Below are 144179 nucleotides of genomic sequence, written 5' to 3' on the forward strand. Positions count from 1 at the left end.
CACACACACACACACACACACACACACACACACACACACAATTTGTCTAGGGGTTTTGTTAAAATGCCAATTCTAATTCTGGAGGCCCGGGATTGGCCTGAGATTCTTTGTTTTAAGCAAACTTCGAAGTGATTTAAACATTGTTGCCATATAAATGCAAAGATCAAGAATAAAACCCATCTCCAGTTTCATGCACAAAGTACTTTGAGCTCAATTCTTCATGTTATAAACATGCCCTCCAAGGACCACTGGAGTCACAACACACATGAAAATAAGTAATTTTTTCAGCAAGGCAAATTTTCTTATGCAGAAAGGCAAGCTATCAGCCAAAAATCTGGCAAGCAAGCACTCAGAGCAGGTGGATGGCCTCCCTATTCATCTCTACCTCAGGAGGCCATGCCCCTCTGCTCGGATTGGTTGAGCTCAGATTCACAATCTGCCTGTGACTGGATAGTTTGAATAGGGTAAAATGTATTTACATAAGGTAACTCTAAAAATAAGATTACCAGTACACAAGTAATCTCAAAATCTATGCACTTCCTCCGCTATTTCTTGAACAGTCAGGGGTGTATCTTAATTCCATTTTGAAAAAGAACTGAATTTGAGACAAAACCTTATGTTTCAAAAACCTATCTTTGACCCAAAGAGCCAAAGCAGGAACTTTTAAGTTACTCATGTTGATAGAAAAGACAGGTGTTTTTTTTTTTTTTTAAATCACATGCACTACTGCGAGTCTTACACAGTTTTTTTTTTTTTTAAAAATCACATTCACTACTGCAACTATCTGTTTTATTTTCCCTGAATATTTAGGTAGAACTTTCTGATCATTTGATTTTCCAGCAGATACACTATAGATTTATGCAACCTTAACTTGCTTCCTGTTCAATGGTTCTTTTTAAGTTGATGTTTGTCATCCACTTGGATCCATTCCTTGTGGATGTGGCTGTTGTTATAATGAGCAGTCCATGCTGAATAGAAGTGGAGAGTAGTACTGGACACTACTGAATAAGTGGCTGCAGTGATTTTCCTGGGACTCTTTCCCATTTGTTGGCCTTTGGAGCTTAAGCTCCCTGTTGTTGATTTCTCCATCAACTTCATGGTGTTGCCCAACTCATGGGTAATTGCTGCCAATCAGAGTCCATTTATGGAGAATATTCTATTAGAATGTTCATTTGCTTAGCACCAATCTTTGTCTGTTCCCTTGTTTAGTAGGGACATAGAAAAGCAAACTAAAGTGAGATTTAGGTTCCTGTGATGAGAAAATGAGTTAACAAACCCTAGCCCACAGGTGGAATGCAAATTTGTGACATATCCCTATCTTTGGAATTAAAAGAAGTTATTTAAAGAAGAATTTAGCAAACATCTGATCTGCTTTCTTGAGTGTTATTAGAAGCACAAACTATAGCATTGGTCACCGGCTTGCCTGACTCTTGCCTCTCTCCTGGTTATTTATTCATAATCCTCATTTATAAGTACTCTACTTGATTAGTGGGAATAAATAGATCAAACAATTAAAAGCAGTTCATTGACTAATAACAACAAGGTGAACCAGGAAGTATAGGTTTATGTCTGTCTACGTTCATGCTCAACTGTGTGTTAGAATTGCTAGCAATGCTTGTTAAATACATAGATTTCTGGCCTCAGACTGCCAAGATTCTGATTTAGTGTGTGTGTGTGTGGGGGGGGGCATGGTCAGTTTTGATTCCTCTTCATTTATCTGACAAAGCTTGGACTCCTCATGCTTGGATGTCTTCTGTTCTGTAGTAGACACGGATTACATTTCTGCCTCTGGTCAACTCCGCTCCTCTCACTTTCAAATGAACATATCAACCACTTACTCAACACCCCAAATTTAATGTCTTGCACCTCTTCCATACCTGTTTTTCCCCCTACAGTTTTTCATGACTCTAAGTATGCAACTCCATGTTGCCTGTAGCTCGTCAAAAAGCATATTTCTTCCACCTCACATTAAAAAAATCTGTTTGCAAACCTTTCAACTTTCAAAATATTACCCCAATATTATTCTTTATGACAGCCATTCTTTCTGTCCTGGTTTAAGTTATTCTCCCTTTTCTCCTGGATAATAGTAATAATGTTGTAATTGTCATTATTTTTGGCCACTATCTCAGTGACTTCATCTTCTGTTATCTTCTCTTACTTCCTCTGCTCCTGCCATATTGATTTGCTATCTTCCTAGGCTATTCTAAGCATATCACACTCAGAGCTTTCCTCCTTGCTGTTCCTCTGGCCAGAAGGCTTTCTGAGGAGTGAGGTGCACTCACTTTTTTTAGATTTTGCACCTGTATGGTTCTGGTAAGCATGATAACCAAGCTTCTCACTGTTCCAACCCACCTATCAGCAGCTTTGAAGCTTGACTTTTAAAATTTATTTTTTAATCTCTATGGTGCTTGTCCCTACCTGAGAGGTTCCATTTTTGCTTACTTTTCTATCTCTCTCTCAGAATGAAGGTTTCTGGGAAAAATGTTTTTCTTTCCAAATTCCTGGTTTCATAAGGGCTGCTTTATTTATTGATTTACTTATTTTTGAGAACAAAGGTCCCACAGAATTAGCTTCATAAAAAACTACTAAAGCTATTACACTAATTATTTTTCTAAAGGATACATCTGACATGTCAACTCTCACGCACAAAAACAGTGTTACATTTGTGTGTAACAGTCCCATACAGCACTCTCATGTGGGGTATGACATCCATACTTCTAACTCAAAGCTGCTCTCAAGTGCTACAACTAAACGCATGAGACTGCCTTTGCAGTTAGGGAAGCAGCTACTAAAATCATGTATAAATAGGAAGAACTGTGTACTATCGACGTAACGATATTATTTTGAACACAGTTGATACAAATCATATCAAAATTAACAGCAAAATTACAGGGTAAGATTAAACAAAACTATTGGGACCATCAAAGACAGTGAAAATGGAACTAGGTACAGGACAATATGAATTGATGAACATGGGAAGGACAAGGCAGGGAGAACACTGGGCATGGCTGAAGATAGTAGGGGAGAGGATCTGGTGAAAATTTGATCTTGAGACATGTGCCCAGGTAAAGAAATAATGGAGTAAGATCTCTAAGCCCCACTATGTGCTTAAGAGTCATCCTTGCCATTGGCGCTGTCTCTTTCGTCCTCTCCTTCCTCAGCCTCGCTTCATCATCCTTGATCAACTCCAGCTGGTCTCCCCCTGACTCCCATCTTCATGATCATCCTCATCCAGCAGGTCCCCTCCTCAGCAGAGTCATCTGCACCTCCCTCAGACTCCATCTTGACTAGTCACCTCTTTCTTCAGGGAGCTGCTGCTTTGTTCTTCTGACTTATTCTTCACCTCTACTGCTTGTCTGCTCTGTTTCTTTTCAAGCCTCCCCATTGCCCCACCCCTGCCAGCCTGTCCAGTCAAGAATACACTTTTTGTTTAATCTGGGTCAATTCCTTTGTAATGGCTTGAAGGTCATCTCCTTCCAACTTTCCAGGCCTGGAAGAAGGTCCTTGCTGTCCACTCTTAGAATTGAAGCCACTGGTGTTTAGAGAGCACTACAGCCCGAGTGTGGGGCACACCCGGACACCTTGCATCATCACGAGGCGGTCCTAGCTGGCACCGCCTCTTTTCCCAGCCCTGGGACCGCGTGGCTGCTAGCCCTGCCTCCCACCGCAGACCCCGTGGCGCCAAGATGGCGCCAGGGGAGGAACCAAGCGGTGGTCCTGAGGGCTGTGACGTAGATGTAGGCCGCCCCTTAGGGAGGTCCCTCGGAGCTCCACCCTGATGGATAGCTCAGGCATCAAATCACAGCCCCTACGTAGGTGCACGGATCCCTCCCCTTCCGCTGCCCTCCAACCTGTGTAAAAGAACAGATCTTTTCCGGAATGAACGAGTTGGCTTGACCTGCGCCCAGGCTGCCTGTCTGTCCTCTGTGGAGAGGGGGTCTGGGTGGTGGTCTGTCAGCCCCCTATATCCTCTTCCTGGACCCGTCCGGGTGGGGTGTGCTATCCCGTCTCTCCTGCAGGACAGGAGAGCGCGGGAGGCTAAAAACCCCTGGCACGGGAGCCATAGGAGGCAGTGGGGGCAGAGTGCTGGGTAACTGTACATCCTGTCATAATAATCCCATTGAGAGTCATAGTCTAAATTGAACGAGGAGTGGTACATCTCTGCTGCAGACCTTTTGCACCTGCTTTTCCTTCATTCACTTTTTGGCTCTGTAGCCAGATTAATATCCAAAACCCAGCCAGCAAATCTGCCATCCTCTCCTGCTACAGCAACCCAAGCATTTCTCTCATTAACTTACTGCACAAAGGCAAAGCCCTTATAAGCAGAGCAGCCCACAAGTTTTCTGTACTTCGAGAAGATTGTTTCCACATCAAACTTCTTGACCACAAGTGTATTGAGATTCTCAGTGACTACACGGCAGTTTATGAAATGAGGATCTGTCTTGTTGGTAACATTGCTGGCCCTTGTATGTGCTGAAGGTGGGAGAGAAAAGATATTCTATTTGAATCTCCTACTCCCCACTTGCTGCTTGAGGTCACCAATGAGGATACAACCATATAGTCTTTGTTTCATCTCAAAATGTGGAAAACATTTTTTTTAATGCCAACATCTTGTAAGTACCCAATAAATATTTGTGGAATGAACAAGTGAAAAAGAACTACATTTTCTCTAGCAACAATTTCTCTTCTAAGCATCCATATCATACTTAGAAGTAGTTTATGGAAGGGAGGTACTTTGTTTTGCTTATTTCTGTGCCTCTTATAGTTGTACTGGACATCCAATAAACATTCATAGAATGCATGCATGATTGTAGTGTAGAGGAAATATCATAGACTTGGGAGATGATTGAGCTGAGTTCAAATTCTAGCTTAATCTTGGATTAGTATTGAGACAGGAGCCATGTTTGTAAGCCTTGCTGAGCTGTCATTTTCTAGTAAGGGGACAAAGATTCTGTCTTCAAATGACTGGTCTAAGGATTATATGAGATAGCCTAAGTAAACCTCTGTCTGTAGGACTTTCACCGTGTTAGAGATGCAATAGATTGATGCCAAGGTTGTTCATCTTGACTGTCACGCTCTTATTTTCTTTCTTTTCATTCTTCCAACTTCCCACTTCATAGCTTCCTTAATGTCAATGGAAGGCACTCACCAAGGCTTGGTACCTAAACTCTTCACTGCCCCACATTCCTGGTCCTATAGTAAGTGAGGTTCCCAGAATTATCCCAGGAACTTAAGAAAGGAGGAAGAACATATGTACATTCATCTTTGAAGCATCTCAAAAGTAAGCCTATAACAAACAGAATCAAACTACATTGCCTCTAGCTTCACTTCTTCTCTGTACCATTGTAATTGTATCATTGTTTTCTTACTTTGATGCATATGTCCCCTAAATTCTATTCATCATCAGACAGTCAGAATATTCCTTTAAAGAAGCCAGTCATCTTGTGTGTCAATCTTCTGCCCTATTGACTTCCACATCCTGGGGAGTAAATGCCAGAGCCTCTAATGTGGTCCATCATCCCTGCCACATCTCAGCATCCCAAAGCTCTTCAGTGTAACATTTCTCTTCTGTGTTCACTCCATACCAGCTACAAAATCCTTGCTAGACCTGGAGCCTGTTTTCATGTGTAGTCCAGCCCCAAGACTTCTGCACCTACTTTTCCTTCTTACTGGAATCCTCTTTCCTAACTTACCTCTCATCAACTTTGCTCAAAAGTTCATCTCTGTGAAATTCTCTGTTGTCCTCCTCTATTTAAAAAATATTGATGCTCCCACCTTACTTTATTATTATTTCTCCATCACCCATTCATCATCGGACAAACTGTATGTTGTAATTATTAGTTTAGTTATTACTCCAGGCTGGAATATCAGTACTACAAGAAGGGACATTGTTGTTGTTTTTGTTTTCTGCTGTATTGTTAAGTTCTGGTACATAGTAAATAATGTCAAATGTAGTAAATGAAGTAAATGTTTGATTATGAAGTAAATGTTTGAATGGATGAATGAATGATGGTAGGGGCTGGCTTAGGGCAACCTGTGTTTCCACGTGAGAATAAGCACTGGAAAGGAAAAGGGACAAGTGAAGGGTTTACATTCTATTTCTGTGTGCTCAGACTTGGCTAGCTAGTGGCTCATATTCCTATCATCTGACCTGCTGACAGCTGACACCCTAGTGAAGCAATGTGCTAGAATGAGCCATGTTTTGAAATGCTGGAACACCTCCACATGTCACTGTGACCTCGGAAGTGGCATCCATGATCCCTTGTTACATAGTGCCCCAGCGTAGTTAACTGAAGGTGGATACCCTCCCAGGGATACTCCCCAGATCTCAAGGACAGGTATGAGGAATGAAATATGCCCAGAATGCCTCCTGGTAAAGCAGAGATAATTGCTCTGTCACCTCTTGGATCGTACTTTCTCAGACTTGACAGAGAGAATTGACTGCATATGTTTAAAATGTCCCTTTAAGAGTTCATCAGATGCCAGCGGGGGTGGGGGGTGGGGGGGAAGAATTAATGAGGCAAAGAAGAACTTGGAAGTTAAGTCATCATCTTCAACTTTGTGTTTCATCATCTTCAACCTTCAGCCTTGCTCCTCTGGGTCTCTTGGTCACATGAAAGCTCTTTCCTTGTGCTTTTGTTCCTCACCCTGCTGAGTGGCTGCCTGGCTTCCATTAGCATAGCTGGACTGCTTCCACCACTCAGAGAGTGGGTTAGAAAACTTCCTTCCTCACAGAGATGGCTTGGGGAGTGAATAAGTGTAATCGAATTGCAAAAGAGCAGAAAGAGAGATATAGGGTGGAATTGAGGCAGTCACGACCTCATTTAACTTGATTTTATTTTACCCCAGAAAGGGAGTCTTTTGGAGCAGGATTTGAGATGGAATCTCCTTTCAGATGTTAGGCCCCATTGGATAGCGTTGATCCCTGCTGCAAAGCCCTTTGCTGGTCCTTGTTCCTCACTGGCTCCTGGGACACCAGCTGCTGTGGCACAGCCTCTAACCCAGAGCGTTTTCTTCCTGTCCTTGATCTTCTTGGGGAAGCTCAGGCTCGAGCTGCCTGTCATCCATGTAGCTGATTCTCTGTATCAAATTCTTTTTCATTTGAGAGACCATTTTTTGTTTCTTTCATTTTCTTGACTGCACCCTCATGGTTCAGCTCAAACAATGTTTACGTTTTATAAAGATAGGACTACTTGTGTCATTGTTCTGAAGATATTTTTCAGTACATTGTTAGGTTTTTAAAGTAGGTAGCCGGTAAAGGAGAACGCCATGTGGTGTTCAGGCAGGAGAGAAAGTTTATTACCGAACTGCTGGCTTGTGGCCAAGATGATCCATGGCTGGAGAGAAGGGAGAGAGAGAGCGACCCCCACCCAGCCCTGCCTTATATCTAGGGCAGGGGCAAGGGGTGTGGCCAGGTGGATTAGGATGTGACCTCAGGGAAAGGGGAGGTAACTGCCTCCAGGTCTGCAGGTTACCCAGGTAACTGGGTGGAGACTTAATGAGGTGGGGGCATCTGCATGTAGCCCTCAGGGAGAGGACCTAACATACATAAAACTGAAATATTACCATAAGTCTGTATGGATGCAAATGCCTATGCAGGCATGTCTTTGTTTCATCTTTTTATACCATGTTGTAGATTTCCGGAACATGAACATTGGGACATTGCTTTTCTTGTTCTATATTGAAAGCTCCATAGAGAATGTTTAAATGATTACTTTTTAACTTTGTGTCCTTTTGTGTTTTCAAGCACATGTCATTAACAAGAGGCCTTAAGGTTTTCACATGTTTTTTTTTTTTTACTGTATCACAATTATTTTCTATAAAACAAGAAATTCATGGGTCATTTCAAGATTTCTACCTCTCTCTCTCTCTCTCTCTCTCTATATATATATATATATATATATATACACACACACATATATATTTGGTATTTCAAAAGCAAGACACTGTCAGCTCATTTCCCTGACCTCATATGACCTCCACTTATCTTCTTCCCCAGCCCAACCCACCACCTCCCCACAGTAGCACACAAAAGGGGCAGAGTGCGCAGATTCACTCACAGATTTAATACTTCTGGAAGAAATCTAGTAGTACTGTTTGGGTAGAATTTTACTCCTATTTTAAAACTATCAAAAATTGATTGATATTTAGCTTTCTTGACTAGCTGTACTATTGTCTTAGTCTATGCTGCTATGACAAAATTCCCTAGACTTGGAAATTTATAAGTAAGAGAAGATTATTTCTCACAGTTCTGGATGCTGAAAGTCCATTATCAAGACATCAATGTATTTTGCATCTGGTGACAGCTATCTCTCTACTTCAAAAGGCATGTGTCCTCACCATCTCCCTCAAGCCCTTTATTTATAAGCACTAATTTCAATCATGAGATTTATACTAATCATCTCCTAAAGATTTCATGTCTATTGGGCTGGAAATTAATTTCAGAAGAACAGAAATAGTCAAATCATAGAGCCTCTGAAGAAGAAAAGGTCCTCTGTTTCCTTGGAATAGTTAGATTTATTTTGTTTTTGTATTAGAAATAGTGCTAACCAAGTGTCTGATTAACAGTAACAATGGAGCCTATACTCCTAACTGGCTATTCAGACTTTCTTGAATGCAGCACCTGGTTGATATCCTCAGAGTGCTGGACCACAGCTCCTCTGCTCATTCTCAGTGGATACAGCTTCACTGCTTTCTGGCAACTCCAGAGCAATCCTCTCCTCCATAGGGCCTTCAGGACTTCCAACCCAGCATTCCATAACACCCTTAAGTACTGGTTGCTGGGGCCTTGATGGGGTTTTTAGCGTGGAGGAAGACTGGAAGCAGAAGTATCAGCAGAGAAGCTCTTAATACAATAGTTGAGGAAGAAAGGATAAACTTAAACTAAAGCAAGATAAATGGAGGGGTCTGGGGGGTGCAGGGGAGCAGGGAAGATAAACACTTATGAGGCAGGAGAGATAGGATTGAGTGGATGGGAAGAAGAGCAGCAATGAGGAGAGGAGGGTGCTGCTGAAGACAACACCCAGATCCATGAGAGCTATGGAGGATCACGAGGCTTCTGCCTCGGAAGTTGGACAAGAGTGGTAGTGATACTAGTCTTTGAGACAGAAACCCAGGAGGATGTGATGCTCGAGGGAAAGGGTGAAATTTGATTTGGACATGTGAGATGGCCTAGGGAATGCCTAGTGGAGATGTTCCATTGTCAGTCCACAGCCTGAAAATCTCATCCAGTTCAAGAAAGCATTCTTGGCTTGAGACTGATTTGGAAACCATGACTATATATTGAAGGATCATAAATTCTGAAAACACAGATACTATTTTGTCATGTATTGTAATACAGCATCAATAAATCACTTCTTATGTGCTCGACTATGTTTTTAGGCTTTACGGCCATAATTTAGAAATTGGCTAGAGTCAAAATACAGGTCAACCAGTTAGAATGTGCAAAGTATGAAGAGGAAGGCATTGCATATGGAGTCTTGGGAACTAATATTTATGAGGCAAAGAGAACAGGAGAAATATTGGGAGTGAGGTGAGATTTAAAGAACTGGGAAAGATCCAGAAGGGAGCATTGCTTCTACTTAGATTGAAGGGAAGTGGTCACAATGAATAAGGATGTGTTGGCATTACTCAGACTTGCTATCAGAACTCCTTCAGTCCAGAAGTGTTATTTCCTCTAGAGCACTGTGGGTCTTAGCCTTGATAGGGGCAAAGCTCTTTGAGAATTTGGTGGGAGCTGAGGGCCTTCTTCCATTCATGAGTAATAGTAGGAGTGGAATGCAAAGATGGAAGGATCCCAGGTTAAGTTCTTGGTATTTTGCAACAAAGTTCTTTCTGTAACCATAACATTCACTGGAAGATGTTAGTTCCCCTGCACTTTGGATGCTAAGACACTGTTATATTTTCTCTGAGAAAGCTGAAGAAAAAGAATAAAGATTATACAGCAGTGTGATATGATTAAACACATCAAAGCACAAATGACAGCGTTACCCATTAGAGGAAGGTTTTTGTTTGGTTTTTCAGTTTTCCTCTTATAGTCTTTTGGGTTTTTTTTTTTTGCACTCAGCCAGACTTTAACTTAATTTTTACAGTGCTGGTTGTCTTGCTGCTATAAATTTCTTCAGCTTATAAGAGTTTTCAGAAAACTTTGGGGGGTCATGGTTCTTCTAGAGAACATTTTGAGGCACATTTCCCCAACAGATAAAACTTACTTTCTTCATATCCCCTCCCATCCTTTTTGATTGAGACTAAAGATCATGTCTTTCAAATATTATTTAACTTTGGATTTATTAACACTATCCTTTCTCTTTCCTTCTTTTCTCTCTTGAAATAGCCTTTGGTATACAGATAATCTTCTAAGGCTCTGCCCTTGACTCCCTGCGCTTGTCAACTTTTTTCTACTCCTTTTCATTCAATTTATTCTAACAAATATTTATTGTGTGGGGGCAACTCATGGACTTGTCATTCTCAGCACTTCAATTTCTCTGTGGGGATTTATGCCTGCAAACGATACCAGCCCTGACATAGTACAATCACCCAATTCCCCTGGCTGTCATCCATGTGTCATTGAGTTATACAGCTTTTCTTCCCCTTCTAGCTGGTTCTCTGATGATTTGATTTCTCTCCTCTGGTCAAGAGATGTATCAGTTTTCCATTTCTTGGCTTCAAAGTCTAGGAACTCTTCAATTTTCAACAATAACTGAAGTGTTATTAAACAAAATAAAGAACTTCTATGTATTGTAAAAACAAAATATAGCATGAACTGAACCATGAACTGAAATCCTGATAAAAACTTCACAACTTGTGAGGTTAATATATAAATAATAATAATGTAAAGAGCAAATAAATATATAAAATAAAAAATATAAGTATATGAAATAAAAATAAATAAAATGTTTCAGACATTAACTGATCCTGGTTTTCTTTACAGTTCTTTTAGTGTTACTGTTGTTCTGTCTTCTATTATTTTCTTTTGTTATTTCCCACTTAGTTCCTTTTTCTTTTTGAAGCATAGGGTCCTCTGTGTCATTATGCTGTGCTGTTAGCTCTCCAACTATTCTACCTATGCAGGTTTGTTTATTTTTTTCAGGCAAGAGAGAAAGTTTATTACCAAATGGCTGGCCTGTGGCCCAGATGATGCATGGCTGAAGACGGGGGAGAGAAGGGCTACCTATGCATTTTTGTATAAAAATATTATATGAGAACTCTCCCCAGAAGATAACAATTTTCCTAAGGCTTTGCACACATTTAACATGTAGATTATTTAATGTCAAAACATTCAAATTTCCTTGTCTCAGTATATAGAGTTTTAAAAATGTAATTGCTCTTGAATACCATCTGGTTAAGCTTGGGAAATTTTCAACAGAAATAAAGATGTTGTTAATAGCTAGCTTCAGACTTGCCCTGCACGTACTGTGTTGCAAATCCTGTGTCATGACTGAATTTCCCTTCCCCTTGGATCTATAGTTCTCCCTTTTGTATAATGGCACCAGTGAGATCAGAATAATACTCCAACCAATCTACCCCAAACTGAGATATTCTGGCAATAGATCCACATTCAAGGCCCCACTCGGCATACCGAGGGACTGATGGCCTGAGGCTGGTGATGGTGGGCTTGAGAAAGGTGATTCGTGGCCTAGAGTTGGGTCTGGTTCCATCAGTTTGTTTGGCTTTTCACTAAACATTATTTTTCCATGAGGGTATTTATCATAATAGGCATATGTTTTTAATGTATCAATCAGGAGGGTGTGTGGTCTTGTTTGTTCTTGATTAAAAAGCCTATGTCATATAAGAATGATTTCAAAGTTGCAGTAATAATTGGAGCAATGAGATGGTAAGGGAAATTAAAGGATGCAGCTTTCTTTCAGAAACAAAAAAGGAATGTGGTGACCACATGTATTCTCCTCCTCTTTCTTAATAAGCATGATGAAAGATGTCATAATAAGAAACTACAGAGATTAGACATCTACTCACAACAAGCTAACGTGTGAGACTGGAGCCCTCATTTCCACACTGACTAGGGTGGGGAAGTTGGACCTTATCACATATTCTACACATCTGCAACATACACATTCCATACCTTTCTGCTGTGGTGATTCCTGGGTATAGTGACGCTGCTGGTGCCACGATGTCAGTCCCCTATCTTTGCATGTTATTGGGACTACTTGTCCACTCTCCCCACTTTTCAGCTCTTAGACTACAAGCCATAAATCAACTTGGGTTATTGCTCTTGAATGATAGCCATTTTAAGACTTTCTGTTTCAGCCTGTTTGATTTGGAAAGCTTAGACAAGTTGAGAAAGAGAAAACTGTCCCAAAGAACAAACTGTTTTTACTATACACCATGCTTCCCCCTCCCTCTCCCTTCCTTCTTTTCTTCCCCCTCCTTTTTTTTTTTTTTCAAAACATCTTGTCAGGCATATTGATGAGCAAGAAAAAAAATCCAGTGCTTTTGGTCAGTACATACTTACTGACCTGACCCTCTTTATGTCTTTCTGAGGCCTGTTCAGTGGGCTCATCATAAATATACTAACCATCTGCTTCTCAGTTCAGCTTTCTGTGTTATTGGCCAATTGCCACTGGTTTAACTAGCTTTTGTGCCTGTGAATACAGTGCTGTCTTTATGGATTACTAATAATGAACACAATGATGTGGTGATAATGACTAGTCCCTACTAGGAATTTGAGTAAATTCAGTTGTAGTTCATGAGTGCAAATAGGAGAAAAGAGAAAGTGATTCTATGGGAAAATAAGCTGTATAAACAAAGAACCTAACTCCAGTATACACCATACTCTGTATGCTGGAATGGAAATCAATGTGGTGTGAATAGCAGGGATGTGTTATGAACAGAAGTGTGTATTTTTTCTAAGGGCCTTACAAGAAAGGTTGATGCTATACAGCCACTGCACAGGTGGAGAAAGAATTAGACAACACAGTCCTCTCTTTAGAATAGAAAGCTTTTATTCTGACCAGTTGTTTATGAGACTGTGACTTTCAGTTTCTTGTTAATTTATTCTGCTAGATGACTAACACACTTTTAACTAGAACACATTTGTTTTATTTCCAATACTCATTTAAGAATTAATATCTTCATTGTGATATTCTAAGGCTCACTATCAGAGTCAGGAGAGAATCAACTAATGTATATACATTCGTGGATGTATGTATATATGTTTACATGTATCCATATATGTTTCTCCAATGTTTGTGCTGTACTTTACCTTCAAGATCTGAAATCACATCTACCTACATTACCTCATCAAATGCAGAGAGACCGTCAGCCTAGGAAGGCTCACATTTTATAAAGCTGAATTTCAAATTTCAAAATAACAGGAACACAATTGAGAAATGGTTAGTCAAAAGCAGGAATCAGTACTTTCTCAATGTAACACTTAGGTGGTTTTTATTTTTTATTTTTTTGATAGTTAATTGGACATGAGAATCTTGAGGTCTTTCCTCCCCAGGCTGGCTTTCAGCTGTGATCCTCAGATCTTGGCCTCCTGAGTAGTTGAGAGGACGGGATGGGTTAGGGCAGGGCTGCCCCAAGAAGGTGCTGTTTTGATGCAGTTGTTCTGATAATGACTTCTTGTGGCTGTTTTCTTCTTTATCTGGCAAATTCCTGTTTATCGTTTAAGATAGACTGCTACTGCTGCCCCTGAATCCTTCCCATTCTTGGTTTTATTCCCCTCTCCTTCCTCTGCTCCCCAAGGAATACATTTGAAAGGAAGTATCTTGACTGGATAGCTTTGAAGACCATTTCTAGGTGTTTTTTTTTTTTTTTAATATTTTCTAGTTCTTTGACTCCTTTAAGCACCCCTGTCCCTTGATTTTGAACCCATATTAGATTTTCAGATAGAGAACATGGAGACAACCTCTCTCTTTTGTAAACTGGTCTAGTTCTGCTTGCATCTGGTGACTGGGTGGCTAGGCCCACTGTGGTGAAATGAGGACTAGAAGGACTTTGCTTTTCAAGGCTCTTCCCCTGGGCTGGGGACTACTAGAACGTGCTGGGCCCGGCATGTGCGGCCCTGCCTGTCAGGCAGCTCGCAGCTGGCATGGGAGAACTGCCATGGTTCCCACCAGCTGTGCTGCTTCTCTGCCCTTTGGAAATAGATGACCTGCGGGTTTCCAAGGCCTTGTCCTTTCCCTCTTCCACTTTCTTTTCAGTAGATGGGCACTCATAGCATCTGCCACAAAATGTGAAGGCCTGGCTTTGCTATTTTTCTTCTATAAAGTGGAGCATTTCCTAGGTCTCCAGCCTCTGGGCCACCTACCCCATGCTTGCACTCACTTGGGTGGGATCTGAATTACCAGAGTTATTTCTATACTAGAATTGTTAACTGGAGGAATGGCTAGTTAATGGCTAATGAAATGGCTAATCGAATGTCACCCTGCCTGAAATATACTCCACACCGCTTTCTATATACCTTTTCTATTTATCACTATTATTATCTTTAAGTAGTTGTACAAAGGAATTGCTATAGAACAAAGAAGTTTGTGACAACAATGTATCTTGATCAGTGTCACCCCATTCAACATTCCCACCCATCCCTCCCCTCCCCATCCCTCCCCTCACTCTTCTCAATTTTGTAGGATATACATTGGATTCTTGTCTGCATTCTCCCCCTCTTGTCCTCTTCATTCTATTTATTTTTTTCTCTTGCCTTTTGTGTTAAGCTGTATCTTGTGACTAGGAATCTTAACTCTTTATTATGGATGCTCAGGTTTGATGTGTTGCTACATTTCAGAGTCAAAAGAGTGCCTGACACAAAGATAGTGAATGCATAAGGCCTCAGGTTCCCTGAGCTCAGATTCTCAGCATAGCACCCCATTCCTTTATGCCTCAGGCTGGGGTTGAGGAGTAGGAAAGAAGGGGAAAATGAAGCAGAAGCTCCAGCTGGAGGGTAGAATTGGTGCAGAAGGCATTTGTTCTTTACTTTTGGGTTGGGACTCTTTGAGAAGACTCAGTTCTCTGCTGCTAAGAAAATGGAGCTGCTTGGAGTGTTCAGGAGACCTTGATGACTCAGCACTGCTTCGTTTTCCTTATGCTCTACCATGGACAGGACAAGGAAGCGACATTGTGTCTAGTTCAGTGAGACAGCCTGCATCTTTCATGTCTCTAAAGGCTCGGTCCTAGCTTGGCTCACATGGTAGAATGCCAGCCTTGAATGAAAAAGCTAAGGAAAAGCACCCAGGCCCAGAGTTTAAGGCCTAGGACACAAACGAACAAAACCCCCAACACAATGAGACATTTTGTATGGTTACATCACCCCCACCCTGCTTTTGTATTTCTATTTTCTTGTTTAGTGTGGAAGTGGGATAAATGATTGCTTTCTTTACCTGGAGGAGATCTAGGACTTTATTCACATGGTGAAATGGAGGAGTGTCTCAAGATAATGTTACCTCCATCTGCCACCCACATCTGGATTACATTAATGACAAGCCAAGGCCAAGCCTCATACCTTTCCTCTTCTCTCTCTGTGTCTCAGGGTGATCTTCTTTCTGAAGCATTTTAAGTTTTCATTGCTTAGGTGGAGCTGTTTTCTCTTCTTCTCAGAAAACATGGAGGAATGGAGGAGGGCTCGCATTCTCTGTTTGGGTTTCTCATTTCCAGGGTGGGTCCTGGCAGCTTCCAAGAATGCTTCATGAAAAACAGAAAATTCTCAGCTCAGGTCCCTATCAACGTTTTTGTTGTTGTTGTTGATATGGCAATGGAGATATTATGTGTGCAAATATTGAAAGAGTCCTCTCATTGGAAGGTTTGGGAAGCGACTTTCCATCAGGGCTGTCCCTTGCTCGTGCACTGCTCACATCTGCTGCACATCTGCCCTACTTGCTGAGCACCGGAGCACATTTTCACTGTGACCAAACATGGTCGTGGCACAGTCCATATCCCTCAGTGTGTCTTACACAGTTCCTGAGAGGCTTTAGGTGTCATGGTGTGCTCACTCACAAATTGCTTTGTGTTTTCACAGTCCAGTTATAACGATTCCACTTAATTTTTTGTATTCCTATGCATTTGTAATATGATAGGGTTTCATGATATTTCCATGTATGTATACACAGTGTACTTTGAACAATTTCACTCTCTATTGTATTCCCATTCCTTTGCTCCCTCCTTCTTCTTCAAGCAATTCTTAATTATAAGAACATGAAGCATAATTTATACCCCAAAGAAATGAAGGGAATTGTTTTGACTCATGTAACTCAGTCGTCCTGGGGCAATAACTGTGTCAGGAATGGCTGTATCCAGTAGCTCAGTTCTGTTGTCAGATTCCAGTCTTTCTCTCTTGTTAGTTCACCTTCAGATAATAACCAGAGGGCTACTGGGAGGTAGACCTATACTGTATATATACTAGAACACGAGTGAAGAGAGAGTATTTTCGGATCGCTCTGGCAGAAAAAGCTTGGGGAAGAATATGGTCAAGGGAGTTTGGGATTCTTTCTCATCACTTCCAGGTCATGGAATAGACTGATTGTCCAGGCTTGGGTCATGTACTTTGTCCAAAGGTCCATAAAAATGGGCTAAGGGGCTGAACACCAGTGACTCACACTCATAAGCCTAGCTACTCAGGGGGTTGAGATTTGAGGATTGTGGTTCAAAACCAGCTGGGGCAAGAAAGGGTTCAGGACTCTTATCTCCAATTAACCACCAACAAAGCCCATAAAAGTGGAGCTGTAGCTTAAGTAGTAGAGTGCTAACTGTGCAAAATAGCATGGGATGGAGCCTAGGCCCCTAGTTCAAGCCTCAGGACAGGCACACACACACACACACACACACACACACACACACACACACACACACACACACACACCAGCTAAAGGGTATGGGTTCTCCATAATAAAAGTAAATTATTATTATTACTTATTTTTTAGTGGTGGTACCAGGGGTTGAACTCAGGGCCTCATACTTGCTAGGAAGATGCTATATCACTTGAGCTTTAGGTGTTTTTGCTTTAGGTAATTTGAGGATAGTCTTGCAGTTTTGTTGAAATGACTTGAACTGGGATTCTCCTATTTACATGAGGGGTTGGGATGGCATGCACCACTACACCTAGCTATTGGTTGAAGTGAAGTCTTTATAACTTTTTGTTTGGGCTGGCCTGGAGCCACAATTCTGTCTCTTGAAGCAGATGAGTTCTGAGAAAGATGAATTCTGATGACAGAGAACGAAGGTGTTGGGGATAGGCATAACTTGTAGATAAGCACTAACCGCAGAAGAGTTAGAACCCATGGATACTGCTTTTTTTTTTTTTTTTTTGCCAGTCCTAGGCTGTGAACTCAGGGCCTGAGCACTGTCCCTGGCTTCTTTTTGCTCAAGGCTAGCACTCTGCCACTTGAGCCACAGCGCCCCTTCTGGCCATTTTCTGTATATGTGGTGCTGAGGAATTGAACCCAGGGCCTCATGTATACAAGGCAAGCACTCTTGCCACCAGGCCATATTCCCAGCCCATGGATGGATACTGCTTTTTGACAGGTTGGGAAATGGGACTCAATTCGTTCAGGAGAAAGGGATCTTGCAAGGGTAAGCCAGTGTAGTTACAGTGACACAGCCCCAGACTGTAGGATTGTTATGAGGCAGACACACAACCATACAGGAGATGAATGTAGTAAAGAGGCCAGTCATATATATATATATATATACATACATATATATATATATATGTATATATATACACATACATACATACATACATAAATATAGTGACATAGCATATATGTGAATATATATAAACATATATAAGTGACACAAACATGAAATTGACATCTGTTAAATAAATGCTAGTTGTTGGGTGAAAACGAATATAGGAATATATATATATATATAAATAATATAACACAAAAAGAATATAAGAGTATATATAACATAACATATATAAGAATATACAATTCTATACTTAGTGTTAATGTAAGAATATAGATGAAAAATCCCATCAAAATAGTCTCCTGTTGTTATGGGGCTGGGATTTTGAACCTATTAACCACAAAACATAATTTCTATTTTCTTAGCCACTTTTCCATTATGTTTGCACCTAAAATAAAAATATATTGTAAGATGCTAGGCACCAGTGGCTCATGCCTGTTATCCTAGCTGCTGAGGAGGCTGAGAGGCTGAGATCTGAGGATTGTGGTTTGAAGCCAGCCCCAGCAGAAAAGTCCCTGTGAGACTCATCTCCAATTAACCGCTCAAAAACTGGAAGTGGAGTTGTGGCTCAAAATGGTAGAGTGCTAGCTTTGAGCAAAAGAGCTCAGGGACAGTGCCTAGGACTTGAGTTCAAGCCCCACAATTGGCCCATATATTACACTAATAAATTAACTTTTTAAAGTTGCTCACAGATAACTTTTGTCAGTTACTGAAGTCAGTAACAACTAAAATGCCTAAGGACTTTATGAAGACCTCAGGTCAGGACAGTTACAGGTTTCCTTTTTATAGCCTTGATTGCCATGAGAAGATACATCCTGAAGTCTTGGTTTATTACAAAAGATGAACGTCAGTTCAGCAGTGTCAGTAAGAAGTCATTGGCTCAGTTGGGAAGACCAAGTAGCGTTATCACCTAGGAAAAAAGTACCCATGCTCTCGTCCTATGCCAAGCCGAATCATGTGCCCAGTCCTACTTGTTCCTCTCAGATCTGAGGCAGCCTCAGAGCTCTGGTGCATGCTTCTATGGGGGCAACCTGTCCTTTTAAAGCAGAGCACTGTACCGAATCTATTTTCGTCTCATTGGCTTTTCTTCCCTCCCCTGTTAAATAAATTGGCTGCTTGCTAAAATAAATAAATAAAAAGTCTCCTGTTTGATTGTGCATTTACCTTCCCTTTATAACCACTGGTTATTATGATTTGTCCCTTGTAGGTGACTGGGTAATACTTCTTCCTTCTCCCCTCTTATAACTATAACCCTATATCCCTGTTCCCTTCCACATCCCCTCCCCACTGCTCCAACTCTACCCTTCCGTACACTTCCTTCCACCCCTGCACCCAAACACAAGCACAGTTCCTTCATACCCCCCCCCTTTACTCCTTACTCCCCACACATCCACATGCACCCACACTCTTCTGCTTGGTGGCAGCAGGGAGCCTGCTCACACTGGGCATCAGACAGCTGGCCCAGTGGGTTTTGAGTGTAACATGCATGAATCCCCCCATCACCCCATGCATTGGCTGCTACTCCAGGAAGCCCAGGTGTGAGTGGAAAGGTGTCCTCCCAGAGTTGTGCAATTGCAGTTAAAAAAAATCAAGAATGGAGAAGATGAGACACATAGAGAGCTCTATTCATTGAATGCAAGCTATGTGCTGTCTGCTTCATAAATGAGTCGCTTATAGTGGGCAGAGAAAACGCTTAAATAACCAAGGCTCCAAGGGATACATAACATATGTGACATCTTTCATTCAGCTTTGCAAATCTCATTGCAAACTCAGCTTTGCAAGTCTCAAGTCTGCCTGATTTGTCCTAGATTTTCAAGAGCTACAGGTTTAAATATTAACATTTTCATCTGGCTAGCAATCCAGGAGTGGTCCACAAAATTAAGATTCCATTGTAACACATTGTTTGTTGGGAGGGGGCACACCAGTATGGGGGCTTGAACTAGGTGCTGTCTTAGCTTTTTTTTCTCTGGGTCTGGGTGCGGTCTCTTTGCTTTCTGCTCAAGGAGAGCACGCTACTACTCAGATCACAGCTCTCCTTTTGGCTTGTTGGTGGCCAGTTGAAGACAAGCATCTCACAGACTGTTTCAGATGGCTTCGAACCATGATTTTCAGATCTCAGCCTCTTCAATAGCTAAGATTACAGGTGTGAGCCACTGGCACCTGGATCCATCCATTCTTGAAAGCCAAAGTTTGGGAAATGAGAATTTGGTAAACAAATCAGGTTTATTCAAGACCTGGCATTCTGGTAGAATGCTGGGGAACCATCGTTCCCACTGAGAGCATTTTGTGGAACTCTTTTAAGGTGCAGAGGGGTGGTGGGTAAAGGTAGGAATCACCCTCCCAGAGCTACTTCCTGATATTCTTCAGACAAACATGTTACTGCTCTCCAAGTATCATTTATACATTCTGGTATAATCTGAAGTTCACATGATGGTCTCTAGCATTTAGAATGCCAGACAAAAGGAAGAGAAGTAACTGCAAACAAAGTGGCCCCTGATACCTGAAGAGAAGAGAGAAAATTACTTTCTCCTTCCCTACAGTTCAATGCACCATAATTTCATGGTCTAGGGAGAATAATGGTCTCTTTAACTCTCATAGTTCTTAACTAGAATGTTCTATAAGAATAGATTAGCAAGAGAAAAGTGGAAATTTATTAACCTGCATAACTTGTGTACACAGGGAAGAGCACCCAGAGAAACGAGCCACTCTTTAGAATAGATCCTACAAAAGATTTAACTCCAGATTTAAGTACTTTCTTTAGTGAAATTAAGAAGGGGGTAAGGAAGGCCAGGTTAAGAAGTGGCCAGGCAAACACCATTAAAAAAAGAAAAAAAGAGGGAAAGGAATTCCTGGTGTAGATCTAAGTCTGGGCCTTGTCCATTGAAAGACAGACCTGCTTTTCTTCCTGATGTGGGCAGGGGCCATACTCACAAATGGAGATGGCCCTCACAGATATGCACCTCTCCTACAAAAGAGCAGCTTTGACCCAGCAAGTCAGATTTTGTTGGCCATTTGCCCTGAGTCCCACCAGTTTATTCACTTACCAGATAAATGACATGTGGACCTTTTCCAGTTTGGGCGATTATGATTAAAGCCAATATAAACATTCACATCCACACTTTATTTGGACATATGTTTCCATTTATTTTGTACCTAGAAAAGTGTTGCTGACTCATATGGCAGGTGTTTGTGTAATGTTTTAAGGAATTTCCAAACTGTTTTCCAAAGTGGTTGGACCATTTTTAAATTTTAGGAGCAATGCACAAAAGTCTTCATTGATGAGCATCTATATCATTTTTCCTAATGTCCCTCCCCTCCCCGCCCCTCCCCTTCCCCTTGCTCACTTCTTTCCTTTTTTTTTTTTGGTATAAAAATGTATACATTTTTGTCCTGGTAATTTTTTGTCCAGGCAATTTTTTCTCATTGCACCCAGGTCATGGAATAGACTGATTGGCCAGGCCTGGGTCACGTGCTTTGTCCAAAGGTTAATAAAAATAGGCCCTTTACGTAAGCCCAGCTACTCAGGGGGCTGCGATTTGAGGATTGTGGATCAAAGCCAGCCCGTGCAAGAAAGGTGTGAGACTCTTATCTTCAAAGGTAGAAGACAGGAAAGGGGCTAAAGGAGAGGCGTGTCTGGTGGGTGAAGATTAAGGGAGAGTTGAATGACCCATCCGTGATGACTGAGTGGCCTGGGTCGGTGCTGCAGGGAAAGGTCCTCGAAGGGGAAAAAGGATCCCAATCCCGAGTAGAAGAGGAAAGTTGCACGAGTTCCTCTTTCCCACCACTAGGTGACGCCATTGATAGAGAACCCCCTGGCTGCTGGCTGCAGGAGGCGGAGAGGGCCATGGTGTGGTGGAATTCGGAGGCTGGAAGCAGGGAGCTGACCCCGAAGGTTTGTGGAGATCTGTGCCAGAATGGACGCGCTAGCAATCAGAAGAGATGTGTGTTGCACGAGAAGGCCTCACTGAGGAAGGCACTCACACGGACGGCTTGATCTTAGGGAGAATCTTTTCTGTTCTGCCAAATACCACTGAGAAGGCAGTGTCAGGACTGGGACTGGGAGTGCGGAACCCAGGGCTTGGCCCCAGAGGCCCAGAGCCTGGCTCTGCTTCTGCCAGCCCGGGTTACACCAGGCAAAGGCGCCTGAACTCTGAGCCTCAGTTTCCTTCTCTGGGCACCTCAGGGACGAGTTGCTCACTCCTCAGAGTCCATGCTAACAAGCTGTTATCACTGTTGTGAGAGTTGTTAGGGAGATGCATCTCAAAAGAAGTCATGGTTAACATGAAAACAGAATGAGCTAACAATTCCAGAATAGAAAGAGAGGAGCATTTTTGCTCAGCAAATATAATTTCTTTTGTTGAGTGTAAGGGAAATGCTATCTGCTTAGCTGAGCATCTAGATTAGTCCTGAAGATGCCTTTTGTTTTCTTAGTGAAGGAAATGACATTTCCAGCCACAGGAGACACTGCCCAATGGAGGAGGTCGGCCTTCGGTCGTGACACTTAGTTGCTCCTCATTGATAGAAAAACATCTCCAAGAACTCAGAGAACTTCATTTATTTATTCAGCAATTAATTTTTTTAAACCAGCGTTGTTTGTGCCAGGAAAATTACTCTTTCATCTTTTGTTATTTTTCTATTTTGTCATCTCTCAACACTCTCAGTGTGATAGACCATCTTAGACTTGTTCTCACACCCTTTATTTTTCCTTTGATAGTAATGAAATCTCTAATTGCTTGGTCATCATAAAGATTGTATCTTCCAGCCTGTCTGTGGCTAGGAATGCCCCAAATGTGTTTATATTTGCACAGTCGGATGCAAGCAAGCATATTGTTTGTAACAGAAGGAGAATCTTATAGGAAAGGATCTAGTCATCCTTTTCCCTTTTCTCCTTCCACTTACCTGGAAGGCAGATACAAAGGCTGGCACTCTGGCCACCATTTTGGTCTATACTACTGAAATCCACTCCCTAGAAGTGACACAATAGGAAGTGGGCAGGGGCTTAGGCCCATGATGAGTTAATTAGATTATTGCACCAGCTTCAGACTGCTGATCTCTGGATCTTTTACGTAATAGGAAACTTGTGTATATTTATATCATGGTTCACTTGTATTTTTGTCATATTCAGAGGAATTTTGTTCTGGCTATACATAACCAATAGAGAGTTATAACAAAGTTAACTAGCACATGGATAACTGTGAATGCTTGAAAAGCATAACTCATATTCACTAAGACAACCCAGTGACTTTTTTTTGTGTGTGTGTGGTTAGTATCGGTAATACCTGGCTTTAAATTCTAGGCAGCGGGATCTCTTAACTTGGATGCTCTAAACTAGAAATCAGTGCTACTCAACAAAATTCTCTGATGATGGAAGGTTTATGTCTTAGCTCTTCCTGGGGAAGCCAGCATACTGACTACTCAGCACTTGAATGTAACTCTCTTGGTTGAGAAACTGAAATTCAAATTGTTTTTCATTAATTTAAACTTGGGTGGTGGCTGCTGGATTGAAGGGGGTGGGGTGTTCCTGATTGTGAGAGTTGGACTCCTACTCAACTTATCCACCATCTTCCTGGAGCTGGAGAAAAGGAACTGAATGCTGACTATGATCAATGAAGACAGTTATAGTGAAGAGAAGGTATTTTCGAAAGAGTATGAATTGAAGGGATTCTCCTACAAAAAGATGACACCACAATGTCATGCCTTGCAATGTCTTATAATAGTTTAAGCCCTTAACACAGAAGCCTGGATTTGTTTCTTTGAGGGAGCTCTCAGTAGCCACATGTTCTAGATCTTACACTATTGTCCTGGTGGTCTCGCTGGCTTCTGGGTGAGCTCCTCTGTTTCTGGTGAACCCTGAAGTTTCTGTCCTGCAGCTCAGGTATTCTCTGGAAGTGTCAGCTCTTCAGGTGGGGTGGGGTGGGCATAGTTGTTTATTCTTGTCTCCTGGCATTCAGCTGTAGAACAGTAAATGGTTAAAGCAATTACCTTTGGTTGGTGGCTTATTAATAATCGCATGATCTATCAACAGCCTTGCAGCCAAGGCTATTATTAGCAAGGTGGACCTTGTTTATTTTCTAACTTGGCACTTCAATCAGCTTTGCAACACTTGGTGAAGTAAGGCCAGGTATTTTGGCTTTTTGTGTGTCAGAGAACATCCCCTAAAAGACTTTCGGATAAGCATGCTATAATTTAAAAAAAAGAAGCAAGAGATCTTTATAAGGTAATTTCTATTCTCTCTCTGTCACTGTGATTCTCTCTCTCCATTTCTCTCTGAGTCTTTCTCTATATTTCACTCTGTCTCTTTCTGACTCTCCTTCTACACACACACACACACACACACACACACAAACACACACACATTGTGCTAGATTCTGCAATCTTCTGACCAATGGACTTTTCTGACGTATGAATTATAGAGTTGAAGGTCTTCCACAGCCCCTGCTAGGGTTATAGAGATTAAAGCTTGACAGGTAATATAAGAGATATGTAGGAAATTCTGATTATTTTATTTTTCGAAGACCAGGCATGGAGTTCTGAATTGAACTTTTTCTTATGCCTGTCCTTTCCTTGTTGGAACCAAGGCTTACTAGAATAGCTCGAGGCAGGCTCTTCTCTTTGTTACTACAGATAAGATTCCTGCCTGAATATTTCTGTTCCTTTTTTTTTTTTTAACCTTAGAGAGCTTTGGTGCCATCCAGACTTAAGTAAGTCAAATATAGACTCTATTTACTAGCCATATGAACTTTGACAATCATTAACTTTCTCCGTGTGACTTCAGGGTGAGAAGATAATTTAATATGGCTAACACTGTTCCTACACATAATATCATTTAATACACGACATAGTTATTATTATAGGCAGGTTCAAATCAGTGAACAAACATGTTGTCATTCTTCTTATGGAAAAGCATTGAACTACTCCCTTAAGGATATTCTTAATCCAGGGTTACTGACAAGAACCTCAAAATATGTATACGTTGTATTAAAAGTGACATCGTGTTTTTGTGGATGCAAGAAATGTTGGGGGATGTTTGTTGAGAAAAATCATTTCACAGGACAAGCCTGTTGGGCAAAGGGGGAATTTGCTGTTTAGAAATCAAACTAGTCGGCTGGGTGCTGGTGGCTCATGCCTGCAATCCTAGATACTCAGGAGGCTGAGATCTGAGGATCACCATTCGAGGCTAGCCCAGACAGGAAAGTGCTTGAGACTCAACCATCAGAAAACCAGATGTGGCACTGGTGCTGTGGCTCAGGTGCACTGGAAGTGTGATAGAGTGTCAGCCTTGAGCAAAAAAGCTCTGAGACAGTGCTCCGGCCAAGTTCAAGCCCCATAACCAACAAGAACAAAAAAAAAAAAAGAAAAGAAAAGAAAACAAATTAGTCATATATACTGTTAACTATGGGGAATTTGTAATAATTATTCTTTCTTGGAAGATGAAATAAAAGCCAGATTAAATGAATATCATCATGCAAAAATCTGAACTCATCCTAAAGAGTGAGGGAAAGCTTGTTCAGGACAGGAGCTGTGTCCCTTGGGGTAGTGGAGGCAGAACTTTCAGCAAGGAAAAGGACGTTATAGAAAAACAATCAGCTCAGAGGGTCAGAGTAGGCTGAGGGTCAGACTGAACACAGAATGAAAAAGAGAACAAAAGACAGGTTCTGGAACAGGAAGATTAAAAAATATTGGTTAAATGAAAAAAGTGGTTTTCTTGCTTATTACTACATTCATGTTAAGACTGGCATACTTCCCCAAAGAAAGATTTAAATAAGGTGAACACTTAAAATGTATTTATTAAATATGTTTATGTCATAAGCAGGTAGAATATGTGATAAATCTAACCTGACATTCCTGTTTATCAGGATATAATATATATCAGAGGGGCAATTATGTGATTCCCTTCTTCTGTTTTGTAAATGGACTCCTCCTCCTTTGTGTGTGTGTGTGTGTGTGTGTGTGTGTGTATGCGTGCACGTGTGTGCGCACTAGTACTGTGATTTGAACTCAGGGCCTCACACTCTCACTTAGCTTTTTCTGCTTAAGGATGATGCTCTACACTTGAGCCACACTTTGCTTCCAGCTTTTTTGTTGGGTGATTGGAGATTAGAGTCTCTCAGATTCTGTCTGGGCTGGCTTTGAACCTCAGTCATCACATCTCAACTTCCTGAATACCTAGGATTACAGACATGAGCCACTGATGACCAGCTCACATAGATAGGAATTTTTAAAATTGCATTTGTTTTGTTCTTTCTCTGTCATGTATGAGATATATTGATGGAATTTACCTTACTTATGTAGCCTTGAGAGGTAATGCAAGACCTATCAGACTAGCTCCAATGTTAGGTACAGCTCCTAAATTTGGAGCTAAATGTAGTAACTACAAATGACATTGTGTTGTGCCCAAATGTAGATCATTTTGAAAGTATATGTTCAGTAGTCAAAAAGTTTGACTGTGGAGGACATTCATTAATTTCCTACTCATCATTCACCTCCATGTTTCCTCCTTCCTAACATTTTCAGAGTCTTGAGGACATTTCTACCTGGTCTGGCTTTGAACCATCTACCTCCAGATCTTAGTCTACTGATTCGTTTGGATTATAGGAGTATATGGTGGTGGAACTCTCCCCATGCTTTTTGGAAATGGTGAGCCTTTACGATTTTTCAAGTTGGCATGCAGGCTGTCCTGGTGTACATTAGCCCTGTGATAATTCACCTTTGTTTCTCTTGCTAATTTTGTGGTTGGTGATGGTTGTAAGGCTTCAACTCAAGGACTGGGTGCTGTCCCTGAGATTTTCTGTTCAAGGCTATAGCACTCTATCACTCTGAGCCTCAGTGCCACTTCTGGTTTTCTGGTAGTTAATTGGAGCTAAGAGTCTCATAGACTGTCCTTCCCAGGCTGGCTTTGAACCATAATCCTCAGATCTCAGCTTCCTGAGTAGCTAGGATTACAGGCATGAGCCACCAACACCTGGAAATTCTATTGTAAATTTTTATACTCCTCCCAGCCTTTAGAGAGGAACGAAGCAATTCTTGATTAATTTCTAATGTACACCTGCTCTGAGAGCTGCAATAGCTATTTTACTGGTCACACTTGGTTTTCTGGAAAGGAGTTGGAAGCTAGCACTGAAAGCATTGGGTCAGGCACCTACTGGGTGCTCACCCTATGCCATCTAAGGTGTAGAATTCAGAAAATGGGTTATTTTCCATCAAACATAATAATAAAAGGGCCTTTGGGCAAGACACTGAAAGACATAAATAATCCAGATTTCATTACTTTTACTGGGTTTGGACACCAAGCTCATTCATGTTCTGGAGGGCAAATCCAAGCTTCTTTGTAGGACAGTAAGTTGCCTACAGCCTACTTGGTCTAGGACTGTTGTACTGGTAAAGGCTGATCTCAGAGTTTCGCAGATCTCAAGCTGGTAGGAAGGAAGGCCTAGGGTTAGTGGAACCGTTTTTCAGTTGTTAGCTCACAGTGGCCTAAGGCAAGCCACTTAACCTCTTGGTGTCTGGATTTCCTCATCTGAGAGCAGGATAATAATACTTCCCTACCTCACAGGTGTGTTGGGGGCATTAATTAATGTTTGTCTATTGCTTGGGGACCTGAGATGAAAGGCAGGCATCATTACTGTGGGTTTGCCGCAGGCAAGACTAGATTATAGCCCTCTAGATGGGTTGCATATGGGAAGTGGTTTTAGCAAAAGATTTTCCCAAATGAAATGCAGGCTTTAAGGTTGGGGGCCACTTCAAAAGGGAAGGTGCTAGTGGAATCTCATCCTCTCCCTCTTGCCTTGGTTGGCTTGGGATTTACTGTCTTATAGGGCTAGGAGTCTGTATTTCTGCATTGTATTCTTTTATTCAACAAGCAACATTTAGCTTGTTTTTCCACTGACCTCTGTTCTGCACAAAATTGTAATGATACAGGCTAGCTCAGTTATTGTGAGTTTATTGCTATCAAATGCTCTTAAATCCCCATGAAGAATATTGAGTGTGTAGCGCCTATTTAATGTAGACCCCATGATAAATAGGGGAAAACAAGCTAATTTTTTTAACAGCTCCAAGGGGACAAGTGAGATAAGAGGTCTGTCTTTTTGATTTGATTTGTGTATGGCCCTTTTCCCGGCCCCCTATTTAAAAAAGAACTTTTTATACTAAAACGGCGTTAGTGTGTTCTTGAAACCTTTTTTTTTTTTTTTTTTGGCCAGTCCTGGGCTTGGACTCAGGGCCTGAGCACTGTCCCTGGCTTCTTTTTTGCTCAAGGCTAGCACTCTGCCACTTGAGCTACAGCACTACTTCTGGCCATTTTCTATGTATGTGGTGCTGGGGAATCAAACCCAGGCTTCATGTACAAGAGGCAAGCACTCTTGCCTCTAGGCCATATTCCCAGCCCTCTTGAAACCTTTTAAAGAGCATTTTGAGAAAGGACTTCCAGGTAAACAGACAAGAGTATATCTCAACTGCACATTAAGGCCTGAGAGTAAGAAGGAAACAAATCTTTCTTACTTGAATGTTAGACAAATTTTGGATTTCTAAAAATTAGAAAAGTGAATACAATTAGTACATTTGTTGATTAAAATAACATTTTTGCCCCATGAAGAGAATATTTTTTCTTATAAATTCAGAAGAAGGCAGAATGTCAATATGATCAAACTCAGTAATATAAAACACAGGAAGAATCCTTTCATTAGTTAAATGCTGCTGAAATCTGCTAGAACAAACTTTTCTAAGTCCTCAGTGCAAGTGATGGCCATGTTCTGACATTGGATTAAGCTACAAAGAAAGTAGCGCACTCACTCCCTTCATTCATTGCATACCTATCTATTGAATATATTCTCAGAATCAGAAATTGTTGTAGGCCCTGGGAAATGAGCAGTATAGATAGAGTCTCTATTTTCTCTGAACTTATATTTGATAATAGAAGAGAGGAACCTACAAAGACACAATAACAGAGTCCTTAAATAAATGATGTGATGTTTGGATGATGATTTACTTTAAATAATTAGAAAGCTCAATCTTTGTGAGTCATGATGAGACTTAATGTTAGAAGATGATTGTGTTTTAATAAAACAGCTTTCAGTACATATAGGCTACGGTTGGAACTATGTCTGATCATCTTTTCCTTAACTCAGATTCTTCTGTCTTATACATAAAGAACATAAAGAAAGTGAGGTATATTTCCAATCATTTGATCAAGGTGGCTAGCGGGTACTGTGAAGGACTGAGAACCTAGGTAGAGGATTTACTTGGTCCAGGATTTTCCAACATCTCTCTGGGTTATTCCTACAATATCTTTATATTTCAGTTTCCTTCCTTGGGGGAAGGCAAGGGCTCTCTTTCTACTTCTAGAAAGAATGCAAAATCTTAATTCAGTTGTTATAATGAAATCAGCAAAAATTTTGATAAGTGGTTAGATCCATCCCTTAAAAATTAGGATAATTAGTCAGAGAACCGATTCAGAAGTTAGATAGCACCAGTGTTTTTATGAGTGTTGTTGTTATTGTATTGTTTTGGAAATGAGAATTTTACAAAAGACCAGTAGTAGAGAGCTTTCAAAACATTAGAAAAGTAAATAATCATTATATTGGAATGCTTGTGCATTCTTTGCTTCTGAATTTTTGTTTCTTTCACAAAGTGCCAGAAATGAATAGATGTGGAATGTCTTAAAGTTTTGCAGCTAAGAATCCCATTTGTGCCTTCACTCCAAAATGGCTATATGTATAATTTGAGTTTCTACCTCTAAAAGATTTTGAGGCCATTGTATTGCACATTTGAACTTTTAGAGCAAATTTGGGCTCCTTTAGTTATTCTAAAACTCTTACTCTTCAGCTAAAACCCTGCTCCTCTATGACATGTCTGTCTGTCTATCTGTCATTGTTGTAACTCTTACTGGGCTGTGCTTGCCTCTGCAGCTGTGAGACTGTGGTTGGGTTGGATGTATCTGTTAGTTTTAGAAAAAGGTGGGCAGGGAGGGATGGTTCATCTTATTCTGCATTCATTTACTCATTATTCTGAATTTATTCTGAATTAACATTTATCATAAAATGAGTTAAGATCCTTGTAAAGAACATATTTTTTCATGACGCATAAAATTAAAAAAGGGGGGTGGGCGGTGCTGGGAAGGTGGCTTAGTGGTCGAGTGCTTGCGTAGCATGCACGAAACCTTGGGTTCAGTTCTTCAGTACCACATAAACAGAAAAAGCCAGAAGTGGTGCTGTGGCTCAAGTGATAGAGTGCTAGCCTTGAGCAAAAGAAGCTTAGAGACAGTGCCAAGACCCTGAGTTCTAGTCTCAGGACTGGCAAAAATATTTCATTTCAAGTTTTCCAATGATCTTTTAACATTATGTTCAGGGCAATAACAAACAAAGGACATAAGATTTAGGGCCACCTCTCAGACCTTATATTTTACTATGCTCACAAAATATCAAGCATTGGAATTAGAATATGGTGAAATGATTATAGAAGATATTTTGCTTTATCATTTGGAGACACTGCTATACAATCTGCTAAATACATCTAGAGGTCAAGGAGATTGAGGGAAAGAGAGGAATGTAAAGGCAAAAACACAAGGGAATAAAAGTCTTGAATTTACAGAGTAGAACCAGGCACAATTTTGCTCAAAATTTTACTCTTTATTAGCAATAAATTAAAATAAGGTGGTGTTTGGGGGTGACTCATAAGATAGATGTTGCATGAAAGGGCACTGGAATCAAGGGACACAAACTAAGACGGGCAAACATGGAAAAATGATCAGAGGTAGAGCATTTGTTCCACTTGCCTTTTATCTCTTACACCTGTGTTTGAATTCATCCAAACTTGCATAAATCCTTTACACAGCTGTCCAAATTGCACCTGAAAAAAGGTTGAAGTAGTCTCAGACGGGCTAACATTTCATCATGCTGAATACTTAAACCCAAACAGGTTTAAACACTTTGCCAAACCCAAGGATAACGGGCTTCTCATTGATCTCTGCTCTGTTCAAATGTTCAACGGTGTGTGCCAAAATGCACACTGCAGACTGCATTGTATGGGTTCCAGAAAGTGTTCGTTGCAGACAAACCCCCAAATAAGGCTTTAAGGATGGCAAATCTCCTTAAAAATCTACACAGAAAAACACACTTTGCTATTTGTAATTAAACAATGAAGAGTTGGTCGTTATACAAATCAGCCTACGGAACCTTCTTTTATTGTAAGTAAGTAGTTAAATTCAGTACATTTCTATAAAGAGCTAATCAAGTTCCCCACATTTCAACTCAACTATTTCTGTGGATTTCTATTTTGACCTCTACAATTTTATCACTCTTAATTTAGGCTCTGTGATTAATTACAATTTATAAATGTATGCATCACACAGTATGTGGGACAGCATAGAAAAAATCATCTTAATTCTCTTTCCTCCAAACCCTCCTTTGTATAAGTAATGTACACTATTACCTACTGCTAATGTTAATAATTAATATTAATAATATCAATAGTTTAGTGTACATCCTTCCAGATCTTTCATAAAATGAATTGCTGTATGTGTGTATAGTTGTGAATATACATAATTGCATTCATAAAAACATTGTTTTGCCACTACCTCATTCTTGAAATATTATAATGTATTATTGTCCTCAACAACTTCACCAGACTGAGCAATAGTATTTCTGAGTATAGGATTTTCCCTTGGTAAGGAATAAAAGCAGTTCAACTGTTTTCTTCACATTTATTTTACACTCTCTACTTCCTTGTTTGTACTAGCAAAAATTGGGAGCTTTGGTTACTTGGGAAACATGGTCCTGAAGAAAGTTTGGCGTTTGTCTTAATGGATAGAACTAAAAGCAGGAAATTCCTTGTACTGTAGCTTGTGAGAGCCAAGCCGTAGAAACCTGTGCCTGGTCTTATTTTCTTTGTCCAGCCTGTCTATGCTGATGGCAGAAACTAGTGTTGGCTGTCACCATGGCTGAGTCAAGCCATGTTTCTCCACTGGGCTCTTGCTATGGACTACACTCTGCTCTGTATTTGCCTGGCCTTCCTTCTCATTTAGGATGCTTCCACACTCTGCTGAAGTGTTTATTGCGATTCCTTAGAAAGAGTTCTCTATTCTGTCAGTTTGGCAGAGAAAATACCTGAGTGGGTCCTTGTCTGAACTTTATGAATTGATAATTCTTGGAATGCAGAGCATGCAAGGAGCTATTAGGTATGGTGAAATACACAGAACATAGAACTACTGTTTATTAAAAAAAAAAATGGCCTGAAATAGCGAGGCATCCGCAATTCTAGCTGTTCAGGAGGCTGAGATCTGAGGATATGGTTCAAAGCCAGCCCAGGCAGGACAGTTCCTGAGACTCGTATCTCCAGTGAGCCACCAAAAAGCTAGAAATGGAGCTTCTGGTTCAAGTGGTAGAGTTTCAGCCTTGAGTGGAAAAGCTAAAGGACAGTATCTAGGCCCTAGGTTCAAGCTCCAGTACTGGTGCGTGCACGCACGTGCGCGCACACACAATGTTGCCTTTAAAAATTTCAACATGGAAGCAAATGAGCAAGCTACACTAACAGCCATTTCACACGAACAGCAGACCATGAAGCCTATTGTCATAAAATGAAACACACAGAAAATGCATCTCTCTCTGTCTCTCTCTCTCACACACACACAGGTAATAACACACACCATCATTATTGCTCAATGTCATAGTTATATACAAATGGTAAGCAGGTCTTGTAAAATAATTGTAATTCATTTTGGTGAAAGTAAAATTGCATTTTATAGTCCTTTCTTCGTTCTTTATCTGAATGGTATGTCAGCAGTTTCCAGTGATATCATGCACCAACAACTAAAATCCATTCATGACTGAGTCACACTTGTGCCACAAAGTCATTCTCACACACTTCTTCACAATGACCCTGTATCCTGTATTCCATTCTTTCCTCACTTCAAAGATAACTTCTAGTTAGGTGAAGAAGAGTGCAAGTGAATAAATATGGTCAAAATAGGTTGTCAAAAATATAAATATAGAACAATGAAACCTGTTGAGACTGTTAAGAAGGGGGAGAACAGTGAAGAACAGTGATATATGGGGAAAGGTTGATTGGAATATACTGTATGCATGCATAGAAGTGTCACAAGGGAATCCCCCCTTGTTCATCTACAAAAGGTAACTTCCTCAGACTAGGTGTGCGAATGCAAACCTGTAATCCCTGCATTTGGGAAGTGGAGGCAGGAGGATCTTCAAGTGAGACCTTCCATAGCGAGACCTGGATGGAGGGGCAGGGGGCAGAAGATAACTTCCCCAGCTATTCTTTCTTCCTGTAACTGACAACCTCGCTTCTTGACTCTGCCATGTCTGCCTGATACCCTTTGCTGGGCACTGAGTTCTCTACCAGCATCCCCGGCATCCTTGGTTTCCTGTATGGCAAAGGTTTTAACACTGGAGAACTCTGGCTTATGACTCTGAGGTTCTTTTGCCCAGAAGGAAAACAGACACATGGCAGGGTTATTGGCACAGAAGTAGAAGAAAGCAGATGTTTAAGAGAATGGGGAGGTAGATAGAGGTGAGGAGGGAGTGTATGTGCTCCTGCTGGGAAAACAGGTGGTGGGCTCTGACTGGAGAAGAGGGCATGCTGGATAGAGGAGAATGGTTTCCAGGCAGAGGAATATTTCTCATCCAGAAGCTGGTACAGTCTCAAATCTGTTTTCCACAATGGGAAAGAGACATGGAGGAACATTATTATTTCCTTCTTCTGGTTTCCAGTGAGTTTACCAGGACAGGTTCAATGATGTTTCTGTGATAAACAACCCTCAGATCTCAGTGGGTACACTGCACAGGTTGCTCCCCCCCCCCTTATTCTGCATGCTCCTTGTGGGACAGTCCTCATAGGCTTTGCTGCGTGTCACCCTCAATGAGGATGCCAGCGGACAGACTCTTCTATCTAGGAATACCACTGGGATTGCAGGGCAGAACAGGCCCATCCCACATTTGTACTTAAAGAAATCATGTAAATGACTCCATCTACCTGTCATAGACCAAAACAAAGCACAAGATTATGCTTTTCTTCAGGAGGGTGGAGAAGTGAATTCTTTCCATGTGTCCAGGAGGAAAAGAACTGGAAAAATCCTGCCTAAAAGACATAAGCATGGCACAGGGAGTGGTCAGTAGTTCTTAAGAAGAAATTGAATGTGTTTCTAGGGTCAATGAAATGGGAATCCTTTGTTGGTGAACTTTTTGCCTATTCAGTGATGCGTTAAGTTCCTTTTAGAGAACATAGTAGGTATCCTGGGTGAGTAAGAAATGCTTAAAATCCTTAATGAGCTAATAAAACTAGTGACCAATCCAGTTCTTTGGTAAATAGGAAAGGCCTTTGAAAGAAAGGGACGATGCTGGGGCCCAGGATGAGCTCCTATAATAAACGAATAAGCGTTCACATAATACTTCTGGTTCAAACTTCTCAACGATCCAAGATGATTTAGTAATTATAAACCTAGACACTGGAGCCGGACTATTAATGTTTGAATCCTGGCTCTTCCATTTTACAGTGACCTTGGACAAGTTCTTGGTTTCTCTGTGCTTCAGATTCTTCATCTATACAGCAAAGATGAGAGCAGCCACTTTCGAGGCCATGAGAAGGTAATGTTAGTAAAGAAGGCTGACCCACAGAGGCAGGCTCTCCATGGAGGTATTTGTCAAATTAATGAAACAAAACTCTATTTTATACAGAGTATATTGCCAAGCAGCCTTATTAACCAAGAGCAAACTAGAGCTTATAGAAGTAAAATAGTCTGTTTAGGAGAGAAGACATTGCTGAGGTTTGCTCCATTTCTTTTCACAGCTCAAGTTCCTTCAGTGATGGAGGCATTCCCAGCTTCTCAGCACTGCTTTCACCATCTAGAAGATTGCATGTTCTGAAAAGCTCTTTCTGGGAACTTGTCAGTGAGCAAAAGCTCTTGCCCTATAGAAAGCAGATACCATTCAGAACTATAGAGAATGCCATCACTCACATTCTTTATGTGCCCAAAACCTCTATTCAGCGATGGGCTGAGTCTCCAGGAGTTTACAGACTTTTATGAGTAAACATAATTGCTCCAAATGTAAAATGTTTGATTGAAGTGGGAATGGTCACCTTTTCACCTTGAAAGAAAAATAAAATCCTTGTGTATTTCAGCAGGACAGCAAGGGAAGATAAATTCCGTATGACTCAAATGTGAGGTATAAAAAAAATTAAATGTATGGGAGAAAATGAAGACTTTCCCATGACAAAGAGAGGCAAGAGGCATGCATTCTGAGTTCTCACCTTTTCATTTTATAGAATCCAGATGTTTATGGAGTAGAACTACTGTCCACTTCTTAAGATTAAAAACTCTGAAGTCAGAGCCCAGATGTGAAGCTGCATGTTGTCACTTACAAGCTTTGTTGTGGGTGGTTTTCTCATGTAAACAAGAGGATGCCATTAGAGGCCTGCCCACAGGCCTCTTGCATCGCTCCCATTATACAGCAGGTGCTTTGGGTGAATGGATTCCAACTTTAGCCTTAGAAGTAGACTCTAATTAACTGCAGCCAAGCTTCATACACCTGCCTCTTATCCCAGCGATGATTTTAGGGATATGCAGTAGATGTCAGTAGATTCACAAGTCAGTAGGTTTTATATAATGAACCACGTTCATTCATTCATTCTGGGATGTTTTCCTTCCCTATAAGAATGAAGACACATGCAGGTCTAATTATCATCATCATCCTAATTTTTTTTGTTGATATAGGGATTTGAACTCAGCTTTGCTTGCTTTGTGGGTACTCAATCACTTGAGCCATACCATCAGTCAGGCTTTCTGCTGGTTATTTTGGAGATGGAATCTAGAAGGCTTTTCTGCCTGGGCTGGCTTTAAGGATCAATCCTCCAAATGTCAGCCTTCTAGCTAGGATTAGAGCCCTGAGCCACAGGCACTCAACTAAACAGCATTTCTTTTGAGGGTTGGAGGAATGAACTTGATGGCACATCTACCACATGGAGGGAAATAGCTAGAGCTGAGGTAACTACAGCAGAATTGAGAGCATGACTCAATAAAAAAACAATTGAGAAATACTTTCCTATAAATGTTATGTCCAGTGCATTCATTCACAGCAATGGTATTGCTTTCCTACCACTGGGTTTTTCAGTTATGTGGGAAAGAAATCTTCTATATTTGTGAAGTCAGGTTGAGCTATTATTTGCCATATAAAGCATGCCAAAGCGTGTAGTTACTTCTAAGGGGGCTGTGAAGATTAGATGATCTCATGTGTGTAAATCTCTCAGTCGAGTGTCTGGTGAATTCTAAGACAGTCTCCACCACGACGGTGTAATTACTCCCTCATGATGCAAAAAGCATGAGAGGCAGCAAAGAATGACACGTAACCAAGCCCTGGAGATAGGGTGGTGGTATTCCGGGGGGGGGGGGGGCGCAGAGACTAGGAGTTAAGAATAGAAATCATTTCTTAAAACTTCCATTTCACCTTCAATCTTTCAGGCTAATTAGTAATTAGTTTACCATTTAATTGATAAGTGTAACCATTAATTATGTTAGGAAATAAAAAGGCTAAAAAATGTGCAGCCTCTTGTATTCTATAATTTAAAGCCATGAGTCAAAGGGAGGTACATTTGTGATCTGCTTGTCAATTCAGAGGGCCTCAGGATGTCAGGATGTCCTAAGGATTGGAATGTGTTGGAGATGTTAAGTATTTGTCATCAGTCAAATGAAGAGGAAAGTAGTTGATTTTTCTTTCCTGAAATAAAATCAGTTGAGGTCACAATGCTGTCACAGTCTTCTACTGAGTGACAACAATAGGGAAGAAAACCTGCCTTTCAAAAGTCAGGTCTATAAGTGGCTCTAGCTTAGTTGGGAATGCTAGAGATGAGATCCCCAGGCGAGGGCGCTGTTGACAACCCTAGAAAAAGGGAGACTAGGAAAGTGTGTGTGTGTGTGTGTGTGTGTGTGTGTGTGTGTGTGTGTGTGTGTGTGTGTGTGTGTGTAGATAATGAGCCTTGCTTCTGACATGTTTAGTTTTAAGAGGTGGTGGGACACCCAAGTAGAGATATTCTGCAGACAGAAAGAAATATGGCACTGAAAAGAGGGTGAGAGGTCAAGGCGGGGGCTGGAGATTTGGGAGTCATCTGCATTCAGGTGGTAATTAAAGCCATCTGACTGGAGCTTCCAGGAGGCCCGCGCTGCCAGGGGAGAAAGCCCAGCACCCCAAACTGAGCCTGGATGAAGGAAGGAAGGAAAAGAAGAGGAAAGGAAAAAGCCAGAGGCGCAAGAAAGAACTGACAAGGAGAAAGGAAGAAATCTACAGAATATGATCCCTATAACTAAGAGTAGAGAGGAGATGGATAGAAAACCATAAAAAGGCTCCTAGAAGCTGGAAGAGCTATGAAGAACAATTAGGCAATTGGATGTTACCATCATTTTACAGACATCATTCAGAAGGGAGCAAAGGTCGTTTACCCTTCAAAGAGCCAAAGAATCACTAGGATATGATGAATGATTTAAGGGAGGCCGAATTCTCCTGGCCTTCCTTTTCCACTTAGAAAGGAAATAATAGTTATCAATCTGGGGGTTTTAGGAGGTTAGACTGCATTTGTAGTAGAGAAATTCACTCATTATAATGTCATGGAAATTATCATCATTATGCTGCTATGATTTTTTTTTAAAAGATAACTCTTGGAAGTTATAGGAGAGGAGAAATAATGAGGGAGTATAGCTTACTAAGATAAACAATACCCTAGGAATTTAAGCAGGAGGAAAGAAATAAAAACAATTGAGAAATACTTTCCTACAAATGTTGTGTTCCTTGCATTCGAGCACAGCAATAGTATTGCTAAATTGAACTGAGTAAATTGAACTGTAGAAAAGGTATGGGATTATGGGTTAGAAAACAGACTCTTTTTTTTTTTTTTTTTTTTTTTAAAGTTCTTCCCTTGTGCCAGAAGCTAGTAGAAAGTCACAACACCCCCACTTGGCTGTTGGAAAGTTTGAACTCAGGGTTTCAAGCTTGCTAGGCAAGTGCTCTACAACTGGGCCACACCTCCAGCTCTCTCTCTCTATTTTTTTTTTTTCTTTTTGCCAGTTCTGGGCTTGGACTTAGGGCCTGAGCACTGTCCCTGACTTCTTTTTGCTCAAGGCTAGCACTCTGCCACTTGAGCCACAGCGCCACTTCTGGCCGTTTTCTGTATATGTGGTGCTGGGGAATCGAACCCAGGGCCTCATGTATACGAGGCAAGCACTCTTGCCACTAGGCCACATCCCCAGCCCCCTCCAGCTCTCTTAAATGGTGGTTAATTAAAAAAAAATATTGTAAAGGTGATGCACATAAGTAAGGTAATGAGTACATTTCTTTATGAACAATGTTACCCTCTCCTTCATTTTCTCCCACTTCTCTCCCTGAGCCCCATTTCCCTTCCTCCAATGCTGGTTAATTTTGAGGCATAGTTTTCCTTCTTGTCTGAGCATGCATCTGGACCCTGAGTCCCCTACTTTGTGTTCCCTAATAGCTGGAATGACAAGTACATACCATTATTCCCAGCCAACTTTCTTCAGTTAGAATCTTGTAGACTTTTATGCCTCAGCTGGCTTGGAACTATGATCTTTTTATTTCTACCATCTAAGTAAGGATTACAGGCATGAGCCATCAGCACCAAGCTACTGAAGGAATTTTATAGTGGCAAAGGGCTAGAATCTGGTATACCTTTAATAAAGGACTGTTGGTAAGATAATTTCCTTAGACACACCAGAACTGGTGTGCTGGTTAAAGTGTGCCTGGTGGCAAAGATAATTCCAATTACAACTTATGTCCAGCATCAGAGCAGCCTATACTATGCTGAGCCAGAACAATGTCAGGTTCAGTATTCCTTCCCTTTCTCCTGCTATATACTAACCGAATACTGTTCCAAGATGGAGGAAGGCCTCCTTGTTTTCATAATGAATCTAAATGGTTGGGTGAGGCTGTATCTGGCTGCATAGAGGGAGGGTTGGGTTGGGGCCAAGGACAAATGGCTTCCTTACACATTAAAAGCATGAACTTTTGCTCTGAGGCATGAGGTTTGTTTTGCTCTAATTTTTGCATTCATAATTCAATATAGCATTGATTTTCCAGGCCTCTTTAAAGTTCCATTAATTGAACTTGATTGAATTGTTATAAATTTCAGACTGCTTCACAGAGGCAAAAGGAATGACACCACAACCTCAGATGGGTAGGGGCAGAGAAGGGGAGAGTGATGGGGTGGGGTGGAAGGGAGGAAGGAATCTCTACATTTTCTTGTAGCTCACAATAATCTTTGTTATATTCCAGGAAGAAAGGGAAGGAGGGAGATAGATATAATATTTACTATTTGCTTTCTATGGCCTAGATCTAGCATATGTGAATTCATATACCTCTCACAATAACTCTTTAAGATACATATATTATTCTATTTGTAGATAAAGAGGCACAGATTAGTAACTTGTCCAAGGGAGTGGTAGCCCCCCTCTTCCCCTCCCTCTCTCCCTCCCTGCTTTCTTCTCTCCTCCCCCTCTTCCTTTACTTTTTATTTTCTCCTCTGCCTCCCTGAGGTTCCCCCCCAACCCCCCAGTCCCTTTATGACTCACTCACAGGAAGGAGCTTGCATTTCTGGTCTCATCTGTGGACAGACATCTACCACACTTGTGCTGACATTGATAACACTTGATCCACATCAGCACAAGCAGTCTGGTATGCAGGTGGCGTGGCAGTATAGCTATCCGGGCATCTTTTGTGGTGAGATCACTGACTGCTCACCTGTCATGGATTGGAGCAGTACATGCTCCTATATCTGGCAGTTACCACACAGAATAGTAGGACTCACATTATCAGCTAGAAGCTGGGGGTGAACTTAAGCCATCAGAGAAGGTGCCAGGCAAGATGCATTCGATTTTAGGGAGAGGATAAATCCTACATAGGACTGTGGATGGAGTCAGAGAGAAACATCTGCACCCACTGCTTTCAAGGTCTAGTTATAGCCAGGGGATTGGGGTTGGCCACTTCCTGTAGGAATCCAGAGACCAGGATGGTCTAGCTGATCTCAGAAACTAGGAAAGGTACTGGGGAAATAGAAAGATGGAGGACTAGGGGAAAACAGTTGGAATTCTTTCTCTAAGGTTAAAACCAAAGCAACAGTAATGCAATATGAGTGGAGTTGAGGAATCAGGAGGCTCATATCTTCTAGCACCAAGAGGAAAGGCCTAAGGGTTACCATGTCCTGAAAAGTAAAGATATAAGCTAAATGGGGGAGCAAGTGGCTGCAAGGAGATGAGGGAGGTTGGCCCAATTTGCTTCTGGTGAGAGTCCTTTCCCCTCTCTCTGGCTGCCTGATTGCAGTCTTGTGTTTGAGTTTAAGAAAGAGGAAGATGAGACAAATCATCAGATTGCTATGATATAGTTTGGACATTTTTATTAAGGTAAAACAGACATGCAAAAAAACACTGGCCATGGTAATTGAGCAAGGTGCTATCTTCATCATAAAATATTAGAAAAAATTATACTAAGTAAAGTGAGCCAGACCCAAAGAAACATGGACTCTATGGTCTCCCTCATAGGGAATAATTAGCACAGGTTTAGGCTAGTCACAGCAGAGGATCACAAGAGCCTAATAGCTGTGCCTCTATGAACGCATAAGATGATGCTAAGTGAAATGAACTCCATGTTATGGAAACGACTGTTATATCACTGTTGTAATTACTTTCAACATGCCATGGGAAACTGTAGCTTCTTTTCTTGATGATCCTCTTGTAACCCCTCCCTGTGGTTGTACCTGCACTATCACTGTATCTCATCTGAGTATACTAGATACTGTATATACTGGTATTAGAACTAGGAAAGTGAAAGGAAATATCAAAATCGAGAGACAAAGGATAAAAAGACAAACGACTCCAAAAGCAATACTTGCAAAACCATTTGGTGTAAACTAACTGAACAACTCATGGGGGGAAGGGAGAGGGGGAGGGGAGAATGAGGGAGGAGGTAACAAACAGTACAAGAAATGTACCCAAGGCCTAACGTATGAAACTGTAACCTCTCTGTACATCACTTTGACAATAAATAAGAAAAGAAATATTAGAATTGGTCTATTCCTTAGCAGATAGTACGTTAGTTTCATTAAACATTTTTTTTTTTGCTAGTCCTGGGGCTTGAACTCAGGGCCTGAGCACTGTCCTTGGCTTCTTTTTGTTCAAGGCTAGCACTCTACCACTTGAGCCACAGTGCCACTTCTGGCTTTTTCTATATATATGTGGTGCTGAGGAATCGAACCCAGGGCTTCATGTATGTGAGGTAAGCACTCTACCACTAGGCCATATTCCCAACCCCAGTTTTATTTATTATTTACCTACATTTTCCCTGTCTCTCCCCTCAATGATGAAAGTTGTGAACTCAAAGTTTTAGAGATGATGTGTTCTCAGAACATGTTAGACTATGGTTTCAATCACTGTGATTTAAAAACATATGGAGAATTTGTTGATCAACTAGAGAAGAAAAAATAGAATTTAAACCTCACTCATAGGAGCAACGGACTTAAGATTTACCATATGCATGGTTATATAGAAGAAATTACAAATATTAATTCGTGTATAAGTATAAAAAACAAAAAGAAATCTAGAAATATTCCTGCTGGACCTAGTCATTATTTTTTCAGTAGTCATGATAAATAATGTAAATAAAATTTGAAGAAGCAGAAAAGCCTTCAGTATCTTATTGTACAAAATAATGGGTCTCATGACATTTTCATGCCTGCGTATACTGTACTTCAATCACATTCAGTCTCCAGCGCTCTGTTGTCCTTTTCATCCTTTCCACTGGCCCACCACCATAAATAGTCCTCAACTCACTTACTTTTTTGTTTGTTTGATATCGAGGGATCAAGTTCAGGACTTTGTCCATGGACTGTCACCACTCATTCATACCCCCTCGAACTTCAAGCATTTTGTTTCACAAAAGAAATGATTGCTTCACAGATCTTTGAGTAATTCAGCTGCATATTTGTTATCTAATGATGTCACAATCTCTTCGTGTGGCTGTATGGAATGATTATACACCTCTGAGTCTGCCCTGTAAGTAAAATTTCCACCATTCATACTGCTTTTCCTTTAGAGGAAGAATGCTGAAAGCCCACCCTGTGAGCACTTGGATGGAGTGTGTGCAAGGGTGCATGTGTGTTGTGGCAGATAGCTGTGTGAGGAGAGAGCATAAAACAGCTCCATGGCCCTTCAAGTCCTTTCATTCGCCACTGGAAATAGACTGCATTGATAGTAAAGGGAGCATTAGTACTGATAGATGTCCTACATGGCCCTGTAAAGTTTCCGGGACTTGAGAAAGTTCATTCAAAAGGTTTCAATAGGAGCTGGAAATGTGGCCTAGTGGAAGAGTGCCTGCCTAGCATGCATGAAGCCCTGGCTTTGATTCCACAGCACCACATATATCTAGAAAAATCCACAAGTGGCATTGTGGCTCAAGAAGTAGAGTGCTAGTCTTGAGCAAAAAGAAGCCAGGGACAGTGCTCAGGCCCTGAGTCCCAAACCCCAGGACTGGCAAAAAAAAAAAAAAAAGCTTCAATATAAAACTGCTAAGAATTGTAAACAAGGAAATCTAAAGATTTATGAGTCTGGCATGGCTTAAGCATAACAGACTCTATTTTTTTCTTTTGAATTACCTGATTAGTCTATTTTGATTTATTTTGGTGTCTCTCTTTACGCTCTCCACCTGGTGAACATGTTTTGATTTCAAGCAAATCTGTTTGCATATGCAGCTATGATACTTGCCTTTAAGGCCATTACAAACCATGGTTAAAACACAGAAAGTAGAGCAGCGTGCTAGAGGCCCATTTCTACAAGTTTAACTACTCAGGAGGCTGAGATCTGAGGATTGTGGTTCAAAGCCAGCCCTGGCAGGAAAACCAGAGAGACTTACCTCTAACTAACTCTCTCGCCACCCCCACTCCACAGTGGAGTTATGTGTGGCTTAAGTGGTAGAGTGGTAGCATTTAGCACAGAAGTTCAGAGACAGCACCCAGGCCCTGAATTCAAGCTCCAGGATCACACACACACACACACACACACACACACACACACACACACACACACACACACACACCTCCTTCTGAAAGAAATCAAGAACAACTATCCACAAAGACTAAAGTTTACACAAAATTATTTTTGTTTTTCATGGGCTTGCTTCAATATATTGAACTACTCAAAAATATGTTGATTTGATTTGCAAGGGAAAAAAACCCAGATAATTTTTCCATGCAGACGTGGTGTAGATAGATAGCTCTCAGCCAACAGCTTTCATCTGGATAAGATTGAAGGATGAGGTTAGAACAGAAGGGAGTGATGATTTTTTTTAAAGGTATTTCATGTGGTCCTTTGAAGGGAGTCAGCTTTGGAGTCTTTCAGATTACATTTACTGCAGTGGTGCTTTTTGCCTATGTTTAGACATGAAAGTGAATGTCCTTGTTGAACGGTAAACACCCAAGAAGGACTGTGTGACAGAAGTATATAAAGTATCTTGTAATTCAGTAGGAGAATCAAAGTCTGTTTCAGTTCTTTACATTCTTAGGGCTTCGGAAAGGATTAAGGTAACAATAGCTAGAACCAATAGAAGAGAGTAACTGAAGGATGGCATTCCTTGAACCTCAGAAACCTGGGTGAAAGGAACTGGCCAATTAAGGTCTTTAGGAAATCTAATGGGGTCATTTGTGAGTGCTATCTTCTTGGAACTTGGCAAACTGTCATCTCAGAGATCAAGGGAGGTCAGTGGCTTGAGGGTTGGGGAGAATAAAAGGGGAGTGTCTGTTTTGTGCCAAGTATGTTTAGAGACCCTGAACTCTTGTGATAGATAGTTTATTTTCTTAAAATAATAGTCTGAAAAATTATATAATGCCTTTTAAAGTGAGCTCTGTTGCTCTCCTACCAAGAATAGAATATACAAAGAGCTTAGATTTCTTTTCCCCAAGTAATCACTCAAACACAACCATTCATAACTAATGGAAGTTAGTAAATCAGAAGCTCTTGATTTAAAAATTTTTTTTTTTTTTGCCACTCCAGGGGCTTGAACTCAGGGCCTGAGCACTGTCCTTGGCTTCTTTTTGCTCAAGGCTAGCACTCTGCCACTTGAGCCACAGCGTCACTTCTGGCCGTTTTCTATATATGTGGTGCTGAGGAATCGAACGTAGGGCTTCATGTATATAAGGCAAACACTCTTGCCACTAGGCCGTATTCCCAGCCCAAGCTCTTGATTTGTACTCTTCACAGCTCTTAGAGGCAAAATGTAACTTTAAGAAGATTTCAGTCTTATAAGGCATCACAAATACTTCTTGTTGGATCATCTCTCCATGCGGGAGTTGATCATGCTGTGCTATCTTCCCACATCTCAGGAACAAATGTGCCAGTTAAGCAAAGAACACTCTTTAGCTGTGGTCTGCCTAGTCATGAAAATCAGAGTACTTTGGAGTTTTCAAGTGATCTACAAAATGGCATAAATGAAAACACCTCTCTCTCTCTTATTTAATCCCAGTCCCTAAATCACTAGCTATCAGAGTGTTCCAAGGACTGAAGCTAGAAACAAACTTATCCATAGAGTAACAATTACCATTACCTTAAATTAGCATTCTTTGGGGGAGATGTCCACACTGATTTCTTCCATCTTCCTGAAGGGAAAATGTTGACTGGGCATTGAGCAACTGATAGCCATTATTTATAGTATAGCTTTGCCTTCAAGACCAGAATGTTCTGTTTTTATGATTCCGGGTAATCATCAGGTGATTAGGTAGAACTAAGCACACCCTAATGAATTGATTTACTCATTAGCTGAGCCCATACAGGCCATGCTGCCTGGTTAATAAGGATGTAAAGCAACAGGCGCCTCTTTGCCAATGTGGTAATAATACTAATGCTTAAGAGCTCCTGTTCTGTCCACAGAAGTATAAATGCTGACTGCCATCGTGTTAAGATTTCTCCAAAGTCTACTGCAGTTACTCAAGATATTTATGACTATGGTCGGCTAGTTTTCTACTTTCTTTGGAATATAATCCTCATAAATTATTGCAAACAGAAATCTTTGCTGTTGTCAGATGAAGGGAAATCAAGCTGGAGCTGTCCACAAGGAAGAATTTCATGTTTGCAGCCTAAGTAATTTTAAACCCATTCCTGGTTCATTAGGAAGACAAGAAGCAACCATTATAAACCTCTGGAGGCCAGATGGTCACAATATGAAGATAGTGGATAGAGTGATTTGTTTTTCCCTTGGCAGTGGCAAAAAATATCTGTGAGTGGACTTGCGAGAGGCCACATAAAACTTATTTGCACTGTAACTTTCACTTACACAACTGGAAAGCCCATGGTTCATATCAATGACCACATATGAGCACAAAGGCAGACAGAGGTGGCTTCAAGTGGTGTTTTTGATCTAAACACAAAGCCATGTGCAATGCACTCTAATATTAGCCAAGAGGACCTGCTTTCCTAAAGGGAGAATGATTTAAGGCTCTATTTTTGTTGTTCAGCAAATGCTGTTAGGAGCCACAGAAGGTTACCCTTTTCCCATCACCTCAATTCCAGAGATACTCACTGAGCTGACATTAGGCTGTGGGCTACTCTTCCTAAGACTTCTCTGTCAAAGGCGATCCAGCTGATGAGCTACGAACATGCTTACAGTCAGATAATAGATGAAAGAGCCTCAAGATAAACGAGGTGCTTATAGAAATCTAGCCAGTGTTGTTTAAAAGAGGATGGCAAAGGCCGTTAATTCTCATCAGGCAGTTTCAAAAGGCAGTGGGTACTTGACTTCTTACTTAAGAGCACATTATCTTACCTCTGGGCGAGGAGTGGGGCCCTGGTGTATGTTGAAAGGGTGAGTGTCCCTTTTTAAGCTGATGCTAAATACCATTTCTCCTGAAGGGAAGAAGAAAAAAATATTTTTTCCAGCTATCATTTTGACCAATTTATAGAACAAGAAATATAGTGTTTTATTTTCTTCTCAGTTCTTCTTTCTCTCCAACCCTGAATGCTGAAATAATATCATTACATTTCAAAATACGGAGTAAAACATAGGTTGCCTCTCTTCCTTCCTCCTTCCTTCTTTCCTTCCTTCCTTTCTTCCTTCCTTCCTTCCTTCCTTCCTTCCTTCCTTCCTTCCTTCCTTCCTTCCTTCCTTCCTTCCTTCTTTCCTTCCTTCCTTCCTCCTCTCTCTCTTTCTTTCTTTCTTTCTTTCTTTCTTTCTTTCTTTCTTTCTTTCTTTCTTTCTTTCTTTCTTTCTTTCTTTCTTTCTTCTTCCTTACTTCCTTTCCTTCCTCCCTCCCTCTCCCTCCCTTCCTCCCTTCCTCTCTTCCTCTCTCTTTCTCTTTCTTTCTTTCTTTCTTTCTTTCTTTCTTTCTTTCTTTCTTTCTTTCTTTCTTTCTTTCTTTCTTTCTTTTTCTTTCTTTCTTTCCCTCCCTCCCTCCCTCCCTCCCTCCCTCCCTCCCTCCCTCCTTTCCTTCCTTCTTTCCTTTTTTTTTACTGAGACAGTCTTGCTTACAAGTATGCTTCATTTGGGGTTACTATTTATTAGTAGGGTTTATTAATAGCACAAAAGTTCAAATATTTTAGATTTGACAATTAGTCTATCTCCCTTATCTCACAAACATGGAAGTGAAGGTTACCTAAAAATTGGCAAAGGACTGCCTTTTCATTACTTTTATTTTCAATTTGATATATGATAATTTTATTATAGTCAGAATCAAATTGGAAAGATAATAAGGGGAATGTGTTCAAACATAATTCTCTAAAAATAGTACCAGAAATTCCGATGTAGAGCTTCCAGACAATCTCTAATAACTAGTATGGCAGGAATTCTCCTGCCTCCTCTTCTGCTGACTCTTATTTTATTGGAATTTCTCCTTCCATTTAGCAAACATCCCTTCATATTTTTTGTGTGTGGGTGTGTGGTCTGAGCTCTGGAGTTCCATAGAATATTCTAGCACTTCTCTCCAAGTTTCTGGTTTAGAGATGGGAACAGTTGTCTGGAAGAACTCAGCAGAGTAGACAAGACACTGGGAAAATGCCCTAAGTCGAGCCATTGTGCTAGGGGACTCAGGGATAACACTTTCCTTCCTGGAGTCCAGGACAAGTACAGGAAGAGTCTAGCTGTGGGACTGAGTGAGGGGTTGCTCAGACACAGGCTGAAGAGAATATTGTGATTTTTATCAGAGCACAATGTCAGTGCAAATAAGGACATCCCAGTTAACTATAGTAGTAAACCATGAATTTAATGTAAGATGTACTTCCAAAAGCATTTAGGGCTTCTTGGTTAGAACTTGCTATTGTATTTCCTAAAGATATGGACTGGGGCCATAATGGAAGCAAAGATGTGGCAGCCAGAGGAATTAGGGTCATGAGACAAGGCATGGTGGAGGGTGAAGGCAACAAACAGGCTCTGAAAGATTTTAAGTAAGAGCTTGACACAGCTGGATTTATGTATTGGGAGAGATCACCTTGATAACCGTGGGGAGGACCAAGGAAGGAGCACTGTCCTAGAAACAAAAATATATGTAGAATGGAGCCTAATTCTCAGAGATGGTGGCAAAGTTATGGTGAAAAGTGATAGATTTGAGAGATCATTCATGGAAGCTAATGGTGAGCTGGAAGGTGCCTTGCAACTTATAGAACCTTCCAACTGCCTCCAAGCTAGAGGGAGGACTCCTGAAATATTTGTAAAATTGTGCTTATCTATAAGGAGTTGGTATAAATATAGTGGATAAGCTTAAAACTAAATAGTTCTGGATGGAAAGTGAAGAGAATAAAACAGAATTCTTAGCAAGATGATAATACGATTCTAATCAGAACACAAGTGAAAAATAAAGTTGATCCAATTAACCTGGGCCAATTTAAAATACAGTGTATTTCCAAAACCATTTGGAATTTCTTGGTTGGAACTTGGAGTATGTTTCCCAAAGTTATGAAGTTCTATGATTTGACTAAGTTCATACAAATTTATTTTAGTTAGGATCGGAGTTGAGGGGAGCTTGGGTAGATAGCTAAATGGAACCAAGATCTGTCTAGGATGGGCAAACATACACTTGAAAACTGATATGTGATAAGTAACAGCAGCATAAATGGCTTTTCTGCCTGGCAAGACTGCAGTCTCACCAGAGGCACCTATAAGGCAGCTCTACCCAAACACAACAGGATGTCTGGAACCGAGAGTACAACAATTGTCATTCAACTGAAGTTCCCCCAAAAGAGCTCACAGAAGCAAGTTCCCTCAAAGACAAGAAAGCTTTTATGTGAGTTTGACAGGAATATCCTCTCTCCTGAAAGTCTCCCAATGCAACTTCATTTAGGATGGAATTTCATTTAGAACACATTTCCCCTCATACTAATATTTGGCTCACATTTTTGTTCTGATGGGGAGAGGGGTGGAACACAACATTTATGGCACATGGACAAATATTATCAAGCAAATTCTGATGTAATGATTGTGCCTCATAATTAAAGATTTCACTTTGTAATTCCAAAAAAATTTTTTAGTTAAAACATAGTTAAAAAGCATATTGATTACCACCAGTAGCAGAAAGAACACTACTATAAAACACTAATTATATAATAAAAATATATGAAAAGCCAGCAAGGTATATGAGGATATTAATTTTTCAAATTGGTCCAAAAAGATTAGTAGATTTGGTTATGTAATAAGGGCTAAAGGGGCATTTGGATATTATAAAGTTAGTTTCTGGGTTCTTCCAAAGGATATAGAACAGGATCCTTAACATAGATGTTAATGAAGACTAGCTATACTGTGTATGTATAAACAGGGTGGCATGGAATCCAACACTAGTGTGTGTGTGTATGTGTATGAGTGAGTGTGTGTGTGTGAGAGAAATAGAGAGACAGAGACAGAGACAGAATAAGACGGTAATCCTATTCTATTTTGCTGTGGTCGACCTGTATTTGAAGTATTGTAATCAACATTTCAGAGACACAGACAAGCTAAAGTGTGGTTAAAATTGATAAAGAAAGAGGCTGAGGTTATTAGATAGCTATAAAATGTATAGCTTGGTTGAGAAAGCTAAACCTATGGAACCATACTGTATAAGATGATTCCATAAGTATCTAAGAATGAAATTAGTATAAATGTAACTTTTAGAAAGTAAAATGGAGTAAGTAAAAGGACAACGTGTTTTTGTTTTTCTAAGAGGGAAGAGAACAATTGGAAATCTGTGTTGAATGGCACCTATTCTCATGATAGCCACTGGAGGGGACCATTAGCCTAGGGCATCATGGGTCTGTCTGGAGTGGGATGAGTGGTCTCAGGCTGCTGACGTTGTATGTTCATAGTATGAACACACATGTTCATGATGTCCATGAGCTGCCTACTTGACACTCTTTTTTCCATAACCAGAATTTTACCAAAACATTTCAGAAAGTTATGTACTCACAAGTCATATTCTTGAATGTCTTTAGGGGAAAGAAAAAGAAAATTTGTCACTTGTGTTAGTGTCACAACTTTCATTGTTGGGAACTTTTCTCTGATAGCTGTTCTTTTTTTTTTTTCTCTTTACTGAAGATGTATAAAATCTATCAGAACCATCGTTCAACATAGATTTGAGAAGCTTGGTCTCAGAAAAATTCCCTAATTTTAAATTGAATAGTATAAGCGGGAGTCTTTTCATTTATTGAACTCAATTTAATTAATTTTCAACCACATTTTATTAGCATCAATTAGTTGTACAAGGGTGTCTCATTATGACATGTCCACTTATGCATTCAGTGTCCCTTGATGAGACTCATTCCCCTTGAGCACTGTCCTACATCCGCCCCTTCCCAAACCAATCACAACCAGCTTCATTGTTCCATTTTCACACATGTACATAAGCATTTTGGCTTCCCACTTGTTCTCAGTGGACACACTAACAGTTGAGCCATGCTGCCCGCCTAGTTTCTTTGCTGGTTAATTGGAGATGGAGTCTTCCAGACTTTTTTTTCCTTCCTGGGGTTAAACCACCATGACTCTAGTCTTAATTTCTGAGTAGATTGTAGTTGCAAGCCACTGATCTCTCACTATTTCTTTCTTTTAGAAACAAATCTTTTTTCTTATTATTCAGTTTCCAGAAACCAAAGATATAAAATAAGGGGTGTTATTTTTTTCTGTCAAATGGGATGATATGTGAGTCTTAGGGTGAAAATGGAATGGACAAGAGGTCATTGTAGTTACAGTTTCACTTTTTTTCTGTCTAACTTTTCTTTTAAGTCCTTTAATAGAGGATTCACTTTTTAATACAGTACGAGAGAAACATGGCCTTCGTTATTAAAGTACATGTTGAATTTATTTCCTTGAATTTTATTCATTTTAAGTGTGGCTTGCTTTCCTACACCACAGTAAATGCTTATTTGTCCAACAGCATAAAACCATGCTCTAGGCAAAGGATGTGACCTGGAAGGATTTCTTATTTTCTGAAAGTTCTTAGCATCCAGGCTGATTCAGCAGCCTTTAGGCCTGGAAAGAGGAGAAATTAATCTACTGACCTCATTAAGTCAAGTAAATACCCTGTCCTGGTAGATCTCGGGTGTTTTGGATTTGAATATAAGCTCATAAAATTCCAAGTTGGGCCTAAGTTCTATACCACAGGCATCTTTAGATGTAGCTTTTGGAAAATCCTGTCTTATCTCTTTCCAGAAATTGGATTTTCTTGGGTGTGCTGGGAAGGGAAGCAGCAAACAGGCCTAGGGAAGTCCCAACCACATAAGACTCCTTACCATTCCATTCACTTTCCAGGACAGAAAGACTGTGGGAAGAAACTTCAAAAGAGATGCTTATGTTCCTTTTTTTTCCCCAATTTTTTATTGTTATTTTAAGGTATATACAGAGGGATTACAATTGCACAGTTTAGGTAATGTGTACGTTTCTCCTTTGGACAATGTTATCCCTTCCTTCATTTTCCCCTACTTTCTCCCCATCCAACATATATTTTATATAAACTCATTTTACTGGGTTTGTTTGCCTGACATCTATCCGTACTCATGAAAAGCAGATCATCCCTGTGCATGCTGGTGAGGGGTGCCAAATCCTTGCGACTTTTCATTTTTCTTCTTCTAAATCTGTATGCGTCACCATGCTTTAAGTTTGGGAAAAGAAAAAAAAAACACCAAATGATTCAGGAACAAAAGTTCATTTGTAAAGTTTTATAAGGAAGAATTGAGGAGGCCTGGCTCTTTAGGATACATGCCATTTAAAAGGTAATACTTAAACTGTCAAAGTAAAAGTTTGGTCATGGTGGAAAGGTAGAGAATCATGTTTTCATTTGATTGCATCATTAGATTCATCTCAAAAGTATGAAGTAAAAAGCTGCTTTCTTAAGGGAGATAGTAACTTCCTGCAAAGAGATCAGTACGTACCCTATATAGAATTTAGAGGTAGACATAATGTCCCTTATTTTGCCTTTGCTTGTGCTTTGTGTCTTGTGTGTAAACTGCCTCTCTGTGTGACACCTCTCTCTCTCTCTCTCTCTCTCTCTCTGCCTTCTGTTTTTCTCTCTGTGTTTCTCTCTGTCTGTCTCATTCTCTCTGATTATGTACTGGTTGTAGTTACTCAAAATTAGAAGCTTACTTTCAATGGAAAATTAAGCCATTGCTTCAAAAGCAGTAAAGCCAGTTTGAATTACTAATGTAGATTGATGTCAGGAAAAATATGTCTCCTTACCCATTTCCAATGATTCCTTTGCTTGGCTTAGAGAAGTCTGTGGTGACATGATTTATCACCATGTGGGAAGTAAACACGCTTAGCCATTGGCCTGAGTGTTCTTTTTTCTTCACTGTGCTTTGCTTCTTCTGGGTACATAAAAGACAGCATCACCACTTCTACACTTATGTGCACCACGCCAGAGAGATGGCTTATTTGGTCCAGCACTTCACTAGGTCCTGCCTAAAAGTGATAAAATATTAAGTAGTGGATGGCATTGATCTATAAGAGAAGCAAGATGAATGGCTTCTGTAAGAAAGTAAGTAGTATAATTCGTTTCTTCCCAAGTGAAACAAACGACATGAACATGTGAAGTGTTAATAGGTAGCTAGCATGAGATGGGCTACATTAGCCACTGGGCATTTTCCATTCCTATCTCAAACACACCATAGACAGTGTGGTAGCTTCATCACACATGTACACATGTGAATTGCTCCCATCATTACCATCATTATAGCTGAGTAATTGTAAAGATTGGAAATTATGGCCCATGATGGGAAGAGAAGAATGGTGCTAATACTATGAATCTGTTGCTTGGTAAGAAGAATTTGGAACAAGCTTATTTTCTTTGTTTGGTTTTTTTTTTTTTTTGCCAGTCCTGGGCCTTGAACTCAGGGCCTGAGCACTGTCCCTGGCTTCTTTTTGCTCAAGGCCAGCACTCTGCCTCTTGAGCCACAGCACCACTTCCAGTTTTTTCTATGTATGTGGTGCTGAGGAATCGAACCCAGGGCTTCATGTATAGGAGATAAGCACTTTATCACTAGGCCATATTCCCAGTCCCTGGAACAAGCTTATTTTCTATCTAATCAGATGAATGGTTCACTTTTGAACAAAAAGATGAAAATATAGTTCTAAGGCACCAGAAAAGAGAACCTGAATAACAGCTATTATTCTGAAATCACTATTGCATAATCTCACTCCAGATTTTACTAATCGGTGAAAGTTGAGCATCTGAAAGATTCAGCTCCTTACCTGAATGTCTTGGGGACCAGTCTTTGTGTGGGAAATGTAATCGAACCCTTTTGCAAGCTACTCAGCAGATTAATGACTTACTTTAAAAAGTGCAACTGAACTGGGCATTGGTGGCTTATGCTTGTAATTTTAAGCTACCCAGGAGGCTGAGATCTGAAAATTGAGATTCAAAGTCACCAAAAAGCTGGGAGTGAAGTTGTGGCTCACATAGTAGAGTGCCAATCTTGAGTCAAAAAGCCAAGGGACAGGACCAGAACCTGAGTTCAAGGTCCAGTACTGGCACACACACACACACACACACACACACACACACACACACACACCTGATCATTTGCTAGTATAAAGTTTCTTTCACATATGATTGTCTCTGTAAAAACACATTTAACACAATCAAACTTTAGTCTAAATTTTGTGTTATAAGTGAGAAAAGAGGAGAGGAAAAAAGAGATTTGGTTGTCAATGTGTTACATTGCTGCTGCTTACACATAAAAGACTAGAGTCCAAAGAGCAAAACAAAGATATTTAATAGATTTTACTAGTCATGAGAATCAAGCTTTGATACCATGGCTTGGGAAGAAATTACCAAAGCACAGCTGCCAATACTGAATGATAGAATGTTCACTCTATCAATGTAATTCACGAATGAGTAATTTATGTGTGTTAGTTGCTATAAAACCTGGGATTAGGAAATCTTGCCACTTTTCCAATAATGGAATGGAGAAAAGTCAGAAAGAAAGATATTATTCCCAAGTGGAAAATATCCCATGAATAGAATCATGATTCAAAAGTTGTGTAGTAAGCAGTAGCAGTCCTGAGTGGAGGAAGGCTGGTGGCGCCTCCCTTAATCAGCTCAGTGTTCATTAAGCAAAATGTGTGTGCAGTATCACTGCTGAATGCTGAACTTTCAAATATGACTAAAATATGTTTGCTCTTCCCTTACAAGAAATTCTTTATGGGAAGTATTATGATAAGGACTTGTGGTCTATATTGAGTTAGGAAAATGGGTTGCCCATTGGCACTGTTAAACAACTGCCAAGCTTTGGTATAAGATGAGTTACTTTGGGGTTGCCTACACCACTGGGTAATGTTGCATTTCCCCAGAGGCCTCGTACATTTGTACTTTTCCACTGGAATCCAGGGTAGAGAAGGCTGTTCCTACTGAACATGCTGCTTAGAAAAGCTGGTGACCTGGAACTTTGCCATGTTTTATAAAGGTGCTATCAGCTGCCATTCAAGTATAATATTTCTAATAAAAATAAATGCACGACCACCTCTAGCCAGTGGATCCCCAATACACAGAAAGGTGAAAGACCATTTGACCAGTTGGGCCCAGCAGGACAAGGCAAAGCAAGTTGGTAGGCTATGAAGCCTGGTATCATTAAGCAGGGGAGCTGCTCTAATGTGGAAGTTAGGCAGACATGTGTCACCTCCGCTTTGCTCCTTGGGAGTGGGGGTGGGGTGAAATCTCACTGAAAATATTAACCTATCCGCTACAACTATCTGCCAACCAGACACAGGCTTTAGCTATGGGATTATTAAGAAGGAAGAGTCAGAGAGGCAAATACTGTGGAGCAGCCTGACCCTGGAACAATGCCGAGCTCACAGGCATTTTTGTGTGTGAACGTTTGTTTGGATCGGTTGAGTATTACTAAAGGAGTAAATGCTGGACCAAAGTTATGTGTTTTAGTACTTTTGCATTGCTTTGTCAGATTGCCTTCCTAGCAATCACCTGTGTATGATTTTGAATATAAAATGTATAGGGAGGGGCTCAAGGTGGCCAAGTAATAAGAGTAGAGAGTTAAGATAATGTTCACAGTCACTCTTGGTGCTTAGCAAGTCCACAGATACTTTGTGTCTCAAATGTACATATCACTATGAGGGAAATAAAAGGGGAGCACCCATGGCTCACTCCTGTAATCCTAGCTACTCAGGAGGCTGTGAGAGCTGAGGATTGTGGTTCAAATCCAGCCTAGGCAGGAAAGTCTGTGAGATTCTTATCTCCAATTAACTACCAGAAAACTGGAAGTGGTGCTGTGGCTCAGAGTGGTAGTGCACTAGCTTTCAGTGAGAAATCGCAGGGCCAGCACTCAGGCCCTGAGTTCAAGCCCCATAGCTGACAAAAAAGGGAGGTATATTTTATTGCACTTTAACAATATTCTAAGTAATTTTCCAGGTCTGTGAATAGACTCTGCTCCTCAGTCTGGCACTGGCTATTCTTCAGTTAGGATTTGACTTTTTGGACTTAATTTTCCTTGACATTTCTCCAGCTGCCTGCATCAACTACCCTCTACTACTAAGTAGTCTTAGTTGCATGGTTTTCCTGGTCTTCTTTCCTGCCGGCTTGCAGTTTTAATCCCGCTGGTCCTCCAAGGCCCAGATCTAAACGTCTTCTCCAGAACCTGCTGAGTCCCCCTTCAGCACTTGGTTTGTCCAGCATATATGCTCTATGCCTTCATAATGCAATGGATGCTAACCCTCCACCACCCTCCTCCCCCTGAGATCTGTGATCCTCACTGTGACCCGGGATCCCCTGTGTGATGAGATAGTGCCCATTTCTCTCCCTTTACCGCCCGCCACCCTTACCTATAACCACCCATGAGCCCTCAAAATGTTCCCTAGTTGTGCCATTGTGGAGAACACTCTTCCTCAGACTTAGGCGTGATGAATTTTTTTCCCATTTAAAGGTCACATGGCTTTCTCAAGCCTTTCTCAGATTATGACTAATGATTAAGTTGCCACCTAATCACTTTGTAAATATGTGAACTCATTGCATTTTTCATAGTACTGATTACTACTTCTTTTTCTTACTTATTGCTTAACTAACCTGGTCATCACGTAAGACCTGTGGAAACTGGGACACTTTTGTCCTCTTCATCGATGTGTCCTTCCTTGTTGTTCAGAACAGTGTCTGGTATATAGATATAGAAGTATGCATTCAATGATTGTTGAATGAAAAATTAGTGAACATCCATTAATGGAATGATTTACACTGATCTTTGGATCTCTACAATTTGGAGCACCATAGTTTGAACATGATTGGAATTCAGCTAACATTAAGACAGTAAAGATAGGAAAAAGGTGCTAATCCCAGAATCTTTCACAAATTGTTAGCCGTTTTATATAATACAAATGTGTGTATAATTATTTGTTATTATTCATAATTGTTTTCACAAACAAGATGCTAAATGCTAGTATAACATCAACTATGTACAAGGCAATTGATATTAGATTATCTAATTTAATTGATTGAGCAATACTATGTATTACTTATTTCAGTTATAGGTTGAGAGGCTAGCCGCTCTACCTATAATGCTACAGTACATACAGGAACAAGATGGTATTTAACTGTTCACCTCATAATATTTCAGTATATAGATGCAATTATATGCAATATTACTAACATCATTGGAAACTGAAAAACTATTGTAGAAAGTACCTGTCTTACTTTGAACTGATGAGTGCAGCCATTACTCTTTATCTACAAGATATTTCTTATTTGGTGATTTCAGTAGTCACAGGAGAGAGGCACCTCTCTGCTTCTTTCCGATTAGGGCTTCCATTCTTGAACAAGTCTAGAGGACACCCACAGGTATGCATGCCACTCATGTCTCTGTTCTCAGAATAGAATTTTAGGGACTCAACATTACTTTAATGTGGCTTTTAAAGAAGCATTCATTTGCTTTTTTAAACGGTAGTGTGAGGTAATATTTTTAAGGGGCAATTGACAGTGTGGTGAAAAGTTTACTTTTGCTATGTGGCAGGTGCTCAGCATTTAACTTGTTCATTTCGGATCCTTAGTAAAGGACAGTCACCCTTGAAGGAAGCTCAGGACCCCGAAGTCACTTGGAGGCAGGCCCCTTGCCCTGTAGATAGATAGCTGAGGATCTGGCTTTGGGTTCTACTTAGCAAAGTTCCATGTTCACTTAGCAGACATACTTTGTTTTGTTTTGTTTTACAACTTTATAAGATGTTTTGAACTGTTACTGAAAAGTCAAGATATCACTCTCCTGACTTCTCTTGAGAAATTAAAAGAGGAAGCGACATTGACTCATATTCTGTGTGGTAGTAGCTGATATGAGCTGAGACACAGCCATCTATCTCATTTAGATGGAGCTTACATGAAGTAATATTTGCCACTAGGGGGCTTCCTAGCAGCAAACATTTCACATCCAGCGCTTCTAAGGTTGAGTTTAAAACTCCCTTATACAACCTATCCCCCCCGCCTTGGGACACTTTAAAAAAAACAAAAACAAAAAACAAAACAAAAAAAAACACACCTGAAACTGATGCCACTCTGAAGTATAACAAAATGAGTTGTATATCCAGGCACAGGGATACATTCCTGTAATCCCAAGTAGGGAGTCACCAGGCAGGAGGGTTGTGAGTTTAGAGGCCAGCAGCATAAATATAGAGTCCAAGGACAATTTAAGTTACATAGTGACTGTTAGTCTCAAAAGCCCAAGGCTAAGGGTGTAGGTCATAGGAGAATTCATGTATAGTATGCACAAAGCTCTGGGGTTTATCCTTAGCAAAACACTTTTCTTTTCATCTTCTGCTTTCTATCAGAATTAGTCATTATCCCAGGTGCTAATCCTGGATTAATGTGTTTGAATTACCTGTCAACATTTCATGATTCTGACACCCAAAAGTAGAGATTTGACTACTGAACAAAATGAACGAAAAAGTTTAGTATGAAGCTCAAAGAGTGTAATTATCACTAGAGATGACCAGATGAAGGAGAGGAAGAAGGAACAAGAAGATAGAAGAAGGCAGAAAATTCTCATCATTGCTATCAAACAGCTGTCAAAGCCACATCAGCAACCCCAGCTTCTCAAGACACCTTGTGTTGTCTTTGATGAATGTCTCAATGAAGATCAGGCAACGAATCTGAGGAAACCTGGTTGTCTCTCTCTGGGTGCAGCCTTCTTTTTGTACCATGAATGAATACACTGTTTTCAGACTCAGAAGAAGGCTTGCAAATAGATTCACTATAGTTTTTCTAAAATTGCCTGCTTCTAAATAATTCAAGTTAGGCTACAGATTTTGGAACATTTTTACTACTGTCTATGGCCAAGATTCTTTGAAGTGATGTATCTGTACTTACTGGTTTTCATAGTGTGTGTGTGTGTGTGTGTGTGTGTGTGTGTGTGTGTGTGTGTGTATTGGATAACTTGTAACTTCAGAATTTTTGTTTCCCTTTTGAGTTACTATATGAAGCCAGTACAATATTATATCAATTAGCATGTGCTGCTAAATAGTTCATAGTTAAATCCTATATTCTTTGTTACCCATACTGGGGCTTGATATCAGGACTTCATGCTTGCTAGGTAGGCACTCTTTCACTTGTACTATGTTCCCAGTCCTTTTGTGCTGGTTATTTTGTGCTGGTATGATAGGCACATAGCCCACACTCAGCTTTTTCTGTTGAGATGTGGGTCAAAGGAACATTTTGCTCAGGCTGGCCTCAGATCAAAATCCTTACCACTTCTACCTGCTGAGTAGCTAGGATTACAGGTGTGAGCCAATGCATGAGCAGGAGTCAGTAAGATTTATGCCTGTGTGATACAAGGACTGTTCAATATATATAAAAGAACCAAAGTGATATATCACATTAACATAAATGAATAATAAAAACCACTTGATCTTCTGACACAGATGTCTATGATAAAATTAAATATATTTTCACTGTAAAAAAATCTTAACAAATCAAGTATGAAAGGATCATACTGAAACATAATGAAGGCCATATGTGACAATCTTAGCACTAACACCCTATGAAGCAGGCAAAGAGAAGGAAGCTTTTTCATTAAGATCCGAAAGACTTGGATGCCTCCTCTTGCAACTCTTATTCAACATGGTGCCAGAAATCCTAGCCAGAGCAATTAGAGAAGAAAAAGAAATGACAAAATGCAGTCCAAATCAGAAAGGAGGAAGCGAAGTGGTCTCATTTGCAGAAGACATCATTTGCAAATCTCTAAATACATTACCCCCCCACAATAAAAGTTTATAATTTCAGAGCATAAAAACAATATACAAAACTTAGTTGTGTTTCTATCTAGTCATACCACTCTACTAGGAAAGTAAATTAAGATAGCAATCTCATCTATGCTAGCATCAGAAAGAGTAAGATGTTTAGGAGCAATTTTAATTGAGGAGATGAAAGATGTAAACTGAAAATTATTAAAAAAATGAGGAAAGGAACTGAAGAGATGAGTGAAAAGCTATTTCACGTTCATGAAAGAATATCATTAAAATGTCCTTATTACCTCAAATCATCTACACATTTAATTCAATCTCTATCAAACTTCCAGTAACGTTTTCCACAGAAATAGAAAAAAAATCCTAAATTCGCACAGAATTTCAAAATAATTCTGAATAACTAAAGCAGTTTTGAAAATGGACAAAGCTGCAGGCACTGCACAAAAGTACAATTTACTGGGTTATAATGATCCAAACAGCAATGTCAGTATGGTACTGACATTAAAAATGGACACACAGGCCAATAGAACAAACAGAATAAAGAGCCCAGAAATAAACCACACACAAAGTGTCAACTGATCTTCAACACAAGTGCCAGTGACTATTAGTCATGTTGCCTGTTTCTATTTTTCTCTCTACTCAATTCTTCCTACCTTCATTTCAACACATATTTGTATTGAATACCTAACATGTCTATCTAACCAGCCCTGTGGATTTCGTTGCAAACATGGAAGAGACAGTTTTTGTCTTCAGGAAGTTTAAAATCCACTTGATGCTTTTACAGTCAATGTCAAAACCAGAAAAAGATATTTGTTACCATTTCTATGAGCAACATTTGAACCAATGATGTTATTAACGGTAATGAATAGTACTCTCCAACCTTTTAGTGCCACCAAAAACTTCAGCCTCTTTAATTTTGCCAACATTGTGTCTACCTTTTGTGCATGTATTTCACTTCTTTATGAAGGTTTTCAACTGTATGACTGATTAAGAGCAGACATGAAACAGCTGTCCAAACTCTCTTGTTATTAATATTATTATCAGGGCTAGTATTATCATGACTATTTATTACTGATTGTGAAAAATCTTGGCTAGAATAATTACAAATGGAGAGAATTGGGTTCTGTAACTTTCTCCCTGTTGGTGAAGTTCTACCAGAGAATGTTGCTAATTACACATGATCAAGTGAACTGCTGTGATCTATCAACAGTGAAAGATGGAAGGAGTAATGAGAACATGGGTTTATAGCTCCTTGGTTAACCAAATTCTTTAGTGAGCTCTCCAAGGGTAATCTCTTTTTTGGTAGTGACTGAATTATTTCCCAGACTTTAAACACCACTGAATCTTTAAACTATTATTAGCAAGTTAAGGGATTTTGAGGTCACCTAAAAAAATTACATGCTGTTAATTGAACTGTTCTCTGTTAACACTTTAAGTAGAATAAATAGACTTGTGTTCCTGGGATTTGAGCTTGGAAGATTTTGGGCTTGTGGAAATGTTAGATCTGAGACCATTTCCTTTGTATTATGAGTTCCAAGTGGAAGCTGAGCTCCTAACATGTCTTGGCATCTCTTTCCTCATTACAATTCACACATTCAGTGCAATACCAGTTAATCGATTGTCATATGATGTTTTATGCTCTTAACTTTGTTTTGCTACATGTTATGACCATGTGTGCTTAACATTAAATTGGGATTAAAGTGTTATTTCAGAAAGCTTTTCCCTCTTCTTAAGTGAAACCATGATTTTGTGACAAAATTACTATGACGAACCTGTGATTTTCATTAAAAATTTTAGTGACATTCTTTCCTAATTATAAATACAGACTGTGGATCCAAGAATTTGTGTACCAGTTTCAAAATGTCAGCTACACCCTTGTTTTTAGCTCCTTACTCAAGCCAATGGATTCTTTGAGATCTTAAAAGAAACACATTTTAAATGCAGTCAATCAAGCAAATGTGCTGAATCCAGGCCTCAATCCCAGGGCTCCATTCTGTATATGAAATGTTTTTAATTCAAAATGTATTGTAGTCAGATACACACAATGTAAAATTAACCATTTTGATCATTTCAAAGTCTATTATTGGTGAATATCATTGCCACCCATCTCTAGAGTTTTCCTCTCCAAGGGAAACTGTACCCACAAAGCAGTGTCTCCCCATCTTCCCCTCCTGTGTTTTCTGGAAACACTGTTATACTGTCTTCTCTGTAAACACTACCACTCTAGGTGTATATATACAATGATACCATATTGGGGGATTTCATTTTACTTAATATCTTCAAAGTTCATCCATGTTCTTATGGATGTTAGCATTCTATTATGTTATGATATTATAATACTTATAATTAGTAACATCTACAGTGTTCTATTATTATGAATTATAGATCATTATGAATTGTAAATTATGACTTACACTACACCTTTATTCTCATTTATTTCCCTTGCTTCTACCTTTAGATGTTGTTGGTAAGTTTGCTCTGAAGGTGAGTGTACTGTTTTAGTTAGGCTTTTTGTTCTTTTTTTGAGGGGGGTGTAGGTCCTGAACTCTTTTTTCTTTCTTTTTTGCTTAAGGCTAGCATTCTACCACTTGAGCCACAGCTTCACTTCCAGCTTTTTGATAGTTAATTGGAGATTAGTCTCACAGACTTTCTTGACCATTGTGGTTACAAACAGGAATCCTCAGATCTCAGCCTCCTGAATAGCTAGGATTACAGGTGTGACCCACTAGCATCCAGCTTCAATTCTTTTTATTTATTTATATGAGCATATATTGATTGGTTTTATGGGGACAACACCATTCATGTACATAAGATGCTCTGATAAAATTCACTACCTCTATTACTCTTTCTTAGCCCTCCCCTGTTACTTTATAATTTCATTATTCTTTTGGGCATATTCCCAAAGATAGAAGCACTGTATCCTATGGTAATTTTACTTTAATTTTTGAGAAACCACCATAATGTTTTCGGAGGTAGATGTATCATTTTTTACATTCCAACAAGCAGTTCCCAAGGTTTTCAATTTCCATCTTTGCCAACAATTACCTGGTGTTTTTATGAGAAATATCCTAATGAGTATATGCTAAATTTCACTTTCCATGTGGACACAAAAATATAAGACAAACTCTTTTTAATTGGATAATGTAAAAACTAGTTTGCAAATTTTGTGTGTCCATTTTAATAACATGTTTCAATATAAAAGAATAGTAACCCTGTTAAATAAATCTAACAAAATGGAGGAAAGAAAAAGTAAAGAAAAGAACCTCTAAGTTTGACTAAAAAATCCTTTCCAGATGATACTTGAAATAGAGTACTTGGTGGTTAGGGTGGTTAGGATTTTTTAATTGTTATGATTAAAGGTGATGTACAGAGGGGTTAAAGTTTCATAAATCAGGTAGTGAATACGTATCTTTGTGGGACAATGTCTCCCTTCTTTCATTCTCTCCAGGTTTTAGTTTTTTGGATTAAAAAAAAACACCTATAACATGCTACAATGATGTAATTTTATAATTTACATTATTAAAAAGGTGGCAAAATACTTTGTAATACTTTTTTGAACATTTAAAGATATACAGCAATGACTCTTTTGGTGTCCTATGGTGAAAACTCCACAGAGTTGGCTTTACCAATGCAACTGTGTTTGACAACACATTTCTAGGTTCATACTGCTTTTCCCTCAGGCTTTCCACTGTTTTCAAGGTTCATTACCCTGACCTGAACTCCCTGGTTTGGGCTTGCTAGAAAGTAGATTACTTCATTAGCAACCCAGAAGTGCCAGGTGAAAATCTATCTACCATCTTACCTCTCTGGAACAAATATGCCCAGGTTACTGGTTATAACACATGTGGTATCGTTTCCCCTTATTTGGAACATACAAAACTAAATTAATAACAGTTCTTACAAGACCCTGGGGGTTTACGTAAAAGAATTTTGATCTCCTTAGGAAGGGCTCACCAGTGCTCTCAGGAGAGATGCACTTGACTTTTGACCTCTTTTCAAAGGCACCTGTGTGAGCTTTTAAAATCACTACCACCAATTATCCACTTTCAACCTGAAGTGTTTAAACCTAGGACCACATTAACTGAGCTTAGCACATAGCCATGTCATTGTAGACTTCCTGATGTGAGGAGATGTCTTGACATAGTTAAAAGGGAGTTTAGGGATGGGGCATGAGATTAATCAGGTCCTCCTACTGACAGGTTCAAACAAAGAAGCCTTTTAGCCACCTGGTTTATGTCTCTCACACCTGCATTCAGATTGTGGGGGACAGAGTTTTGTAGTTGCCTTGATCCCATTCTTTCCAGGTACTTTGTTTGTAGCTATTCTGCATCACTTAATGACTCTTCAGCAGAGGCTGAAGATGCAAATAAACAGTGTCCTCTTTCAGCTCCAGCAGTGTTGCTAGAATTGGAATCATTTATGAAATCCTGCCTGGATTTCTTCAGGGTTTTTGGAAGGAGGCCTCAGCTCATGGTATACTTGAGGTAGATGTACAATCCAACCGTTCTATCATTTGCTTGCAAATTTAAACCACGGTGAATATACATTTCTCTCTGCTTGCTTCACATCAGTTTCTTTGGCAGTAAATATGGCTTTGATTTTAGTCTCTGGGCTTATTACATTTAATATTTTTATTTTTTACTTATGGCACAGAAGGCACAAGCATTGTAGTACTAAGTTATTCCAGCATTCAGGAGGCTAGAGCAATTCTGTGAAGTGAGATCCCAGTCATGTAGCAAGCCCTTTAGCCTCTGCACATTGCAGAGTTTCAACAACAGCCAATGACTGCATTGTTCACTGGAACCAAGTATTGTAGAAATATTAGCGGCCTATTGAGTTCATATTCTATGCCTGGTTTAAATCATTGATGTTGTAAGATCTGGCCATGGACTAAAAAAAATTCCAAATGTTTTCTGGTTCTAGTTTTTGATATTTTTTCCCTATGAAAAGTAAAACCATACAGGATCTCTTGATTGCATAATGAAGCACAGTTCCAGGGCCATGCTAATAATTTATCCCAGTTTACCCTTAGCAGAGTTATGCAACGGCCATTTCAATACACTCATCCAAACGATTTGAGTATGAGTTTCAAGAGTCTTTTTGTTGAGTAGAGATTACTGTAATATGGGTTTAGTTGGTAAGGCAACCTCCTTCTCAATCCATGGAGAGCTGATTCCTATTACCTTTCTACCTCCAGTTGTCTTAATTACTATGTTTCCCTACCATAGTAGCTTTCCTGGAGCTATGTCCTTGGTCAGTACAGTGTCTTAATAATAACAATAACAAAAACAATAGCATCAACAATAATGAAGACTAGACTAGTATATCCTATGTTCCAGGAACCATGAGAAGAGGTTTATATATTTTAACTCACATACTTCTCTAAGAAATGAGGGGGACAAAGTTTCTTTTCTTTTTTTTTTTTTTTTTTTTTGGCCAGTCCTGGGCCTTGGACTCAGGGCCTGAGCACTGTCCCTGGCTTCTTCCCGCTCAAGGCTAGCACTCTGCCACTTGAGCCACAGCACCACTTCTGGCCGTTTTCTGTATATGTGGTGCTGGGGAATCGAACCTAGGGCCTCGTGTATCCGAGGCAGGCACTCTTGCCACTAGGCTATATCCCCAGCCCCGACAAAGTTTCTTTTCAAGAACTACAAAACCCAGTTTAAGAATAAGAAAAGCTGTTCCATAGATGAAAGCAGCTTCCCAAACTCAAGCACTTCTTAAGAAGCATAACCAGAATTTGAGCCTTCACATTTTGATTATAGAATGAATGATCTTCATAAAGTACAGGTTATATAAATGTATACAGATATGTCCTGTATCTGTGCTAATAACTAACAATAAGAACAAGCTTATCTACTTTTTATATTCAAGAAATCCCCAGAACCAAGAGAAACTACTAGAGTTGTGGGAACAGGACTATTGAAGCCATCATTATTTTCTGTTCTTGATTTTAAGTTCAAATAAAACGCAAGGGGAAAATAAAGGATACAATAATCCAAATTTAGTCTTGGTAAAAGAAAATGTCCTTTCTCCTACAGTGTGCTTGAATTTATAGATTTGAGGGGTTCTTTTCCTTTCCACTGATTTTGTTTTTTGAAAACAGGATTTTTGTAACAATTTATTGAAGCCTAGGTTAAAAGTATCAACAAGGTTATCAGGGAGATGTTTTAGGGTTGATGATAACAATGATAACATCTTTTGGGATGGTTATCTGTTACTTGTGTGTCTATAGAGAATGTCTCCTATCAATAACTATGTTTGTGGGTGATATCTTCAGCAGTTGTGAAGTGTTTCTACACTGTTGGAGAAAGGCTGCTATGAAGAAAAATCCCGTGCACATGTGTGAATGTCGATCTGTTTTCAATCTTTAGGACTGGCTTTAGTGCTTTCTACTTCTGTTTCACAAAGAGAATGCTAGGAAAGGAACAGTAACAAACAGGTGCACCATGTCTATATTCCCCAAACACTCCAAGTCCTGTAATGGATTTGTCCTGTGACACAGCCTTTGTGGTAAAGATGTTAAAGGGACACGATGAAGGTTTCCAGGTTGGAGAGGGGTGGAGGAAGTCACACACCAACTTCATAATCAGAGAAAACCCAAATGATGCCTAAGGAAGCCATAGGGGCAATGACAGCATCATCACCAACACTCTGTGCAGATTGGAATCACCTCCTAGTTTGTCCTCTCAGCTTCTCCTTTGCCCGCAACACCCAGCTCCATCAGCAAATTAATTCACTGACCAGGAAAAGATTTTAGAAACCATAGCTGGAAAGACCCCTAGGCCAAGGGGTCATTCATTCCTCTGTTAAGCCTGGATCAACCTCCTCTTCTCCCGTGCCCTTTCTTCTTTTTCCTCTACTGGAAATGTCTCAAATCGACATTTTCTTTGCTTACCATTATCCTATTATTTCTAGTTTACAATCTCCTTTGTCATACCAAATAGGTCCTCTGGGTCCTACCACAATTATATGATTCTTAGTCTTTCTGTGGATTTCATGCTTTATTCCCTCCTGCTAAGTCACTCCCTCTGGCCATTCTGTAATTCTTTTTGACTTGCTCTGAACTCCACACACGATGCCACCTCTCACTCACTGTGAGGTCCTCAGGCCTGAATGGATCTTCCTGAGTGCAGTCTCAAGCTGTGCTGGGGGAAGCCAGTGTCACCTGTCTTTCTTACCATGAGTTACTTCATTAGCAACTTCAGCACCTTAATGATATATTTTGGCTATGAGAGTGGCATAATAGGAATAGGAGAAACAATGAGGGTTGAATATAAAATATTTTCAGCAGAAGTTATGAAAACTAAAAGGAGAAAAGGCAATTCATATTGTAATTAGAGATTTTTAGAAGTAGCTAGAAAGTTTCTTTTCTTTTAAAAAAAAATCCAGTCATCTATTCTGTTTGTTTATGTAATTTTATGACCTTTTAAGTAGTTATACGAAAGGGGTTTCAACAGGTAAGTTTATGAGTATAATGCATCTTGGTCAACATCATCCCTTCTATTATTCTTCTCCCCCCAACTTATGTAATTATTTGTGTAATCAATATTGAAGTTTATGAATGGGATATTAAAATCATATTTTATTGCTAAATCTTGGAAATTAGATGTGTTTTATACTCAGAGCACATCTCATTTCAGACACTGTAGAAATACAGTGCTAATACAGAAACATAGACTCTATGGTTTCCCTCATTGGGAATAATTAGTACACGTCTAAGATAAGAACATCTAAGCAGAACATTACAGTAGCTCAATAGCTATGTCCATATGCACACATAAGATGATACTAAGCAAAATGAACTCTAAATTATGAAAACGAGTGGTATATCATTGTTGTTGTTATTTTCAACATGCCATGTGAAACAATGCCCTTTTTCTTTTGTATTTCTTTCCTGTGGTTTTACCCCTGATATCACTGTAGCTGATTTTGGTACCCTGGATAGTGTATATACATGTACTGGGACTAGGGAAGGGAAAGGGAATACCAAAAACGAGAGACAACAGATAAAAAGACAAACCAATGCAACAGCAATACTTACAAAGCTATATGGTGTAAACCACCTGTACAACTCCCGGGGGTGAGGGGAGAGGGAAATGGGGAGGGGGGAAATGAGGGAGGAGGTAACAAGTTAGATAAGAAATGTACTCACTGCCTTACGTATGAAACTGTAACCCCTCTGTACATCACTTTGACAATAAAGAAATGAAAAAAGAAAAAAATAATATTCCTATTATAAAAACAAATGGGTGAGTTGTTCCCTTTATTAATATGAAGTGACCTTTATTAATAGGGAATAACCTTTATTAGTTAATATGGAGTGACTTTCTTTATTTCTTCATACTAATTTTTTGGCTTCAAGTCTTTGATATGCTTATAGCTGTTCCTGCTTGCTTTTGACTTCTGGTTACTTGATATATCAATTTCTATTCTTTCACTTTCAGTCATTTTTTTGTTGTCTTTTCCCATGAGATAGGTTTCCTGTACAAAAAAATAAATAGTTGGATCTTGTTTTAAAATCCAATTATCCGGTCTATGTCTTTTTTTTCTTCTTCTTTTTTTTCCACGGCCAGTCCTGGGGTTGAACTCTAATCCTGGGCACTGTCCCTAAATTTCTTTGTGCTCAAGGCTAATGCCACTTGAGCCACAGTACCACTTCTGGCTTTTTGTGAGTAGTGGATTGGAGATAGAGTCTCACAGACTTTCTTGCCCAGGCTGGCTTCAAACCATAATTCTCAGATCTCAGCCTCCTGAGTAGCTAGAATTACAGGCACGAGTCACCAGTGCCCAGCTTAGTCTATGTCTTTTATTAGGGGATTAAGGCCATTTACATTTGCATTTATTACTGAGAGATATTTGCTGGTCCTGTGATTTTTGACCTCCTTTCCACCCCCTGTTGATTCAAGTACAGTTTGTTGTTTTCTTTATTTCTTGTTGATTTTAGGAGCTTCCTATTTAACTGAGTTGAGCATGTTTGATATTTTCCTAATTCTCATGTGTTCATCTCTTCTTCCCATGTTGTATCCATTCCTGAGCATTCATGTTTGTGATTTTCTTCTTTGGTGTGTAGGATTCTTTTAAGTATCTTCTTCAATGATGTCTTAGTGATCATACATTCCTTTATCTTGTGTTTATCTTGGAAGATCCTTTTTTCTCTGTTGATTTTAAAGGATAACTTTACGGGATAAGGTATTTCTTTGTTGATAAGTTATACTTGTGGGGCTTGAAATAGATCATGCCATGTTACATCGGGTTTTATGGTTTCTGCTGAGAAGTCTTGTATAATTCTGATGTGTTGGTGTTTGTAAATAAGTTCACATTTGTAAGTTTACAAGTTGTTTGTACTTGTAGATAAGGCTTTCTCTTTCAGCTTTTAATATCCTTTCCTTCTTCTCCAGTATTAGAATTTTAACTGTAACATGACATGGAAAAGTCTTCTAGTTATGTCTGCTTTGAATTCCAAGTATATCTCATACTTGGACGTCCATATCTTTTCCAAGCAAGGTCTGGGAACTTCATTGCTATAATTTCACAGGATAGGTTTTTATGCTTTTAATTTGTATCTTAGTTAACCTCTGTTCCCTGGAATATTAAATGTTATCTCTTAATTATGCCACTGAGTTTTCAAAAGTTATTTCTTTTCTTTATGCTGCCTTCATGTAATATTTCTTGGTCAATAGAAACTTAGGACCTGGTTTTAAACTCACACATTTTACCGTCTTTCTATTTTCTGATGTTCATGATCTACTCATGATGGTATACTAACTTCGTACTTAATGTGAGTGAATTTAGAAACCACATCTATTGACCTGAAACACTTCTAGTCCCAAGCATTTTAGACAAGGGACACTAAACCTGTAATAATAATAATAATTCAACAATAAAATACAATTAAATTTTAAAATGGGAAAATAATATGGCAGATATTTCTATAAAAATGATAGGTGAATGGTCAATAAGTCCATGAAAAGATGCTCAAAATGAGGGCTGGGATGTAGCATATTGGCAAAGTCATTGCCTTTGAGTTCCATCCCCAGCACTGCCAAAAAAATTGCTTAAAACTACAAGCCATTAGGGAAATGCAAACCCAAACCATAATACAATACCACGTCACAGTTAGGATGGCTATGAAAAAAACGCAGATCCCCAACAAGTTCTGAAATTTTCATTTTTGCTAGCAGGAATATGAAATGTGCTACGGATTTCGGCCTTGCTCTTTGGGTTGTTGGCATATATAAAAGACATTGATTTTTGAGGATTTATTTTATATACTGCTACTTTGCCAAAGGTTTGGATCAGCTCTAGTAGCTTGGCAGTAGAGTCTATGGGGTTCTTAAGGTAGAGGATCATGTCATCTGCGACAAGAGAAAGTTTAACTTCATCTTTTCCTATTTGGATCCCCTTTATGTTTTCTTCTTGCCTAATTGCTCTAGCTCGGAATTCTAGTTCTATGTTGAAGCAAAGCGGAGAGGGCAGACATCCTTGTCTTGCTCCTGATTTTAAAGGGAATGGCTTTAGCTTTTCACCATTTAGTATTATACTTCTGTTGTTTGTCATAGACAGCCTTTATTATATTCAGGAATGTTCCCTGGAATCCCAGTTTTTCCAGGGATCTTATCATAAATGGGTGTTGGATTTTATCAAACACCTTTTCTGCATCTATTGGTGTGGTGGATTGCATTAATTGACTTGCATATATTGAACCAACTTTGTATCCCTGGAATGAATCCAGTTTGATCATAGTGTATGATTTTTTTGATAACGTGTTGAAGTCAGTGGGCCAGAATTTTGTTGAGGAGCTTTGCATTGATGTTCATCAAGGAGATGGGTCTATAGTTCTCTTTCCTTGATGTGTCCCTGTCTGGTTTTGGGATTAGTGTTATGCTAGTAGAATGTGTTTGGTAGTAAGCTTTTACTGTCTATTTCATTGAAGAGTTTGAAGAGTGTTGGTGTGAGATCTGTATTGAAAGCCTTGTAGAATTCTGCTGTGAATCCATCTGGACCTGGGCTTTTCTTGGAAGGGAGATCTCTTATTGCAGTTTCAATTTCATTGCTGGATATGGGTCAGTTCAGTAGATTTAAGTCTTCTTGGTTAAGTTTGGGCATATCAATTTTTGTTAGGAATTTGTCCACTTCTTCAAGGTTCTCAAATTTGTTGGCATATAGGTTTGCAAAATAGTCTCATTACATTCTGGATCTTTGTTGTTTCTGTGGTGTTGTTACCTGTCTCATCTCTGATCTTGTTTATTTGGGTGTGATGTCTTTGTTTTTTGGTCAGGTTTGCTAGGGGTCAATCTTGTTAATTTTTTTTGAAGAACCAACTCTGTTTTGTCGATTCTTTCTATGGTTTTTCTGGATTCCAAGTCATTTAATTCTGCTTTGATTTTAATTATTTGCTTCTGTCTATTGGCTTTGGGTTTGGCTTGTTGCTCTCCTTCAAGGAGTTTGGGTTGCTTTGTTAAGTTGTTAAATTGAGATTTCTCCAATTTGTTAATGTAGGTGCTCAGGGCTATAAAATTTCCTGTGAGTAATGCCTTTGCTGTGTCCCAGAGGAGCTGGAAATTTGTGTGTTCATCTTGGTTTAGTTCCACAAACATTTGATATTCTGTTCTGATTTCCTTGATGATCCACTGGTGGTTCAGCAATGTATTGTTGAGTCTCCATGAGTTGTGGGATTTTCTTTGGTAGCCTTTGGCTTTGAGCTCTAGTTTTATTCCATTGTGGTCCGAGAGAATGCAAGGAATAGTTTGAATGTTTCTGAATTTTTACAGGTTTGATTTGTGCCCTTAACATGTGATCTATTTTGGAGAATGTTCCATGTGCTGCTGAGAAGAATGTATATTCTGGTGTTGTTGGATGGAATATTCTGTAGATTCAGTTAAGTCTAGATGGTCTATTCAGTTGTTTAGTTCTGTGGTTTCTTTGTTCAGTTTTTGGCGTGTTGATCTGTCCAGAGGTGACAGTGGAATGTTAAAGTCTTCAACTATCAATGCGTTTGGGTCTATGAGAGTTTTTAGAGTCAGTAGTGTTTGTTTGATGAAGTTGGGAGCTCCTGTATTTGGTGTGTAGATGTTTAGGATGGTTATGTCCCCCTGTGGGAGAGATCCCTTTATTAGTATGTAGAAACCTTCTTTGTCTCTTTTTACTATTTTTAATTTGAAGTCACTTTTATCTGATACTAAGATTGTGACACCGGCCTGCTTGCGGGCCTGCTTGCTTGTTTGCTTGATAGATTTTATTCCAGGCTTTCACTTTTAGAATATGTTTGCTTTTGCTGGCAAGATGAGTTACTTAGAGGCAGCAGAAAGATGGGTCTTGTTTTTTGATCCAACTTGTCAATCTATGTTGTTTAATTGGAGAGTTAAATCCATTAATATTGAGAGTTAGGATCCAGAGGTGATTGCTTGTTCCTTTCATTGTACCTATCTTTGTCTTCCCTTTTTGCTCTACTAATCTGGAGTTGTATTTAGGGATACTTTCCCTGACTGGATTGTGGTCTTGGTGGTTTTCAATGTGGAGGACATCTTTGAGGATATTCTCTAATGCTGGTTTGGTGGAGATATATTGGTTCAACTTTTCCTTGCTATGGAAGACTTTTATTTGACCTTCAGCTATGGATGAGACTTTAGCTGGATACAGAATTCTTGGTTGAAAGTTATTTTTCTTCAGGATGTGGCAAATGTCATTCCAGGACCTCCTTGCTTTCATGTCCTCCGCTAAGAAATCTGGGGTAATTCTGATTGGGTTTCCTTTATATGTGATTGTTCTCTTTTCCCTTGTGGCTTTAAGGTTTCTTTCTTTGGCCTCTATTGATCCTGTTTTGATTACAATGTGTTGATGGGAAGTCCTGTTCTGATCTGGTCTGTTTGGGGTCCTAAATGCTTCTTGTATCTAGATGGGCCTATCCTTCTGGATGTTTGGGAAGTTCTCAGCTAATATTCTGTTTAATAAGTTTCCTATTCCCCTAACTTCTTTCTCTAGGTTTTCTTCAATACCTATTAGCCTTATATTGGGCTTCCTGATTGTGTCTTGAAGCTCCTGAAGTGATCTATCTTGCCTTTTGGATTGATTTTGTATTGTTTTTTTGTTCTTTCTCCATGAAGTCTAGGCTGTCCTCAATTCCTGAGATTTGATCTTCTGCATCATCCAGTCTATTCCCTAAACTTACAACTTGGTTTCTTATCTCCCTACCTTCTGATTGATCTTTCTTGATGGCTTCCATATCTCTGCTGTAATTCTCTTTTAGGTCCTGTATGGACTTCCTTACTTCATTAATTTTGTTCTGGGTGCTGTCTCTCATGTCTTTTAGCTGAGTAGCTATCTTTTCATAGGACTTTTTTCTTTCTGTTAGAGTTCATGTATCCTTCTGTTTGTGGAGGCCATGAAGTCCTCTATTAACTTATGATTGGATTCATCGTGTTCACAAATTATTCTTTGGTTCGCCTCTTCATGCTCTATGATACTTTTCTGGAGAAACTCAAACTTTTCATTTATCATTTTTTATCAGCGTAGTTGGTAGAGCATTTTGAGGGCTCTTCTCTTGGATTTCAATTGAATGCTCTGTTTCCTATTTGTTTTGAGTGGGTGATGAATTTCTCTATCTTGCCATATTTTTTGTGTTTCTTCTGCCCATTTGGATTTGGAATGCTAGTCTGCTAGCCCCCTTCGGCACTGTTTAGCACCTGAACCAAACCTTACTAGGTCCTGTGGTACTATTCTTATAGGTACACAAATCTAGACAGGTAAGTTCCCTCTCTTTTGTTTTTTGCGTATAGCAGCAGGTTTAGTGTCCCTACAAATTACACTTTGGAAGTAAAAAGAAAAGTAAATCTGTTGCTTTGAACTAAGTGCTGTAAGTCTACAAAAGGGAGCTTTCCAGAGAAGAGTATACTAGAGTGGCTGATGGCGTCACATGCCAGCGGTTTTTAGCCTCCTGCACTCTCCTGTCCTGCAAGAGAGACAGGATAGCACACCCCATGCAGATGGGTCCAGGAAGAGGATAAGAGGGCTGACAGACTGCCACCCAGCCCCCCTCTCGACGGAGGACACACAGACAGTTCGGAAGCCAGTCAGCGCTAAGACTTGTTTAATGGTGGCAATGAGCTGTTCTTTTAAAGGGGTTGGAGGGTGGCGGAAGGGGAGGGGTATGGGCACCTACATAGGGGCTGTGATTGGACGCCTGAGCTGTCCGTCAGGGTGGAGCTCCGAGGGACCTCCCTAAGGGGCGGCCTAATTCTACGTCACAGCCCACAGGACCGCCTCCGGGTTCACCACCAGGTGCCATCTTGGCTACACGTGGTCCCAAGGCTGGGAGGCAGGGCCAGCTAGAACCACCTCTTAATGATGCAAGGCGTCCAGGCAGGCATGCCCCACATCTCCCCCTTTTGTTTTTTATTAATAGAGGAGGGCACCAGGTTGGGAGTATGGGCAGAGGTTGTCTCTTCTGGAACTACTTCCTGCTGAAAGGGGGCGAAGTAGTCAAGGGTCCCTGATTCATCATTTGGCCTGGTACCATCCAGTTTGGTTGGTGAAAGCCCTAATCATTTCCACGAGAATGGTTATCAGAGCCAGAGGGTGTCATGGTCTCCTCTGGCCAGCTCCTGTAGCTTGGGCACATCAGGAAGTCCCTAGGGCTGGGGCCTCCAGGGTCCAGTTCTGCGCTGGGCACAGCAGTGTAGAAAGATGATGGCCTTGAACTGCAAGTTCCCAGGTGGTGCCCTCAGTAAGGGATGTTATCCTGTTAAAAGAGACTTTTGAAAGGGTCAGGCAAAAGGCTGACAAGTTCACAGGACCAGTTAACATGAATGACATGGGAAAACACACCGTTGGCATAAGTTTCATTTGAAACATAAACCCAATTGTGGCCCATTACAAGGAAGGAGGAGTAACTGGACTGGGGGCAGAAAGGAAGTGTTTAGGGATAGTGGACTAGTTGGGAGTAACCAGTCAGAGGCTATATAGATATATATACAAATCGCAAGTAACAAAGGCAAGAATGCAAGTTTTTTTGTCCAGATGGAAAATGGACAGGTATGGACACTAGGTGGGTAAACAACTATTCCTCTAGGTGGGTAAACAACTATTCCTCTTGATCTCCCAGCTCTGATTAATTTTGAAAGGGCAAGACAAAGTGACTCCATTTAGGATGTGACATCATTCATTCTCCTCTTACTCCTCTCCATGATCCTTGTTCCCTGGACTGGCTGAGTCCCAGGGGTCTAGGTGCTTGTTGCTGGGATGGCTTGCCACCATTGGCATTCAAGGGGTTTGAACTCAGGGCCTGGGCACTGTCCCTGAGCACTTCTGCTTGAGGCTAGCACTCTACCACTTGAGCCACGGTGCCACTTTCAGCATTTCGCTGGTTCTCTTGAGCCAAGCTTCCAGTCTGGCTCTTTGCTGGTTAGTTGGGAGATGGAATTTTAGAGGGAGGTTTTTTTTCTGCCCAGGCTGGCTTCGAACTGCAATCCGAGGAGTTCTAGCCACAAAAGCCCTTTTTATGTCCAATTAAAGCAACAAGGAGAACAATAGGAACAGAGCTCACCTGTAACTTGTTGAGAATTGACCAGCGTTCTGCTGTAACACTTAGAGAACAGCAGACTGAATGAGATCCGTGTGCCATCAAATCAAATCATCATTTAACCTTACTGGCAGGTGGAAGAGAGCACAAATGAATAATAATCAAGAGGGCAAGGTTAAGACAATGTAAAAGTCTCAGCTTCAGTGGATCTGAAGTGGCTGTGTCTTCCATCCAAAATTAGCAGGCCAGCAGGAGAGATGGGTTGCATCTAAGTAAGGCTGTAGTAGCATCTCAGACAGTCCTCTGGACAGGCTGTCACACCTCCTGCAAGATTCTACAGACTGTTTAAAGACATTTGAAATCCCCCAGTATTTCCTGGTTGGTTGCTCTGAGTACTCTGGCTGCTCAAATCCTTATCTAGAAATGTATTTTAAGCCTTTAAAGCTTTTACATCTCTGCCTCAGCCTTATTTGCATCCGAAAAAACTCTGAAACCCAGGGGGTATCTAGCCTCCTGGCTGCCTGTTTAAAAAGAACCTTTTTTTTTCAGTCCCGGCTACTGCATGACCTTTGAACTCAAATGACAATTTTTTCTTAGTGCAAGAATTACAGTTACAAAATTAGAAACACGTATCCATTCAGCTTTCCAATAGTAAGTAAGCCCTTTTTCCTCCTGGGCAGCCAGGGGACTGTCTCCCCCGCATCCAAACCATTTTTCAGCAAATGCTTCCTAGGCTCTTTAAGGCCACCTCAGAAGCAGTCCTCTCACCGGTCCACAAAACATGGTGGGAAACCTTCAGTGGAGGAGGGGTGAGGAGGCGGTAGGAAGTCCCTGGCGCCGCGGTGCGGCGGCGGCAGCGGTGGTGGTGAGGCGTGGCCGCAGGCTTGCACCGGTGAGCCTCCAGTGGGGGAGGGGCACAGCAGAGGCCATCCTCCATCTTGCCCGTCCGCCACGCGTTCCGGTGCAGGGGCGCTTGGCTCGGGAACTGGGGAGCTTGGCCCAGGCTCCTCCCTCCCCTCCAAGGCAGCGGGAGGGCTGCTACATCCGAAGCAGCCAGGCTGAAAAGGCTGGCAGCTGCCAGCCAGATCGCCATATGTTTCAACGCTTTCGAGACCCTCCTGGTCTGGGAGTTCGAGATCCCCAAACCTACGTTTTATAGCATGAAGCTCAGTGCTTTGAGCACTTGGTCATCATGCTGGGTTTGAGCATGCCCCATCTTTTCGGCCCCCCCCCCCAGACTCTAATTGGCCTGGCCCGCAGAAAGTTTTACCTTGTCGTGCTTCGTGCCTTGCGGTTGGGCGCCAGGATGCCAGGGGTTTTTAGCCTCCCGCACTTTCCTGTCCTGCAAGAGAGATGGGATAGCACACCCCACGTGGACGGGTCCAGGAAGAGGATAAGAGGGCTGACAGACTGTGACCCAGCCCCCCTCTCGACAAAGGACACACAGACAGTCGGGAGCCAGTCAGTGCTAAGACTTGTTTAATGGCTGCAATGAGCTGTTCTTTCAAACGGGTTGGAGGGTGGTGGACGGGGAGGGGTACGTGCACCTACGTAGGGGCTGTGATTGGATGCCTGAGCTATCCGTCAGGGTGGAGCTCCGAGGGACCTCCCTAAGGGGCGGCCTAATTCTACGTCACAGCCCACAGGACCGCCTCCGGGTTCACCACCAGGTGCCATCTTAGCTACATGTGGTCCCAAGGCTGGGAGGCGGGGCCAGCTAGAACCACCTCTTAATGATGCAAGGCATCTGGGTGGGCGTGCCCCACATTCACATGGTTGTATATCTCCTAGGTCCATTCCATTCCCACCTTACATCCAGACTGGTCTTGCCTTTCCTGGGGTGTCTTCACAGCATATGGGTCACTTTGGAAGTTTGGGATGCTATTGACCCAGGATTAACCATTACCCTCAAGAACTGTGTTTCATCAGCAACACCGGTACAAAGGATGGGTGGATATCCTGCAAATATTTGGTGGAAATGTTTCCTTACTTAATTTAGGCCTATCTGTGGCTTTTCCAATTGTAAACAATGGACATAGCCCAGAAGGAAGAGTGTTATCTGAACTTATTTACACAAAAGAATTCCATCTGTCATTCTGTTTAAAGTTCACATAGGAATGGGCAAAATCTCCATAATGAGAAAATTGCAAGATACTGCAAAGAATTGTTCCAATAGGGTGGACTGAAGAGTTTTACTGCTTTCTGCAGATTAGTTTGCTTAGAAATTATGCAATTGTTTGGGGGTAATGCAGTGTCCTTGAAAGTCAAAGAGTCCATAACTGGAAAACTTGGGTTTGTATTTGATGTCCCAGGCTGTGTAGAGTTCACCACAGCTAGGTGAGAGAATTGGAGGGGGGAGAGAGTTTTGCCTGTGGCAAGATCAGTGTCAGTAAGTGTAGAAAGGCTAATTGAACCAGGAAACATGTGAGAAGATCCTATCAAAAACACAGGGAAAAATCTTCATGATTATCGATACTGAGTCCCTGGTTTAAAGGAATGATGCTCCATCTATCTCTTGTCCTACTGTTCCTCATTGAGTTGGATTTTTTCAAAGATTGATTACTTTTCCCCCTATGGTCTGAATCACTTCATTGGTTCACCCAAAAGATATAGCCAGAGTTGTAGTTACATCAACAACAGTAAAATGATAGCAAGAGTATTTGTCTTGTGACTTGCCAATGTCATCCATGATTTCTTTGGAACATGTTCTTTTAACCTGCTCCATAGTTGCTGGTCACGGAATATCATGATTTAAAACTTCATTTGGTATGGACTTTAAAAAATTCTGATATTTAATGGGTGATGCATAAAGGTTTGCAAATGTTCACTTTGTTTGAAAGAATGAGTTAATAATCATAGCCACAGTTCATCATCATAATCATTTGATCATAGGAAATAAAGATTATCAAAGACCATGAAAATAAAGGCAAAAGGCAAATTACATAATCAAAAATATGATGTAATATAAATACACTAAAATATGGTGATTGGGTATGAGGAAATATGGATAGAAAAATACAAATGGAAACTTAAGTGCTTGATGGTTTCAGAAATAGACAAACGCTGGGTGCTGGTGGCTCTTGCCTATAATCCTAGCTACCCAGGAGGCTGAGGTGTGAGGATTACAGCTTGAAGCCAGCTCTTGCAGGAGACTCCATGAGACTCTTATCTCCAATTAATCACTGAAAAAAAACAACACCAAAGTGAAGCTGTGGCTCAAGTGGTAGAGCACAAAAGCTCAGGGCAGTGCTCAGGCCTAGAGATCAAGCCTTAGGACCAAAAAAGAAAAGAAGACAAAAGGTATTTTTAAACTGGAACTTGAACTCAGAGCCCTATGTTCACATGGCTTACTTGCTAGGCTCTTGCTTTACCACTTAAGCCAGGCTCCAGCTTTCCTTTTTGTTGGTTAATTGGATGCGAAGTCTTGAGTGTTTTTCTGTCCCTGGGCTGACTTCAAGTCTCAGTCTTCCAGGTCTCAGCCTTTTAATAGCTAGGATTGTAGGTGTGACTCATCTGTGCCTGGATAAAAATGCTTTTTCATTTGATGTATGTAATTCTTGCATTTAGTACTTTAAAATTGGATTTGATTTTTATGATCTTCTCTCCATCCCCCCAGATTTTTAGTGCCTTCATCACCACTTTTCTCCAGTGCTCAGGATGAAATTTTTTATGGTCATTCTCCTGGTCTTCTGCAGTAACTTTCCTGTCTACTCTCTCAAGAAGTACATGGTTGCCTCATTTTCTATGAAGTCCTTTCTACTCCGAATACATACAGTGGTTGCTGATGTCTCACCAAACCCTGCCTGATAGACCATCTTTGACATGTTCCCTGTCCCACTAAATGGGAATAATGTAGACATAAATCAATTAATCTATAAGTCAATTTTTTAATCTACAAATCTTTGCAATCTATATATCTGAGCTTTAAAATCCGAGCTCATCTTTCAAAACCAGCTATATAGGATGGTCTACAATAGAGTCTCAGTATATGTTTTATTCATGAAGCTATTTAGCTTCACAAAATCTCAACTATTTTAGGGAGGACAAGTCGATATTTGGAGGTTTCCTTATAGGGTAGGTATTACCAATAGCTCTTCCTTAGAAGAATGGATAAAAGGATAGAGAGAAAATGAGAAAAAGAAAAGAAAGGGCATAAGAAAACACAAGGGAAGAAATGATGGAGGTAAAGAGAGGGGAAACAGAATAGGAAGGCCAAGAGCCTGGGAGCCCTGCTATTAGCTTGGGGCTCAGAGGTAGCTCACCCTGGGGCTGGAACATCCCAGCTCTCCTTCAGTCTCTTCTTGGAAAAACATGGCTTCCACAAGATTCCAGATTAAAATACTATTTATTGAAAAAAATTCTAGGTCTGGGAATATGGCCTAGTGGCAAGAGTGCTTGCTTTGTATACATGAAGCCCTCAGATTTCCACAAGTGGCATTATCCAGGACACAGAGCAGGTCTTGGAAAGTTTGGCTACCAAAGCTAATCCAAGCCCAGTGTATCACAGAGCCCCTTGGGTTCTGGGGTGGCATCCAGAGGTAGAGCCCCAAGAGAAGCCCATTAGGTGGGAAGTGATGGCAGAAAACAAAGGTATAGCCTAGTTCTAAATATCTTCTGATCTCAGGCTAATGCATTGGAGATTAATTTTGTCCTTCAACTGCTTATTAATAAGCATTTAACAAATAATTTTCTTGTTATTATTAAGTTGTTACAGAGGTGTTACCGTTTCATACATTAGGTAATGAGTACAATTCTTTCCAGACAATGTCACCTTCTCCTTCACGTTCCCCAGACTTCCCCTATTGTCCCTACCCACAAGTTGCACAGTTCATTTTCCACATAGTGTATACTTCAGTGTATTCTTCAGTTTCTCCCTCCATTTCTGTATTCCCCTTACACCCATTAAAAACAAAACTCAACTGAGAAAACAATAACAATAAAAAAATCCATGTTTTCATTTCCTAGAATTTTTTTTTTTTGCCAGTCCTGGGGTTTGGACTCAGGGGCCTGAGCACTGTCCCTGGCTTCTTTCTGCTCAAGGCTAGCACTCTGCCACTTGAGCCAAAGCACTACTTCTGGCCTTTTCTATATATGTGGTGCTGAGGAATCAAACCCAGGACCTCATGTATACGAGGTAAGCACTTTTGCCACTAGGCCATATTCCCAGACCTAGAATTTTTTCAATAAATAGTATTTTAAATGTTCAGAGGAATGATGCCTTTGGCTTCATCTTCTAATAGTATCCTCATTTAGTTGGACTATGTGAATGCCTAGAGCTCTGTATGAGTTATCATGTCTGTTAAGAATAGATCATCAGCCGAGTGCCAGTGGCTCACTCTTGTAATCCTATCTCCTGAGGAGGTTGAGAACTGAGGATCACGGTTTGAAGGCTGTTTGGAAGAAAAGTCTGCCATCTCTGATTAATCATCAAAATGCTGGCAGTGGCCCAAGTGGTTGAGTGCCAACTTTGAGTGAAAAAAACTAAGAAACAGCACCCAGATTCTGAATTCCCAGTACTGGTGCATATGTGTATACCACCCCCTCCCCCCCAAAAAAGAAGAAAACATCATCATTAGGAAAGATGTTACACTGAAGTAGCTTTCCTGTGAATTAGAATAAAATTACATCAAAATAACAAATTTGTTCACAATTTAGATGTATGCTCTGGAGCATTTAACACACTGCATGCAGAAAGTTTATCATATTTTCAAAGAACCCAGTTACTTATTTTTTTGTATTGAAGCAATTCTCAAATGTCAGGCAACAGTGAGAACCAATAGAATGAAAAGGAATTAAACAAGTGAATCAGGAGTGAAGGGTGTGTGTGTGTGTGTGTGTTGGTGTGGGTGGTAACCTGAAGCACATTAAGTAAGTTAAATGTTTATAGTTTTTATTTTATTTCAAATGTGCTCTCTGCCTAGGTGTTTCTGGGCCCACAAAAATCACTTGAAAGAAATAATAAGAAAAAAATCACAAAGAAAAATCATTTCAAAGAAACAACAAAATATGCCAATGCTGACAAGGAGGTGCTCATGGTGGAAGCTGGAAGGTCCTGTCTTGTGTGTTTTTGAGGCTAGAGCTGCTTCCTCTTCCTTCAGACAGGAACCTGGGCACCAGGAGCTTGCCAGCACTTAAGCTGGCGGGTGCGGTGTAACCCTGCCTGGGACAGGAGGTGCGGCTGCAGGACAGGCTGAAAGAAACCAGAGCTCAGGGGTGAGTGATGAGATCTTGGCCATGGGTCGGGCACAGGGGTAACCACAGTCAGGAATGAGCAGAGACCAGGTGACCTTTCCAATACTGGGTGTGAATCGTCGGTCTCCTCCAGGGCAAGCGTGTGGACTCTTTGGCTTCCCAGCTCCTGCCATTTTGGGAGCGCTGGGCAACAACTTCCCCTTCCTGGGGAGGACCCTCCCTAGCACACTCACCAGAAAAACACAGCGTGGGTGCATTACATCAGCACAGGGTGGGGCTTGGATAACAAAACAGCCCCTCATGCTTGGAACAGAAATGATTCAGCTCCATTCAGGAGCAGGTCAAGGGGGAAATGCACAGTTCCAACCTCTGAAGTGTTTTTGCCTCTTCTTTACAAAACATTTGCGATATGAGTCAGGTAGGGAATGAGAACCGTTGGGTTCAATGGCTTCACGGATGCCCCTTAAAGATGTCTTTGATATTCCTCATCTTTTGCTTTTCTATATCTATGTTTATTTTTTTCCTCTCTTCCTTTCTGTAACTACTTTAGTTTTTAATAGTCCTTGTCATGATGCACAGGGCCAGACTCCAGCTGTTCTTCCCAAACCTCTGGAGAGGCCTGGTTACATCTCGTTCTCGTAAATCTTGAATCCAGTTCTAGCAAGTCTTTAAGCCTGACCCTGACATGCCCAGGCAATACATGATTAGAAACAGAAGAGGGGGAAAAAATCCAGCGCCAAGTTGTGTCCATTTAAAAAATATACCATCTGGCAAGGGCTGTTTCAACATACAGCGAGTGGCACGCGCAGCCTGCAGAGTGTAGCATGCAGCACGGAGAAGCACAACCTTAGTTGTTTGGTGGTTTTTTGGTGTGTGCATGTGCCAGCCCTGGGGCTTAAACTTGGGGCCTATGCTTCTTTGCTCAAGGCTAATGCTCTACCACTTAACTCTGTTTCTGTCTTTTTTTGTGTGTGTGGGGGGGTAGGTTATTGGAGAAAAATGTCTCATGGACTTTCCTACCTGAGCTGGCTTAGAATTGTGATCCTCAGATTTCAGCCTTGTGACTAGCTGAGATTACAAGGTATGAGCCACTAGTGCCCAGCTTTTTACAAGACCTTACTAAGAAGATCAAAGTTAGGGCAAGGCCTGAGAAAGGCCACTGTTGTCCATCAAATTATGTCTTTACCTGCTGTGTTTTAATCCAGAGGTGTCACTTAACAAATAGGAAATGAATTGGTTATCCCTGTATAACATCATGTTATTTGTCTGTGAGCATTAATAAAGTATATTTATGTGAAAAATTGAAATAGGCAAAAATTGAATAGGCAAGGCATAAATATTCACACTAGGTGTGGCAGTTCAGCCTGAAATTCTGCCTGTTCAGGAGAGAAAGAGCCCCAGTTAAATCTTCCTGGGCAGGGAAAAGATATATAAATAAATAAACCAAGGGTGGTGGTACATGTCTATAATGCCAGCTACACAGGAGACATAGGTAGCACTATGGTTCAAAGCCATCTCTGGCAAAAAGTATGTGACCCTGTCTGAAAAAATAGCCTAAAGCTAAAAGCAATTGGAGGCATGGCTCAAGTGGTAGAGCATCTATCTAGAAAGCACCAGGCCCAGAGTTCAAACCTCTGTATCATATAAGCAATTGAGACCGCTGCTTTTGTTTGTTCCTGCAGTGCTGTGCTTGAATGTGTCTCCTCACAGTTCATGAGGTGGCAATACAGTCTCCATACTTATGAATTATTGGTATTTGGAGGAGGGGCTTGGGAAGGTAATTAGGGCCAGATGATGCTGTGAATGTAGAGCACTGGCAATGGCATTAATGGCTCTATAAGAAGAGGAAGAGACCTGAGCTAACATGCTTGCTGCTCTCCTACTGCGATGCCCTCTACCTTGTGATGCAGCAAAGCCACCAGATGCTGAATGCATGCCAGCACTATTGGACTTTCCAGCCTCCAGAACTCTGAGCTAAATGAACTTCTCCTGTTTATAAATTACCCAGTCACAGGTACTTTTTTATGGCTATCAAACATGAACTAAGAAATATCACTTTGGTTATTACACCATTCCCTGTTCTTTTTCTGCAATGGGGAAGAACTACCCTGCAGGGAAATAGAAAGCAGCAAACCATGCAGTACATAGAGGCCCCATCTAAAGATTGTCAGATCCATGTGTGAAGAGTTAGAGAAGACAATGCTAGGGAAGGACCCATAAGAAAAATGTGGCCCTGTTCAAGTGTTTATAATATAACAGAAAAGAGGACTAAAACACTTTATTAATTATTACTTAAAACATTAGCCAGAAATTGTTGGAAAGTAAATTGGTACAATATTTTTGGAAGACAATTTGACAACTTATGTGAATGTGGCCCAGCAATTTCACTTCTCAAAACTGATTTTCCTGAAATAACTGCATAATTGTGAAATTTTATGTGTTCAAGAATATTTGTTACAAAATGAGTAGAACGTTATGAACATTATAATAGCTAATAATTCAGAATTAATTGTTCAAGCAAATCATTTTTCCTTTAGAATGCTATACAATCTAGCGATGTGGAAACTGATTTTTGTATATCAGTACATAGCAATAACCATTCTGATTGTGGCTTTAAGATGGACCCCAATGATTCTTGCCTACTGGTGTCTGTGTCATGTGTTGTACCTTTGGCTATATAACATGGTTTACTTTTAATGAATAAACAGCAGAAATAATAGGGTGACACTTTTGAGATTAGATTACAGAAAAATGGATTCTGTCTTGTTTAGACTTCTCTCTGTCTCTCTCTGTCTCTCTCTATCTCTCTGTCTGTCTGTCTCTCTCTCTCTCTCTCTCTCTCTCTCTCACTGTCTCTGTGTGTGGTACTGGGGTTTGAACTCAGAGCCTCCACTTGCTTGACAGGTGTTTACCATTTGTGCCATTCCCCTTGCCCTCTTCCACTTTCTTATTTGTTAGCTCTTCCAGAGGCCAGTAGCCAGCTTGTGAGCTACCTTTTGGGGAAGACCACATGTTCATCACCTTATGTGGTACAAATATATTTTCAAAATACTCTTCAAATGTTTTGATTCACATATGTCCTGGCATTATGCCAGCCCTATGGATATGGAATATGCTGTTGACCAGCTTTTCCCTTGGGGATGGTTTTAGAAGGGGAGAGCAACTGTAAGAAGCCAATGAGACCAGCTGGGGGAGCACTGTGAGATGAGGTACTCTCAGAGTGTTTGGAGAATGGAGCATTGGTGGCTAGAGTGGAGCAAGGAAGGGGAATACTGTGAGAGATGGACTGAAAGTATGGACAAAAGCCACAGCAGTTTCTATGTCATCCAAAAGTTCTAAATAGGTAAGAGATCATTTTATTTTGAAAGAAGAATGATATCCTAATAGCTCTGGATAGTGCTTGGCTAGTTGGCATTGGGCAAGAATGGTGGGGAAATGGCATGGCTTCAGGTGAGTAGGGGCAGGTTTGGTACTCATTGTGGAGATTGGACTAACAGGGCTACTGAAGGTTGAAGAAAGGAAATGTCAAGATCGATTCCTATGGTCTTGTCATTTCAGTGCTGTTTGCTAAACTATACAACACTGGAGAAGGGGCTGTTGCATGAAGGAAGCCAGAGAAAAAAATTGGGGGGGGGGGTTGGCGGGGGGCGGGTGTGTTCTGTTACTTGGAACAAAACACAGGGCCTTGTGCATGCTAAGTAAGCAATCTACCCAAGAGCTATCCCTCATTCCAGAAGAGTTAACTTTGTTTTTGTTTTTATTTTTGTTTTTGCCAGTCCTGGGGCTTCAACTTAGGGCCTGAGCACTGTTCCTGGCTTCCTTTTGCTCAAGGCTAGCACTCTACCACTTCAGCCACAGTGCCACTTCCAGCTTTTTCTGTTTTTGTGGTGCTGGGGAATCGAATCCAGGGCTTCATGCATGTTAAGCAAACACTCTACCACTAAGCCACATTCACATTCCTAGCCCCAAGAGTTAACTTTGTGATACCTCAAAAATATGTGCGGAAAGTTTCAACCATGTAGGTAGACAGTTGTCTGGGCTAGATATAATAATTTGGGGATGATTGAGGTGTAAGTGGTTTGTAAATCCATGTGAGAATGAGGAAGAGGGAGGACAAAGTGAGAAACCAAGGCTTAGAGCTTGAGCTAACACATAAAAATAGACTTAGTACTACGCTTGATATAGAAACAGTACATCTAATTTACCATTACTGTTGGTTTTCTTGCTATTAAGAGACAAGCATAAAGGCAGGATGGCATGATGGGGTACAAAGAGGGTATGTGAAGAAGGAAGTGGCTATGTACCACAAGTCATGGACTTGACATGTTAGACTAGAGACATTTATCTGTCCCTGCTCTACTATAATGACAATGCTTTAACTTCTCTTGGGTTTTAACGTTATTTTAGATTCACTTTCTGACATCAAACCACAAGCAGTCCTTCATTGTTTGAACCAAACTTGCAGAATAACCAGGGTCCTCTGGAACCACCAGCTATGACTCAGACAAGACAGTGAAGAGTCCCTATTGCGAGACTGCAGTGGGATTGTTCTCGATTTGCCCAGGACAGAGCAGGATACAGCAGACATGGATTAGGCCTGCTGACCGTGAAGTGATTGGAGGGCCTCTGAGGGACCTCACCATCTTCTCATTCTACTCTGATTGGAGGATGCAGACAGAGGAAGAACTAAGCCAGTGAAGGCCTGAAATAAAGCCTTAGGATGCTGAACTCATGAAAATGAGACCTCACTATGGAGGTTGGATATTAACAAGAAATGTAGGCCAAGATGCTGAAAACTATACAAATGTGTGTGCTGTGTGCGTGTGTGCATGTGTCTGTGCCTGTTTCTTTGCATGTGTGATGAGTGAACAGAGCAGAAAGCTATGGATGCTATGGGTGCTCTGATTGAGATATGGTTTAAATGTGTCCCTCAAATGATCATGTGTTGGAAGGTTGATATTCCGTGTGATAATATTAAGAGGTGTGGAACCAGCAGGAAGTGAGGTCTAGTGTTTTGGTCAAGGGATACTGACCTTGAAAGAGATTAATGTAGGTCTCTGAGCTAATTGTTGTGAGTTGCTACCAGTCCCTCTCTGATCTCTAGTTTCCTGTCCTCCATATGACCTTCAGGGATGGCAGATGTTCCTGCTATGTTCATAACATCTGCTATGAGATGACATGGGGGGACCTTCACAAGAGACCCACCACGTTACTGGACTCAGTCTCCAGAGCTGTGTGCTAAATAAACCTTTTCCTATGTACTTTTACTAAGTGCCTATCTCAGATATTTTCCTATAGTAGGAAGCAAAGTGACTAAAATAGAAGCAACTGATGAGGAGGATAAGTGGTTGCTTAACTTTTCTGGGAGTTTCCTTTGTAGTTGAATGGCCTCAAAACCCAGGAAATTCAGGATTCTCCTACGTTGAAGAAAGGGCATTACTTCATCACAGGACCTTGCCATAAACTCCTTCCTGGAACAAACTGAGACTGGAATTTCTTGGCTGTTACATATTGTACAGATGGCCTCGTTTTAAGAAAATTCAATATCTGAAAAGCTGAACTCTTGAAACAATTCTTTGCATTTGAAGCTGAGGGCAAAGATCATGTCTTATATTTTTTTTCATATCCTTGACCCATTGGGTTTACTGTAAATCTACATTGTTTCTCTTGTAAGTAATTCATCTCCAGACTCTTGGAAACAATGAGTTCCTTCAGAATTCTGAATACAATTTTCTATTTTCAAGGTTTACCTGGCAACTCTTTAGGCACGTATCTGTTCTATAGTCAGAACTATGTCTGTGGATAATTTTAGTTCAGGTGCAAATACAACCAAACAGAATCAAGTTCACGCATTCACAAGGGCTTATGATGGCGCTCAATGGGGAAGTTTTATTTTAATATGCAAACATGCCATCTATCCAGGCATATTCTGTTTCTACCTATGTAAGGGGAAAAATATCATAAATAGAAGGTTGCATGCTTTCAGTATGAGTTACCATTTACAGGGGGACAGTTATAACCTTTGAAAGGTTCTCTTGCCACACAATGTTATGGAACCCCAGCACCTGCTCAAAATAGAAAATGAACTCAAAGAACTTGCATCTTTCCAGGTAGTCAGATTCCCTTCTGTCCTTGTCCCCTGCTCCAGTAAAACAGAAATAACCCATCTGGGGATAGAGATCCTCAGAGTTTTGAAGATGCCCTGTACCAGCTACGATCTGTGTCAGCTCTACGTACACACACACACACACACACACACACACACACCTCACCAGCTCCAGGGTACCAATGAGTGATTCCCTTTGCCCAGTCCAAAGAGAATTAGACTTTTCTCCTCTAGAGGACTATTATTTTGTGTAATTGCCCACTATTTGAGGCCCTCTTTCAAACCAGTTTTAAGTTTATTTCTTATTATTTCTGAAAGTCTATATTTTAACATCTGCCACTGTTGGGCTTATGAGTAATTTCCCAGACACAACTTTCCTGTTGGTATTTCTTTTGAATTTCAAGGAGCTAGGATATTTCAGTGGGGGACACAGGTGGGGGGAGCACGGGTAAAGGATTTCTTCTTTCCTATAAGGAGTTGGGCTTAGTTTACTCTTTGGTGTTCAAACTTCTCTTGGTGTAGGTCTTTTGTACCATTGCTTAATACATTCTTACCACAAGTATACCTCTTTCTGATGGAGCTCCATGGCCATGTTTCCAGAGAGACAACATTGTTTGAAGTGAACATGTTCACTCCTCCAGCCATGCTGGGAACATACTTTTATGCACTTATACCTGTGTGGCCACCCAGACTGTAAGTGTCTTGGAACTTCAGAGCTCATAATTCAAGGAAACCACTTGCATGCACAAATGAGAAATACATCCCTGCTCCGTGCCTCACCGAGGGCTGGGCTGAGGAAATGGCAGCCACAGCTTACAGAAGGAGCAAGAAAACCACAGCTTTGCCTCCTACAAAATTGGCTGCTCGAAGCCAAATATGCTAGCACTTTGGACAGGTTATATGCTCAAATTTGCTAAATCATTTATAAGCATGTCCCTTCAAAACAGAAATTATTCTTTAGAGCTTCTGTGTTCTGCATTAGACACATCTCTACTGAAACTCAGTTAGGCTCTGTTATTATGGCAAAGTATGCAGGTGCAGGTTGTGGAAAAGCAAACATTCCAGAAAAGCCACGGCCTTTCTAGAATGAGAAGGCTCAATTTTCAATTACCTAATGCTCTCCAATGGGTGAGAAAAGAGCTTGCAGAATTGCATCTTTAGGATAGTGAGACTTGAAATAGTCTATTATTTTGATTCGTCGGAATGAGTGGAAAATGATTTCACTGATTATTGGTAGGCACAAGGGGTCGTCAAATATTTTCCTGTGGTTTGTTGCATGCAGGCAGGTTTCCACAATTGACCAGCAGTCCTAAAATCCAGCTATGTAAACACGAAGAACCCAATGATTCCTTCAGTCTTGGCAGGTGAGAAGTCAAGTCCAAGGGGGACTTGCTAGACAAAAGGCAGAAGGTAGACAGCAAAAGCAGGACTGTTGGGGTTGGAGAGTCAAAGCTGGTTCTGGAGTACAGATGAGATTTTCTTGCTATCTTTTACGCTGCCTACAGTGTGTAGATGGGCCTATGGTAGGCACTGATTCTTGCCTGAAAGATGAGAGATTTGTGCATGATCATGACAATGCCAATGATGCCTGTGCTGACAGTTTTAAGAACTTTACTTGTGTTAATGCATTTATCTTCACAGAGACTCAATGACATATATGCTGATTTTTCATTATTCTCTTGGTTGTACAGAAGAGTTTCAATTCAACATGCTGCTTTATGAATATACTATATTTTGATTAATGTCACTGCTTCCATCCCTCCCACTTGTCCTCTCAGATTGCCTGGTTCCATTTTCACATGTGTACACTTTACATTATGTCTGATTTCACCCATCCTCTCACCATTTGTCCCCCATTCCCCTTGAGCTTCCCCCTTTCAATAACATGTGTTTGCCCTGGTATTACTTCCATTTTACTGATGTCAAAAATGAGGTTGAGAGTTTCTAAAACTTGTCTAGGCATGATAGATGGTGAAGCCAGTATTTGAACCCAGGCAGTCTGTCCCCAGAGTGAGTACTCATAATTCTCTTTCTTGGCATATATTATCCAACATAACTTGGCTAGTGTGTTAAGTGCTTTTTTGTGATGAACTCACTATGCAACTCAACTTGGACACATGATGCTTTGAAATACCAGTGTCCTTTCTGTGAATATCTAGAGCAGCTGGAAAAATATAATAGTCATCTTCTATGATTTGATACATAAATTGATTCCATTCTTATTGGCTGAAGAATGTTCTCTTCTTTCACACTCTCCTTAAACATACACTTAAAGTTAGAGGAGAGAAAAGAGATATTTGGGCATCTCTCCAGATATTTGACACTTGTGTGGTTAGTACTTGAGAGTTGATGGCCAGTGACCATTACAATAAAACAATTGTCACTTATTCAGCACTGATTATGTAATAAGCATTGGATTGGCAATTTTTTTAATTTCAAAAAATTACCTTGAAGTAGTCATTTTAAAATTCTCTGTATTTTCTTTAAGTAGTTGTACAAAGGGATTTCAATTCAACATGTTATGGGTATAATTTGTATTAACATTTGACCTGCATCATTTCTAAAATACTTTATCTGAACAAGTATGATCGTCGAATTCCGTATATACTACATGAAAAATGAACTATGCAACTGTGGGCAGGGATGTGAGGGGAAAACTGGGAGGGAGGGGGGATACAAAGGAAGGGGTGACATTGTCCAAAGAAGAAATACACCCATTACCTGACTTAGGAAATGTTAACCTCTCTGTCCAATGCCCTAATAATAACAATAAAATTATATTTAAAAAATGTATCTGACTGATGGAACATTTACTTAATCCCTATTTTAGAGATGGAGAAACTGAAGAACAGAGTTAAATAATTTGCGTGCTCAATGTGACCAAATAAGAAGGTGGTAAACTTTGCATTTGAACTTGGGTTGGGAAAACTCAAAAGATCTTGCTCTTACTTGTGTGAGCACCATGTTAGCATGTAGTGACTTATGTCTAGATAAGAATGTAAAATTTTCTGTGTCAACTCCTCAATCTCAGTCAAAGACTTGGTGATGACCTTGTATCTCAGCTTGGTGAGTCCAAACTGAATTTCCCAGTTTTCATATTCTTGTATGTGTCATATGACAGAGAAATGACAAAGAAAATGCTTGGGACATCTGAGAGTCAGAAGGGAAACAATAGCCATCCTGTCGCTTATATTTTGTTGCTGATTTTCTGACCCACCTGTGCTTGGTGTGATGGTGCAGCTGTGTTTACAATCGCTCTCTTTCTTCTGGAATTTTTTCCCCATACTTTGGACTCCTGGGTGATGTATGGGTTAGTTTTGTGACAGAAGGCCCTGGCTTTTGTCCAATACCAAGATCAGTCATAGGTTTTATTGTACCACTATGTGATTCCAGCTTGTGCCTGTCTTCCATGTTCTTTACCTCTGTCTTCTCTTCTGGTTGCCAATCCCAAGGATATCAATTTCTAGCATCAGGCACAGAGAAAATAGCCTCACAGTGACTGCTTATACACTTCCCATAAAGCCGATTACTTGGAGAAAAACCTTGCGTGGTGTGGTCCCCTGAAAGTCATCTCTACCATCTCCACACGGTCCAGGGCCCTGCATTTACATAGCTGCCTATTGTACTATGTTGGTTTTTCTGTCATGATACTCTTTTTAAATTCTTGCCTTTGAGACAAGCAAGGTAGGAGCTATTATTGCATTGTACAGAAGAGAAAATTAGAATCTATAAGGTTTGATGACTGCCTGCATAGGGTTAGGATCCGGACAGACAACTGAACTTTCGTTAGATGTCTTCTACTTATTCTGAGGTTTCATATGATTTTCCATACTTATTCATAGTCATATAGGTGTGTGATTGCTGTCAAGGTCAGTTTCCTGTGTGTATTGTTTGACCTGAAGTTGCTCATTCAGTAAAAGTAAAATTGTATTTAAGCTTGATTTGGCATTTCCTTCCCTTTGTGTTTGAAAAATAACCCGTTGATGAATTGTTGTTGTTGTTGTATCTGTTTGAGGCTCACTCATACTGTGAGCTCACATTCCTTTGTATTTCATAGTCAAGTGTATTACTGAGATAATACATCTTTTATCTTGGATGAAGGAACCTCATGGCATGTCTACCTTACCGACCAGTCAGTAAGCTTTGAAAGGAAGTAGTCATTGTGAGAAAAGTTAATATCAAGTCTTTCAGTGGTTTGTAAAGCAGAAGTGATATATTTACATAAGGATGACATGGTCAGGACATTACTTCAAGGATGTTATCATATTAAGTTCTTGCTTACAGAGAAATTGTATTTACTTTTCTTTTTGTTCACTAAGACTGATTATTCTTCAGAACTGCTTTGAAATGAATTAATGACACCTACAAACCACAAATAATTCTTTTTTTAGGTAATTTTTAAAATTTTTATTGTCAAACTGATGTACAGAGGTTACAGTTTCATATGTTAGGCATTTGATACATTTCTTGTACTGTTTGTTACCTCCTCCTTCATTCCCCCCTTCCTTCTCCCCCTTTCTCTTTCCCCCCCATGAGTTGTTCAGTTCATTTACACCAAACAGTTTTGCAAGTATTGCTTTTGTAGTCATTTGTCTTTTTTACCCTGTATCTCTCAATTTTGGTATTCCCTTTCAGTTTCCTATTTCTAATACCAGTATACATGGTTTCCAATGTACTCAGATAAGATACAGAGATAGTGCAGGTTCAACCACAGGAAGGGGATACAAGAAGATCATCAATAATAGAAGCTATGGTTTCACATAGCACGTTGAAAGTAGTCACAACAGTGATAAAACAGTCATTTCCATAACATGGATTTCATTTCACTTAGCATCATCTTATGTGTTCATAAGGGTATCGCTATTGGGCTCTTGTGAACCTCTGCTGTGACTTGCCTAAACCTGTGCTAATTGTTTCCTATGAGGGAGACCATAGAGTCTATGTTTCTTAGTGTCTGGCTCACTTCACTTAATATAATTTTTTCCAAGTCCTTCCATTTCCTTACGAATGGGGTAATGTCATTTTTTCTGATAGAGGTATAAAATTCCATTGTGTATATGTACCACATTTTCCTGATCCATTCATCTACTGAGGGGCATCTGGCTTGGTTCCAGATTCTAAATGTGACAAATTGTGCTGCGATGAACATTGTTGTGCTGGTAGCTTTAGTGTGTTCCTGTTTGTGGTCTTTTGGGTAGATGCCCAAAAGTGGGGTTGCTGGGTCATAGGGAAGCTCTATGTTTAGCCTTCTGAGGAATCTCCATAGCGCTTGCCAGAATGGCTGAACCACTTTACATTCCCACCAACAATGAAGTAGGGTTGCCTTTTGGCCACATCCCCTCCAACATTTGTTATTGTTAGTTTTCTTGATACAGGACATTCTTACTGGGGTGAGATGGAATCACAATGTTGTTTTGATTTGCATTTCTTTTATGGCCAGTGATGTAGAGCACTTTTTCGTATGTCTCTTGGCCATTCTCATTTCCTCATCAGAGAAGTCTCTTTTTAAGTCTTTAGCCCACTTGGTGAGGGGGCTGTTGGTTCTTTGCGGTTTTGTTTTGATTTAGTTCTGCATATATTTTAGATATGAGGCCTTTGTCCGTTGAATGGCCGGTAAAGATCTTTTCCCAATCTGTGGGCTTTCTGTTTATCTTGCAAGCTATGTCCTTTGCCCTGCAGAAGCTCTGCAGTTTGATGCAGTCCCATTTGTCCATCCTTTCTTTGATTTGTAGCATTTCTGGGTCTTTGTTAAGGAAGTTCTGTCCTGTGCTAAGGAGCCCAAGTGTTTCTCCTACTCCTTCCTTTAGTGTTTTCAGGGTATCTTTTAATTTTGAGCTCTTTGATCCATTTGGAATTGATTCACAAATAATTCTTGACCTACTACATTAGAAGCTACAGAATTACAGAGACTTTGTATCATGGTTGCCATTAGCATTTAGCACATGAACAGTACTCAGCACATATCTCTCTTATAACAATAGCTATCATTGGCATATTCATTTTTTCTGATTTGGGAAAGTCATTTCTGATTATGACAATAATAACCATGATAATGATGATAACCATTACTTAAATGGCAATTATGAGGTAACATGGACCATTTAAAACACTTTCTATATATTTAATTATTCCCCCAAATGAGGAAACCGAGGCACAGAGGATTAACTCACTGAAGGTAAATATCACAAGTTAGAAGTGATGTGAACTTTGAACCCAGGTAGTCTGAGTTTAATCCAAATAGTTCTTCACTGTGACATCATATTGCTTTTCTGTGAACTGAATTATAAACCATTTCAAGGAATGAATTTTGATAGCCACTATCAATGTGTGATCATTCAAGTTCTTTTATGTTCATTAATATTATATATATATAACTCAATAGATGGCTATACAAGAAAACACATGAGCATTTGTATATATGTGGTGATACATGTATATATAACAAGTATACATATAGTACATATATAGTGCATATATAGTGTATATATAAAGTAATAGAGGACAAAACATATATATGGACATGTGCAGACAGATGATGATACATGTATATACATGATGATCTGATGATCTATTTACATAGTAAACATCTTACTCTGTTGACAAATCTCTTCCCAAACTCTGGACAATCACTGTGAAGGAATTACCTATAACAAAGATGTAATGCTGAAAGTCTCTTCCCCTTCCTAGAGATGCAACCACCCTCCTCACTACTAACTGGAGTTCCCAGCTGGTTTTTGGGAAAGGGGAGATGTGAACAGGAAAAGAGTGGGTGGTAGAACTAGCATTGAAGTTCAGCCTCAAAACAACCCAGGGGAGAAAGATAAGCAAGGGAAGAGTATTTGAATAGCTCCTAAGTCCAGACCACTCAACAGACATGAAATGATAACAGCACTCCTTGAAGTTTTAAAAATGGAATTGAGAGTGACACCAGGGTCAGGATCACTGTGGGTGTGATGTATTCTATCAACTTTTAGGGATGACTTAATTCTCCCACGTTAGTTGTCAAATGTAGTAAAGGAATGAGTTTGAAAATGTGTAAGTTGGCCAGTGCTTTTATTTCTTTGATCCAGTCCCTGTCCTCCCCTCCACCCTCCGTATCCTTTTTCCCTGAATTTGTTTTCTGCTCTCCTCTCTTTGTGATCTGAATTCTACTGCAATATTCTAGTCATCATACACACTAACCATGAACCACATTAACTTGCCATGTGAATTATGTGGTCTATCACTAGCCCTCATCCATGTAAACCATGATGTTTCTAGAGGAGGAAGCCCACTTGCTTCTACTTGTTCTACACAATAACCAGAGCAACATGAATATTTCATCTGTCACTCTGCCGATACCACTTTCTGGTGGCATTCCACTGTCATCTCTGTAGAGTCCAAATGTCTTATGATGTTGCACTCCATCTTCCATGACCAGAATCCCACCTTTCTGACTCCACTTACTCTATTTCTGATTCCACATCTTTTCTGCCCCAGAGGCCATTCATTGGCTCTTTTCCTGTGGGGACCTCCCTTTCCCTAGCTCTCTAGCCCAGACAACCTCATCTATTTGTTCAGATCTTAAGCTCAATTGATAATTCCCAAGAGTGAACCTTCATGATGAAGCCAACAAAAGTAGCTGCTCATCTCTCCTCTTCTATTACTCTGTCATTTTCTATGTAGAATTAATCATTGTCTGAAATTCCCTCATGCCTATTTGAGAGACTATTTCTTGTGTATTCCAATCCTGGCACCACAGCAGATAAAAATGTACAGGCCTACTCTATGTGATTACATTTTTATTAGATACATGGACAAGATGATGGATATTTTTATTTGAAAGGCAGTTTTATGTAAATTTGATTATTTAAACCTAATCTTCTTTGTTTTGAAAAACCAGAATCATAGTTGCCAATGCAGAGTGGCACAGAGAATCAGAGAATCTTTCAGTTGGAAATACTCCCCCATTATTATTCCAGACACACTGACCATAAGGAGTCATTTAGCTTCTATTAGTTATTGTTAGGGTCAAAAAGTGTGCTTCTTATTTGTTAGTGTGTTCTAAAGTTAGATAACTCCCTCTTTTCTTAAAATAGACTGAAACCATTTCCTCCTAGGTTGAATCTTAGACTTCATCTCTTTTTCAGGAGTTACATAAGGTAAGTTTTCCTCTTTCTCAGAGTCAAGTACAACTATGACTCTTGAGAGTCTTTTCCAATTATTTATTATCATTTTTATTATCTTTAAGTAGTTGTACAAAGGCATTTCAGTTCAACATGTCAGTTCGAGTATAGTGCATCTTGATCAGTGTCATCCCTTTCATCATTCTCCCTGCCTCTCCCGACTCCACCCATATATATCTTCAATTTTCCTCATTCCATTTTCACATATGTACAATGAATATTATGATTGCATTTGCACACCCTTTCTCTCTTCATTTGTCTATCCCTCTTCCATTTGTCTATCCCTCTTCCTTTGACGTCACTACACACACACATACACACACACACACACCCTTGAGTTCTAGAATCCTGGCTTTCATTTTGTTAGACTATAAGTTGTTCAAGGGTGCTACACCACTGGAATAGTCCCCTGAATATACCATGTATTAGTGTAGGTATACATATGACCTTGCATGTTTACACACACACACACACACACACACACACACACACACACAGATAGATCTAACTTTCACAAATGAGAGTAAACATGTGTCCTTTGTCTTGCTGAGCCTGACTTCACTTAACATATTTTTTCCAGGTCCATCCATTTCTCTGCAAATGGTATAATATCATTCTTTCTGATGGATGAGTAAAATTTCATCATATATATATATATATATATATATATATATATATATATATATATAACTTCTTGATCCATTCAAAGGACATCTGGGCTGTCACAATAACTTGGCTATGGTGAATATTGCAGCAATGAACACAGTTATACCAGTATCCTATAGCCTTTCATTAGCTAAACTTCTATACATGCAGCAATTCGTTTTAGGACACTTTCATAAGTTTCTTTGTTATTGTAATGTTTTTTCCAAAAATGTTTATTTTCTTCTGTTTCTTTAATGTTTTCTTTTTTCGGTGGTGGTGGTGGAAATAATTAATATTGCTATTAAATTCCACTACTCAAAATGGAACCCAACAGAAAGCTATCTAAGGAGAGAATTACATCTAAAACCAGGAGTCAGAAAAATTCTAAGGAAGTTGAGTCCTGTCACCATTTGTAGGAAACAATGGTCACTGACATCCATAAGACTTCTCATCACTTTTTCCTTTTATTTAGCACACACACACACACACACACACATACACACACACACACCATACTAGTGTTTCCTTAACCATAGGCTTGAGGGACAAGTGATGAAAGAGGTCACTAGACTATCTTCTTTATACCACTCCTGAAGATAGACAGGCTGTGTGCAAATGCAGAGCCTGTCCCCACTGGACCCCATTCATACAGTATTCTCTCCAGCAGATGGGTCTTCTTTGCCTCTGTATTTCTGTTGCATCTTCAACCTTAGATGTCAACATACATTACTTTTCCAACAGTGCACATTGTTAAAAGGGTCACAGATCATTCCTTCCTTGTTCTCGCTCAAGGTTAGAAACAGCTATGTATAACAGCCGAATTTATAATAGAAACAAAGTGTGACTTTCCTTCAAACAGAAGGGTGACCAAATGGATAATCATCCCTCCTTGGATTTCCCTGAAACTACTTTCGTCTGTGCACTTTGGATGGCATGTGAATCACTTGGCCATGTTCAAATGACTTGAAAGGATGCCAAGGAGAGTTATTGAAGTCAAAGTAAACAAAACACTTAATTTTTTAAAGTAGGCCAAGAAAGGTTATTTTTTTCCTGTTGCAAATGACCAGGTTCCTTCAAATCTATTTTTGTATAGCCAAGTTCTTTTTTGAAAACTAAATACAGTCCATGTGATTCTATTTTCTTGAGTGGTAGTGATTACTTCATAGGAAGATGGAGCTCTTCAGAGGACAAGTGGTCCTAGGTCAGCAGTGATTGTCCAGTGCATGTGGCAATTGGTCTCCTTAGGGCCATAGCTTGGGGAATCCTTTGCTGTTGGCAGTTGTTCCAGTGTGGGGGTGGGGGTAGGGGGGCTTCAGATGCTAAGATGGCTGAGATAGCCACAGATGTATTTTCAGTCATTCAAGTTCCCACTGCCAACCTCATAATCAAGGCACAGAGCTGGATAGCATTACTCTCTTCCCACACATACCTCTTGGCCAGCCGTGGACCTGGACTGTGAGTTCTTTTCCTCTCCAAAGCTACCCTTAATCTCCATTTCAATCATGTAAAATTTTATAGCAGTAGTGATGGCAGATGGAAGCTGGGAAGAGAGAGAGAGAGAGAAAGAGAGAGAGAGCTTCTGAGCACTTCATTTTCCTAGTTTGTCTAGAAAGCCACCCCAAGCTTTCTGGGTGCTACCTGGAGGAGATAATGGTCATTTGGTGTAGAAACCCCAGTCTTCATGAAGTAGGAGATTCCAAATGTATTCAGGTCAAGATCTCATATATATATATATATATATATATATATATATATATATATATATATATATATATATATATATATATATATATATATATCTTGAAGGTGATTCACTAGTGTGCCTTTATAGGAAAAGTTCGGTTTGTTTTTGATACTATGCTTATCGTTAATGTCTAGACATTTCTGGAATCTTGCTAAGGGTTGGTTTCCTCGGATGGGCATGGTACTTTGCAGGAATAAGGAGACTCCTCAGTGATGATTGCTAATGAGTTGTCCTTGACAGAATGAAGGACTTGTGAGAGGGGTAGATACAAGAGGGTGAATGAGACACAGCAATGTTGCCTGAATCCAGACGTGTTGTGGAGATTGGAATGGGAGTTCAAGGAGATGAACTAGGAGATTATTAGAGTCCAAGGGAATTATTGTGTCATCTTTTTAGTAGCACTCCAGGGAGACGACACACAGTTTGCTAGAAAAGAAGCCAGGGAAGATTGACTTGGTAATGCGCGGCCCATCTTCCGCACAACTGGAGGAAATTATTTCTAGATCTATGAGGTAGAGCTGGCAAATGGACTTTGGAGAATGTTTTCTTGCTGGAATGTCAGTGTTCATTGTAAAAAAAAAAACCCTAAAGCTCCTAAGGCTATTGTAGAAATAACATTGGATTCATTAAAATTATTTTTCTTTGCTAAAGATGGCTTTTACAGAAGACTCTTTTACTGATATTCACTAGGTACAGATTACCTATCTGTCTGTCTGTCTATATGTTACAATGTTCTTGATGAATCGCTATGGAAAAAGATATAGATAATAAAAGATGCCAGAAATGTGATAATTAATGGTCTGTGGTTAAAATGTTTAAAGCCAAGTCTTTATTTTAGTATCAAAGAGACAGTGTAAAGAGTCCTCTGTGAAGCAACCCATAGTGTTTTGTGCTCATTTTAGAGACAGTGCACTTGAAGACACCACAAATAGTAAAAATTACATAGAAATTACTTCTGTTTCTTTTATTAGACAACTTCTTTTCCCAGAACAATAAAGAGCATTGACAATTGCAAGTCAGCTTATTGTGGAAAGATAGAAGGTGGGCAACCTAGCAGCTTTAGATTTCCTCTGGCTGCAGATAGCCAAAAGGGCAGAACCAGAACCCAATAATTGTTCTATCTTTCTTCTTACTTTTTCTTTATGAATTCAGACAGGCCCATCTTTTTCTTTTATTCTTGTTTTTAAAAGTTATCTCTAAGTAGTTGTACGAAGGAGTCTTGCCATTTAACAATGCAGTTTATAAAGACAACACAGTGTGATCAGACAGGCTTATCTCTAGGTTCTCTTATGCTTGCTCTTTCCTTTGTCAATATCACTACCTGGGATCTCTGTTCACCTCTATAGAATAGTTAAGCTAGGTTTGGGTCCCAATCCCAGATTTATCATGTTTTTGTTACTTTTTATAAATGTTTCCAAAAATTAAAAGATGAATCAGATTTAAAATAACAACAACAAGGGGCTGGGGATATGGCCTAGTGGCAAGAGTGCTTGCCTCGTATACATGAGGCCCTGGGTTCAATTCCCCAGCACCACATATACAGAAAATGGCCAGAAGTGGCGCTGTGGCTCAAGTGGCAGAGCGCTAGCCTTGAGCAAGAAGAAGCCAGGGACAGTGCTCGGGCCCTGAGTCCAAGCCCCAGGACTGGCCAAAAAAAAAAATAAATAAATAACAACAACAAAAAACTCCAAACAAAGTGTACAGCTAGGGAAAAGATTAGAAATGATCCTACGTGTTACATTTTAATGGAAAGTGTCACCCTACGGGATCACACTGCTCAAAAAGAAATGTACTCATTACCTGACTTATGTAACTGTAACCCCTCTGCACATCACCTTTACAATGAAATAAAAAATATGGAAAAAAAGAAGCAACAGCAAAGGCAGAAGAGCAGCATAATAGGAAGAACAAAGGGCCACAACTTTGTAACATGGTCCTAAAAGATTGGTAAAATATCTTAAAGATTGTATCTTTTAGGACATCTTTAGAGATGAATTCACATCTCAGTGTGTCTTCCTACAAGGAAGGATGAGAGGATTTATCTATCCATCCGCATCCATCACTCATTGGTTAAGGTGTTCCTACAATTCTTCTGTACTTCTGGGTTGTACGTCTTGGCCTTCCTAGAGCTACTGTGGAAAGCTGAACCCAAGTTAGAAGCTACTATCTCTACATGAAACACAACATATGGGGCCTACAGCAAGCAGTAGTAAGCCAAGATTTCTCCCAGGTAGCTTTTTTGCACACTGTAGAACTAGTATAAGCTAGGGGGTTCTACAGAAGTTTCTACCATCCATAGCCTTTAGCAAGAGGCAGGAGGCTCTAGGCATGAAATGAGAGTAAAGATGCTTTTGGTCTGTCCATCAGTTACTCTGAATTCCAGGAATAGTTGCAGAAATGGCCTCCGCTAGTCCAGTATGCAGACTGCCAACATGAAGACAACAGTGCACCTGTTTCCGAGGAAGATCAAGACACCCTTGTGGCCTAGGGCCTGGCAAACTCCCTGAAGCAGCAGCAGCAGCTGGGGAGAATGAATCCAGGTAGGGATGGAGCAAAGGTGGGTCCAGCACATTTCGAACCCTGGGTTTCTTTGTGAACAATGAGCGGTGGCTTTTCTCTTCTTTCCTCTTCTCCACGGAGTCATTTCCCTACCATCCAGGTAGCCATCCTATATAATTAGGGACTTGTTCCTACCCTTAGAATCACCTCTTTTGCCAGGTTTTCCAAACTGCTTCACTTTTTAACAGCCCTAAAATCCATTGTCTTATATCATTTTTTATTCTGATGGAATTGGAGTTGCTCTTGCATATTTCTGATCTTTGAAACAAAATTTGAGTATATTATGTTTTCCTATTGCAGCAGTGATGGCATTTGGTATGCTCTTCTGAAATTTTGTGGATATTGTTATTAACGGTACAGTCAAGAAAGGCAGAGAGTGTTTAAAAATCTCTCTCTCTCTCTCCCCATTTCTCTTTGTCTCCCTGTCTCTCTTTGAAACAGGCTTATTATATAGCCTGATCTGGCCTCAAACTTTTTCCTTCTACCTCCTTAGTGCTGGGATTACAGGTGTTAAATAATTTCTTAAGAATGGCCACAGAGTTTTCTGCATAGAAGGAAACTTCCTACAGCTTCTGGGTGTTGAGGAGGAGGAAGTAGCAATGCTCCTTATTACTACCATGATTCTCTCTTCTATGTTCTGTCATTCATTAATGTCTCCTGATTTCTTCTAGCCCTATTCTTCCAAGAAGGAAGGTAGTCTTTTGTCTTAATCCTATAGCTTGAGGCACCTTCATAGGGTAGCAAGTTGTTCTGTAATAAAGCAATGATAAACAATTCGCCTCTCACCCTTAGCTCCCCAGAAGCATTTCAGGGTTGCAGTTTGGGTCCGAAGAGCTGGGTAGAGAGAAAAGGAAGTTAACAACAGATTGTCCAACAGTAGAAAAAGTCAAAGAGTGACTCTGACCTACCATTTTTAGAGACCCTACTTGCTTAAAAGCAGCACAAACACAGTGGTATTAATTCAAGGGGCATTCTCCAAGTTTGCTAATGGGAACAAAAAATTAAGTTAAGAAGTGGGTAGACCAGAATGATGGGAGATCAAGATCAACAGAGGGAAATTTTGGACAACTTCAATGATGAATCTAGAACAAAGGATCTGCCTTGTATTTGGCCATATACCAGACAAAGTCAGCTTGGGGAATGGCGAAATAGATTTAAAGTATATCACAGTGTAGAGCAGATGTATCTCCAGACTGCCAATGGGCAAAGCAGTTTCCCTCATATCTCTAGCTGTACTTAAGTACAGAATTCTACCTAATGGGAAATAAATGCATCTGTATTTGAATACATCTTATTTACTGGTCAGTGTGGCTTAGGAAGTAAGACAGCAGCAGATGAATTTGCCCTCCTGCCTTGGCTTTTTCCCTGTTGAGTGATACACACACACTAGATTCACTGCCTTGAATTTACCACCTGCTCTGTGCACACACTTTGGTCAGTTCTTGGCATAGGCAAAAAGTCAAAAAGCCCTTGCTTCCCACCCGCTTCAGAGCATCTCGTTTCCCTTGGGTGGGGAACCTCCTTTCCTGGTTTTCAATATGGGAACTTTTCAGCTCCAAGCCTGTGTAAGAGAAGTTGATATTTGGTTGAGGTCAAATTGGCTCTGCACTTTGCCAGATTCAATATTTGTGTTGTGGAAACTGTGGCTCTTCTCATGGTTTGGATATTTTACATCTACACATTATATTCAGAAAGCCAAGGTTCAGGCTCATGGAAAGAAATAGCTCAATGGATGACTAATTTGACATCAGAAAAGCTTTTCAAGCAGAGCAACAGTGTGCTACAGATTCAGCAGGGCCACCCCACCCCTGGCCCCTTGCCTTCTGCTTGAAGTGAGAAGACTTTTCAAGTGTCTCCTTGAGAGAGGGTGGAGGAGTCACAGAACAGAGGTCCAGCTGCATGGACCCACACAGCAGATGGTCTGGGCGGGACATAGACAGCCTTAAGTGTCTGTTCACTGAGCACTCCTGCCTAGGCTGTTGAGTAATGCAGCCACTTGTTAGATGGAAAAAGATTGTTCAGGAGGAAAATGCAATCATCTAGGCTCCTTAGTAGATGATCTTGATCCATTTTTCTTATTGTCCACATTGGTATTTTGACACCATAAGGAATCATTTCCATCTCACTCTCCTCTCTGCTTTGCCAGAACATATAGAAATGTCCATGTCCAAAATGAAAGGCTCTTGTTCTTTTGGCAGAATATCAAAATTTTTCCAGATTGTCAACTCCTTAAGAGGGGAAAAGCATAAAACCCAGCTGTAAAAACCCAGAAGTGACCTAACATGATCCAGGTGTTTTTAGTTTTCTTGGGGAAGAAGGAGAAAGTGTATGTAATGCCTGCTCAGCCCTATCTAGGGGATATACTGCCTGATAACATTGGACTGTTGATCCTAGTTTTGATTGTGGGCTATGCGTGACTCCATAGGGTATAGTAGCTATATCTGATGTGTCAAAATTGGTTTTATAGTAGTATTCTGAAGGTTGGTGAGCTTGCAATCATCTCTTCTCACTTTTTCTCATGCATATATATAAAGGATTTTAAAGCAGTAAACTTGTATGGACAACATGATGGCGTGCAAAATGTGGGGAGAAATGTAGTGGAGAAGCAGGGCTTGCCAGTTGCTCATATTCCTATGGAAGTCTTCGATCTTTGACCTGAACATTTTTCTAATCTATAAACTAAGCCCTAACACCCTTCAGTAAAATTAAATCATTATGTTGAGATAGATTTATTTATTTTTAAACAACTCAGACAAAGTCGTGGGTCCATGTGTAGTTAGGCTCTGCAGGCTTTTCTTCCTGCCTTTTAGGAATATTCTGACTCACTATATATTAACTGGATATATTCTCTAGTTTTAGATTCCATATTTTTTGTGGGGGTGGGGGGTGATACTGATGTTTGCATTCAGGGCCCTGTACTTGCTAAGCAGGTGCACCACCACTGGGCAATGCCTCTAGCATTTCTTGTGCTGGTTATTTTTAAGGTAAGGTCTCATTTCTGATCCTGGCACATGACTGGACTGTGGTCACCTATTTTAGGTTTCCTGTTGTAGTTAGGGCAATAGACATGTCCTCCTATACCCAGCTTCATTTTGCGATGAAGTCTTGTGGACTCTTTTGCTTGGGCTGGCCTGTAGCTGTGAGCTTCCTTAAGTCAGCCTCTTGAGATGATGGATGGGGTGACAGGTGCCCTATCATGTCAAAAAAGGGATCTCATACTATTTTGTCTGGGATGGCTTTGTACCATGATTTTCCTGATCTCAGCTTGCCAAGTAATTAGGATTAAAGGTGTAAGTCACTGGCACCTGTTTAGAATCCATTTTTAATGACTCAAACTTGAACTGGTTTGTCTGAATAAAATAATTTACAAGAACCACTACCAAGCTACCTGACAAAACCTTATTCACCCTCAAATGTCATCTACACTTCTCAAAGCATTTGTAGTCCCTTTAACATGGAATAGTGCTGGTAATTACTGTGCGACTCTTACAGGAGATGACTAACTGTAAAGAGTAGTCATCTTGGGACTATGCCCATCTTCCCCTGAGGAGGGGGTAGGTCCTCTATTGTATGGGGTGTGCATAAGAAGAGAAAGGGTGGATAGGAGCTGAGAAGTGTCAGTGGAGAAATGGTTTTGTAAAGAAAACTAAGTTAGAGTCAGAGAACCAGATTTTAGTCCAAACTCTGCCACTGTGTTGCTGTACATGGCCTTGCATGAGTCACTGAACTCTGAGCCTTTGATCTTTCTTCTTTCTGAGGAGAGACTGGGATGAGTTGGCCTTTAGGCTCCCCACAACACTACATTTCTCTTGTTTCCTGTTTCTGCTGCCTTGTATGGGTGGGGAACTTTTATCTGCCAAGGGCCATTTGGATATTTATAGCATCATTTGAGGGCCATACAACATTATCAATACAGGCAGTACTAGGAAGCCGATTAGTAGCATACAAGAACCATATGAGTCTGTATCATCAGGTACCCAATTATTTTGTGGACCTTACATGCCCATGAGCTGACTAGTACCCACCACTGAGGGATGAAGTGCTAAGAAGAACTTCAAGCAAATGAAGAAATGTTTGAAAACGAGTATGGGTGATTCTAAGACAGAGTCTATTCAGTGTTGAGTGGTAGGAATAATTTTACATGAGTTTTGAGTTCCAAATAGGGAACTGATTTAAATGTATCTATAAATGATGTAGTAGAGGATAGATTAAAACAAAAAAAATTCACCATAAGAGGAACAACCCAAGAATACAGTTTGTAAAACATGTGATATGAAAAATATGATTCAAATATTAAATGGCTTTGAATTCTAGTTGTCACCATTACCATTGTTAAAACTTACCACATTTTTATATTAGAAGAGTTTGGAGTTATCCCTGAAACTTGAAGTATTTCAAGTAGTATTATATGACATATATTTTTATTATGGAAAAAGACAGAACTCTTTCACGTGTTTCAGTTCCAAACCATAGGACTTTTCTCAGGGGTTAAAACGAAGCTGATACTGTTATGCCAAGTCACGAGATAGTCTGGCTTTTCAATACATATTTAATTATACTCTTCAGATAGACTGTACTACATTGCTGTTTCATTGCTAGGTCCTTTATAATTTATTTAGACCATTTGTACTAAGCTCTTTCTGATCTTGGACTATATACACATGAGCATTTCAATTCTCTATATTAATTGTACTTAATGTAAATCTAGCAACACAACTTTTCAATTTACTGTATCAGGATTAGCTTTCGATCTGTCTTCCTGTGACAGAACAAAGAGAGAAACTCAATACAATTCAAAGCTCTTTATTTCTTGACTCTTAACTGCAATGGAAACTTTGCCAGATGAAGTCACCCCTTAAATGAGTGAACTAGATCCATTGTCCAGTTGTCCAAGCAAATTTACAGCAGAGGGTGTTTTTGACAGCTTTGTTAATGTAGTTCTTTTTCTTCTTGCTGGTAATTCAAGTATAATTGAGGTCTGGTGTTGAGCTTTAAATATGTTCTTAAAACTTGAAAAGGAAGCTTGATGAGGCATGCATTACAGCCTAACCTCTCAATTATTCACACATTTATGTGACTATAATCATCAAGGGCTCTCACTGGAAACGTTATGAACACTTTTATAACCAGAGAGTGATATGAGCTAATAGGCAGTGAATGACAACTCAAATGACAAAACTACAAGTAGTAATCAGAATATGGTCAGGGCCATCAATCAGAATTAACATCATTCTTGTTCATTTCTAAAGTCTCTGATGCTATTCCAGTTGCATTTTAACTATTAACTGAGTGATTTTTTTTCAAAACTTTAATTCATAAAACAGACATGCTTGAGAATGACTTAGAGTCTCAGAACCACTTATTGCCTTACTTTGGGGACCAAGGAATAGGCATTTTGCTTTGCTTATTTATGTTCAAGTAACATAACTTCTCTAACAATTAGCATGATCTTATAGCTATGTTTGATAATGTGTCCCAAATTGAATCCCACTAGCATTGCAACACCTAAGAAGATAAGAGGAAAATGTGATTAGTGGCAATTTACTTCCTTTGCCCTTTTCTCCCTTCCTGCCAACTGTCAGCAATTAATAGAGTCATTCATTCAAGTACTAATTTAGTCACCTTGTGCCAAACTCTGCATTAAGCTCTGAGGAAACAATCTGAACATGTGAGTTTAGGTGGTAGAGCTGTCAAAGATTTCAGATACACACACACACACACACACACACACACACACACACACACATTGTAGCACTAAGGTTTTGGTGTGAAATCAAGCCCTTGCACTTGCTAGGCATGATCTACCACTTAGCTCTTTTTTCTTCAGCCCTTTTTCCCTCTGGTTATTTTTGAAATTGGGTTTGCAGAACAGCATGACCATGATCTCCTCTGTATGCTTCCTGCCATGGGTGGGGTAAAGGCACTCACCTCCACACGCAGTTTCTTATGTTAACATGAGATATTGTGAACTTTTCTTCTAGACCAGCCTAGAACCACCAGCTAGTCTGCTGAATGGCTGGGATGACAAGTACTCCATGCCCATCTATTCTTTTTTTGTTGTTTGCTTGTTGCTTCTTTTAATCATATAATTTTTTCTTTATTGTCAGAGTGAAGTACAGAGGGGTTATAGTTTCATATGTGAGGCAGTGAGTACATTTCTTGTTCAACTTGTTACCTCCTCCCTCATTTCCCCCCCTCCTCACTACCTCCCCATGAATTGTTCAGTTGGTTTACACAAATGGTTTTGTAAATATTGCTTTTAGAATCGTTTGTCCTTTATCCGTTGTCTCTCGATTTTGATATTCCCTTTCCCTTCCCTAGTTCTAATACACGTATATACAGTATCCAGGGTACTAAGATCACATACAGTGATAGCGGTGGTAAAACCATGGGAAGGGAATATGAAAGGAAAAAAAAAGAAAAAAGGGTACTGTTTCACATGGCATGTTGAAAATAATTATAATAATGATATACCACTTGTTTCCATAACATGGAGTTCTTTTCACTTAGTATCATCTTATGTGTTCATACAGGTATAGCTATTGGGCTATCCTTGACTAGTTCACTCTCCATACAATCTCTGAGTCAGGGAAAAAGAAGGAGCAATGGGTTGACATGTATTCTGTTAGAATAAGTCTATTTCTTTTTTTTTTTTTTTTTTTTTTTGGCCAGTCCTGGGCTTTGGACTCCGGGCCTGAGCACTGTCCCTGGCTTCTTCCCGCTCAAGGCTAGCACTCCGCCACTTGAGCCACAGCGCCGCTTCTGGCCGTTTTCTGTATATGTGGTGCTGGGGAATCGAACCTAGGGCCTCGTGTATCCGAGGCAGGCACTCTTGCCACTAGGCTATATCCCCAGCCAGAATAAGTCTATTTCTATTTCTTTCATGAAACAGTGGGAGATGGTAGAGAAGACAGTAAGGGAGTAGGCAATTGCTCGCAGTAGCATTTTGAAAGAAGAAGCTACAGACAGGGTGGCTGTGCAGTTTCTCCATTTGCTAAAATTTTCTAGGCATGAATGATAATGATTATCTATTTCCAGCTTAAATAATGTATGTGTGGATTATGATATGAATTGAAAATCACTCAAAGTAGATTAGACATCTGGTTAATGTATGTATCATTATGGTAACAAATGGTGGAGAGGAACATGAGGCATGTACATTCTTTCCTACGTCCCTTTTACCTAAGAATAGTTGAAAGCCCCACAGTGCAGGGAGCCAATATTGAGACTGGAAATATGGCTCCAACTAAGAGTATAGCATTTTCCCAACCTGAAGTTCTTCTTTCTCCTCTACTGGGATGTTGCTCCTCCTCTAAGTGTCATTTTTATCCTTCTGTGGACTATTCGGGTGTTTCCACCCCACACAAGTGGTGTCTGGGGGTAAAAAGAGGAGACCTCTCATTTCCTCTTATTAAGATGTAGAATTGGGGAAATTCAAAGGGTGCACGGGTTAACTTTGGAAAGTGGCACAAAAGATTGTAAGGTAGACTTGGAGCCAGGCCAGCAATGTAAGCTGATTGGATGACTGAGTGATTTATTTAAAACTTTAATTTATAAAGCAGACTTGCTTGAGAATGACTAGAATCTTCTCAGACTCTAGTCTGTTGCCTGGGGACCAAGGAACAGCCATTTTTTATATAGTCATGGGGAGAATAGAACAGAGATGCACTGAGAAGGTACTAGTAGGCATTCATATGTCCCTAAAGGAAAAGGAAACACACACACACACACACACACGTACATGTACACATGGCTCATGCACTCACATGCACATACACACACATTATTATATAGACTCACGACAAAATCCCACCTCAGTTCCAGACTTCTTTAGTTTCTAGTTTTATTTCATCCATGTTTCTCACTTGGGGTACCTTGAAAGAGCATTTTTTTCCCTCTGTGACCAAATGAGTCTTGACAAAATCATTGAAGGTTGATGCCTTTGGTTAGCTATCATGGCTCTATAATAAGTAGTGTAACAACATCCAAGATAAGTTAACAAGAAACCATTCTATTATATCCTTCCCCCTACCATTTCCTAATTATGAAAAACTCTTCCAAATGCTTTGACAGTATAATGCAGTGAAAATCCACAAAAATGTTATTCTTCTCTATTATATCCATCAAGAAAAAAAAATAAGGGGCTGGGGATATGGCCTAGTGGCAAGAGTGCCTGCCTCGGATACACGAGGCCCTGGGTTCGATTCCCCAGCACCACATATACAGAAAATGGCCAGAAGCGGCGCTGTGGCTCAAGTGGCAGAGTGCTAGCCTTGAGCGGGAAGAAGCCAGGGACAGTGCTCAGGCCCTGAGTCCAAGGCCCAGGACTGGCCAAAAAAAAAAAAAATAATAAGATACCATTGTATCAGGACTTATGGTCTCCATCATGTCGTACGTGACTGTTTTATTTTAATAAATGCTTGATAGGACTGGTACATTGTCACAAACAGCATAACAATCATCTGTGATGCAATTGTATGATGTGAAAACCACAGGACATTTGTGTTTCATTCTCATAGTACTTGAGTTGGTATTCAATTACTCTTGGTGGGGAACTCTATGTTCTGATGGTAGCTGACTGTAGAAGTCTATGTAAAGTGGAGGAGATGAGCTTGCGAGCACGCACACGTGCACATGCGTACACACACGCACTTATGTATTTATGTATATATATATATATATATATATATAACCTAATGTACGTGTGGTTGCTTCTCTATAAAATATTGTTTGGCAAGTGTTGGGTATCTTTCTTTAGTAAAGCATATCTTCTCAAATGAGTTGCTATATAAAATTGAAAGCATCCGTGTTGACTCCCATGTTTTCTCTTATATAGAGTGTTTATCTTCTTTTATTAGCTTGCCAGGCTTTTGTCTTCACTATTCTTTTTCTCTTTGGTTCTTCCTTTAGTTATCCTGGAAACCATGAATGACTTCGAGTGGAGTGGAACATGATGCCATCTGTAAACTGTGAAAACTATTTTCCAGGGACTTAAGGCACGTGGATGGATGGGCCGGCGGACGACAGCCATGCATGTGTGTGACTAACAGCCATGTATTTGATTTATATTTGTCTGTATTTCCTACTCAGCCCTGCCAATTGCAAATACTCAAACATGCAAACAGTCATCTTAATATTGAGTTAGAAACTACATTTGTTGCTATAGTTGTTTAAACAAGGAAAAAGAAAAAGCATGTTCTCTGGAGAGGATAATTCTTGTGGCAATCTCTCTCCTTGGGAAACTTTAACTATAGTGGATAGGTACACTAAACTTGGTGCTCAAGGCAGCCAGAGCACTGGGAAGAGATATTTCCTGACTCATTAGCACTGTGAGAGTACCATGAAAGGATTCATGGCTGAGAGCCCATCTTGCTTTAATAAAGGCTTAACACTCATAAAGATTTTTAATGGCTACATGAGACATATTTAGATATTAAATGCCATTCTTCTGGGTTGATTCACAAACTCCAATGAATAGGACTCCTTGGTGGCTTCCAAAGTTGAAGAAATTGCCTGCTTTCTCACACCAATGAGTGGACAGACAAACCTACACACAGTAACACCTCTACTCTGCCCTGCTAAGCCATTTGCAGACCAAGAACTGCAAACCAGCAGCTGTCGCCTTTGTTGCCTTGAGCTCTCTGATTTGGAATCAAAATAGTTACCTGTTGGATACCAGCTTTTAATCCTGGCGGGAAGAATTAGGAAAATGTAGTCACGCATTTATAATGAGACTTTTTTTTTTTCAAACACAGCTTTCCACATAATGCTCAAGATGAACACACTCTCAGGATTGCCACACTTGAAAGAGCATCATGTACTAACTTACATTGAAATTTTGAGTCACTAAGGCTCACTAGTTCATCTGTTTGCTTAGATTCCATGAAGGACTCGATGCTGATGCCACAGACACTATCCCAAGGCCTTATGATGGAGTTTAACGTTCCATGAGAATGGATGCTATTTGCTTTTGTTGGAGAGTCCCCAAAGGTCAGCAGCTGGCACCTATGGCCTAGTTGTGTGAGTCTTGTGTGGATTATAAGATCCACAAAAACTGTACTTTCTTCTCCCTCCCTCCCTCCCTTCCTCCCACCTTTCCTCTCTCCTTCCCTCCCCCTCCTTCCTTCCTTTCTTGCTTGCTTGCTTTCTCCTTCCTTCTTTCTTTTCTAGATGCCAGATCTATGACATTTGGAGATGCTTTTATTTATAAAAGGGAAAACTGAGTTACAGACTTCCTGTGGTGAGTAGAGTTGTCTTAGGAAAACAAAGGTAGAAAGGTAGTCTCGGTAGAGAGCTGGGATATTCAAGCCCAGAAGCACTTGGGGTTTGGCAAGCTTTATGGTATTTTTTGAAATATTCGTCCAAATGTATCTTGCTCAAAGCACTATTCCCCCTTCATTTTCAAAATCATGTATATTCCAGGAAATTGAATTTGTGTATTTTGGAATAGTTTAACCCTCATTCATTAGAATATTGCATAGTACAAACTAGATTGGGGTTAAAGAGGCCCCATGAGCTCTTTGATAAGTATGAATTGTTTTTCCTTTGAAAGTGTGAATTAAAATTTCCTTTGCATGAACCCAGAACAGTACAGGGCTTACTTCTCAAATTATCTTCTAGCCAGTGTGGGAAACTTTATATATATTAGTTAGTAATGATGGAGATGGATTCCTTCAATGTGGGCCTTGGACATTTAAAGGTCTTCTATTTAGGCCTACTGGCACCCTATTTGGCTCAACCAAGGTTAGATTTCTTTTTTCTTTTCTTTTTACTTTCTTTTTTGCTGGTTCCGGGGCTTGAACTCTTGGCCTGAATAGGCTGATGTTCTACCACTTGAGCCACAGTTTCCCTCAGGCTTTCTGGTAGTTACTTGGAGATACAGTCTCATCAACTTTACTGCCTGGGCTGGCTTTGAACCACAAACCTCAGGTAAACATAAAATACATTATGTTTTGCTCATTGTGGAGTTTTATGCATTAACTTTTATCTCGAAGTATTGTACTGAAGTATTGCATCTTGATTACTGAGTGTTTCGTTGTTGATGTTGGCTTCTTGAGCCACACTTGTGCTTCCTCCAGTTGACTCTGGCTCTTTCCTTTATTGAAGGCATACCGGTGCTGGCTGAGAGATTCTGTTGTATGCCACCTCTGGCTTTTAGTTTAGTTGCATTTTTTTCCCTTTTTCTGGGGACCAGAAGGCCTGAATCCAGTGTGTCCATTCACACACATCTCCTGCGTGTCCTAGAGTAGTTGCTAAGGCTACAAAGCTTGTCATTTTCCTTTGATCAAGATAAAAATGGACACAAGTGGTTTATCATTGTTGCTGTTATTTTCAACATACCATGTGAAATTATGTCCTTTATCTTTTGTCTTTCTTTCCTGTGGTTCTACCCCTGATATCATGATTTTGGTACCCTGGATATTGTATATACGTGTATTGGAACTAGGGATGGGAAAGGAAATACCAAAATTGAGAAACAAAGGATAAAAAGACAAACCAATGCAACAGCAATACTTACAAAACTATATGGTGTAAACCAACTGTACAACTCACGGGGGGAGGAGGAAGAGGGAAATGGGGAGGGGGAAAATGAGGGAGGAGGTAACAAGTTGGATGAGAAATGTACTCACTGCCTTATGTATGAAACTGTAACCCCTTTGTACATCAAATGGAGGAAGTGATGCTGTGCCTCAAGTGGTAGAGTGCTAGCCTTGAGCAAGAACACTCAGGGACAGGACCCAGGCCTTCATTTCAAGCCCCAGAACTAACATAAAATTAAAAAAAAAGACAAGAATGTAATAATTAACACATAACCTCTTTCCATTAAAGTGATTATTTTGTTTTAATCCCATACTGACTGGAAATAAGAAACATTTTATTCCAGTGATCTCTAAGTGGATTTAGAATGAAAGGATAGGGAAAACATTTGTTTGAGGCGATACTAGGTCCTGTTGTCCAAATTGGTTTTGCATTCAAGGCCTTTCTATTTCCAGTTGAAGGCTTAAATATAACAGCTATTTCCAGCAATGACCAGGTAATGCCTGGTCCTGTGATGTCTCCTTGGGTATGCTGTGTTATTTAATCTTTACAACAGTGGCATGTTGGGAACTATTATACTGCCTATTTCACATCTCAGATTGGAAAACTGGGGTTTAGAGATGCTCACATCTCCAAGGCCACCTTGTCAGGTAATAGTGGAAACTAGACCTTTCTAATTCAAAACTCTGGTTCTTATCCACCATTCTCTCCCACAATAGATAAATTAGAAAAAAAATGTATTTCTCCTCTTTTATGAAGCATGTGAGTAACTGTGCCTTCCACATGAAGATAATGAATTAGTAAAATGCTATGATTCTTTCACTCAAGTAGGTTTCTGTGCCGTTGTTGTGTATTGTTCCAGATTATACCAAAAAAATCTTTAGCTTCTAAATAAAAGCGAAGCCAGCTTCTTTTCTGTTTCCATGTCATGGCTCCACAAACACTTTCCAACTTTAGAAGCCAAGAGTTCATCAGAGCAACTGCCCCGGTCTAGTTACTACAGATCTAGATGGAGTAGACAGCCATTTACTGTGAATGTTTCCAGGATGAGTTGAGGGATAAACCCTGACGAATTTGCATGTATTTTGTAATAACAAGAATGGTTGTCTGATATCCTTCAAACCCTAGATCTAGACCTACAAAGCATTCTTCGCTGGCTCCTGTTCTAAACACACTGTGTATCTGGTGACAAATGCCTGATAGATCTGCTCCAGCCCTTTTCCTCTGGTGAGGCTTTAGACCAATTTTTCCCACCGAGGCCTAACTCTGTGGACTTGGTCTATTTCTTGGACAGTTGACTTAGAGAACAAGGTGTCTTGGAAATAACCAAGCCATATCCTCACAAGGTCAGGCTGTCCTTGTGAAGTTCAAGACAGGAAACTTTTCAGGAGGAGCTCTTTAGCTAACAAGGCTGCTTGAAGAGCCTGGGATGGAGAGCTCAGAGGCTTGCATCCAGGATTAGTTATATAAGAGAACTTTCAAGAAAGGATAGGACATAGTTTTCAACAAATAAATAAGGCAAAAAAACAAAACCCAGCTACACTCAGCAGTGCCTCAGCTGGGAAGCAACTATGAGCAATGCATTTCTCATGCTAACAAATCCAAGGTCTTTGGAAAACAGATGCTGAGCTCTGGGACTGGCACCGGTTCTCTCCTGGCAGGAACTTCGAAGGTTCAGAGATGGAAGGGTATCTAGAGACCATTTGTTCATAAACACAGCTGAGGGCCAGCAACCTGCTTTCATGCCCTGCCTGGGCTGTTCTGATGGAGCCCTTCCATGCGGTGTTTCCATGCAAAGCTTCTGCAAGCCCACGCTCTAGAGAAATAATTAAACAGTTTTTCTTAACCTCTTGAACTTTTCATTTATTATTGCCATCCATTTATGTCTACCTTCTCAAATCACAGAATCCCCAAACTGAGCTCTGGGGTCAAGGGTTTATTGTTTAATGGAGATAGAACATTTTGTAAATTGCACCAAGTCACAATGTTTATAATAGAAGCTTCTGGTGTACTGAATCTTTTCCATTTAACAAACAGTGAGCTGTGACATGTGTTCTTCCTACAAAGCAAGAAATCTGGGGTAAGTAAAGTACTGGCATGAACGCGTTACCAAAACCTTCCTGTAAACCAAGGGACATCTGCAGTCAAATAAAAACATTCCTTCCACCAAATACCAGGAAATGCTAAAAGGATCACTATTCTAAGGTCATGCTAAAATGAAGTTTTGGCTTTTAGAACACAGAATTGAGATGAAGAAGGCCAAGATTTTTTTTGGGGGGGGGGTTGTTGTTGTTGTTCAATACACATTTGCTGCTACAAGTCTTCAGGGACAGCCTCTTGTTTCAAATATGAACATGTGTACGGGAAACTTTCTCTAGGATTTAACCTTCGAATGAAAATTGTAAATATTTTATGAAAACATATGAATGTTAAAAAGTTTTTTTTTCTTCTTGTTGTTTTTTGCTTTTACTAGAATTTGTGCCTTCAAGTTAGAAGTGGACTTACTTAAAATAAAGCAAACATCCTTTAAAAATGTACCTAGCCAAAATAACCAAAGTACAAATACCCAGGATTAACAAAATATGAATATTTCCCAGTAGAGGAATTTAACCAAGAATTGGAAGTCCTTGAAAATTAATGAGAAAGAGGGTCTGAAGTCTTTTTTTTAACTCTGTGAGCTGGACTTCTAATTTATATATATATATATACACATATATATATATATATTTAATTTCATTATTATTATTTTAAAGGTGGTATACAGAGGGTCTATAGATATATAAATCAGGTAAAGAGTACATTTCTTTCTAAACTATATCACCCTTTTCCTTACTCTCTCCCAGTTCTAATCAATATTTTACAAGGAAAGACATTTATTTGAGGAGTTTAAGCTACATGCAGTGGTCTGCGCCATAAGTACAGTGGTTGAAAATCATTGTAGTGACTTTCCATGAGTAATTAGCATAACTGGTCTCTTAAGTCTTCATAATTGGTTCAGGGTACAGGATGTATTTTCCACACATTTGTATGGGTTTTGCATTTTATTTTTTTAGTGGGGTTACATGATATATTTTAGTGGGTCAGGCACATTCAGCAAAGTTCTCATTTCCCAGCTGCCTTGTACAATGTGCACACATCCCCTCACCCCCAACTGACTAAATTTCCAACTGACTAAATTTTGATAGCACTCAATGTGTGCTTCAATGAACTAATTTGCTTGCTATGAGTTCTATGACTGAGACTCAGTCCTGCCATTTCTGATAGGCCAGCAGGTGTCACTGTGGGTTTGGGTGGTAACCCAATTGGCCACAGAAAAGGACTGATGGAGAGGAATAGTAAGAAGAGATGTAAAAGCAGGTTCTTAGAGGAAAATGCTAGTTACCACCCCCCCTTCCCAAACACACAATACTTTTTTTTTTCTCATTCTTTTTAGCTTTAGGATCTCAGAGTTTTTGTACACTAAGGCCCAGAAATGAATTCACCTACATGAGATCTATCACTGTTGCATTAGTAATGGGAGATAACTTCAGTGTATGAAGTATCAATAAAGAGAACAAAGTTTAGAAATATATTTTTGTAGTCAGTTCCTAATCACTCTGTGCTCTTTGGCTATATTGCAGTCTATGTTCATATATGCTTAACGTCCTTTGGGCCATAAGCACTTTTGCTTAACTTGAGAAAAGTCCAATATCTTTCAGAATTTTAGCAATCATAGACTCACAGTCTAGAATAAGATTTGCCTACCCTGATCTCAATGGTTAAAAAACAAACACACACAGTAATTTTAAAGGGGTATCTTGGCCTGGAAGTTTGTTTCTTATAACTTGCAAAGATCTAGATTGCTCATTTTAAACAAAGCTAGCCTATTCAAGTCATATATTTCTTCCTGAGTACAGGCAATTGCTTAATAAACAAAATTTCAATTGGTAAAAAATTAACACATATTTCTTGAACAACTGTCAACTTTAAGAATGGATGGCCATAAAAATTTCCCTGCTCAGAGAGGAATTCACAGCTGGCCTAATTTGAATAACAGGCTGTAAATTGATTTCTTTTTTGGCTTGATATGTGAAAACAATGTCTGTGTTGTTGGCGCAGAGAGTGGGCAATTTGTTAAGAAAAGATACATGGCTTGATTTCTCCAAATAAAGCTTAACACGTGAAAACATCTTAATTTCAGTCAAGTTCTGAAGGAAATAAAGCAGAAAAAGGTCTTAAGAAAAAAGAGAATCAGTTGTACTTTCTGGAGATATCTGTGGTACTGTAACTGTCTTGTACCTACTTTTGCCATCTCTCTCAGATCAGGACTGTCATGTTATGTATTTATTTTTTTATACCAGTCCAAGGGCCTGAGCACTGTCTCTGAGCTTTCATGCTCAAAGCTAGTGATCTACCACTTGAACCAGAGCTCTACTTCCAGTTTTTTGGTGGTTAAATTGGAGATAAGAGTTTCATGGATTTTCCTGCCTGGGCTAGCTTTGAACAGCTGTCTTCAGATCTCAGCCTCCTAAATAGCTAGGACTACAGGCGTGAACCACAGGCATCCCAGTGGGACTGTCATTTTATAATGAACGTACAGCACCTTATCGCCAAAGACTCCAACCTGGAGGGGCAGAAACAGTTTCAGCTCTGCTCTGAACATCCTGTGGTTTCTGTCTGAATTTAAACCCCTTACTTTTATGTACATTAGGTTTCTTAGTAATACAATGAATCTTTTTGTACTTATTCAATTAATAAGTAAAATCAAACAAGTTTCAAAAAGAAAAATTGGCAGGCTCAAATATATTTAGGAAATTGAAACTATAAAGTATGAATGTTTAGTAACTACCCAATGTAAGCCATCCATTCACAGAGATTAAAAAATATCCTGTGATCAGCTGATTTGACTCCACAGAAGATAACATGAAGGATGATTATGACTCTTGGGTAAGAGTACCTTGGCCAATCCATACATTTATACATACAGCCATTTCCCAACGGGGAAGAGACTATTTCACTTGTACATAAGAATGTGCCACTAAAGTAACATCACTTTTTCTGGTGCTCAAAGATTAAGAGTCATCTTGGCGTAGGATTTCTGGCAGAACACGTAGGAATCATAGCAACAGCCCCATAAGCACAAGCAGCTGATGGGTGTGGGGTGGAATGTAGAGGAAGAACAGAGGTGTTAAGGTATAAAAATATTTATCCAGGGTAACAGAGTGTCAACAAAACTTTCTTTGCAATTGGATGTATACATCTGTGAGGGATGGAATCCTTGACCCTTGGTTTACCTTTGGAATAACAATCTACCATTTCCATGACAACTTTTTTAGTCTATTAAAAAGAATAGTGATCACAGTTCCCTGTGGGTCACTATGCTCTTTGTCTAATTGTGACTGTTATTGGGTCCTTGATCACTGTGACTGGACTTTTTGTGGATATATAAATGTGTGTGTGTGTGTGTGTGTGTGTGTGTGTGTGTGTACAAACTGTGTGTCTTCCCAACTGGAGTCTAGTGTCTTGAGGACAGAAGTTACATGCTATATCTCTTAATTCATTAAAACTTCTACCCTAGTGCAAACATTTGTTGGGAGGTTCAATGAAGCTTTGTTGAATGGATGAAATTATAAAGGATACTTTTGTTTGGCAAGCTTTGGTAATGCTAGATTACTTTTATGTCGTTCATATAAATAATTCACTTCTTGTGGTTCCATATCCTGATGTGAAAATTATGCATTTACTGTGTTTTCATAGATATTAATGGGGGCTATTAAAAACAGAAATTGTTTCTAGGTTGGTGGTCTTAGACTTGCTATTGAATGAACAAGACTTGAGGAAAAACTTTATTGTGAAAAGAATAAAACTCTATGCATCACTTTATTGAAGTTTAGCAGTTTGTGTGTATGGGTCTTTCCTATTTATTTTGCAAAGAACAACCAAAAGATACTAATTTCCCTTATTTTCAGTACTTAATGTACAAAAGAATATAGACTATAAAGGGATAGAAGCAGCCAATTTGTTTTTGTGATGTTCTCCCCACCCCCCAACATCAAATGTTTTGTTTTAAAAGTATAGCTTCAAAAAGGATGACCTAATTTTTTAAAATTAAAGAAGAAATATTATTCTTATGCTTTGGTCCATCAGGTTTAGTTATTATGAGCCAGATGGTATTATGTTTCTGTTGGGAAAACATTTTTTAGAAGCTATTTAAAGAATTATAGAATGGAGCAAATCATATCGTTACTTACATTTCTTTAGGAGAAGAGGGCAGTGTACAGAAAATGTGCAGAAAAGACTAATGTTTATGTATAATGATTTCATTATCATATTTCTAGTCTCTTTGTCATCCAGGGTAAACTCTAAGGACGTGTCATGAATTCCTGAGCCACAATAAATCTGTGCGTGTCAGACGCTGTGTGTGGGTAAAATGGATAATTTTCTGACCTTTAGTAAGCTTTCACTAGAGCAAAGGAAGTCTCTCAACCTAATGTTTCCCCACTACAAAATACTGGCAGGAAGCCAAACTATGCCCTTTTGGCAAATCTCCAGTCTGGATGGCTTTCCTGCAGCTAGAAGACATTCATGAATCTTCCTGGACCCTGGGATTCCCCACTCCCCTTGGAAAGTCTTCTGGAAAGATCTTTCCAGTGTGGAACCTGCTGAGGAAGATGGGAAAACATATTCATCACTGGTTTCTTCAAAGGAAACTTGGGGCTGTCCCCCTCTTATTCACCCAGGCCGTCTTGCTGCCCAGTGTGAGCTATCCAAGAGTACCTAAAATGTTCCCAGCTAACTTAGTATAGGCCTAGCTGGAAACTGGGCATATGAAGAATAAAATGAAGGCATTACGCTCCTCAGAGATGAGTCTAGCTGTTGTTTGCCTTACTTCTGAAGGACAAAACTGCTAGCCATGAAAATATGTGCTTGTACAGAGTGTTTTCTTCTTGTTTTAGATAAAAATCTCAAATTATGCCTACCCAGTTTTATTTTAAGTCATTCTAAGCTCTGTCTACCTTAGAGAAGTAGCCTATTGTGAATCCAGTACTCTGCAACCTTGAAAATAAAATTCTTTTTCCATTCACCTTTATTTCACATCTTTTCTATTATTGGTTTGACATTCTTTAAGAATAGTACAAGTTTGTTTATTAGCTGCTCAACAAACTCTAAATGTCTGCATGTGAACTCCTCCACACTCATCCTGTTTATTTCTTTGGAGATAGTATCTCAGTATGTAGCCCATGCTGGCTTCAAATTCATAATTCTTTGCCTATCTTATTGCTGGGGTTGTAGATGTATATCACTATACCTGCTTCCTCATTCTCAGATAAGAATTCTGAATGGGTCTTCTTCCCCTCAACACAAAAAGGGAAGATTATTAGGGGCCTCTGAGAACTGCCTAGGTAATATTTATGTCTTTGGGTGAGTTTCAGACATTTCAAAATCAGCTTGGTGTTTTAAACCTATATAGCTGTCAAGATGGTTTTCATATATATATAAATAATTCTCTATCTTTCAGAATGTCAGAAACAAAATTTGTTTTAAATCCCAGAGTTGTAAATGAAGTTTTAGTCCAGAATAGGTTCACTTTTGTAGAGAATGACAAATTACAAATTGCACTAAAAAATACTAGGGTGCTTTTCTCTTCTAGTCAGGGGTCTGGGTGCTGAAACTTACTAAGACATTCCCAGAATTGGACCATCACCTATATTTTAGTGTTCACTATTCAACACATTACTCCATTAGCTTTAAATATATATTCCTTCAGCTTTAAATCTACACACTAACTTTAGCTAAACCCAGTTCATCCTTTGGAGCACAGATAAAATGATCTTCAAAGCTTTCTGCCTCATCCGAGGTCTAACTAACCTGATCTTAGATGGAAGCATCCCAACTCTTTTTGTTAACCTAAGATGTGACTCCTTTATTTTTATTTTTGTTTTTAAGTAGTTGTACAAAGGAGATGCCATTTTGTCTTTATCCCTGCAATATGTTAGTAAAAATTGCTCAGTTACAATCTGTTGAGGTTAAATTGGAAATTATTTTATTATTTTTTTACATTTAAAATTTTATTATTATTTTTTCAAATTTTTATTATCAAATTGATTTACAGAGAGGTTACAGTTTCATACGTTAGGTATTGGATACATTTCTTGTACTGTTTGTTACCTTGTCCCTCATACCCCCCTCCCTCCTCCCCCTTTCCCTTTCCCCCCATGAGGTGTTCAGTTCACTTACACCAAACAGTTTTGCAAGTATTGCTTTTGCAGTTGTTTCTCTTTTTTTACCCTGTGTCTCTCAAATTTTGGTATTCCCTTTCAATTTCCTAGTTCTAATACCAGTATAGACGGTTTCCAATATACTCAGATAAGATTACAGAAATAGTGTAGGTACAACCACAGGAAGGTGATACAAGAACATCATCAATAATAGAAGCTACAGATACACATGGGATGTTGAAAGTAGTTACAACTGTGATATAACAATCGTTTCCATAACATGGAGTTCATTTCACTTAGCATCATCTTATGTGTTCATAAGGGTATAGCTATTGGGCTCTTGTGATCCTCTGCTATGACTTACCTAAACCTGTACTAATTATTCCCAATAAGGGAGACCATAGAGTCCATGTTACTTTGGGTCTGGCTCACTTCACTAAGTATAATTTTTGGAAATTATTTTAAAGGTTGGCAATGGAATGATCAGATTCTGTTTCTAAACATAAGCTGTCCTAGATAGAATATAAATTACAGTTGTTGTTTTACTTTTTAGTCTTTCTGTTATTCATAATTGCAGTAAGAATTTGATTCTCTGTGTGTGTGTGTGTGTGTGTGTGTGTGTGTGTTTGGTACTGAGGCTTGAACTTGGGGCAATATCCTTTAGCTTTTTCTTATGCTCAAGGCTGACACTCTACCACTGAGCCACAGCTCCACTTCCAGCTTTTTGGTGGTTAATTGGAGATAAGATCCTTGGGTGTGTGCCTGGGCTGGCTTCAAGCCATGATCCTCAAATCTCAGCCAGCTGCATAGCTAGGATTACAGGCATGAGCCACCAGCACCTGGCTTGATTCACTTTTAAGATAGTACTGAGATAGAAGTATAAGGAATTTGACAGAAGGTGGGGAAAGAGTGCAATTAAAATTAACACAAATATTGATAGACACAGAAACAAGTGAAGTCGATACGGTGCTTGCGTGCCATGTTCAGGTGTTTGCTCTGGTTTCCAGCCATTCCTTATCACTTGACAACTGTTAGAACTTCCTTGTCCTGCTCTAGCCCCCATGAAGGTAGACAATATGGTACTATATTACCCAGATTGTCATTCAGGAACAAAGGGCTTACCCTGGGTGTTGGAAATGCCTTCTGTAGACACTTTCAGCTGAAAACCCTCAGGGATTGCCAGACCTCTTTCCAAACTGGGTCCTACCCAATCATTGATGCTGGAAAATAATGTATTACTTTCTTATTCCAAACCAGGAAAAGGCAGAGGATCAACCTTTCTTCAAAGCTTTCTGAAACTGTCTATGGTTTCTCCTGGGATGGAGTTGCAGCTCAGCGTCTCCCTGTCCTTCAACCCTGCTTCCTTCCTTTCTCCCCTCTTCCCTTGCATGGTGGTATCCTCTCCACAGCACTCCATTCCCCATGCCCATTTCCATCTCTGAGTTCATTTCCCTAGGCTACCCACTTTGACTCAGTACTCCCTTCCTTGTTACTGCCACTCCCAATAGGAAGACTCATTCTGCTAGAACAGGCTTTGCCCTCCAAGCAGGCAAGAATATGCAACTGTCTCCAAAATCACAGATTGGTTGGGGGGGCAGTGGAGGGTGGCTTCCAGGTGTTCTAAGTTAGGTGGCATGGCATGAGCAACTAAGCAGGAATCAGAAACTCAGACCAGGAGCAGATGGGAAAGTACCAGGTGATCTCAATTACGAAGGGGACACTGTGGGGCTCACAAAGGTACTGACAGATGTGAGAAGAAAGAGGTGGGTAGACAGGCTATTCCCAACAACACATGACAGACAATATGGCAGCAACATTTGTAGGGAATGTGGTTTTATAGAAGGCTAATGATTTTGCAAGTGCTTATATCTTTTTGTCATATTGGGACAGATAGGCTGTGGTATTAGCCCAGGTTAATTCATGATAGAATGAAAAAAAAAAAAAAAGAAAGGTTAGCAGGAGAAGCGATGACTTGGGAGCTGACGATGAAAAAAATCAGAAGTCGGCTGGGTGGATTGACTTAGAAGTCAGCAAAATTGGTTCTTGTTTCACAGTATGTAGTTTCTCAAGTAACTGTAGTATAAACTGTACATTAGGTTAAATCATATGAGATTGCCTGGATTGAAGTACATTCAACCTACAAAAGTGATAACTGCATATACATTAGCCTAGTAATTTCAATTTATTTATTGTCTGCCTTCCCCCACTGAATGCAGGTTGTTTTTTTTAAATTGTTGCTCACCATGCTGTGTCATGTTATCTAGTATGGTGGCTAGTAGGTACCCAAGAAAAGTTTTGGCTAAATTAAGGAATGAGTTACTTACTCCCCAAATATTTTGGACCAGATTTGATCATGCTACTTATGAAGTAATAGATTTCCAGTTTAGATCTTTTAATCAAAGAAGCAAGTTTATTGGCTCAACCAATTAGAAAATTACAGTGGTTTCTAGTTTCAGACATAGCTTGGTCCAGAGGATTGAATACTGTCACCATGAGAATATCTCTTGCCATCATCCAACTGAGCATTCTTCTGCATTGGCATTATCTTTAGGTAGATTCCTTCAATTTGATGATTCCTAGGATCTCCAGACTTATAATCACGAGCTCCCAAACTCCAGAGAAAACATCTTTCCCCATAGTTTCAGTCAAAACTCTTAACTATGACTCCCCCAGAGTCTACACTGACAGTTGTTAAAGAGCCAAGACAGGGTCAGGTTCCTCTTAGTCAATTAGGCTGAGAACGGGAGAGATACTAGTGCCTTCTTGGAGAATCTTGGTGTTGTTACCAAAATACTAACAACAGATGACACTTATTGAAAACTTATCTCTTTGGCACTATTAACTTAAAGTCAACCCCCACAAACTCCATCATTATCTCTTGTTAGACACAACTAATGGAAGCACAGAGAATTAAAGGACTTGTCCACCTTCACATAGCTGAGGAGCTAGATTCAGGATTGAGGCATAAACAGTCAAGCTTACAGGCTATTCTTTTAACCCTCTGCTTTGCTACATGAAACAAATTTAAGAGTAAAGAAAAACATGGGTGTCCACTGTCTTTAGCTTCATCGTTTGTAGAGTCAATGGTTTGTGAGCATCTAAGCCATGGAGACAAACCGGAGTTGCTAGTTTACCTGTTATCAGAAAGAATTTTCTTTGAGACTCTGTCTCAAAAGTTGTTGGGACAGAGATGGGTTTCTAACACCTAATGGTCTTTCCGCCATCCTCACATTCTTCATTACACTTGATGTCCTGAACCAAGTTAATATGATTTCATTCCAAATCAATTTTCAGAGCATTTTCAATACACTCAAGAACAAATATTTTTCAGTTAAGAATTGATATTCCAGTAAATTTGGGATACACTTGATCCATCTATACTCTAGTTGGTCTTTTACATGGTAAAACTCACTTCCTAATAAATATAATCTTTTTCTCCAAATCTGTACCCATCCATTTCCTTGAGAGTAATTTATCAAAAGTACCTTCTAGCACATACGGAGTCACTGTGGCTCAGGTAGTCTATGCTCCTTTAATAATGGTAGACAGTGCATGGTTGAAGAGTGCTCTGAGAAGGTAGACCACACAGGCCTAACAATCACCTTTATGTCTTTGGACATTTAATCATTTAGCTTTATTTTTGTTCAATGGGAGTAGAATTAGAATTAAGTCAAGATTCTTCTCAGTAAGGCTGCAGCCTTGTTGACTCAGGCACACATGGTTGTTGGACTGGTGGATATAACCTGCTTTTCTCTGCACATTTGCTCTTGTCTCCTCCCTACAGAAGAGGATCCTTGGCTAACTCTTTGTTTCTGTTTTCACAGGACTTGATCTCTACCAGGCTCTGATGTAGTCTCTGGCCCAGGCTCTCTTCAGTGACCTAACAGCTTTGGGCTTATCATATCTAAGTGACCCGTGACAGTTATTTCAAAGTCCTAAGACTCGAACTGGCTCACTTCAGATTATGGATGAGTTCTATCCCACACCAATGAGTTTCCCTCATCCTACAAGCTATAGCCAAAGGGCAGGATCATGTGCTACTGACATGGACCAAGAACCCCTCGTCAGCAGGAACAGTGGGAAGAAAGCAATTTCAAGGAAAGGAGTATGTGTATGGGAGTGGAATGGGGTGGAGGAACCTAGAAATGATAACTATGTTTGCTATATTATCAAACCAAGTCATCTTGTTATGAAAGAAAGTCATTTATTGATGGATATATCCACAGGGAAAATAAAATGAGAATTGGTTTTTGTGGTGACCATCTGTAGAATCACCACACTTAACCCTTCAATGATTTTTTTAGATTTCCATACTGACTATGGTTTTACAAGTATATTCTTTTGCTGCCTTTTTCTTTATTTTCTTATTTGTTTTTGTGAGGGTAAGTTTTTGTGTCAAGCTAAGTTCCCTAGCTTGACCTCAAGCTTTCAATCTTCTGCTTCAGCCTTCTCAATAGTTAAGATGTTCTCTGCTATTTGAAAATGACAATCTGAGTATGATAGCTAGCTAGCACTCCATTAGTCAGAAAACTAAGTTATTCCTGATACCTATTGAAGCTATAAAAGACACCTCCCTATATTTAATTATTATATGTTGTTTCACAAAATAAGAAAATATAACAAAAGCAATTATTTTAGATGCCAAGTTGAAAGTCCTGTTATTATGGAGAGAACCCTGACTGCCGATCAGTCATGTAAAATAGTCATACATGGGCTGAGGATGTAGTATAGTGGTAGAGTGCTTGCTGAGAAAGTTCAAGGCCCTGGGTTGGTGTGTCAAATACTACTGGCATCCTGGAGGTCAGCATGTGAATGTCTAGTGAAAGTCTGTATGTATCATTCTCATGACCTACTAGTGTATCTCTCCAGTTAGAGGAGAAATTCATCCAGTGACTCCAGGGGTATGTATGAAGAATTTCTGTGCAATGTTACTTAAAGTAGAGACTGGAGACACCTAGATACCCATTACTGGAAGTAATGCCCAAGTAAAACATTATGATGCACTTAACATAATCCTATGTGGCAAGTCTAAGTAATAGACTCTACTTGCATTCAGAAACAGGGGTAGATCCTAATGAGAGCGTTGGGTGAGAGTGGCTGCTGTGGATCACCTGCAATTCTAGCTACTCAGGAAGCAGAGATTGGGTACATCGTGGTTTGATTTAAAGCCAGCCTGGGCAAAATGTGAGTACGACTCCATCTCAAGCAATCATCTGGGCATGGTGATGTGTGCCTGTGGGAGGCAGGAGCAAGGAGCTCTGACTCCAGGTCAGCTCAGGCAAAAATGCAAGGTCCTGCCTGAAAAATAACTGAGGTCAAAGGACTTGGGTATGGATTAAGAGAAAGAATGCTTGTTTGGCATAAGGTCCTGAGTTCAAACTGAAGGACTGCTAAGAGAGAGAGAGAGAGCAAAAGGAGAGCAACAAGCATTACACAGAACAAGACATCAAATGGCCAAATTCTTCATATTGTATCCCTACCTAGTGACATATATAGTATCACATTAGAGGATGATGGCAGTGAAGATGAGGGAGAAAATAGTCAAAATGAAGAGAGAGAGACAGAGACTGAGATAACAGTGAGTCACGAAATGAACTCCCAGTCTTCTATATCTGAAGTCCAAAGAAGACAACAAAGCAGAAAGGGGAAAATGTTTGACTCGCTTAATAGGGACACTCACTGATAATTGGGGGGAAAGGTGAAGCTTGATAATGGGTACTTTGGGAAGAGGTCACTTGACTCTTATCACCCTATATTCAGCTCTCTGAGACAGAGGAGGGAAAATGGAAGCCCTTGGGGAGCCTGAGTGAGTGTAGGAAGAGGGATTAAGAGACAGCAGGGAAATATATGTAAGCCTTGGGCTGCAGCCCAGGTTCCGCTTTTGCCATCTAGGCCTCTTCGAATCCTTGGATCTTCCTTTTGCAAAAGCAAGATGCTCTGGGGCTGGGAATATGGCCTAGTGGCAAGAGTACTTGCCTAGCATGCACAAAGCCCTGGGTTCTATTCCTCAGCATTACATATACAGAAAAAGCCAGAAGTGGTGCTGTGTGGCTCAAGTGGCAGAGTGCTAGCCTTGAGCAAAAAGAAGCCAGGGACAGTGCTCAGGCCTTGAGTCCAAGCCCCAGGACTGGCAATTAGTAATAATAATAATAATAGGAATAATAGCAAGATGCTCTGTTTTATATCCTTTGGTTTGTAATTCTCTCTATGTAGGTCATGGTTTAAAATATTGTGTGGTAAAATGACGCTCAGGAAATACAATTTCTCTTTATACCTGTAGCTTGACTTAAGGAAACAGCCTGTCACCTGCCCCACCTAGGACAAAAGTACACAGATTTCATCCCAGTTTACTTCCTGTTAGAGAGTCAAGTAAACATGCTTGCTCTTGTCCTTTAAAAAATGCCACTTTCAACTTCCAATGATGTAAAGAAGCTGGGTGTCAGTGGCTCAGGCCTGCGATCCTAGCTACTCAGAAGGCTGAGAGCTGAGGATCATGATTTGAAGCCAGCTAGAATGGGTGGGACCATGAGACTCATTTTCAGTGAACTACTCAGAAAAAGCCAGAAGGGGCACTGTGGCTCAAGTGGTAGAGACAGACATGAGCAAAAAAAGCTCAGGGATACACCCAGGCTGAATTCAAGTCTCAGGACCCGCTCCCCACCCACCTCCAAAAGAAACGGATGTAAAGAGAAAACACAGAAAATCATCATGTTCAGAGATGCCACTTTGGGGTTGTTTTGTCACATGGGGGAGGTGATTACTCAGGATAAGATGAAGAATAGGAAATAAGACATATAGGAACCATGTGAACTCAAGCACTTCTTTTAAATCAATTTGAAAAGCAAGGACATTTTTAAAAGGCCCTTTCATCAGATACTTTTTTTTTTTTTTTTTTTTTGCCAGTCCTGGGGCTTGGACTCAGGGCCTGAGCACTGTCCCTGGCTTCTTTTTGCTCAAGGCTAGCACTCTGCCACTTGAGCCACAGCGCCACCTCTGGCCATTTTCTGTATATGTGGTGCTGGGGAATCGAACCCAGGGCCTCATGTATATGAGGCAGGCACTCTTGCCACTAGGCCATATCCCGAGCCCCTCATCAGAGACTTTTTAAAATTAAGAAAATACTGGAACTTCCTCCCCATTCTATCTCCTGAGTATTTCCATGTTTCTTTCAGGACATCTCTAGCCTTAGTAGACATGGAAACTTATTACATAAGCCAAAGCAAGGAAAAACTAATTAAGACAAGCATAAATATGCAGTACCTCTTTTCTCTGACAGCTTTGTTATTAATTAATAAAATAGTTATTTAATTTTTTTTGGCCAGTCCTGGGCCTGAGCACTGTCCCTGACTTCTTTTTGCTCAAGGCTAGCACTCTGCCACTTGAGCCACAGCGCCACTTCTGGCCATTTTTTTATATATGTGGTACTAAGGAATCGAACCCAGGGCTTCATGTATATGAGACAAGCACTCTTGCCACTAGGCCATATTTCCAGCCCTCTCTGACAGCTTTAGCTGGAAGCTTCTCCCAAAGAGACATTGCTCACCTCCACTCTTCACTGCCTTGGGTTTTGCTACAGTTACTGTGAAAGGCGGTTGTCACCAAATATGTACTCTGACTACCTTGGTCTCACAGGGGAAACAAAAATCTCCTTTTGAATCCTAGTGCTGAACTGTACACTTGCATTCTTCCTGCCCCTCATTCATTTTCCGGAACGTTTGGGTGCATTTTCTGCAGAATGAGCGGGGTGGCCTCCATGGCTTCAGCCCTGGATGGCGTGTTGTAGGGTCTGTGGTCAGAGGGGCTGCCCTTTCCCCAAGGAAGACCCACTTCTCCATTGGTGATTACTGCAAAAGACCAGATGGTTTCCTTTAGCCTTCTATTGGTTCTAATCTCCCTCAATCTTTGATCCCAGCCCTACTTGAAAGTAACCCCTCATTTAGCTCCTCTTGGGTGGTCTTCAGTGGAGATTTACTTAATTCTAACTTCTTGTACAGTCTTTCACCCCCATGTGCTTCCATGGTAAAAAATCTACCTTTCTAATTGCTAAGAGGAAAATTGTTAATCCTTTTGATTCAGCAAGCAGCATAATAGCCTTACAATTGGCAACTTAATTGAAAAACTCAGAAATTGCTGACTCCTTGTGGTATTTATGTTGCAGGGCTTCCTTCACTATTCTTTTCTTCATTATTCTTCAAAATATAATAAAATGAAATTTGTTATTGAAAAGAGATGTTCTTTCAAAAGTAATGTCTCCTTGTTATCTCTCCAGTCCAAAAATCTGTTTGCATTTCATGCCTGGTCTCAAGTATTTTGGTGACTGTGATAGATCAGTTCAATGGGTGATTCCAGAAAATAGCCACTGGGAAACAGAAGGGATGTGTGACGTTGACTAACAGAAAATAGAAATTCTTCCCCTCCCTCTCTATTTTTTCTCATTGTGTAAGAATAAACAACTTAAATTTGCTACACTTAGATTCCAGAGGTTACCTAGGCTGCATATGTCAAATAGCAGTGTGAGTTTAGAGATTGAGTTTTCGACATTACAACTGGTATATATTAGTATTCTCTTGACTTCATTATCAAAAGCTAACCAAACAAGCTAGGTTTTTGAAAGAGACCTCCAATTTTGCTTTGGGTTCATAAAAGCAAATTCCTTTAAAAGAAATTCTGGGACTAGAAGGGTTTCTGGGTTCTTGGCATATTCCATTGATCTTACTTATGAATAGAGAAAAGGTCAAGGATTTTGCTTATTTGTTTTCCATAGGCACTCTAAATTTTCAAAGATTTGGAGACTTTTAAGGGACTTTTAAGAGACACTTAATTTGTTACAGATGCATTAACATATTGAATTTATGTGAAAGAATGAAGGCCAGGCAAAGGATATTGGGTTCGTTATTTATTAGTAGAGCTAGTCAAAACTTCCCTGTTTTAACCAAGTGGTGGTTTGGCCCTTATTCAAGAAGCCATCTCTTAATATTGCTGTCCCCAGCAATTAATGTACATGGAGAGGGTAGTGTGCCTTAAACACTCAGCCTTATTGCATTCTAGACTATATTGGCCTATCTTTCCTTTCTTCAGACTAGACCTGGCACTCTGGGTAATTATTTCAAAGTATGTGCTTCTCCTGCTTTCTAACCCAAATGAAACTCATTAGTGAGGCCTACAAATTGTGCAGGGTCTGAGCCCCTCTCCCTGTCAAGCCTCATTTCCCATTGTAACTCCCATGCTTTCTCAGCCTGGCACACAGGCCTTTTTCTGGTGCCTTTAACTCACTGTGCACCCTCCTCCTCTGTGGAAATCGATTTCCTCTTTGTCTCATAGAGAACTCTGACCCATTATCTGCCTCTTCTGGAATACCTTCTTTTAATGCTTGTATCACATAAGTTATGATGAACTTTGCTGTTGCCATATTCTTTACAGTGTAGTTACAATTGGATATTCACTTATGCTTTATATGATTATCTTTGTGTTCCACTCTTTTTGGAGTTTTGTGCCATCAGAGATGACATTGGGTTTGTTTCATCTTAGGAGTCCAGAGTTTAAGAACTTGCTTGGGGGCAAGCCTGGGTGCTGTTGACTCATGCTTGTAAACCTAGCTATTCAGGAGCCTGAGAGTCAAAGGATCGTGGTTCAAAGCCAATCAAGAAAAGTCCAAGTGACTCCATTTCACAAAATAATTAGTAAAAGGCAGCACCGGAGGCATGGCTCAAATGGAATGTGGAATGAGTTAAAAAATGAGCATGTGGGTAAATAAATGTATGAATGTATACTGTTAAGATTCACTTGAGCGGTATCCAACTTTTTCATTTATCAGGTTTTAATGCTGAAGCCTGAACAGTTGTATTGTCATGTTTGCTCAAGAATTTTTAAGTATCTACAGGGTCCAGAAGACCTCTCCTTGTTTCTCTTGTCCAGTCTTCAGGTCACTCTCAGCCCCTGGAGCTCAGGGTTTTTAGAGACCAAGCATATGCTACCATGCCCTTCTTCATCTGGTGCAATGGAATTTTTAAAGTTAAATTATTCAAAAAAGAGTAGAGATAGCACAAGAAGGCAAAGGCAGCCTGAGCCATGTGTGAGGAGAGCACGTGAGCAGGTAGATGTTGATTAATAACCCATCTCAATTTCAAGTATGAGGTAGTACATCAGTAGCCTTTGGGATTTTTTTTCCCAAGGGTACCTTCATGTTTTATTCTCATGAGGAAAAGCATGCACCTGGTCTCCAAGGCAATCAGAAAATAGCTGCTGAAGTCAAACAATATTAGCTCTGCATATTGCTAGGCAGTTTTCTTCTGTAGAGCTATAAATATATCAGGATGGAGAATATTAAATGTTACTATGCCATGTTCTAATTGCCTATCATTCCCTTCTCCTTTGTCCCCACCCCAAACTTAGTCATATGGTACTTCTAGTCTTTTGCAACACTTTTTTTTAAAGTTCTACCACTGTTCTGAGGGTTCAGTTGTAGCCCTTGACAACTCTAGCTAGCCGCACTGACTGAGCTGAAGGATAGCTTACATATGAGAAACTGCCATCCAAGAATTTGCCACCAGCTCTGGTAAAACCCAAAGTTTTCTTTAGAAATTTCCCTTTATATAACAAAAACCTAGAATCCAGTAATAAAGATAGATCTTTTAAATAAAATTTCCTTCCTTATTATGTAAACTATAGTCCAACATGTTTTAATGAGTAAACATTTCTCTGAAACTGTGTTTTGAGTGATATAACACAAAATCCAGTTTTAATGTCTTTTATTCATGTTTGTGTAGAAGACTTACTGCAGTCTTGAATGAGACAACATTAACCTTTTTAAAATAAGAGAGGCTCATCTTTCAGCTAATAACTATCAAGAAGAAAAATGTAATTCTCTATCCACTGCTAGTAAAATTTAGAAACATCAAGGTGAAACATAATTTTATCAAATTGTTTTTCTCCCTACTCTATCCATGGCTGGTCAAATTTTTTTTTTTAAAAAAAGGAAAATATCACACTTTCCAAATGAGTCCCTGTAGTAAGGGAAACCTTACCTACTGACTCCCTTTTATGATTATTTTTTACCACATTTCATATGATAGTATTTTGAAAAGTGTTTAAACAAAGGTAATAATATGTCTCAAAGGCTAAAACTTTTGATTTATAAAGTTAGGTGTGAATAAAATCTAAAGATAAATAGTGTATCATTAAAAAGTGAAATAATATTATTTTGATTCATACTTGACAATTTTTCACAAGAATGTTAAGCTCTTATATAAATATATGGTCTCCCCAGCTGTTCAAATAGTATGATTAATTAAATAGATTCTGTCTGAAAACTAACACTGGCTCTTGCTCTCAAATTGCAAACATGTTCAATGTAAAAGGAAATGTAAAAGTTTTCCTTTGGTATCTGCTTTTTTGAGGTAAAGAAGTAATATAATTGAAATTTCCGAGGATTGTATAGATGTATGCATGTATGTGTTTGTAGGTCTGTTTGTCTCTGTGTGTATTTACACACACACACACACACACACACACACGATGGCAGGAAATTTCACCTATAAGGAGTCCTGCTATTTGACAATCTCATCTATTCACCATAAGGCCAAAAACCCGTTAAAATCAACAAAATGTCTTTCTAGAAGCCCAGAGAGAGGTTATCAAAGTTCCCTCCATATAGCTTCTGCAATGTACTCCCTGCCTTACATATGAAACGGTAACCTCTCTGTATATCACTTTTACAATAAATTTAAACAATAAAATATCGAAAGAAAAATACCATAGACCTTCAGTTAGATTATTACTGATATTCTTTTAGTACAAGTCAAATAACTTTTTGGAGGGCAGAAGCAAGGAGGGATCGCTGAAGCAAATTGCAATGGTAGATAAGGAATGGAAAGAGGAAGGCCCTAATTCAGTATAGATTAAGGAGCTGAGGGAAGTTCCTGCGTAGGAAAGAGACATCAAACATATTGTTTAGGAAAATTAATATGAACCATTCAGAATATACCACTGAGGCCAAAAATCAAAGCCAGTTTGCAGATTGTTGCATGCATCCTGTTCCTATGCCATTAGTTCCAAATGACCCAAACAAATGACCTAAACAAAGGTGTAGAGGAGAAAGTAAAGTCATCAAAGAATTAAGGTCTTAGGAATCACTTGGGTTGGGAGACAAGAGAGAAAAATCAAAGGTGTCTTAAAAATTCAAATCCATAATGATACAGTAATATTCATAGAGCCACTAGGAGAATTAAGCAACACTAAGGGAAGGAAAAGGTTTGGGTGGGACAGGAGGAAGATGCTGAGTTCAAGTCTTCAGTTTAAGGGACAAGTACGATACCCAGAAAGAGATGTCCTGCAGAAACTGCAAACGCAGTTGGATGGTCTCTAGAATGAGACATAAAAACAAAACCCACAGTAGCTAATGAGGACTTAGCAAGAATGAGGCATCTCTGCAACATTTAAAAAAAAAAAAGATTTAATGTTTACAACTTCCTCATGAGGTAAGCTCTATCTTTATTTAAAACAATTTTTTTAATGAACTAACAACTTAAAATCATTATAAGAATTCAGTCACATAACCATGAAATGTTAAAAGAGAGAATAAAGTATGTTAGACAAAGAACTTGCCTTTTAAAATATTATTTATAGCAAATTATAAGCAATTTAAAAGAAACATACCACAACAGAAAGGAAGTAGCTATAGAAAAGGAGAAAATGTCAATACTACAAGTAGAAAATTGAACTAAATAAAAAAGAATACACCACCAAAAATAAACCTATCTGGGCCTCTTACTCTCTATTATGTCAGAAGACAATGTCAAAAATAACACCAGAAAAGTTAAGTGATACATCATGTAATCCAGGAAGGCAGCAAAGTCTCCTGTAGTATTTAACATCAAAGATTATTATTATTATTTTTTTTTTTTGCCAGTCCTGAGGCTTGGGACTTAGGGCCTGAGCACTGTCCCTGGCTTCTTTTTACTCAAGGTACTACTACTTTACTTTACTTTACTACTTTACTTTACTACTACTACCACAGTACTACTTCCAGCTTTTTCTGAGTATGTGTTGCTGAGGAATTGAACCCAAGGCTTCATGCATGGTAGGTGAGCACTCTACTGCTAAACCACATTCCCAGCCCCCAAAGATTATTTTTGAATAATGGATTAAATATAATGTAATAAAGAAAGGCAACAAAAAAGATGCGATTTATTCCATGGCGGTTCTATGTAACAAGCTAGGTGGCCAGCCCTCCTGCCTGGGCAAGTACCAATATTGGAGTGGGTGTGGTTTTTCTACATTTGGAGGGCTCTAATTAAGTGGAAATTAGAATCAACCTCCGAGATGAGTTCTGGAGTGGGCCCAGGAAGTAAGGCAAGTTCCAAAGCATCTCAGTTGAGGGGAAATGGATGAAACTCCCCCACAGATTTAAAACATTTGATCACCTCAGAGAGCAACAGGCAGGTGGAATAATGGATTTGAGGACACAGTAAAAAGATTCCTAGAAGTGACGGGATTCAGGAAGTATAAAATGTTTTTTTGATAACTGGGATGGAGAATAAAAGCAAGAGGAAATAATAGCCTTATTGTCTAAAATGAAGAAGTTAAAATTAAAAAAAAAGAAGTTAAAATTTTCATTCAGGGAATGTGGAGAAAATTTGTAATGGAGGGAGGCAAGAGGCAAGAAGGGTTGTGTGTGCATGTATGTGAACACACATACATATATACCATACACACTTAGGTATATACCATATATAATACATGCCATACACTGCATATTATTAATATATGTATACTCAATATATATACATGCATATATATATACATATACATACACTAGGATATAAAATAGCATCAGGAGATGGCTGCTTATTGTTTACTTCCCCCAATGGTCAAACAAAGCAATAAAGGGCTTAACTTTCTTTGAACAGCTTAATTGAAGTACCAGTGTCATGCCAAGAACTATAAATATTGAACATGCACAATTGCATGTAATAATATGATAAATGCAATGGAAAGAGGCAGCTTTCCTCCTCACATCATACACGGTAGAAGATGTTCATGATCTCTGCTTGCATTGAGTATGATGAGATTATGATGTATGATCTGGCAAGGCCAGTAAGGCAAAGTGTTGTTAGAGGTATTAAGATGGTAAGTTAGAACAAAACTACTCTTCACAGATGACCTCATTGTGTATATTTTTTAAATCCTAGGGAATCAACAAAATAGCTTTAAGAAACATTAAGTTTAGTAAAGTAACAAGGTCAGTACCTTTTTCTCTTCATCAATTATTTTGCAGCCTCTAGCAAAGAATAAAAAAAAATTAAAAGTAACATTTGAGATAGATGCAAAATTAAAATGTTTAATTATAAGTAAAGTAAATGTATACAAGACTTCAAGCTGTATCTTGTGAAAAAAATCTCAGTATAGATCTAAATGCATAAATAATACAGAGCTATAAAGCTCTGGAGAAAACAGAAGAAAATCCTTATGACTTTGAGCTAAGGAAAGAGATGGGTTTTGGGGTGTGTGTGTGTGTGTGTGTGTGTGTGTGTGTGTGTGTGTGTGTGTGTGTGTGTGTGTGCCTGGTTGCCAGTTCTGGGGCTTGAACTCAGGGCCTAGGAACTATCTCTGAGCTTCTTTTGCTCAAGGTTAGCACTCAATGACTTGAGCCACAGCACCACTTCTTGCTCTTTTTTGAGTAGTTTATTGGAGACAAGAATCTCACAGACTTTTCGGCTGGGGCTAGCTTTGAACTGTGATCCTCAGATCTCAGCCTCCTGAGTAGTTAGGATTACTTACGTGAGCCACCAAAGGCCAACAGCAAAGAGTTTATCCATATTACTAAGAAAGCAAAATAGATGTGTGGGAAGGTGACACATTATCTTTTATCAAAATTTAAAGTTTTGTTCTTCAAGGGATAGTGCTAAGAATTAAAAGGTAAGCCACCGGTTTAGAGGGAATATTGGAAAATCATGTGACAAAATTGTTGAATCTTAAACACAGGAAGAATTTTCAAAACTCAATAATAAGAAAACAGTAACTCAAACAAAAGCATAGGCAAATGACTTCAGCTGACATTTTGCCAAAAAGAAAGTGCGAATAGAAAAGAAGCCCATGAAAAGATCCCTAGCATCATGAGACACCCGGAAATGCCATGGAGGGCATGATGGATAACCACCATTTTTCTACAAGAATTATTAAGAGGAAAGCCAGGCACCAATGACCCATGCCTGGATTCCTAGCTACAGAGGAGGCTGAGAGCTGAAGATTGCATTTCAAAGCCAGCTTTGGCAGGAAAACAACAAAAAGCCAGAAGTAGAGCTATAGCCTTGAGTGAAAAAGCTAAGGGACCGGGCCTAGGCCTTGAGACCCAGTACTGACACAAAAAGAAAATTATGAGGAATGGCCACTCCTCCATGAGTGTGGCCATTCTTGTGTACTGCTAGTAAGAGTACAAAATGATTCAGTCACGCTGGTAGATTTTTCAAAAGTTAAACTCCGATTTTGCATGTGACCCAGAAATCTCACTTTTTTGTTTAGATCCTTCACTCTAAATGAAAACATATTTGCCAACAGAAACCTGTCCATAAATGCTAAACATGTTACTCAAAATCATCAGAAGGGCTGGGGATATAGCCTAGTGGCAAGAGTGCCTGCCTCGGATACACGAGGCCCTAGGTTCAATTCCCCAGCACCACATATACAGAAAACGGCCAGAAGCGGCGCTGTGGCTCAAGTGGCAGAGTGCTAGCCTTGAGCGGGAAGAAGCCAGGGACAGTGCTCAGGCCCTGAGTCCAAGGCCCAGGACTGGCCAAAAAAAAAAAAAAAAATCATCAGAAGCTAGAGCCAACCTCAAGCTAGTTTAATGTGTAAGCCATTCAATAGAACGCAGTAAATATAAGTAACAAATGATTAATACATAAGTGGGTTTAAGTTTCAAATTCAGTATTCTAATGGAACAAAACGAGCTTTAAAACGCTGAACACTACATAATTCTACTTACTTATCAAGGAAAATTTTCTTGTGATTGTAAGAATTTTTGATTCACCATAATCCATATAACTATGAACCAAAGCCTAATACATTTTACTGTATATAACCTTTAAAGAAAGAGACCACTGAAATGGAGAATAATCACTATTGCTTATGACTCTGTGAATAGAGAATTTGGAAGTGTTTAGTCAGTATGTTTTTGTCTTTATTTTTGTTTTGCCCATACTGGGGCTTGAATTCAGGGCCTGGGCACTGTCCCAGAGCTTCTTTTTGCTCAAGGCTAGTGGTCTACCACTTAAGCCACAGTTCCACTTCTGGATTTTGTTTATTTGTTTTGTTTTTGTTACCAGTCCTGGGACATAGACTCAGGGCCTAAGCACTGTCCCTGGCTTCTTTTTGCTCAAGGCTAGCACTCTACCACTTGAGCCACAGCACCACTTCTGGCTTTTATCTATATATGTGGTGCTGAGGAATCGAACCCAGAGCTTCATGTATATGAGGCGAGCACTCTACCACTAGGCCATATTCCCAGCCCCTGGATTTTGGATAATATTGGAGATAAGAGTCTCATGGACTTTCCTGCCTGGTCTAGCTTTAAACCACAATCCTCTATTCTCAGCCTTCTGAGTAGCAAGGGTTACAGGCATGAGCCACTGGGACCCAGCTAGGATGTTTCTTTTGCTACACATGGTGATAAATCAGCTTGAACTGGAGGATCCAAGATAGCTTCACTCATATATTTAAGTATGGTAACTGGCTGAGATACCTTGCTTCTCTGCACATAGCATGTCTTTCTATATGGTTTATTACTTTTCAGGGTAATCTTTGCTATCTCTGTGTGCTATCTCTTCAGCAGAATAGCTTGGTCATCTTACACAGCAATTAGGTTCTGAGGACTAAACCCATAAAGCCACTTAAGATCTGATCTCAGAAGTTCCAGAATGTTTCCCTGCAGGCAATTTTCCATTACTGTAACAAAATACGTGAGATAATCATCTGTAAAGAGAGAAGGTTTATGGTTTTAGATGTTCTAGCCTATGGTGGGCTGGCCCCATTGCTTTTGGCCAGTGGCAAGAGAGTGTCTCCTGGTGGAAACACTTGGAGCAAGGCTTCTCACCTCATGGCTATGATGTGAAAGACAGAGGAAGAAGAAGGGGGCTGGGTTCTCAGTATCCCCATCAAAGTCACTGCAAATGATGGGAACTAGGTGGACAGTAGAGAGCAGTTATTTGCTTTCTAGGTTTCACTGCATTCTGATCACATATATTGCTCTGGTTCTGGTTTTCTGTAAGTCTTTCATTCCATAGAAATACTCCCTACCACTGACTTTACAACCTCCAGTGGTTGGGGAGTAAGACTTGAACCAATACCACTGAGGAAAGAGATTTCAATCCACTTCAGGTCTGCCAGTGCTTATAAGAAACTATTTCTTCTGGAAGTCAAGGTTGTCTTCATCTATGCAGTGAAAGGGTAGATTAAAATTCTCAGAGGCTCACTTTCTACTCTTTATTGACCGAGCTAGAATGGTTGTGATAATCCTTGTAAATTGAAATTCTCATTCCATTTTGCAAATAGACCATCTTAAGCCTTTATTTTTGCTAAAGCAATGCATGTTTGTGTGGCTGTTGGAATACAATCTCCCTGGAAATGCTATGATCACATACTTTAGGGGAGAATTAACTTGAAAGAAAAGTTTGCTCATTTAGAATATAGTTGATAAAAGTGAATAAAACTCAATTTGAAATTGAATAAAGAAAAAGAAGGTCAATCACTATCTCCTCTTCTCTTTAGCATCACCATTCACATTTTCAATGTGAAAAATACAGACTTACTTCTAGCTTTTGTCTCTGTAGCAATAGTAGGCTTTGAAGTGAAATATATTTCAAATCTACTTTGTGGTTGCTTTCTTGACTAGGAGACTTCCTTAGGTGCTGTTGTATTTCCACACCTGCTTCTACTGCTAGGTTTAGTGCAAAGTTTTGGTGCAAGGTTTAGATTTGTAATTGTCTTTCCAATACCTATAAATAAAGACATATAAGTAGAAACCACCTACTCTAAATAGCAGATCATATTAACTATGATCCTGGACCAATATAAAGAAATGATGAAGCATAAGGGAGGTGACAGGTATGGGAGGTCTTTGCCCTTACGACATATACCAGACAAAGAACAAGTAACTATAAGTCTGAGTGTAACAAAAGGCAAAACAGTGAAGGCCTGGTCAACAGCAGAAGCTGACCTAGAATTGATCATTCCCAAAGGGCAGTGAGAACACTAGTCATGTCAGAGTAGAGGCCTGATATAGAGTAGAATGTTTCCTCCTAGAGAAATACCACTGTAAGATCTAAGAAGCATTATTTTATAGAAAGGTATTTAAAATAGACACATGCCACAAAAAAATAACAAGAAATCTTAGATTCTTGTTCAAATATTACCAACCTTGTGCCACTGACTTTCAGAAAAGTCATCCTTTTTCATGGCTTAATTTTCTTCATTGGTTAATGAGGCTCTTCCATTTCTAAGCTTCTGGGGTTTCATGGGCTCAGGTAAAGTTATAGTTTCTGAAATATTAGTGGGTTTGCTTTTGTTTTCAAATGAGTTTGAATTGAAATAGGCAAACAGAAAAGTAGCAGATTGTCTGTGTGGGCATGGAGGAAATTGGGAAGGAGCTTCACCTTGCTGCCATGGGAACGGGAGGTCCAAAGAGAGATAGAGCATCATGGGAAAGCTGTGCTCATGGGAAAGCCCAGCAAGGCTAGCACTGGTTAGGGATTTTGTGGAACTTGCTATATTTCTAGAACCATTAAGAGGTATTTTTTAAATATCAGATTTTACCCTGGACTTTTTTTTTTTTTTTTTTTGGTACTCATATTGATGGGATGACTTTTGGGCCTTAAGCTCTTCTTTAGTTTTTTGACCCTCGGCTGGTGCCTTACCACTTGAGCCACACCTCCATGTCTTTTTGCTAGTTAATTGGAGCTAAGATTCCTGTAGCTTTTTCTGCCCAGACTGGCGTGCTTCAAACCAGAATCATCAGAAATCAGCGAGTAGCTAAATTTACAGACACAAGCCACCAGCACCCAGAGTTAGCCTGTTGACAACCAGAAGTTCTAAAGAAAACAACTCCAGAAAATGGCCTCCAAGAAGATTTGGATGCTTTGAAACATGCGGTTTACTGACTTAGCATATGACAATGGCTTACTAAGACTCAGAGAACTGTTATCAACAATTATTGTTATAGATTGCTGATATGTCATCATTTTTCTGAACAACTTAGTTTCTAAAGTTATGGATTTATAGGGTCTTGCTTTTTTGCTTCTGCCATCTGTGAATTTTTTTTCCTCAGCTCCTTTTATTGGCATCTGAAATCCTTGGAGGTAAGATGTGTTTCGTTTTACTTCTTGTGGAAGTGGGAAAGCTAGCTCTATCTTGTATAGTAGAAATGGGAATGCGGCGGGTGAGGGGGGGCGGTTCAGGTGAAGTCTAAGGTTGGAAGGTAGATTTTTTTTTTTTTTTTTTTAGCTATCGAAATCATTTGAGCTCACCAAGTCAACAATAAATCACAAAGTCCAGATTTCTGTTTCAAGGGGAGGAGACCAAGGCAATGGATGTGCAAATTAGCCAGGCCACGACTTTCTGGCTCTCGGTTCATTTTGTAAACAAAAGCAGGCCTGAATTCAATCAAACATTACTTGTTAAAGTAAACTAGCAAAAAGCTGGTGAAAATTAAAGTAGAACCGAAGATGGTTTCAATAATTTCATTCTCCAGCTTTTAGTTTAAAAAAAAAAAAAAAAGGAAAGCAAGAAAGCAAAACTCCCCCACCCTTCCATTCTGTGGGGCATGTCCTTCCTTTCAAAACACTTCTCTGACAATTAAACAGCATTTTACTGAGTGTTATGCACATCTTGAAAAATGCTACCTGTAACATTGGATAAATTGCCTTGCAAACAAAATTCTGCACACCATGTCTGTACCTCTGATGGTATTTTTTTGTAGGCTTTTAGAGACTTTTTCAAGAAGAGAACCAGGGACTCAATAGGTTGGCTAGCTGAAGGCCTAATTGATTGATAAATACCATGTGTCTGGTATGCTGTCCTTGTTTGAAGTGACACTGAGAGATTAGTTGTTTCTAGACATATTTAGGTCTTTAATCTACGCAGAACTCTTGAGCTTCCTCTCAAGACTGAACAAAGCCGGAGGCATTTTGCTCTATGGGACTAGAAGCGGGGTTGAGCAGGGCCTTTCCCTAAGGTCAATTGTTCCACCAAGGTGACTGATCTGATCTGAGCTCTCATTTCTCAAGGGCGAACAGGAGGAGTGCTGCTGGAATCTGTGGGTGAGGGGAGTTGTAATTGTCAAGTTTTAAACTTGAACATTTCCAAGGAATGCATGTAGAGCTGTCATGTGGAGTGGGTTGGGGGGTGGGGGGGCAGGGATCTGGGCAGCCATCCAGGAGGTTATTTCTAAGAGGTTTGGGAGTAGGTGTAGCTATCCAACTGTCCACCTGGGCCCAAAGAAATCCCAAGTCATTGCCTGAAACTCCTTCCACCTGTGAACTTGTATTACGTTCCAGCAACTAAAAGAGGTGTTGATTCTTTTCAGGCCTAGTTTGTCTATGATGAAGTTCAACCCACCACAGAAGGACTCAAGGGAACTAGCCTGTGGGCTTCAGGCCTGTGATTTATGTTTTCCTTGAGTTTTACTGTTTTTTTTTTTTTTTTTTAACCTTCATTGTTGACAATGAGGTAGACATCAAATACATGGAGACAAAAAGACAATGCACATTGTGTCTTACAATGCAGAAGAAAGTAGGTAAGATCTTGTAGGCACAAACCAACTGCTGGAAAAAACAAACAACAACAAAGGACACCAACATGACATGAAAGTTGCAGCAGCAAAGCTCTGGGATTCGCTCCAGAAGACAAAGCTGTGCATGGTTTCCTGAAAACCATGCACTACTACCAATCTATGGTTAAGAAGACTTGGGCTGGGCTTGGACTCCAGCATATCAGCTGATTGTGGAACAGTCAACTTGGGGTGTGTCTGGAAAAGTTCCCTGTCTACCCTGCCTACTCTGTGCTTTGGAAGAAGATGCATGTAATGCTTAATGGTAGTAATTACCAGTTAATGTGTGTGTGGTACAGGGAACTGAACCCAGAGCCTAGGACATGCTAGGAAAGTGCTCTACCACTTAATCTATGCCCCACCAGCCCTTTGGTTTGTATTTTGCTTTTGAAATAAGGTCTTGCTAAGTTTGTCCAGGCAAGGTTTTGATTTCATGATCCTCTGACCGCCTGAGTAGCTGGGATTACAGGTGTGAACTACCACACCCAGCTACCAGTTAACTTTTAAATACATTCATTATGGATCTTCTTAGAAACAGTGGACTGTATGAAATGACTTCTTGTAATTTCTTATTCTATGGTCCTGCTATGACTTGTTTCACAGAAGTAGGTACTATGCATTCGGTTATAATGCTTGAAATATTAGTATGCAAAGGCTTGTTTTCTATTTTAAGATTATGTCTTTGCTCCTGAAATTGGTAGTTATGATTCAAGAAATCCTAAATTATCATCTTCTATCTTGGTACTCATAAGTGGTGTTAGCCAACTAACTCATTACCAGAGGGATGATGTTCATAAAAGGTCTTTGGGAGCCAAGCGCCGGTGATTCATCTGTCAACCTAGCTACTCATGAAGATAAGATCTGAAGATTGTAGTTCGAAGCCAGCCTGAGCAGAAAAGTCCATCAGATTCTGAACTCCAAAAAGCCAGAAGTAGAGCTGTGGCTCAAGTGATACAGTTCTAACCTTGAGAAGAAAAAATAAAACAAAAAGATAAGGGACTGCACCCAGGCCCTGAGTTCAAGCTCCATTATCATTCAAATAAAAGGGCATAGTTTGTGAGCACCCCCATATTGGTGACTGCCCTCTTGGGGGTAATGGGATCCCATAGTCTCACCACATTATACCTTAGCTTTTAGTCTTTTGTGTTTATCCCATTGCTGAAAGACTCAAGACATCACTTTTTTCCTAGCATACATTGTTTGTCTGAAAATACACCTGGAGAGCTGCCCAATTTGGAAATGACTTAAATTACAAAAAAAGCACAGCTGTCTCTAACAGCTCTAAGAGTTCTTGCAATGAGCCTACAATTTATTGAGTAGGATTAGATGCTTATTGCCTATGACACTTTAAATACCATTACATTGAAGTTTATACAAGAAAGTCCAAGTTTAAAACTGGAATCTTAGCAATAACAGCTGGGCCATTTGTTTATGTGATAGGCAGGAAAGAATGACTTCTGTAATCTTTGTATTTGGCTTCAGGATTCTGCTTTGGTTTGGGGGTGGGGGGAGTGAGGAGGGGGAGGTGTAGATGGGTGCAAGGGAGAAAGAAGCTAATTTCAGATTGTCAAGCTGAGCTCAGCCCCACTGGTTAATTTGTCCCTCATGGGAAGCCCTCTGCCAAGGCTCTTCTCCTAGCCTCCTGCTCTCTCACACCTGACAATTGAGGCCTTGAAATACTGTAGCCCACCTCAATGACAGCGAGGGGTATGTCACTAGCTTTCTCCTGGCCCTCTCCCCCCAGGCAGCTCACATTCCGCATTTTGTTTGTAGCATGAAAGACTTTGTTTTAAATCATAATAGCAACCAGGCTGTAATCACATTAGTGCACACATGGAGAACTTGCAGAAAGTCATGTGTTTTGGATTTGACATTCTGATTTATGGTTGTGTGCTCCAGTTACACAGCTGCAATCTCATTTTCCGACAAAGATGTTTTCTATTTTTCTATTACTTTGCTTCACCCTGTCTTTATGTTGGGGAAAATGAAAGCCACCAGGTGAAATCATAACGTCAGGACAAATGTTTTCGTGTTTGGTTTGGAGAGTGGACTAAATGGTGGATATTGGCATTTCAAAGCTACCTTGTGATTTTGGAATAAAAGTTGAAATGGAATTGCTTACTTCACCTAATAGCAAGTTAAAGAGGTATGTGGAAATTTTGTTTGTAAAAACCCAGATTCAAAATCCTACAGACTTCCTATGCCCATCTCTTTACATCTATTTCCCAGGAGGGAAATGAAAAGCTATGTTCCACTTTGGGTACACTGTGCTACACAGAACTCTGGCTTAGCACACTTAGTACAGTTCTCAGAAGTTCAGGGCTGGGATGCTGTAAAGACAAATCCTTGTCAACCTGGAGAAGGTGAAACAGGTGGAGAGTGGCCTGTCGAAGGTCACATAGCAAGTTCGAAACACAGCTTAGATCAGAAGATAAAAATTGCTCCCTTTGAACCCTACTTCATTGTTGGTGGGAATGTAAACTGGTTCAGCCACTCTGGCAAGCAGTATGGAGATTCCTCAGAAGGCTCAATATAGAACTCCCCTATGACCCAGCAGCCCCACTGTTGGGTATCTATCCAAAAGCCCACAAACAAAATCACAGTAATGCCACCAGCACAACAATGTTCATCGCAGCACAATTTGTCATAGCTAGAAGCTGGAACCAACCCAGATGCCCCTCCATAGATGAATGGATCAGGAAAATGTGGTACATTTACACAATGGAATTTTATGCCTCTATCAGAAAGAATGACATTGTTCCATTTGTAAGGAAATGGAAGGACTTGGAAAAAGTTATACTAAGTGAAGTGAGCCAGACCCAAAGAAACATGGACTCTATGGCCTCCCTTATTGGGAATAATTAGTACAGGTTTAGGCAAGCCATAGCAGAGCATCACAAGGCCCAATAGCTATACCCTTAGAAACACATAAGATGATGCTAATTGAAATGAACTCCATGTTATGGAAACAAGTGATATATCACAGTTGTAACCACTTTCAACGTCCTATGTGTATGTGTAGTTTCTATTATAGATAATGTCTTGTATCACCTTCCTATGTTTGTACCTACGCTATCTCTGTAATCTTATCTGAGTATATTGGAAACCGTGTTTACTGGTATTGGAAGTAGGAAATTCAAAGGGAATACCAAATTCGAGAGACACAGGGTAAAAAAAGAGAAATAACTACAAAAGCAATACTTGCAAAACTGTTTGGTGTAAGTGAACTGAACACCAGGGGGGAGGAGGGGAAGGGGGGGAGGGAGGGGGCATGAGGGACAAGGCAACAAACAGTACAAGAAATGTATCCAATGCCCAACGTATGATACTGTAACCTCTCTGTACGTCAGTTTGATAATAAAAATTTGAGAAAAAAAAATAAGTCTAAAAAAAAAAACAAACAAAAAAAAAATTTCTCCCTTTATCAAAAATAGTTTCCGAACTTTCTGTCCACATTGAATGGCACTTTTCCTGGTCACTACCACCACAAAGAATATTCAAAATCAGCTTTTTGTTGACAATCAAGAAAATTCCTTGCTTTTTGTGTGTGTGGTGGGGGGAGGGGTGGGCAAAGACTGGCATTCAGATTCAGGGCTGGGTACTGTCTCAGCTTTTTTGCTCAAGGTTGCCATTTTGCCACTTGAATCACAGCTCCTCGTCTATCTTTTTGATGGTTAGAGATGTGAGTCTCATGGATTTTCCTGGCCCAGCTCTCTTTGAACTGTATCTTTAGATCTCAGCCTCCTGAATAGCTAGGGTTATAAGTATGAGCCACCAGTACCTGGCTTCTTTTGCTATTTTGTTTCTTCTTTACATCTTACCATTTTGTTTGTCATTAAATGTGGTGAAAATTCAAGCCCATACCTAGCTCACCAATGCATGTGATGCCATTGTCTGTTTTGGTGCCACATGTAAAGGACGCTACTGACAATAAATGTGACAATCTTGAATTCATATATACTAAGGCTTAATACATTAAACCTTGTACACTTCTAAATATAGTTATCTTTCTTTGACAATTCAGTAGATGCTTGAAAAAGAGATCCAAAAGTATGTGTAAAAGTATATTTTAAGTCAAGTATTATAAGTTATGCCTTTAACACCAGCACTGGGGAGGCTGAGTCAGGAAGATCTTGAATTGGAGGTCCACCTGGGCTATAATAAACAGTGAGGTCCTATCTCAAAAAGCCAAGAACTTGGTAGATAGGTCAGTGGTAGAGCACTTCCTAAGCATGCACATGGGCCTGATTCCCAGCAGTATAAACAAGCAAATAGAAGTTAAAAATATGTATGCAGGGGTATGAACAGTCTAAGAGATTTCCTATCTATAAAGGAAGAACACTGGTGGCTCACATCTGTAATCCTAGCTATTCAGGAGGTTGAGACCTGA

The 144179-nt window shown here is 39.9% G+C and overlaps 1 pseudogene; it reads right to left on the reverse strand.

Moving 5' to 3' along the window:
• Positions 1–3108: 3108 nt before the first annotated feature.
• LOC125363003 lies at positions 3109–74917 on the reverse strand (annotated as a pseudogene).
• Positions 74918–144179: the final 69262 nt, after the last annotated feature.

Source organism: Perognathus longimembris, chromosome 14 (assembly GCF_023159225.1).
Source record: "Perognathus longimembris pacificus isolate PPM17 chromosome 14, ASM2315922v1, whole genome shotgun sequence".
NCBI lineage: Eukaryota > Metazoa > Chordata > Mammalia > Rodentia > Heteromyidae > Perognathus > Perognathus longimembris.